We start from the raw sequence: 144,179 nt of genomic DNA, 5'->3' as shown, positions 1-144,179 counted from the left end.
TAATGATGCCAATGCTAACTTGACATTGAAAACAGAGGTGGTGGAACAAAAAGTGGAAAATGCTGAAAAAGAAATTATTATGATACAGTACCGACAAATGGAGTTCGCATTAAGAGTAAGGGGGCTGCGTGAGGAGAAACAGGAGAACCTGAAACAGATCCTATCGGAAGCTTTTGACCGCCTGATGGGAAGACCAGGGACCAACCAAGGCTGGCAAATTGACAAAGCTTACCGCGTTAACTCCTGGCTGGCAAAGCAGAAGCAGCTTCCTCGAGACATCGTTATATATTTTACTACAAGAGAGTTCAGAAATATGGTACTGCAAGCGTCTTATAACACTAAGCTTCAAATTGGCGGTGAAGACCTGGCTGTTTTGAAAGAGATACCACCTCAAATGTTAAGAGCCAGAAGAGACTACGCTTTTTTGGTCGAAGAACTCAGAAATCGTCAGATACAGTATAGATGGGATGCACCATTCGGCATCATATTTACATTTGATAAGCAAAGGTACCGCTTCAACTCTGTATGGAAAGCCCGAGATTTTTATTATAATATATTGAAGGCCGGACACCCTGCACCATCTGGACCTAGAGAAAGACCACAAGAAGGACAGGATAGACAGCAAACTATACAACCACCAGACAAGATGGAGCATCTCTCTTCTCTAGAAGTGCAAGGTGCTATGGAACCAAGACCTAGCCGCATGACTACTAGACGTATGGAGAAACAAGCTAAGAAGCAACAGCATCAACAATCATCGGCCATCGATCAAGGAACTACAACAACAAATCTGGAAGCAGTGGGAGGAGCTAGACCTAAGGTTAAACAGGCCGTGCAGGAAGCTCTAAAAATGCTTCAACCAACCAAAGATGACAACTAAGATTTTAACATGGAATGTCAACGGACTGAACTCTCCACAGAAGAGGAAGAAAATATTTCATTATCTTAAACAGTTTAAGAACGATGTAATTTGTTTGCAAGAAACTCATATCAAGTCAACTGATCAAAATATTTGATCAACTCAAAACTTGGTCAACATTTTGCAGCTTCTGCTATGGAAAAGAAGAATGGTATAGTTGTATACTTAAGAAAAGATATGAAAGCTGAATTAATAGAAGCAGATCCCTTCGGAAGATATATTGCTTTAGACTTAATCTTAGAAGGGAAAAAGACATTACTTTTGGGAATTTATGCTCCCAATCAACAGCAAGATAGATTCTATAGAAATCTTCATGCTAAATTAGTACAGTGGGACTATAGTTCCTGTATACTATTGGGTGACTGGAATGGAGTGATAGACACTAAGAGAGATAAGAAGATTTCCCGCCTAAATACCAAGATGCGAGCAAAGTTACCCAAATCTTTCTTTGACATTATGGATGATTTCGAATTGAGAGATATCTGGCGAGAAAGAAATGCAGAGGAATATGACTTCACTTTCTTCTCGGACAGGCATCAATCCCTTTCAAGGATTGACTTTATTCTAACCACTAATGATTTGCTTTCTAGGGTTAAGAAAACAAAGATTGCAGCTAGAGTCCTTTCGGACCATAACCCAGTTTGGATGGAGTTGGGAAGGGTAGTGCAGGCAAGAAGGTTTTGGAGACTGAATGAAAATTTATTTAGATATGAAAACTATATTAATGATTGTAAAAAATTACTATCTGAATATTTTGTTTTGAATATGAATAAGGGTACATCTATGGAATTTGTATGGGATGCAAGCAAAGCGTATATGAGAGGAGTTTTGATGAATATAAATAAAACACATAGAAATAAGCAAGGGTTAAAACGAACAGAACTGGAAGAGGAAATTAAGAGAAAAGAGCTGGAGTTAACAAGGAAACCAGACGATACAAAGGTTAAGGAAGCTATTAACATATTAAAATCTCAATTCGACATGTTGATCTCTGACCAGGTAGCTACTAATTTATTATATGCAAAACACAATACTTTTTGTAATGCAAACAAACCTGGCAGATGGTTAGCTTATCAGATTAGGAAAAAAAGGAAAACTCGAAATATATCTAAACTGATTTACAGAGGGAAGGAGGTGTTCCAACAGGAAGAGATTCAAAAGGCTTTCTGGGAATTTTTTACAGAACTGTATAAAGGGGATAAAATTAATGGTTTAGACATAGACAAATATTTAGACAAGGAGAAAATACCTTCAGTTAGAGAAGAACACAGGCAAAAATTGAATCAACCAATAACCTCGGGGGAAATCCTGCAGGTAATTAAGCAATTAAAGCCAGGGAAAGCACCAGGTACAGATGGCTTGACAGCGGTTTACTACAAAAACTTACAGTTAGAAATGGTAGAACCTCTTAGAGAATTATTTAATATGATTCAAACGGAAGGTAAAGTCCCTCCATCTTGGAAGACAGCGTTTATATCTTTGATACCCAAAGAAGATCAAGATACTACTCAACCCAAAAATTATAGACCCATTTCATTACTGAATGTAGATTATAAAATTTTTACTAAAATATTAGCAAATAGGTTAATGTTGGTCATTCAACAATTGATACATACGGACCAAACAGGTTTTATACAAGGGAGACAGATGAAAAGTAATGTTAGATTAATTATTAATGCATTAGAATATTTGGGAAAGAACAACCAGATCCCTGCTGCGTTTATATTTTTGGATGCTGAGAAGGCCTTTGATCGAGTTAATTGGCAATTTCTGTTGAAGATACTGCAAAAAATGCAGATAGGAGATAATTTTTTACAGTCAATTAAAGCAATATACCAACAGCAAACAGCACAAATCATAGTCAATGGAAGTCTGACAGACTCTTTTCAAATTGGAAAAGGTACAAGACAGGGCTGTCCTTTGTCCCCATTATTGTTTATTATAACTTTGGAAGTATTGTTGAATAAAATACGGGGTTTGGATGGTTTAAAAGGGATCAAGATTAGGCAGCAAGAATATAGAGTCCGCGCTTTTGCGGATGATTTGGTCATAATATTGGAACAACCGCAGGAATCCAGTATGGTTTTAATGAATATGATTAATCAATATGGTCAAGTGTCGGGCTTTAAAATAAACTTAGGAAAAACGAAAATATTAGCTATAAATATGAATATTAAACAAAAGGAAGAATTAGGAGTGATGTTAGGATGTGAGGTAGTTAAAAAAGTCAAATATCTTGGAGTTAACATTTTAACTTCAAATGGGAAATTATATAAGCATAATTATGAACCACTTTGGTATAGCATACAGACAGAGATGAAAAAATGGGAGAAATTGCACTTATCTTTGCTGGGTAGGATAGCGGCAGTGAAAATGAACATTTTACCAAAATTTTTATTTCTCTTCCAAATGTTACCTATACTTAAAAAAGATGCGAACCTTTTAGAATGGCAGAAGGGTATCAACAAATTTGTGTGGGCAGGAAAGAAGCCGAGGGTAAAGATGAAAATAATGCAAGATGTACGTGAGAGAGGAGGATTGAAACTACCTAATTTAAAACTATATTATGATGCAGTGGCATTATCTGTAATTAGTGATTGGATTCATTTAACTAATGATAGAATATTGAACATTGAGGGACACGATCTGGTATTTGGTTGGCATGCTTACCTGTTATTCAACAAAAAATTGGATAAGACCTTTAAAAGTCATATTTTAAGAAATGCTTTATTGCGGGTCTGGAAGAAATATCAATATAAATTAAATGACAAGATACCCATGTGGGCAATTCCTAGACACGCAATTGAAAATATGAATACAGCACAAAAACAGGACAGAATTACTTACAGACAGCTTCTTACCTCGGAAAGGGGGGTATTACAATTAAAATGTTTAGAGGTATTAAAAGAGGAGAAGGTAGTTCAAACATGGTTCCAGTATGGGCAATTACAGGCTAGGTGGAAAATAGATCAAAAAATTGGTTTTATTCAAGTTGAGGCTAATCTGTTTAAACAAATAAGAGATCAAAGCTTAATGCATATAAAGAGGATATATAATGTATTAATACAGATGGATTCGGAAACAGAATTACTTAAAGATTGTATGATAAAATGGGCTCAAAATATTGAGGAACCAATAATGTTGGATACATGGGAAAGAATCTGGGTAAGAAATGTGAAATTTACACAAGCTCAAAATCTGAGAGAAAATTTTTACAAGATGTTCTATAGATGGCATTTAGATCCTAAAAAGTTGGCTTCTATGTATCCGAATGTACAGCCTAAATGTTGGAGGTGTGGTTCTCTCGATGCTACATATTATCATATATGGTGGACCTGCCAAAAGGTTAAGGCATTTTGGATAAAAATATGGTGGGTCATGCAAAATGTTTTTAAAAGAAGGATAAAGTTTAGTCCTCAGTTATTTTTACTAGGTATATGTACTGATTTTACAGTGGTAGAGACCAATTTGACTCTGCACCTGATAACTGCAGCAAGACTGTTGGTGGCGCAATATTGGAAGAAGGAAGACTTGCCTACAATCCAAGAATGGACATTGAAAGTAACAAACTTAGCTGAAATGGCTAAAATATCGGCATATCTCAAAGATCATTCAAATGAGAGATATAAACGAGACTGGAAAAAATGGATTGACTATATACAAAATAAATACGGGACTAAGAAATTCCAGTTAGCCTATGCTTAAGATCAGAAATGATTTAAACTGTTAAAAGTCAGTTCAGTAAGAAGAAGCTAAGGTCAATCTAGAATGTCATTAATTTCTTTATTTCTTTTTTCTCAATAGATTTTAGACTGTGTTAGTTAAAAATCCATATCGTGTACGGGTTCTGGGAAGTCGGGGGGGGGGGAAGGAGGAGGGGGGGTGGGGGGGTGGAGGGAGGGAGGGATACACACAACAACAAAAAAATTGTACTTCAATGTCTTAATGATTGACAAATGATGACATATTTGTGTTAAAGAAAAATAAAAAAGTTGAAATACAAAAAAAGAGGCAGCATCAGCGAAATTAGTTTTCCTTTTATTTTTCCCTCCAAGAGATGGTGATGAAATCTCCAAGGGATGAATGAAACCAATATTTCTGCTTAAAGCGACAAACTTTTCTTTCCTACAGATTGATCCACCAGACAATACAACTACCGTGTTTCCCCAAAAATAAGACTGGGTCTTACATTAATTCTTGCTCCAAAAGATGCACTGGGGTTTATTTTCTAGTTAGGTACTAAATGCATCTGTCTCATTGACAATCTTAAGGTAAAGGTAAAGGTTCCCCTTGCACATATGTGCTAGTCATTCCTAACTCTAGGGGGCGGTGCTCATCTCTGTTTCAAAGCCAAAGAGCCAGCGCTGTCCGAAGACATCTCCATGGTTATGTGGCTGGCATGACTAAACACCGAAGGCGCACCGAACGCTGTTACCTTCCCACCAAAGGTGGCTCCTATTTTTCTACTTGCATTTTTTACCTGCTTTCGAACTGCTAGGTTGGCAGAAGCTGGGACAAGTAACGGGAGCTCACTCCGTTATGCAGCACTAGGAATTCAAATTGCCGAACCGCCGGCCTTCTGATCAACAAGCTCAGCGTCTTAGCCATTGAGCTACCGCATCCCTTATATGACAATCTTAACTGGGCCTTACTTTTTGGATAGGGCTTATGTCATGAGCATCCTGAAAAATCATGTATGGGCTTATTTTCCAGTAGGGTCTTATTTGGGGGAAAACAGGGTAAGAGGGGCAGGCAGATATGTCTTGATTTAAGGCCTAGGATACCCTAAACTATCATACATAACCAAGTAGAAGTAGTCCTCAACGTATGGCCACAACTGAGTCCAAAATTTTCTGGTGCTAAGCAAGAGAGTTGTTAAGTGAATTGTATAGACAGCTTTGATATGTATGTATGTATGTAGGTATGTATGTAGGTATGTATGTATAGGTAATGCAGGCTTTTAATTAAAATCCATGTACAATAACCTTTTAAGATCTCCTTCTTTTTTTCCACTGGCACAAGAAGGAATCCACTTTACTCTTGAGAACAGAACCGCAGTGATGAAATCATAAAGGGCCCCCAGATAGACAGGTAGTCCTCGACTTACGACCATAATTGAGCTCCAAATGTACGTTGCTAAGTCAGACATTGGTTAAGTGAGTTATGGGCTCATTTCACGACCTTTCTTGCCGCAGTTGCTAAGTGAACCACCCCCGTTGTTAAGTTAGTAACACGGTCATTAAGTGAATCCGGTGTCCCCCGTTGACTCTGCTTGTCAGAAGGTCACAAAAGGGGATGACCCCGGGACACTGGAACCATCGTAAATATGAATCCAGTCCCAAGATATTTTGAATTTTGATCATGTGATGCTGCAATGGTCGTAAATGTGAAACCCCGGTCCTCAGTCACTTTTTTCAGTGACTTTGTAACTTTGAATGGTCACTAAGCGAACTGTTGTAAGTCGAGGCCTGTCTGTAGGTTTCAGACAAAGTTGGATGAAGAAGGACAAAAAACACAAGGGTCTTGGTGCATAACCCACCCACATCAACACCCAGGGCGAATTATGCCACATATTGAGTTCAAATAGAAGCATCTGTTGTCTGGAGTTTGCATCAAGTCAATATATATATATATATATGTGTGTGTGTGTGTGTGTGTGTGTGTGTATGTATAAGCTTGCTGTGAGTTGCGTCGGGATGTAGGAATAATGAGCAGCTGTTGCTCGTTAGGGTCGTCTTCTGCAGATAAAAGACGGATGGTGCCGCGCCTTCATGGCAGAAGTCAACGTCGTTCGTCGTTCGTCGTTCATTCGTCGTTTCGAGATTCAAAGAGGCACTTGAATAAGTGATTTCTTTTCTGTAAACCTGATTCAAAGAGGCACTTGGATAAGTGATTTGCTTTCTGTAAACCTGGTTTGCTGTAAGCGCTTTTTGTTTTTGCTTTTGCTATGTAACTTTTTGCCAGAGACTTTATCTACATTTATTTTTGGGCTCGCAGCCAGCTTGAGCCAGGACTGATAAAGATATTTCCTTTGAAGTTCTGTCTGACTGTCATTTGTGAATGAGCGAAGAGGGGGGTCAGAAAATATATGCAATATATATTTGCAATAAACCAATGAGAAAGTTGAATGAGGAAGGAGGGAGGCTCAGTGGCTAAGACGCTAAGCTTGTCAATGAGAAAGGTTGGCAGTTCGGCTGTTCGAATCCCTAGCGCTGTGTAATGGAGTGAGCTCCCGTGACTTGTCCCAGCTTCTACCAAGCTAGCAGTTCGAAAGCAAGTAGAAAATGCAAGTAGAAAAATAGGAACCACCTTTGGTGGGAAGGTAACAGTGTTCCATGCGCCTTCGGCATTTAATTATGCCGGCCACATGACCATGGAGACATCTTCGGACAGCGCTGGCTCTTCGGCTTTGAAACAGAGACAAGTACCACCCCCTAGAGTCGGGAACGACTAGTATGTATGTGCGAGGAGAACCTTTACCTTAATGAGAAAGTCTTCCTTGCTAAAGGACCTTTGTCATAAAATTATGATGCTCACCATAGAATATCTGAGTTTATTGGGGGAGGGAGGGCGTGAAGGCCACAGATCACTCAATGTCATATATCTTTATTGCTTTTCTACAGAGGGGTGTGGGAAGCGAGAAGACTAAGGTCACGTATTAGACCCTACTGTGAGTTCATTCGATTTTAATAAAGCGAAAATAAGATTTTTGTTTCCCTTAGACGAATCTCTTTCTCTTCTGCTCTTGGAGGAACTTATTAAAACTTAATGCAGCCGCCTGCCCACAATTTTCACATGTCAGAAGGTTTTTGCGTGCCACTGCAGAAGAAGAGATTGTACCGCATGTCGCTGGATTCACCCATTTCTTAGTAACAAGGAAGGGGACACAAAGTCTGTTTCTCCCCCCAACCCCCGCAGTTGTTCGGAAAACCAAAGCATTTATGGAACCCACCCACCCTCTGCTCATCTCCCCTTCTGCTTAAGTCAAAACGGGGTAGTCTAATTGTAAATACATGGCAGCTGGGTATTTCTTTTGAATTTTTGGCCTGCCACATTTTCTATTATTCTACTATGCATTTTCTATTGTGGGAAAATGGGAGGGAGGATTGTACGGAGTTAGATTATATGTAACCATAACAAAAGTCTTTCTAGAAAGCCAAGGCCATCCTTTATCTTTGCATCTTTGCACCTGACTGGAACTGGATGGGTGGCACTGCCAGCATGGCAGTGGAAGATTGGACCATGTGATGGACTTGTGGGTGTGGGAGCAAGATCTTGAACTTTCAACTGGGTGGGGGAAACCAGGAAGCCTTCAGATTCAGGGTTTCCCAGATGTGCCAACGTGGCTCTCTTCATAAATTGGAACTTCGAGCAATACTTTGCCTTAGACTCTGATTTCCTTTTGGATGCTATTTGGAACCCTGACATCAACCCGAATCTCTATTGTGAAAAAATAGGAGAGGGAATTATATACTGGGTGATAGGCAATAGCTCACGCAAGTACTTCAGCTGTTCTGAGAAATGTGTGTAAACCCGACCATGTTTAATTAAATGTTTCCCTAGAGTGGGTTAAATAAGACACTTCATCTTTTGTTTTGTAGTGTTAAGAAGACAAGGTCTGTTAAGCGACTTTTGCCCCACTTTACGACATTTCTTGCCATGGCTGTTAAGTGAATCACTGCAGTTAATAAGTTGGGAGCCCGGTTGTTAAGTCAATCTGGCTTCTCCATCAACTTTGCTTGTCAGAAGGTTGCAAAAGGGGAATCACCTAACCTCGGGACCATCATAAATATGTACCAGTGGCCAAGGATCCAAATTTTGATCACATGATCATGGGGATCCTGCAAATGTCATAACTGCGAAAAATGGTCATGAGAGTCACATTTTTCAGCATTGCTGTAACATTGAATGTGTTCTGACCAAGGCTTCCCAAGAACACGAAGCAAACTCCTGGTCCCGACAAAAAACCCTTTGATTAATTGACTGTGAATTCTGCTCATTCACATCCAGCAAAGTCTTTCAAGGGAGGATTTACAGTCACAGATCTTATCTGGCTTGGAGAGCTGCCAGGCCCATATCTGCAGAATCTGGCAAGGAGCCTCAGAGAGTCACGAACCAATGAAGTGAACTGATGGTCTGTAAACTCCACTCCCCTTTCGCTCCTCTTTTATTTCCTCTGGGAGGGGCCATTCACCGTCCACCTGTGGCCTTACTCCCTGTTCTTCAGCTGTTCCCTTCATCTGACAACTCTGCGTATGCACATACTGGGAACAGGCTCCAGCTGTTTGTCTGGCTCACTGATGTCTGACTCTGAAGGCAGCTGATAACTGGCATATGGCCCTGGCTCCCTCTCTGTCTCTGATGCAGAGCCCTCATCGGAACCTTCCCCGGACTCCCGGACTGGCTCATCTTCCTCCCCAATCTCCTCACTGTCCGAATCTGCTGCCAGCTCCATTGGCCACTGGCGGGCCACAACAGAACGGTCAGTAACTGAACTGCTGTAAGTCGAGGGTTTACTGTTTGTTCTGTTTTGGGAGGGAGAGAGAGAAATCTAAGTCACTCTTATCAATAATCACTGGTTTACTATTCAGTTCACATCTCTAATATGTTTGAGTTTACGGTAGTTTGATGTTGATCTGATTGCATACATTCATAGCTTTGCTCATCAAGATGTAAGCCATACATTCGCTAATATGGTTAAAAGCTACAAGGGCGCATTTCTAACGTGATTCCAAATTAAATCTTCTCCCAGACCCTTGGCATTGCCAGCTGTTCAGAATCAATCCTACCCTGGCAATAGCATATTTCTAGCCTGTCTCTCTGATCCATTAAGAATAACAGCTCCTGCAAAATAAAACAAATTTCCTTCCATTCATTAAGGAGAGTGAATCCATGGCATACGCTATGGCCCCCGATATAACTCTCCCGAGACTTCAGCGCCAAGCCATTACTCAACTAACTAATTAACTGACCAAATAATATAATTCCTGTCTGTTTTGTAATTGTCATTTTGCCAGACCCTAAAGGAGCGGAGTGGGTCCCTTTCCATTATTATTTCATGTGTCATAAAACACTCATGTGTTTGAGTCAGGTTAGAAGTTTAGGCAATTAAACATCATGGCAGAGAGAGAGAGAGAGGAAGAGGAAAAGGAGGAGGAAAGAAAAAGGGATGGAGGAAAAAGGGAAGAGGAGAGAAAAAACAGGAAGGAAGGAAGGAAGGAAGGAAGGAAGGAAGGAAGGAAGGAAGGAAGGAACAAAGGAGGGACAGTGGGAGGAAGAAAAGGAAGAAGGGAAAAGAAGGAAGGAAGGAACAAAAGAAAGAATGAAGCTGGGAGGGAGGAAGAAAGGAAGAGAAGGAAAGAAGGAAAAGAAGGAAGGAAAGGAAAGGAAGGAAAGAAAGGAAGGGAAGGAAGAAAGGGAAGGAAGTGAGTGAGTGAGGAAGGAAGAAAGGAAAGAACAAAGAAGGAAGGAATATAATTAAAAGTATTTATACAATGCTTCATACATGTTCATGCAACTTTCCAGGGAAAGGTAGTTTAACTAGAAATACAGCAATTTTCAAAGATGAATTACGTTCCTGGTCTTTTGCAGGCCTAATGGTTCTAGCTCCCAATAGATACCATCTAATCTCTCCTGCTTTCCTGTTCGGCGTACCTCCTTTCTCATACAGCACAAGATCATTCAAGAATTAAGGGTTGTTGTTGTTTTTAAAAAGAGCACAAACAAAATCATAACGCCAGCTGCTGCTCTAATGAGGACATTTGTGTTTTTTTTTCAGATTGATCGGCTTTGCAAACTGAATCTTCTACCCTCTTCCTTTAACACCCCCCCCCAAAAAAAAAATGATTTATCAATGCAAGACCTGACATAGGCTACACAAGATTGGATAATCTGGGGCTTCTACCAGGTTGGCTGGGAAGTTTTCCTTTTGGGGTGAAACCCACGGCTGACATCTCCCTCTCCAAAATGTCCTCAGGTCTTTCGAGACCTAAAAAAGGCAGGCTGGATATCCCTTGCTACTGTGCATCTCCCCAAAATACCAGTTTAAGATTGAACTCAGGATCACCTGTAACACCTAGAAAAATTGAGTCCTCTCAATCTTCTCTGGGAACACTATATTGCTAACTAGGGCATACAAACCCTTTGCCAGACCAATTCTCGAATACAGCCTGGAATCCACACTGTATATCGGCCATTAATACCATTGAGTGGGTCCAGAGGTATTTTACGAGAAGAGGCCTCCACTCCTCTGCCCACAACAGAATCCTTTACGCTCAAAATTTTCAGCTTGGACAATCTGAAACTGCACCGCTTGCAGCATGATCTAAGCACAGTACACAAAATTCTCTGCTACAACATCTTATCTGTCAACAACTTCTTCAGCTTCAACCTCAATAGTACACAGGAAAACAATCGATACAAGCTCAAAGCAAACCACTCCAAACCACTCCAAACTCAATTGCAGAAAATATGATTTCAGCAACAGAATGGTCGATGCCTGGAATGCTCTACCAGACTCCATTGTTACATCATCAAGCCCCCCACACCATGGACCTCACCCCATTCCTAAGAGATCCATAAAGGGGGTGTACATAAGCGCACCAGCGTGCCTATCGTCCTGTCCTAATGTCCTCATTTATTTGTATTTATTTCCTTCCTTCATGTACATGTTCATGATGGAGGATGGAAGAGTAACACCTCCTTAAAGAACCTTGGTCCAGCTGGCCTGGCTGCCAGCACCTCATAAGGGCCCCTTTCCAGGGTTACAGGTTAATGGTTTGGAAGGCGGAAGAGGGCTCTATACCCCAATGGCAGATCAAGTGGCAGAACCATCTTCTAGGAAAAGGGAAACTCTGATTACAAACTTCCACTGCCATTTTTCAGGCTGTTTTCAGGCCATTTTGGACCATTTTCAAGCTGTTTTTTGGGGCCAAAATGTCCTGAAAAATAGCCTGAAAACAGCCCCAAAACAGGCTAAAAACAGGCCAAAAAGGGCCCCAAAACAACTCCCAAAACAGCCTGGTTTTTGGCAATTTTCCAGCGCCCACAAAGACCATGTCAGGCGTGCCTCATTCAGTATCCAAGAAAGAAAACCTCCAACTCCATTTGAGTAGATATAAAGGTACTTTTACTGGACATGAAATGAAAACAGCTAAAGTGAAGCAAGATCTGAAGCAAAAAAGCGCAAAAGTGTACATATCAAATGTTTGCCCAAGAGCCTCCACCCAGTTAACCCCAACCCAACATCCAATTTGCAACTCCCAAAGGTGTCGTGTGGGGTTCATCTTCAAGTGGCCTCATTCGTCTGGTCTGTGTCGGAGGCAGAGAGGGGGCCAGGGCAATCTGAAAGTTATCAGCTGCCTTCAGAGTCAGACATCAGGGAGGCAGAAGAACAGCTGGAGCCTGTTCCCAGTGAGCGCATGCACAGAGTTGCCAGATGAAGGGAACAGCTAAGGAACAGGGGTCAACTTGGGAGGAAGGCCATAGTGGATGATGAATGGCCCCTCCCAGAGGAAATAAAAGAGGAGCAAAAGGAGAATGAAGTTTGCAGGAGACAATTAGTTCACTTCATTGGTTCGTGACTCTCTGAGGCTCCTCGCCAAGTTCTGCAGATATGGGCCTGGCAGCTCTCCAAGCCAGATAAGATCTGTGACTGTAAATCCTCCCTGGAAAGACTTTGCTGGATGTGAATGAGCAGAATTCACAGTCAATTAATCAAAGGGGTTTTTATCAGGGCCAGGAGTTTCCTTCAGGCTCTTGGGAAGCCTCAGTCAGAACACATTCAATGTTACAGCAATGCTGAAAAATGTGACTCTCGTGACCGTTTTTCGCAGTTATGACCTTTGCAGGATCCCCATGATCATGTGATCGAAATTTGGATCCTTGGCCACTGATACATATTTATGATGGTCCCGAGGTTATGTGATTCCCCCCTTTGCAACCTTCTGACAAGCAAAGTTGATGGAGAAGCTAGATTGACTTAACAACCGGGCTCCCAACTTATCAACTTGCAGTGATTCACTTAACAGCTGTGGCAAGAAAATGCCATGGTCATGCAATGGGGCATCTCACTTAGCGTCTCACTTAGCAACAGAAATGTTGTGCATTATTGTGGCCATAAGTTGAGGACTACCTTTACCACAGTTGGAAGGGACCTTGGAGGTCATCTAGTCCAACCCCCTGCACAAGCAAGAAATCCTATATTTCCAGAGGGAAAAAATTGCAGACTACAGGAACCATTTGCACCACTCAGGTGACCCTGAGGATGCAGATAAACCTCCAAGTGGCCTCAATGACCCTCTAAAAGGATGCAAATGACCAGCTGTCTGCAAGGAGTATCAATCCTTCCATTCCCACCATCCAATGACAGCTGAAGAAGCTTCTTAAATGAGAAGCAAAACGTCTTCAGAAGAAAAAAAACACCAAGAAAGTCCATTTGCCTCCTGAAAGAGCACCTTTGGGACAACCATGACCTGGATGACTGAGAATCTCTACAGACGTTTAGCCATGCAATTTGGGATGAAGACCCTTTGAATGGTGTTGGAGTAGGAAGGGATTTCCAGAGGAAAATTGCGGACTACAGGAACCATTTGCACCACTCAGGTGACCCTGAGGACACAGATAAACCTCCAGGTGGCCTCAATGACCCCCTAAAAGGATGCAAATTACCAGCTGTCTGCAAGGAATATAAATCCTTCCATTCCTCACCATCCAGTCAGAGCTGAAGAAGCTTCTTGGATGAGAAACGAAATGTCTTCAAAATTAAAAATGAAAGTCCAGTTGCCTCCTGAAAAAAACACTTTTGGGACAACCGTGACCTGGAGGACTGAGAATCTCCATAGACTTGAAGAACTGCTATACCCTTTAGACCAATGGTTGTCCGATCTCTTCTTAAAAACCACTGGTGATGGAAGACCCATAACTTCTGGAGGCATTGCATTTTTATTTTTACTTTTTGTTGTTTTGGGGTTGGCTCCTTTTATAAGATGAAGGTTTCTTCTGATTAATGGCCTTTCAGGGTATGCAAAGAACAGGCAAGACAAAATATGATTGTTGTGAACACACACGTACAGAATTGGTGCACACAGGAAAAAGAGTTTGAGTTCCAACTTGGTGGACTTCATAAAACCCTTTGCCTGCTTACCGGAAGCCAACATTCTGACTCTCAAATGGGCAAAGGGAGGAGACTGGCACGGAGTTCAAATGTTTCCATAGCAACTGCGGTCCTAAGGGAGCTGAAAGACAAACTCAAACAGAGAGTAGGGTATAATATAATTATGAAACAAGTGTTTTACGCTTTTATTTATACAGAAACAGTGTCTTTGGTGCTATCATTCATTGTCAGACAAAAGAAACTCGCAGAAAAGAAAATATTGTCAACAAATTCAGTACAAACTCGATAGCAATCTTTATATTTTTCTTTTCTACAAACTTTCGTACACTTTTATTTGCAAGCCCTTGCAAATGGTAAGGTGGCTCAGGGGCTAAGACGCTGAGCTTGTCGATCAGAAAGGTCGGCAGTTAGAATCCCTAGTGCTGCGTAAGGAGTGAGCTCCCGTTACTTGTCCCAGCTTCTGCCAACCTAGTAGTTCGAAAGCACGTAAAAAATGCAAGTAGAAAAATACTGGGAATACCTTTGGTGGGAAAATAGTGGGAATACCTTTGGTGGGAAGATAACAGTGCTCCATGCGTCTTTGGCATTGAGTCGTGCCGGGCACATGACCATGGAGATGTCTTCAGACAGCGCTGGCTCTTCAGCTTTGAAACAAAGATGAGCACTGCCCCCTAGAGTTGGGAACGACTAACACATATGTGCGAGGGGAACCTTTGCCTTTACTTTACAAATGCAGGCAGTATTGTCGTTAACCGGTGGTCTTTTTATTGTTCTTTCAATATGTTTGCTTTCTGATTGTATGTCTTGTTAACCACCTGGAATTATTTGATTAAGATGAACAGCCTCCATAGATTTTCAGATTGAATGAATGAATGAATGAATAAATGAAGAGCAACGTGTTAGGTCAAATTGAGGACAACGCCTAACAGAAAGCACATCAGTATGCGTTAAAAATTGTTTGTGTTGTTGTTTTGTAAGATGCCCAAAGCTGCATTGCGTGAGATGGGCGGCCTTATAAATATGATTAATTAATAAACAACATCTGAAAAGCTTTGTGTTTCTTCCTAATGAGTTTAGCTGACCCCTCTCTATCTTCTTAGTCACTGTGAGGTGGAGAGAGAGAAAATTAAAACTTAGAGAATCAAAGAGAAAACTTGAGAGATTAGATACAGTAGTGACCAAAATTGTGGAAATCTTTTGGGGAAAGTGTATTTCTGCGGTTTGATGGTTAATAACACCCCTTATTTTGGGAGTAGTACCATAAAATTATATATCAATGGAAAGATAATTTAATCAAGAATGTAATGCAACAAAATTTGTTTAATTATCTGTATTCTATGAAAGGTTATAGCAAAATATAGCCAGCAGTTAATAGAAGCTATCATTCAATCTTGGTTTCACATTATAACAGCTACAGAATTAAAAGACTTGCTTCACTCCATGGGAAGATGTTGTAAGGCCATAATTCATGCTAAAGGTTAGCCAACTAAGTATTAACTGACATGGTGATAATTTTTCTATATCTCGTTTTTTCTATGGTGATAATTTTTCTATATCTTGTTTCATTTTTCTTCTTTATAACTGCTTTTTCTAATAACAAATCCTTCATAAACGTTATTGCATTACATTCTTGATTAAATGATCTTTCCATTTATGTATATATATGGTACTACTCCCCAAAAATGGTGTTATGAGCCATCAAACCTCAAAAATACTGTACAATTTTCCCCACAAGGTTTCCACAATTTTGGCCACTACTATAAATGGTGATTCTATTCCCAATGGCCATTAAACTCCAGGAATATGGCAGGGCTCTTGGACAATTAAAGATTTTTCTAGCACCGAATTTAACATGTGCGATCAGAACGTCAAAATTACATATAATATGACCTTTGTCTGAACAAAAGAGTCAACTGAGAACTACATAAGTGGTTATCACATCTGATTGGGGTAAATTGCTGGGGTGACACAGAAATATGACTTGCGTTTTCTTTTAATTGTGCCTTTTATTCTATTTTGTAGCACACTGCCTTTTATTGTTCTATATTTTATAGTATTCAGAAATGGCCCAATAGGTAACAGCTATTTTGGTTAATTGCACAGTCAGCCGAGTGCTGAGACTGTATTTGGCATCTTGATCCACTTTCAAGTCCTTCTCAAGGAAGAATTATTATTATTATTATTATTATTATTATTATTATTATTATTATACAATTGTATCACAGCGGCCAGTTGTTTCGCCGGATTTGGCATTGGTTACTAGTCGGGCCCACCCAGGGGCCTAGGATGTTGTAACGTATTTTCGTAATATGCGTGCAGATCCAAGCAGTGCGGCTTTAATAATAATAATAATAATTATTATTATTATTATTATTATTATTATTATTATTATACAATTGTATCACAGTGGCCAGTTGTTTCACCGGATTTGGCATTGGTTACTAGTTGGGCCCCACCCAGGGGCCTAGGACGTCGTAACGTATTTTCGTAATATGCGTGCAGATCCAAGCAGTGCGGCTTTTTGCATTTGACTGATGGTGATTTTGTCAATTTTTAACTGTTTTAAATGTAATTCCAGTGCTTTTGGAATAGCACCCAGTGTGCCAATTACCACTGGAATTAATACTGCTGGTTTGTGCCATAGTTGTTGAATTTCGATTTTTAAGTCCTGGTATTTTGCGATTTTTTCATGTTCCTTCTCGGCGATCCTGCTATCACCTGGTATTGCAATATCTATGATTGTAACCTTGTTTTTCTCAACCAGTGTGATGTCTGGTGTATTATGCGCCAGTATTTTGTTGGTTTGTATACGGAAATCCCACAAGATATTGACCATCTGATTTTCGGTGACTTTTTCAGGCTGATGTTCCCACCAGTTTGTTGCTGTTTTAATATTATAATTTTTGCACAAATTCCAATGGATCATTTGTGCTACTGAATTGTGCCGCAATTTATAATCAGTCCGCGCGATTTTTTTACAGCAGCTGAGTATGTGATCAACAGTTTCATCAGCTTCTTTGGAAAGTCTGCATTTGGCATCATCAGAGGATTTTTCGATTTTGGCCTTAATGGCATTTGTGCGGATAGCTTGTTCTTGCGCAGCCAGGATTAGTGACTCTGTTTCTTTCTTTAATGTACCTGTTGTTAACCATAACCAAGTTTGTTCACTGTCCACTTTTATCTTTTATTTTTTCCAGAAATTGGCCATGCAGTGCTTTGTTCTGCCAACTCTCCATTCTTGATTTTATCACTTCTTTTCTGTATTCTTGTTTCGTCTGTTGGGTCTTCAGTAGATTTTTGTTCTTTACTTCGATTAATAGATGTTCTTGACTTCCTTTTAAATAATCAGCCAGTGCATGTTTTTCTTCACCAACTGTTTGCTTCACTTGTAATAATCCTCTGCCACCTGATTTTCAGGGCAGATATAGTCTATCAGTATCACCACGTGGATGTAGACTAAGGTGACCAGGCGTCCCGCTTTTGGCGGGACACACCCGCCTTCCAACGCATTTTCCCGCGTCCCGCCCGCCTTTTTAAAAGGCACGCTTTTTTTGGCGCTCGCAGCTCCCGCCCATCAGCTGCTAGCTTGCTGGGCTGGCTCATCGTTCTGTTCTCTATCCTACCACATGAGCCAGCCCAGCAAGCTAGCAGCTGATGGGCGGGAGCTGCGAGCGCCAAAAAAAGCGTGCTTTTAGCCTTTTACCTACTACCTACAAATTTAAGCCAGCCCAGCCTCCCGCTCACTGATTGGATTGGCCTGGACTCCAGCCAATCAGTGAGCTGGCTGGGATGGGAAATTTTCAGCACGCTTGCGCGAGTTTCCATTTCCTTTCTACAAAAGACGAAAGAGGTTGCAGCTGCGCTGACTGGTGAGTAATCTAATTCTAATCGAATTTTCCGCTCGCCGCGGCAGGAGGAGAGGGTGGGGGCAGCTGCAGCCGCCCGCGGCAGAGAAGTTCCATGCGGTGCAGGGGCTCCCGCCGCCCGGCAGAAGCCCCTGAACCGCGTGCGGGCGGCTGCCCCCTCCTCCTCCCTGTCCTCCTGCGGCCGCGAGGAGTAGTCCGTTCGTGCAGAAATTGCCCGCCCTGGCTGAGTGAATTGGGATCGCCTGCGGCCGCGAGGAATACTCCATTCGTGCAGGAGTCCTCGCGGCCGCAGGCGATCCCAATTGAATTCACTCTGTGCGGGCGGCAGGCGCTGCGCCCACGAGGAGCTGCCTCTTCGTGAATGGGATCGCCGCCTCCGAGAGCATGGGCGCAGCGGCTGCCGCCCGCACAGAACGTCGTGCGGGGGTCCCGCCGCCCGGCAGAAGCCCCGGGACCCAGTGCAAATTCGCTGCGCAAGGTGAAACGGCCGGCAGCAGCCTCGCTCTCCTGCTGCGGCTTCTGTTTCAGTAGGGAAGAAAACTTCCTTTCGCTTCCCGGGCTTCTGCCGCCCGGCAGAAGCCCCGGGAAGCGAAAGGAAGTTTTCTTCCCTATTGAAACAGAAGCCGCAGCAGGAGAGCAGGGCTGCTGCCGGCCGTTTCACCTTGCGCAGCGAATTTGACTGGGTCCCGGGCTTCTGCCGGCCCGGGACCCAGTCAAATTCGCTGTGCAAGGTGAAACGGCCGGCAGCAGCCTCGCTCTCCTGCTGCGGCTTCTGTTTCAGTAGGGAAGAAAACTTCCTTTCGCTTCCCGGGCTTCTGCCGCCCGGCAGAAGCCCCGGGACCCAGTCAAATTCGGGAAGCGAAAGGAAGTTTTCTTCCCTACTGAAACAGAAGCCGCAGCAGGAGAGCGAGGCTGCTGCCGGCCGTTTCACTTTGCGCAGCGAATTTGACTGGGTCCCGGGCTTCTGCCACCCGGCAGAAGCCCCGGGACCCAGTCAAATTCGCTGCGCAAGGTGAAACGGCTGGCAGCAGCCTCGCTCTCCTGCGGCCAGCATCCGTTTCAGTCGCTTCCCTTGTCCGTCTTGATTGCTGGAAGCAGTAACAAACGGCGCGTCCGCTCCGCATCGCCCTGACAACCACCCCAGCCGGCGGCTACCGGGCCTCGCTGGAGTCAATTGCAAAACTGCGTTCAGCGCTTTGAGGACCTGAGGCATCTTGGGAAATGTAGTTCCCTATCAGAAAGAATGGAGTAGCTGCGAATTTGTAACAACATAATATAACTTGGTGCTTCGCAGGTTACGAAAATCTCGTTTGATTTGCACACTGTTTTTTAAAAGTTAGATAAAGAAATTATGCTGTGAAAGCGACTAGATAGCCCCCCTCCCCTTCCTGTGTGTGAGAAAGGGAAGGAGAGGAAGGAAGGAGGGAGGGGGGAGGAAAAGAAGAAGGGAGGGGGGGAGAAGATGGAAGGAGAAAAGATGGATGGAAGGAGAAAGAATGGAAGGAGAAGGAGGAAGATGGAAGAAGAAAGGAAGAAAAAGAAGAAGGGAGGGAGAAGGAAGGAGGTAGGAAGAAAAGGGGAAGAGAGGGAAAGAGCAGAAAGACAAAGAGGATGAAGTTGATAGGCAAGAGGAAGGGGGAAGGAAGGGAAAAAAGAGGGAGAGAGGAAAGAAGAAAGGATGGAACTAGAAAGGAAAGAAGGGAAGGAGGGAGGAAAGGGGAAGACAGGGAAAGAGCAGAAAGACAGAGAAGGTGAAGGTAGATAGGCAGAAGGAAGGAAGAAGCAAGAAATAGGAAAGGAGGGAAGGAGAAAGGAACAAAAGCAAAGAGGAAGGGAGAAATGGAAAGCAGAAAGACAGAGAAGGTAGATAGGCAAAAGAAATGAAGCTGAAAGAATGGAAGGAGGAAGGAAGAGAAAAAAGGAAGAAGGGAGTGAGTGAGGAAAGGAGATGATGGAAGGAGAAAGGAAGGAAGAGAGGGAAAGAGCAGAAGATGGATATGTTGGCATGAAAGGGATCCGGGCACAATCTCACCTGTTCCAAGTAAAGTTGCCTTTTGCAATTGGCTACCGGTAATCCTCGACTTACGACCAGGATTGATCCCCCAATTTCTGTTGCTAAGGGAGACGTTTGTTAAATGATTTTTGCCTCATTTTGCGACCTTTTATTGCCACGTTAAGTGAATCATGGTGGTTGTTAAGTCAGGAACATGGCTGTTTAGTGACCAAAATTACAATGGCATTGAAAAAAGTGACTGATGACCATTTTTCACACTTAGCGACCATTTTCACACTTAGCGACCGTTGTGGCATCCTCATGGTTACACGATCAAAATGTTGATGTTTGGCAACAGATTCGTATTTCTGATGATAGTTTGAAATGGTGACAGTATAAATTATTGCTGGTGTAATACTTAACAATGGTTTTTAAGGATTTCTTTTATTTATAGAATACCTTTTTTATTATTTTGGGGGGATTTTTACTTTTAAATTGTTTATAAAATGTATTTACTACAAGAAATGTTCCTTTTTGCAAATGTGATCTTTGCAAATCTTTGTGATGCAATATGTTCAGACCAGGTTTATGTGTCTCAAAGTGGCTGCTATTCTATGGGCAGGCCAGGTTGGTGCAAGGCAGCTTTGCCAGATTTTGTGTGTTTCACCCTCATTGAATTTTATATCGTATAAAGAATGGAAGGAGGAAGGAAGAGAAAAAAGGAGGAAGGGAGTGAGTGAGGAAAGAAGAGGATGGAAGGAGGGAGGAAGGAAGGAAGAGAGGGAAAGAGCAGAAGACAGATAAGGTGAAGGTAGATAAGCAAGAGGAATGAAGGAAGAAGTGAGGAGTCTCGAGGAGGGGGAAAACATTTAGTGACCAAAGTTACAATGGCATTGAAAAAAGTGACTGATGACCATTTTTCACACTTAGCGACCGTTGCGACCATTTTTCACACTTAGCGACCGTTGCAGCATCCTCATGGTCACGTGATCAAAATTTTGTTTGGCAACAGATTCGTATTTATTCTGGTTTCAGTGTCCTGGGGTGACCTTTTGACAAAAAAAGTTTTTTTAATCAAGCCCCCCCCCCCCCCCCCGGTCAAGGGTGTCCCTCTTTTCCAATCTGAAAATCTGGTCACCTTAATGTAGACTGTAGTGCATTGTCATTCGTTTCCTGGTTTTTCGGTCCAAAAGGTCCAAATCAGCATGTGTCCAGTTAACTATACCAGCTGTGTATCTTATAACTGGTATTGCCCAGGTATTTATGGCCTTGATTATATTTCCACCATTCAATTTAGATTTCAAAATTTTCCTAACTCTGTTGGTGTACTCTCGCCTGACAATAGTTTTTACTTCTCCATGCTTGATGTTATCCAACTACAGAATGCCTAAGTATTTGTAGGCTTCATTTTCTTTGCATTTAATTAATTGGCCATTGGGCATTTCAATTCCCTCAGATGCAGAGATTTTGCCCCTTTTTATGGATACAGTGGCGCATTTTTCCATGCCAAACTGCAATGAAATATCGGTGCTGAATACTCAGACTGTGTTTGTCAATGATTGGATTTCTATTTCTGACATCATCATCATCATCATTATTATTATTATTATTATTATTATTATTATTATTATTATTATTATTATACAATTGTATCACAGCGGCCAGTTGTTTCGCCGGATTTGGCATTGGTTACTAGTCGGGCCCCACCCAGGGGCCTAGGACGTCATAACGTATTTTCGTAATATGCGTGCAGATCCAAGCAGTGCGGCTTTTTGCATTTGACTGATGGTGATTTTGTCAATTTTTAACTGTTTTAAATGTAATTCCAGTGCTTTTGGAATAGTACCCAGTGTGCCAATTACCACTGGAATTATCACTGCTGGTTTGTGCCATAGTCGTTGAATTTCGATTTTTAAGTCCTGGTATCTTGCGATTTTTTCATGTTCCTTCTCGGCGACCCTGCTATCACCTGGTATTGCGATGTCTATGATTGTGACCTTATTTTTCTCAACCAGTGTGATGTCTGGTGTATTATGCGCCAGTATTTTGTTGGTTTGTATACGGAAATCCCACAAGATCTTGACCATCTGATTTTCGGTGATTTTTTCAGGCTGATGTTCCCATCAGTTTGTTGCTGTTTTAATATTATAATTTTTGCACAAATTCCAATGGATCATTTGTGCTACTGAATTGTGCCGCAATTTATAATCAGTCCGCGCTATTTTTTTACAGCAGCTGAGTATGTGATCAACAGTTTCATCAGCTTCTTTGGAAAGTCTGCATTTGGCATCATCAGAGGATTTTTCGATTTTGGTCTTAATGGCATTTGTGTGGATAGCTTGTTCTTGCGCAGCCAGGATTAGTGACTCTGTTTCTTTCTTTAATGTACCTGTTGTTAACCATAACCAAGTTTGTTCACTGTCCACTTTATCTTTTATTTTTTCCAGAAATTGGCCATGCAGTGCTTTGTTCTGCCAACTCTCCATTCTTGATTTTATCATTTCTTTTCTATATTCTTGTTTTGTCTGTTGGGCCTTCAGTAGATTTTTGTTCTTTACTTCGATTAATAGATGTTCTTGACTTTCTTTTAAATAATCAGCCAGTGCATGTTTTTCTTCTTCAACTGTTTGCTTCACTTGTAATAATCCTCTGCCACCTGATTTTCAGGGCAGATATAGTCTATCAGTATCACCACGTGGATGTAAACTATAGTGCATTGTCATTAGTTTCCTGGTTTTTCGGTCCAAAATGTCCAAATCAGCTTGTGTTCAGTTAACTATACCAGCTGTGTATCTTATAACTGGTATTGCCCAGGTATTTATGGCCTTGATTGTATTTCCACCATTCAATTTAGATTTCAAAATTTTCCTAACTCTGTTGGTGTACTCTCGCCTGACAATAATTTTTACTTCTCCATGCTTGATATTATCCAACTGCAGAATGCCTAAGTATTTGTAGGCTTCATTTTCATTGCATTTAATTAGTTGGCCATTGGGCATTTCATATTTGGCATGCCCAAATATGGGAGGGAGCACACTCTTTCCCTTTTATATAAGATAAATATATATATATATAAGATTTAACTTGTGGTTTTCATTCTGCTTGCTCAAAAAGAAAATGGTTTAGTACAATATTTAAACCATGGTTTTTTGCACGTTGCTTCTTTCTAAGACCCTAAGGAGAATGCAGAGAATACAATTCAACAACCCCAGGAGGGGGGTAGTTCAGAGGTAGCGCAAACAAATTTCATTTCCTAGCGGTTGTTTGATCAACACATGTGACACTCTGGAGTCGTGCTGGTGAATTTCATTGTCCTCCTGTTTGAAATAGTTCACAGGCCAATGGCTATGGGAGGAAGAGAAGACGTGATTGAAAAGGGAAATGGGAAAAAAAAGAGTTTGGAAAATCTCAAATACACAAAGAGAGAGCACCTCCGTATTCACATTATTCCACAAATCTTCTTCCTTGATCTTGAAACAACATACAATAACAGGGCTGGAAGGGACCTTGGAGGCCTTCTAATCCAATCCCTGTTCAAGCAGGAAACCCTACACCATTTCAGACAAATGGATGTCCAGTCTCTTCTTTTAAAAAAAAGTTGGATGGAGCTGTCCAGTCTCTTCTTAAAAGTCTCCAGTGATGGAGCAGCCACAACTTCTGGAGGCATTGCTGGATTGTTCTCATTGTCAGGAAATTTCTCCTTTGTTCTGGGTTGGATCATGCATTGATAAGGTTCCCTCTATTACTTTCTTGTGCTCTCATGCTTTGGAGAATGCATCAGCTTCTTCTTCTCTGTGATAGCCCTTCAAGTACTAGAAGACTGCTAACATGTCATCCATAGTCCTTCTTTTCATTAAGCTAGACATTACCCAATTCCTGCAACTATTCTTCATATGTTTTAGCCTCCAGAGTCCAGACCCCAAATCTTCTTTTTGTTGCTACTGATTCTGTTCTAAAGAGGAATTATTGAGTCTGCCATCTGCACCTCCATAACAGTCTGGTTGGCTCTGCAACCCAACAAGAGAGACACAGACTTCAGAGGAGAATCAGAACTGCAGAAAAAAACAATTACTAGCAACCTGCCTTCCATTGACTCATGCAGTGTACAGTGCACACTGCACGAATCAAAAAGAGGGCTGTGAAAATATCTACAGACCCCTCACATCCTGGACATAAATTGTTTCAACTCCTATGAGACATTATAGGGCACTGCACACCAGAACAACTAGACACAAGGACAGTTTTTCCCTGAATGCCATCACTCTGCTAAACAAATAATTCCCACAACACTGTCAAATTATCTACTAAGACTGTATACTATTATTCTTCCCAACCTTCCTAGTACCTATCTCTTCCCACTTATAACTATAACCATGTTGCTTGTATCTTTACAACAATTGATATTGTTTTATTTGTTTCCAGGTACAATTTGATTGCTTATTAGTAACCTACAACTATCACTAAGTGATTATGAGTCTTATGATTCTTAATGAACGTATTCTATTTTATTTTTCTTTATGTATACTGAGCATTTGCACCAAAGACAAATTCCTTGTGTGTCCAATCACACTTGGCCAATAAAGAATTCTATTCTATTCTATTCTATCCTACCCAACCCTACCCTACCCTATTCATCGTACACTGAATAGCTAAGGGAAGTAGGTATACCTAGCCCCATGAAGAGAAGGATTGGAGGGGACATGATAATTGCCCCTAGGCCAGCATTGCAGTGTTGTTGTGAGTGTTAGAATAGAATAGAATAGAATAGAATAACAGAATTGGAAGGGACTTTGGAGGTCTTCTAATCCAACCCCCTGCTTAGGCAGGAAACCCTACACCTCTTCAGACAAATGGTTATCTTCTTAGCCTCCAGTAACTCATCCTCTCGGTTGCTCTTCTCTGCACTCTTTCTAGAGTCTCAACATCTTTTTTGTATTGTGGGGATCAGAGGGGGATGCAATATTTCAAGGGTGGCCTCCCCAAGGCAAGATAAAGCTGCAGTGCTTCAACCTATTCTATTTGTTTCAACTTCCTCCTATTACCCAAGCGATGGAGTAGAATTTATCCTGCTCTCCCACTCTTCCCCAAAACAGCCTTTTCCTCTTTCCTTCCCCCTCCCACCTCCAAAGCAGGTGGGAAAACAATTCAGTGGAGGACACAAAAGGCACAAAAGAAGCATACAAGGCTAAATGGAAATTTATTCCTAAGTCAACATTGTGCTTTGAAAATGCAAAGTGGCATAAGATGCAGAGTTTGAGTGCCAATATTTGCAAATTGCCTAAACCTACAATTGTTCAATCAAGAAGCAGCTTTTAAGTGCGAGGCCAGTCCACTGAATGCAAGGAAGGGATTTTATATCCATCTAATATTCGTTAGTTTGTTCCATAAACAAACATACCTACCTACCTACCTACCTACCTATCTACCTACGTACGTACGTACGTACACACACACACACTAGCTGGATCCCCGTGGTTCGTGACAAAACTATGTGATTGGGCTATACAGGAGAAATTAGGTTCACAATCCATTGGCTGAATGGTGGTGGGTGACTGAAAGACAATAAGGGAATATCGCCTTGAGTCCATAGATGGAAGGCATAAACATTTTGGTGAGGTATAGTATTGTAAGGCGCCCCAGACTGCTCCTGAGAGAAGGGGTGGAACATCTACCAGTTTGAACTGAGGTAACAGAATGTAAGGCAACTGGCAGAGTTCTTTTCAGGTGGGGAGGGGGAGTAGAATGTCTAACTCTTTAGCATCAGATCATGTTAATATAAGGCAACTGGCAGTAGGAATAGAGTTCTTTTCAGGTGGGGAGGGGGGAGTAGAACTCCTTAACATCAGAGCATTTTAATTACTGTATAAAAATACTAATGTTCTGATGATCATTTCAAAAAATCTTTCTTAGCTAGCACCTAGAAGACAAGAGAAACATATATGTCAAATTTCAAGCTTGTAGGCTTTACGGTTCTGGAGATTTCGTGGTGAGTGAGTGGTATTTGCCTTTTATATATATAGAAGATTGATAGGATTGATTCCAGAATACCTCAGAATTTACCAGATTCAGGGCATAAGTAACTCATTCAAAGTAAATTAGTTTTGCAATTATTTGTCAACATGTCACAGACTGGGTGACATCAAGTATAACCAGGAATTCTGGGACTTAGAAGTACACATGGCTGGGGAATTCTGGGACTTGTAGTCTACAGGTCTTAAAAGTCCCTGGGATTGAGAATCATTGCTTTAAAGCAAGAACAGCACCTTAATAATGAAGGCGTGAGTGGGAAGGGCATATTGTTACAGTAGTCCTCAGCTTATGACCACATTTGGAAGAAATTCCATTGCTAGGCATGGAGGGTGTTAAGTGAATTGCCACTAGTTTTATGACCTTTTTTGCCAAGCAAATCACGGTAGATGTTAAATGAACAATGAGGTCATTAAGTGAATGTAGGGATTTCCCTTCTCCCCCTTTTCCAAACAGGAAAGGCTTCATTGTCCCAAAGATGCTTTTTTTCAAGAAGCAACTGGACTTTGTTTTTTTTTAAAGACATTTTACTTCTCATCCAAGAAGCTTCTTCAGCTCTGACTGAATGGAAGGATTTATACTCCTTGCAGACAGCTGGTCATTTGCATTCTTTGAGTCATTGAGGCCACTTGGAGGTTTATCTGCGCCCTTGGGGCCACCTGAATGGTGCAAATGGATGTGGAGCCTTCTTGGCTTCAGGATGTTTTCTGCCCTGTGTCCCTTCACTGTTGACCACTGTTGCTCCACACCTATTTGCACTACTCAGGTGACCATAAGAACACAGAAAAACCTCCAGGTAGCCTCAACAACTTTCTAAAAGGATGCAAATGATCAGCTGCCTGCAAATGATATAAATCCTTCCATTTCCCACTATCCAGTCAGAACTGAGAAGCTTCTTAGATGAGAAGCAAAATGTCTTCAAAGAAAAACAAGAAAGTCCAGTTGCCTGTTGAAAAAAAAGCAATTTTCGGACAACCCTGGCCTGGATGATCAAGAATCTCTATAGACAAAATCTTCATTGGTTGAACTTCTTCCTGAAATGCAAAATTTTAACAGCTTCACTTGGGAACTAACACAGCAGTACTGTTGCTTATCACTACAGAAGCCCATAAAGCCATCAATCAGTGCTGCCATAAATAACACTATAAACACAATCTGCAACACTTTTCTGTTTTAAAAACTTTTATTATCAGGATATGAAATACAAATATATATATTTAGAGAAAGGGGGTCCATTTATTTTCCAAAGCACCAGAAGGCAAGACAAGAAACAATGGATGAAATCAAGAAGAGAAGTAACCTGGAATTAAGGAGAAACTTCCTAACAGTGAGGATAATTAACCTGTGGAACAATTTGCCACCAGAAGCTTCATCCCTGGAGGTTTTGAAGAAGAGACTGAAAAGTCATTTTTCTGAAATGGTATATGGTGGTTTATGGTTTTATTATTTATAGGCCACCCTTTTCCGTGAGGGGACTCAGGGCGGCTTACAATATATAGGGAAGGGAGTACAAGACAGTAAGACATAAAACAATACATAAGTAAAAATAGTACACAACATTCATCATTCGGGTGGGGACGGATTGTGATCTTTATCCCCAGGCCTGACGGGATAGCCAGGTCTTGAGGGCTGTGCGGAAGGTCTGGACGGTAGTGAGGGTACGAATCTCCACGGGGAGATCGTTCCAAAGGGTCGGAGCTACTACTGAAAAGGCTCTCCTCCGTGTAGTTGCCAGTCGACACTGACTGGCGGATGGACTCGGAGGAGGCCTAATCTGTGCAATCTAATAGGTCGCAAGGAGGTAATTGGCAGGAGGCGGTCTCTCAAGTACGCAGATCCACTACCATGAAGGGCTTTATGGGTGGTAAGTAGCACCTTGAAGCGCACCCGGAGATCAACAGGTAGCCAGCCCAGCTCGCGGAGGATAGGTGTTATGTGGGCGAACCGAGGTGCACTCACGATCACTCGCGCGGCCGCATTCTGGACTAGCTGAAGTCGCCGGGTGCTCTTCAAGGGCAGCCCCATGTAGAGCACGTTGCAGTATTCCAGCCTAGAGGTCACAAGGGCCCGAGTGACTCTTGTGAGAGCCTCCCGGTTCAGGTAGGGTCCCAACTGGCGCACCAGGCGAACCTGGGCAAATGCCCCCCTGGTCACAGCCGTCAGATGGTGGTCGAAGGTCAGCTGTGGGTCCAGGAGGACTCCCAAGTTGTGAACCCTGTCTGAGGGGTATAAAGTTTGGCCCCCCAGCCTGAGTGATGGAGCATTAGCCAAATTATTGGGAGGGAAACACAACAGCCACTCGGTCTTCTCCGGGTTGAGTACAAGCTTGTTAGCCCTCATCCAGTCCCTAACGGCTTCAAGACCCTGGTTCATCACGTCCACCGCTTCATTGAGTTGGCACGGGGTGGACAGATACAACTGGGTATCGTCCGCGTATTGGTGGTATCTTATCCCGTGCCTCCGAATGATCTCGCCCAGCGGTTTCATGTAGATGTTAAATAGTAGGGGGGATAAGACCGAACCCTGCGGCACCCCATATGTTAGGGGCCTAGGGGTCGATCTCTGCCCCCCCACTAACACCGACTGCGACCTGTCCGAGAGGTAGGAGGAGAACCACTGCAAAACAGTGCCTCCCACCCCCACCTCCCGCAGTCTTCACAGAAGGATACCATGGTCGATGGTATCGAAAGCCGCCGAGAGGTCAAGGAGAACCAGGATGGAGGCATGGCCTCCTTCCCTGGCTCTCCAGAGATCATCGGTCAATGCGACCAAAGCGGTTTCAGTGCTGTAACCAGGTCTGAAGCCGGACTGGAAGGGGTCTAGGTAACTGGCTTCCTCCAAGGACCGTTGAAGCTGGAAGGCCACCACCTTCTCAACAACCTTCCCTACAAAGGGGAGGTTGGAGACTGGACGATAATTGTTGAGAACAGCTGGATCCAAAGATGGTTTCTTCAGGAGGGGTCTCACCACCGCCGCTTTAAGTGTGGAGAGGAAGTGCCCCTCCCGAAGGGAGGCGGTAATAACCGCCTGGATCCAGCCTCGTGTCACCTCACTGCTGTTGGCGACCAACCAGGAGGGACACTGGTCCAGTACACAGGTTGAAGCACTCACAGCTCTCATGGCCTTGTCCACATCCCCAGGGGCAACATCCTGAAACTCAACCCAGGGGTGGTCTACCAATTTATCCTCTTGTGCCTCGGCTGGATCTGCAGAGGTGGAGTCCAAATCCGACCGAAACCGAGCAACCTTGTCCGCTAAGAACTGGACATAATCCTCAGCCCTACCCTGCAAGGGATCCCCCGTATCCCTCCTATGTAGGAGGGAGTGGGTTATCCTAAACAGGGCGGCTGGGCGGGACTCAGCGGACGCAACCAAGGTGGCAATATACGATCTTTTTGCTGTCCTAAGTGCCCTGATGTACTCCTTGGTGCAAGTTGTTAAGAGTGCTCGGTTCGATTCGGATTTATCGGACCTCCATAGGTGCTCTAGGCGTCTCCTCCGGCGCTTCCTCTCCCGGAGCTCCTCGGTGAACCAAGGAGGCCTCCGGGATCCGCCGCCTCGGAGGGGCCGTAGTGGCGCAATCCGGTCAAGGGTCTCCGATGCTGCCGAATACCAGGCAGCAACCAGTCTCCACCGGACTGTGGGTGAGAGTATCAGGAATAACCCCAAGCTCCGTCTGGAACCTCAAAGGGTCCATAAGTCGCCTGGGGCGGAACCACTTGGTCGGTTCCTCCTCCCTACAGTGGGGGTTTGGCCTCCAAAAGTCAAGCCTCAGTAGGCAGTGGTCTGACCACGACAGTATAGGATCTACTGCTTGAGTAGGGGGCGCAGATTAGAACAGGGGTTGCCAACCTTTCAGACGTCATAATTTTAAATCCCGCAGACCACTAATATGAATTTAAAAAAAACAGAAATCGTATTTAGTACAATATAAAAAATACAAATAATTTATCTGTGGATCACCAAAATTTTCTCGTGGACCACCAGTGGTCCACGGACTACCAGTTGGTGACCACTGGACTAGAAGACCTCCAAATGCCCCAACACTGGAAGTCTTTAAAAAGATGTTGGATAACCATTTGTCTGAAGTGGTGTAGGGTTTCCTGCTTAAGCAGAGGGTTGGACTAGAAGACCTCCAAGGTCCCTTCCAACTCTGTTATTGTAGGTTCTAAATTGAAAAGTCCCTTTCAGCTCTATTTTGATTGGGGAAAAAAATGTGCTAAACCACCAGTGTGCTGCAGCTGCCTAGAAAGCCAACGAAGTCCTTAAGCTACATCAATGAAAGGGTTGGATTAGAAGACCTCAAGGGTCCCTTCCAGCTCTGATCCTGAAAATAGTGGGAAAATTGGGGAGGAAAAAATGGAAGGGAACAAAATCTAGAGTAAAGGAAGGGGAGAAAGAGAAGGATTATGTTGTCATCTTCTTATATTGTGCTAAAAAGACTTGGAAGTCGAGTCTTTTTAGCACAATATAAGAAGATAAGAACGTAATCTGCAACTTTGATTACAACCAAGAGAGACTTTTGACACACCTCCTCCCCCCTCTCTTCATTGAAACCGCGCCTCCTTTTCTTTCCCCTGCTCCTCTCCGGACTTTCCATTCTGGGTCGTACTTTCGCCGCCACTTCCAGCAGCCTCCTTTTTTAAACCTTCAACGAATCCCCATCCACGGAACCCCATAATCTTTTCGCTTTGCCTTTCTTCAAAACGCCCGGTTCGAATTTTTTTTCTCCCCCCCCCCCCGCACTGTCAAATCGCCTCAGCGCGTGACGAATCGGCCGAGAAGGTCGTTTCGAATCTGCTAAGGCCGCGGGAAACACTTCCGGTCGTTCCCGTCGTCGGGCCGGAAGTCGCCGTCCGCCATTTTCCCGCGGCTGATGGCGGTGTCAGGAAAGCCGCGGCCGCCGCTGCCCTGCGCGGGGCGGCGGTGAGACGACGCCGAGGCGGCCTCTTCCTTCTCTTTCTCCGGTTTTCGAGCGGCGACTCCTTCTGGCCATGTACGCCGGGCGGCCGAGCGGGACGGAGGCCTCGGCGGTGCCAGCTGGGCGGACCGCGGGAGCGCTCCCGTCAGCGGCGGTGGTAGCGGCGGCTTCGCCCGGCGGCCCGAGCGGCGGCGAAGGCGGCAGTGGAGGCAGCGGCGGGGCGGTGGTCGGTGGCCGCGTGGAGCTGCTGGTCTTCGGCTACGCCTGCAAGCTGTTCCGCGACGACGAGAAGGCGCTGCAGCAGGAGCAAGGCCGCCACCTGATCCCCTGGATGGGCGAGGCCTCCATCATGATCGATAGGTCGGTGCACAGCAACCCCCCCGCCCGACTATCGTTGCTCTCGTTGTTGTGCTTCTCCTTCTCCTCCTCCTGACGGTCCTCGCCCTCCTGGTGGCTCTCTAGGGAGGGTGGAAAGTGGGGGGGGGGGTCTGCCGGGGATCCTCTGCCAAGCAGGACGCGGGAGAGCAGGGCCCAGGCGAGGAAAGGCTTATCCCTGCCTTCTACGAGGAGGGCGGGGCTATAGTTCCCCATCTTTGTCCAGCGTCCCCGTCTGATTTCAGGCAGGCTGGACTACAACTCCCATCCCCATCTGTCTGATTTCAGGCAGGCTGGACTACAGCTCCCATCCCCATCTGTCTTCTCTGATTTTGGACAAGCTGGACTATAATTCGCATCCCCATCTTTGATTTTAGACAGCCTGGACTACAATTCTCATCCCCATCTGTCTCCCCTGTCTGGTTTCAGACAGCCTGGACTACAAATCCCATCCCCATCTGTCTTCCCTGTCTGTTTCAGACAGGCTGGACTGCAACTCCCATCCCCATCCAGCATCCCTGGCTGTTTTCACACAGGCTGGACTACATCTCCCATCCCTGCCGTTCATGGTTTTGGGATATGTTGGACTACAATCCCCATCCAGTATCCCTAGCTGCTTCTGCATACCCTACCCTAAATACTTCCATATTGTTGTACAGAGTTATGAATCTCGTAATCTATAGGTAACATATTAAAATATCTGTGATGTGCTGAATTACGACTCCCATCATCCTTTTCTGCCTTCCTTGTGATCTGTACATGCTGGACTCCCACTGGCCCATCTGTCCAGGTTGGAGACAGCTGCTAAGGCTCCATAATTCCAATAGAATTGGAAATCCAATAAAATAAAATAAAATTTGAATTTTGTTGCTTCCATTTAGCTGTTAGTCTATTGTAGAAGGAATTCCCAAGATTACCAGTTTAAAAAAAAAGTTTTGTGTATTAGGTTGTTGTTACCATATAATATTGGACAGTATTTGTTTTTGTGTAAATCCAATTATATAATTCGAGCTGTCAAAAAAACTGTTCTTCAATTTACTGTAAGTTCTTGGTGAATAAAAAATCTTGCCATCACTGGATTGTAATACCAGGGCATAAATATAATGTAGTGTAACCTTTAAAAAGCTTATTAGTGGAAGTGCTAAGTCACATTTCAACATTTTTTTAAAAAAATCTGCAAATATAGCTTCTGAGTAGCTTTCAGAAATCATGTATTGGATTAATTACCTATGATAGTTTGTTTATGACAGATGCATGGATAGAGATGTCTCCCCAAAAAGGCTGCTGTTTTTTTGGGGTGCACATGTAGAAAGTTTGATTTGGTAAAAGCAGCTTTCAAAAGAACAACAATTATTTTATCAAATAAAGTGTGGTTTTAATACTGAAGCCGCCAATTAAAATAAATCCTTCACGTATTTGACTGAATGGCTTTAGACCATGAAATCTACCTACCTTCAAAGTGATGCTGGCTTGGTTTTTGATGGAAGAGACCAGTATCGCTACTCCTCTGAAGTTGGGTGTGATTATGGCTCCTATAATAAATATAAATATATATATATATATATATATATATATATATATATATATATATATATATATATATATATATATATATGTATATATATATATATGTATATAATTATATATTATATAATTATATATATATAATTATATATATAAAGATTAAGAGCTTCCTTTGAATTCTGCCTGCTGAGTTAGTCAAGGCACAGCACATCTTTAAAGAAAAAATACTACAAACTTTGTAAGTTTAGATTCCAGCAAAGCCAGCTTTGGAAATCTGGAAAGCTCCACGATTTATCTAATCTAGATAAATCTAGAAAGCTTTGCCTCCGGGCTTTACCTGATCTAGATAAATCTAGATGTCCCTTCCTCACCTCCCCAATGTTCTCTTCCTCCTTGGCAGAGGATTGCTGTGTTGTTTACATTCCCTCCACCTTGAAGGAGTGGATCCTATATACACTGGGCTTGCAGTACCCTCTTTTCAAACCAAAGTCTTTAATGACTCCTGTTACAAATGAAAGAAAAACTATTTGCATCTCTGCAAAAATGTACGCTCTAGGGCGGTAAAGTTAACCCCATGATCTGTTATGCAGTATGACTTTTTGGCCCAAGCTATTTTTTTTTTCTCCCTGAGTTTCCAATAAGTGATGTAAAGTTAATGGCCTGTACAGGTTGAATTCTTGCATTCTCATCCTTCCTTTTTACAATTCATTGATGAATCTTTGTTTTGTTGCTGGTTCCCCCCCCCCCCCTCTTCGGAGCAGCATAATAGCAATCTTTGTAATAGTGCTGTAGAGAAGGTTAATCTGAGGTTTTTTGACTTGACTCTTAAAATCCTCCAGGGGATTTCACGTTTGACAAAGTAGAACCTTGGTTTCCGAATTCCAACTATTCTAATTCACTTTAGGGCAGTGATGCCACGTTTAGCGTGATGGAAGTTGTTCCATGTATTGGCTACACTTGTACGGCTTCTGGCAAAAAACCTTGGTTTTCATTGATTTGTAGATAGATGTTCCAGCTGTTTAGTTTAATAGTATTTGTAGCTTCATGGAAACTCGTTTTATTACCACAAAATGGTACAGAATTTAGATAATGGTTCCTGTAATGCTGTTACGCTTGGGGACTCCTGCTATTTAAAGCTAAAACTGACAGGTGGATTCTTTGTCTGGTGGTAATCTCATTGTTTTGGAAGATCAAAGCGTTTCTATTGGCATTTTAGTGAAAAAATGGATAGCCAAAGGGATTGAAATGGCATTGTTGTTAGCACAATTCCCCTAGTGTAAAGCAAAGAGTCTGAAGGCTTTGGTTTGAAAAGAGTGTGTGGCATATTGTAAGAGCTTGCTTCTTCCATTTTTATTTTTGCTTTACACAATCTTTGTAAGGTCCCAATTCCCAAATCAAGCCCTACCGGGAACGATAAAAAACTCATTAACGATGATTTTTGGTGAAACCTTAAAAATGGATTTTCTTTAAACATTCAGAACAAAAACTTACTGTTGGTAACGCCATGGCCTATGTTTTGTATGAGGCTATGTGGTGATGTTTTGTGACTTCCCAGAATCAAATTAAAATGTAAATTAAACATGGGTTTGATAATCCAGCTTCATGGTCATCATCAGTCAAAGCAATAGCAAGTATCAGCCAATGCTCTTTCACAGTTTCTGATAGGGCAAGTTAGCTGAAAACTGTAAAAATGGTAGGAGCAAGCTATGCATATGCTCATGATCTTTTATTATTTTACATTTGTAAATTAAGGAGGTTTGATAGATTTAGTCATTATAGAAAACTGGCTCTAAATTATTGATTGATGATCTTTCAGAGCAGTTGTTTTTTTTTTTTACCTTGCTCTCTGGAATTGTTTGTTTTTGAGGAAGCAATAATGGCATTGAGACTATTACATCTTAGAAGAAAGTTGCCTTTTTATTCACAAGTCTCTTTCTTTTTAAAAAATAAAGTCTCCCACTTACATTAGTTTTCATCTAACAAGCCTTTTAACCAAACTTCATATTCCACGTATCTCTCGTGGAATGGACTCGGTTGCTCCCTTCTGCTCATATTTTCCCAGCCACAAAGAAAATAGTTTAAGTCTCAGCCTAATCCACAGATTATGCAAAAAAAAAAAAAATAAAACATTATCAGCTCAAAGAAATACTTAAGTGGCTTACAAACACAGACAATTTTTTTTAAAAAAGTGACCAAATGAAAGAAACACCCCAACGTAAAATGATGGATATGTAGTTCAGGGGATCAGCGAGTGTTTCCTGCCAAGAACCTCCTTAAATTGCACCAATGTTGCTGTTCCTATGTATGTGTGTCTCTCTATCACATAACCCAGGACTTCTTTCCTCAGCCGCATAGCTAGGGGCCGTGCCTAGCCATGATTTTACCTCCAATGGATCCAGGTTTCTTTGGTGAAGATTTCTTCTGAGAATGCAAGACTAGCAGAAAGACGCGAGGAATTGCCCACCGTTTGGTTCTTACGGATAGGTATTTATGTACTTGGGTTTGTGTAAATGTAAGTAATTTGCCTTTGCAGGAAAATAAATAAATAAATTCCCTCTTGTTACATAGCTGTTACATATGTTGGCCAGGGTCATTAAGTGGTTGAACCACAAACGGTAAGGACGCATAGCAGCTGGTTCCTCTTTTTAGATAGTCCGCTTTTAATTATAATCAGTAACTCCCAAAGGGGCTTGTTTTTTTGCGCTTGTTAACGGAAGTGGGTCAGGAGCGTTGAGTCAGATTAATGGGTTCCCTCATTTAATTCAGTAGATGGTTCTTTTATAGGTGGTAAGTATCGATAGATTTGGCAGGAAGCTGAGCCCGAAGTCCCTTGGCTGACCCTCCTCTTCCTGTTGCAGATACGATGGGCGTGGCCACTTGCACGACCTTTCCGAGTACGACGCCGAATATTCCACCTGGAACAGAGATTACCAATTGTCCGAAGAGGAAGCCCGAATCGAAGCTCTCTGTGACGAAGAGAGGTATTTAGCCTTACGTACGGACTTGCTTGAGGAAGAGGCAAGGCAAGGTATAAAAATCTAGGACAATTTCCTGAGAATAGCACATGTTTTGAAATAGAAAAAATAAATAAATTGCTTTTTTTTCTCCTTTGAAAAAAAAGTCTTGTGTAACTTTTAAAAAGAATATATATATAAATATATATATATATATATATATAGTTGTTTCCAACTCGTTATATACTCACTCTTTCTGATATTATTTTGACAGTAATCCAGTGGATTCGAAAAAACGAGCGTCTTTGCGTATCTGAGGACCTCAGGATAGTTTATATGTAGAGCCACCCCGAATTGCTGCCCCCACGTTTTGAGGGCAGGCTGAGCATTGAGCGCACTCTTTTAACTGTCCTTCTTTAACAGTATTGTATCATCAAAAAAGTTCATGTCTCTTTTTTTCCCCCTCCTTTCTTCTATGTTTTGAGTAGACATACACGCTTGTCTCCACAGGGAATTTAAAAAATATATATAAACCAAGATCATCCCTCCCCCCAAAAAAGAAGACAAAAGAAAGCTTCATATATTTTTTTGTGTATGGGCGGAAATATCAATGTTCATACATGACCCTCTTGGGTCAGTTTGCTGTAACGTTTGCGTGTGAATGTTAGGGTGAATTACGTGTTCTTTTTAAAAGAAAAAAGAAAGTTAGCTGTATTCAAATAATTCCACCCTTTTCTAATTGCCTGTTGCTTTTTTCTTCAAGAGGAAGAATATAAGAGGCTGAGCGAAGCTTTGGCCGAAGATGGGTCCTATAATGCAGTGGGATTTACTTACAGTAGTGATTATTACGATCCCTCAGAACCCACTGAGGAAGAAGAGCAGCCGTTCAAGGCCAAAGGTAAGGAAACTTCTGTGGGGAAAATCGCTTTCTTTATATCTCTTGGGGAAAACATCATATTGGGGTGGGCTGGGATTTTGTAGTTCTGTTGATGAAAGGCATTGAATTCCTCAGTTTGGGGACCCCTGCACATGAAATAAATGTCTCTTCAGCTTTCATGCCTAAGGAGGGACTAGAACTCACTGTCTCCTGGCGATTGGCCCAAAGTCACCCAGTCAGCTTTCATGGCTAAGACAGGTCTAGAACTCACTGTCTCCTGGTGATTGGCCCAAAGTCACCCAGCCACTTTTCATGCCTAAAGTGGAACTACAACGTGATTTCCATGTTTCTGATTTAGTGCCTTAAACTACTATGCCAGTGTTTCTCAACCTTGGCAACTTGAAGATGTCCAGACTTCAACTCCCAGAATTCCCCAGCCAGCATTCGCTTCAAGTTGCCAAGGTTGAGAAGCACTGAACTAGACCAAACTGGCTTTCAAGTATAAAATGTAGTAGCTTTTAGAGGCTGAAAGAGTTTTTGTATATTTAAGTCGCTTGCAACTGGCATGGAAGTGAGTAATACAAACAAGCGTATTAGCTTACTCGATCCTTTTAAAACCAACAAAAAAAGTGAAACCTCCCTCATTGTCATCAGTTCTTTTTCTTGAAATAGTCTTACTCATTGCTTCAAAACTTTCTTGTTTGAGACATTAGAATAGAATAGAATAGAATAGAATAGAATAGAATGGAAGAGAGAGGGAAGAGAGGATAGGAGAGAATAGAATAGAATTCTTTATTGGCCAAGTGTGATTGGACACACAAGGAATTTGTCTTTGGTGCAGATGCTCTCAGTGAACATAAAAGTTATATTCATCAAGAATCATAAGGTATAACACTTAATCATAGTCACATGGCACAAATAAGCAATCAAATCATACTAGGAAACAATTTAAATCGTAAGGATGCAAGCAACAAAGTTACAGTCTGGCAGTCATAAGTGGGAAGAGATGGGTGATAGGAACGATGAGAAGATTAATAGTAATAGTCATGCAGACTTAGTAAATAGTTTGACAGTGTTGAGGGAATTTTTTGTTTAGCAGAGTGATGGCATTAAAACTCTGCTTGTGTCTAGTTGTTCTGGTGTGCAGTGCCATATAGCGTCGTTTTGAGGGTAGGAGTTGAAACAATTTATGTCCAGGTTGCGAAGGGTCTTTAGATATTTTCACAGCCCTCTTTTTAACTCGTGCAATGTACAGGTCCTCAACAGAAGGCAAGTTGGTAGTAATTGTTTTTTCTGCAGTTCTAAGTTGCCTTATAGCAGTGTTGCTCAACCTTTCCAGGTTTGTGGCCTGGCTTGGGGGTGGGGGTGGGGATGATTTTGTGCAAGAGGCAGGTGCAGAGATGGGTGTGCACAACTTGGTTGCTGTGAGCTGTGGGGCTGCGAGTGCCCAGTACCCACCACTCAAGAGGAGGGCTGTGAGAGCCAGCACCCATTTCTTGTGGGAGTCGGGCTGTGGGCATCAGTGCTTGCAACGAATGTGAGTGGGGCTGCCAGCGCCAGTGCCTGCTGCCAGTACCAGTGCCTGCTTGCGTGAATCAGGCTGTGTGCCAGCCTGCCACTCACATGGCCCAGTTGTTAGTGGGCCGCAGCCCACGGTTTGGGGATCCCTGCCTTATAGGATGTAGGTTGCATCATGGCAAAGTCAAATTTTCAATTCATTTTTGCTCACCTAGTAGCTGAAGTTGCTCATTGCTTTTCTGTGCAGTGTAATAGGCACAATACGGTTGGCAAATAAAACACGCCACCAGTTGCTTATGCAGTCATACCACAAGGAATATCCGAGACTGTCATGTTTGATTACAAGTGTTATGTTATCCTTTTTTTCCCCCTAGATTCTCGCTAAATTAAAGTTTAATGATGATCCATTTCCTCCGGCAGTTCGAGTGGCCCAGATCCATCCAGATTGAGTGTAGGGAGAACGGGTAGAAGAGTAGCTATTACATAGTTAATGCTTTTAAGAACTTGTAATGGTGAAGCTTGCCGTTTTTTTTGATGCCGCCAAAAAGAAACAAATGTTCTTGGGTCAGATCATTAAAACAACTCCCCTGTAGTCAGCTTAGCTGTCTATGAGTGTCTCTGAAAACATGTTTGTTTGTTTTTTCTCTCTCTCCCACTGACAGTGGAAGTAGAAAAACAGCATTGCAGGAATTGTTTAAAAATAAAGGGGCGGGGGAATAAGACAGTATCGGTTTGTCTGCTGTATAGTTTGTAGTCCCTGCTAACTATGAGGTAAGGAAAAGGCAGCACTGTATGGAATCCTACTTCCCGTGCAACTGACAAATTATGGTTGCATTTGAGCCCATTTGTTTGCCATAGGCATTAGTAGGAACCATACAGCGCAATTGTGGAGAGCCATTAGGACTTGCTTTGTATGGGAGAAGTGAATTTGACCCACATATCCCATGTGCACAAGCATATACACACGCACACACTGCTTGTGTTGAATCTGAGGCTTCCCTTCTCTTCCCCGTAATTGAATTACAATTCTGAGATTGCTCTCCCAGATTAAATTGTGTGTGTGTGTCTGTGTGCCATTAATAATTAAGCACTGGGGATTTGTAGAGAAGAATTTACAGCTCCATTGATTCTGGGGATAGATCAGAAAGTCGTATCTGCTTTGTCTGGTATTAAGCGAGGGCAGAATATCTCTGTTAGTTGTTAAGCAGATCCATCTTAATCTTCCCCTTAGTCCTTTTGATGCTGTGTCCGCCCGCTCTGGAGAAACTGGAGGAGATAGAAGTTGAGTTCGGATGTGGCTTTGCATATTTTCTTCAGATCCCAGTTCTTGCATGGGGTTGTTTAAAAATCTGAACACAGGAAGATTATTGAATTAAAGGCTAATGGGAGTTCATCTAGTGATGGGCTACTATATCAAGAGGATGCAGGGTACCACTCTGAATTAATGAGTTAATTTATAGAGTTACTACAGGGAGTCCTCGACTTATGACCACAGTTGAGCCCAACATTTCTGTTGCTAAGTGCCATTGTAATTTTGAACGGTCACTAAAGGAACTTTTATAAATTGAGGGCTACTTGTATATCCAGATGTTTGGGTCACCATGACGTAAAAAAGATGTTGAGACTCAAGAAAGAGCACAGAGAAGATCAACCAAGACGATTAGGGGACTGGAGGCTAAAACATAGGAAGAACAGTTGCAGGAATTGGGTAGGTCTAGTCTGATGAACAGAAGGACCATGATAGAAGTCTTCCAATATTTGAGGGGCTGCCACAAAGAAGAAGGAGTCAAGCTATTCTCCAAAGCATCTGAAGGCAGGACAAGAAGCAAAGGGTGGAAACTAAACAAGGAGAGAAGCAACCTAGACCTAAGGAAAAATTTCCGTAGACAGTGAGAATAATCAATCAATGGAACAACTTGCCTCCAGAAGTTATGAATGCCCCAACACTGGAAATTTTTAAGAAGAGACTGGACAGCCATTTGTCTGAAATGGTACAGGGCTTCCTGCTTGAGCAGGGGGTTGAACTAGAAGACCTCTAAGGTCCCTTCCAACTTTCATTGTATTCTAGTCTATAAAACAAGAATTAGGCCTACCCTAAGCTTCCCCCATCTGAATTCTGTACAGAAGGACCAATTTAGGCAGTGTGATTTCAGCCACTTTCCCAGGGTTTGGGATAACTTTTGGATGGGAAAGAGAATGCTGCCAACCTAAAAAAAAACTGAAGAGTTTGGGCCACTTTAAGTGGCTGAGTTTTACTTACTGATTTGTAAAAACAAGCTACACAGGTATCAGAGAAAAGACATTAATGAATGAAATGTTGTTATCCCAGTCAGCTCCCTAGTTACTCCTGTGAATTAATCTAGCAAAGCAGTGCAGATTATCTCGAAAACCAGCTGCTGGTTGTGAAAATACATGCATCAAAGATTTATCTTCTTGACAGTGAGAAAGGAAAAGTCTGCTGTCTGAACGTTATAACTGAGATGGATTTCTCCCTGCTGCCTGTATCCTTCCAATGGCTCTTAACTTCTGAATCTCTGGTGTACACTCTTCAAAGACTCTTCTTTTAATTGGTTCTTGGTTGTTCAAGCAATGTCCCCTGGTATGTCACTCAGGTGGAACATCTATGGCATTGTGGCCTGCCAGTGGCCAGCGGAGCTGGCAGCAGATTCGGACAGTGAGGAGGTTGAGGGGGAAGATGGGCCAGTCCTGGAGTTTGGGGAAGGCTCTGATGAGGGCTCTGCATCGGAGGCAGAGCGGGGTCCAGGGCCATATGCCAGATATCAGCTGCCTTCAGAGTCAGACATCAGTGGGGCAGAAGAACACCTGGAGCCTGTTCCCAGTGTGTGCATGCACAGAGTGGCCAGACAAAGGGAACAGCTAAAAAACAGGGATTGACTTGGGAGAAAGGTCACAGGTGGGCGTTGAATGGCCCCTCCCAGAGGAAATAAAAGAGGAATGAAAGGGGAGTGGAGTGTGCAGGAGACCATCAGTTCGCTTAATTGGTTTGTGACTCTCCGAGGCTCCTTGCCAAGTTTTGCAGATATTGGCCTAGCAGCTCCCCAAGCCAGATAAGGTCTGTGACTGTAAATCCTCCCTTGAAAGACTTTGCTGGATGTGAATGGCTCAGGGGAAGCCTCGGTCAGAACAGGCATCAACTTTGCCGGGGCGCATTAGGGCTCAATCCCATCATACATCTTGGTCTCCTAAGCCAGTGTTTTTCAACCACTGTGCCGCAGCACACTAGTGTGCCGTGACATAGTATAAGGTGTGCCGTGGGAAAAACACCTTATATATAGTCAATATAGGCATAGAGTTAAAAAAATTTAACATTTTCTAATGGTGGTGTGCCTCGTGATTTTTTTCATGAAAAAAGTGTGCCTTTGCACAAAAAAGGTTGAAAAACACTGTCCTAAGCGATAGTTACACCATCAGGTTAGCAAAAACATGTTTGTGTTCCTCAGCAGAGGCAGGCGTAACCTAATAAACAGAGGTAATGAAACAAAATTGGCATTGTAAACGCAGCCTGGAAATATGCAGATGAAAAAAGAAACCGCCAAGAAGGGAAACTTAACGGATGTTTTGTTTGTGTTCCGTTTATACAAGAGAGGTCTTTGCATGACAATGTATCCTCTTCTAATTTATAGTGGCTGTAACCAAGGCAGAAAGCACGGAAGAAAACGAAGAGCCATTTATCGCCCCTTTGGGATTGAATGTACCTTCCGATGTGGAACTGGTGAGTATGTTTTTAATACAGATCAGTGCCGTGGAGTATCTACAGCATCTTCCTTTCTGTAATTTTGAATAATGCAACAAGTAAATCTGCCTCTTCGGAAATTCACCCCGAATTCTGAAAGCACCCCAAATATCTTATCTGGCTATTGTAATGATGGTGAACCTTTTCAGCACCGAGTGCCCAAACCGAAACATGCATGTCCATGCATGTGCTGGAGCACGGGAAACCCGAAGACCAGCTGGCTGGTACATGCATGCCTGTGTTTTGACTGTTTCTCAGGCAATTTTTGGGCTGTTTTCAGGCTGTTTTGGGGCCATTTTCAGGCTGTTATTTTGGGGCTTTTTCAGGCTGTTTTTGGGGGTTGTTTTGGGGCCATTTTCAGGCTGTTATTTTTGGGCTTTTTCAGGCTGTTTTGGGGACTGTTTTCAGGCTGTTTTTGGGCTGTTTGTGGGGGACATTTTCAGGCTGTTTTGGGGCCATTTTCGGGCCAAAAACGACCTGAAAAAAGCCCCAAACTGGGGTGTTCTTTGGCCATTTTGGGGGCTGTTTTCAGGCCATTTTCCAGTGCTCCGGTGCCTGTGAAGAGCAGCTGGCAATGGCACACGTGCCCACAGAGAGGGCTCTGCATGGCACCTCTGGCACGCATGCCATAGGTTCACCATCACGGGGCTGTTGCATTAATTGAGATTGGCAGATTTAGGCTGTATAGATAGTTCTCGACTTACGAGCACAACTGAGGCCAGCATTTTCTTTTGCTAAGCGAGATATTTGTTACGTGAGTTTTGCCCCCCTTTTAAGACACTCCTTGCCACAGTTGTTAAGTGAATCACTTGCCCCCCTTTTAAGACACTCCTTGCCATAGTTGTTAAGTGAATCACTGCCCTTATTAAGTTAATCCCACGGTTTTTGAGTCACTCTGGTTTCCCCTTTGATTTTGCTTGTCAGAAGGTTGCAAAATGGGATCTCACAACCCTGGGATACTGCAGCCATCATAAATACGAGTCAGTTGCCAATCGTCTGAATTTTGAATGCGTAACCATGGGGATGGTGCAATGGTCAGAAGTGTGAAAAATGGTCAGAAATCCCCCTTTTCAGTGCTGTTGTAACTTGAAATGATCACTACAAGAACTGTTGTAAGTCAAGGTAACCCTATTATAGTTACCTGGGAGTAAACCAAGAGTAAATCTCTTCTAGGCAGAGATTCCAGAGTGAGCTTCTCAACATTTAGCACTGTGTTGGATACTATTGATATTGTAAAAGAATAGTTGACCTACTCCAAACAATTGCAATAATAATGCTTTGGTGAAGGAAAATGAAGCCCACCATATTTTAGTTGTCTGAAGTTTCTCGGTAAGATTTACAGCCCTGGAATTATTTTCCCCGTCTGGCTCTTCCTCCTTGAATCATTCTGTTGTAACTCATATTTTATTATCTAAATCACCTATAGTTTCTCCTGATTTTGGAGAGGTAGCACAACATTTGCCTAGTTATTGCATTTTAGCTGTGTTGTTCTAGCAGCTTTCCAATCCACCATCTGCGGAATAATTTAGAAAGAAATAAAAGATGTATTTGCATAGGACGTGATCCCTTTTACGATTATAAAACCATATCAAATACAGATAGCGGTCTTCCTCCTGTGACTTAGCATTTTGCAATTTCAGGCCCTGTGCGAACATGAAAGTCCTTTGATACGGGCAAAGCAACTCGGTAGTTTGAAATTCTGAAAGAAGGTTAAATTCTACGAGGAGGGCACAGAACTCCTTAGATCTCAAAAATTCTTTTAGATGTCCAGGGGAGGGGGGTGGGAACCTTCTGTAGCCCTTCTCTGTGATGTTTTTTCCCCCCTGGTGTGTGGATTTCATTTCCTTACTATTGCAACACACCCATGTTTATAGAGATTCTTTTTTTAAAAAAAAACTTCTTTATTAACAAATCATAGTTATCTACCCAAGATGACCTATATGTAAACTTCTAATAACATCAGAATTGTTTGCTGTGATGGCACAGTGGTTAGAATGCAGTGTTGCAGGCTAACTGCCAACTGCCAGCAGTTCAATCCTGATCAGCTCGAGGTTGACTCATCCTTCCAAGGTGGGTAAAATGAGGACCCGGATTATTGGGGGCAAGAAGCTGACTCTGTCAACCGCTTAGAGAGGGCTTTAAATACCACTGTGAAGCATTATATAAATCTAAAGGCTATTGTCTGTCCTTCCTTCCTTCCCTCCCTCCTGTCAGGGTTCCAAGTAATAAATCCATTGCAAGAAAAAAACTCCAAAGCAAGTAGATTCCTCAAAGAATAGCTTTCATTGGAAATGTCATATTGACACATATCTGGTGAAAACCGACTCTGAAGGGTCCCTTAGTTTTCACCTAATTAAAAGAGAAAGCCCCCCCCCCCCCAATCCCAAACAATCAGTCACATGGCCCAATCAAAGCAGCATCTGCTGGTCTGGTGACATCACTCCTTCCTCCAGCCAGGTGTGAGAACGTCCTTGGTTCCTAAGAGAATGTATTTTATTTTGACTACATAACCCCAGCTATCTCTAATCCCCCCTCCCTATCCCTCAGCTCTAGTGTGGCAGCACTGAAGCTCCAAGATAACTTCGGCCAGACCAGCTTCAGGGTTGACTCCTTCCTTCCTTCCTTCCTTCCTTCCTTCCATCCATCCACCCATCCAACCATCCATCCATCCATCCATCCATCCATCCATCCATCCATGGTGTGCACTGGTTAGAGTGAAGCATTGCAGGCTAATTCTGCCCATTGTCAGCAGTTCAATCCTGACCAGCTCAAGGTTGACTCAGCCTCCCCTCCTTCCAAGGTGGGTAAAATGAGGACCCAGATTGTTGGGGGCAAGATGCTGACTCTGTAAACCACAGAGAGGGCTATAAAGCACTGTGAAGTGGTATATAACTCTAATTGCCATTTCCCGTAGCTATAGCACCGGTGTTTTCCCCTTAGTCTTGTTACAAAAGCAGGGGTCTATCTTAGATATCAGCTTCAGGTATTTGAAAAGGGAGACATAAATTTGAATGGGTGGGTGGCTCCATGTTCTTTTTTTTTTAACGATATTGTTCCCTGGTTGCCTTTGAAATTAACTGCATGATTGGAGCCTCGCATAAGAAATCTATAAAACTGTTGCAGAATTTGTGTCCCACTGTGTAATCACAGGATGAAGTGGGTTCGTTTTGCCACCTAATTTTAGCAACTGCCTTTAAAACGGCTGGCTTGATGCAGCAGACAAGTGTCAGGCTGGTTAGGACAGGTTTAATCTGCTTTCAGTTATGGAAGCACCTTAGATGACTTAGTGTTGTGACCCACCAGCGGTCAACGGAGCTGGCAGCAGATTTGGACAGTGAGGAGGTTGGGGAGGAAGATGGGCCAGTCCTGGAATCTGGGGAAGGCTCTGATGAGGGCTCTGTGTCGGAGGCAGAGAGGGGGCCAGAGCCGTCTGACAGTTATCAGCTGCCTTCAGAGTCAGACATCAGTGAGGCAGACTAACAGCTGGAGCCTGTTCCCAGTGTGCGCATGCGCAGAATTACCAGATGAAGGGAAGAGCTAAAGAACGGGTCAACTTGGGAGTAAGGCCACAGGTGGATGATGAATGGCCCCTCCCAGAGGAAATAAAAGAAGAGCGAAAGGGGAGGAGAGTTTGCAGTAGACAATTAGTTTGCTAATTTGTTTGTGACTCTTTGAGACCCCTTGCCAAGTTTTGCAGACATCCGCCTGTCAGCTCTCCAAGCCAGATAAGGTCTGTGACTGTAAATCCTCCCTTGAAAGACTTTGCTGGATGTGAATGAGTAGAATTCACAGTGAATTAATAAAAGGGTTTTTTGTCGGGACAAGGAGTTTGCTCAGTGAAGCCTAGGTCAGAACACTTTGGACAAGTCAACTTCCCTTGACCAAGCCTATCTAACTTGGAGGTTGACAGAAAACAACTGTAAAAAGGATAGCATGTTGCCCTGCTTTTTAAAAAACAGGATATAAATTTAATAAATGGTACTTTTTAAAGAACCTTTTCATGCACTTAAGGGAAACAAAACTGACAGTGGGGAGTGCAAAATAAACCGCTCCCAGGTTATTCCTCTAAAAGACTTACACATTACAATATTTCTCAGGTGATTTAACTGTAAAAAAAATTGATTAAAAAAACCCTCCAATACGGATAGTCCTCTACTTACAACCGTAATTGAGCCCAACATTTATGTTGCTAAGCAAGGCGGTTGTTAAGCGAGTGTTGCCACAGATGCTAAGTGAATCTCTCCTGTTGTTAAGTTAGTAGCACGGCTGTTAAGTAAATCTGGCTTCCCCATTGACTTTGCTTGTCAGAAGGTCGCCGAAGGGGGAATCACGGGACCCTGGGACACTGCGACCGTCATAAATATGAATCCGTTGCCAAGTGTCTGAATTTTGATCACATGACTGTGGGGATGCTGCAATGCTCCTAAATGTGAAGAACCATCCTAAGTCAGTTTTTTTCACTGCTCTGGTCGCTGAACTGTCACTAAACTATTGTAAGCCCCCTCTAAGTGCTTTACAGAGTCAGCCTCTTGCCCCCAACAATCTGGGTCCTCATTTTACCCATATTGGAAGGATGGAAGGCTGAGTCAACCTTGAGTCAGTCAGAATCAAACAGGAAGGAAGGAAGGAAGGAAGGAAGGAAGGAAGGAAGGAAGGAAGGAAGGAAGGAAGGAAGGAAGGAAGGGTGATAACACTTATTTATAGATCACTTCACAGTGCTTTACCACCCCCTCTAAGTGGTTTTAAAGAGTCAGCCTCTTACCCCCAACAATCTGGGTCCTCATTTTACCCACCTCGGAAGGACGGAAGACTGAGTCAACCTTGAGCCTGGTGGGATTTGAACTGCCAAATTTCAGGCAGTCAGCAGAAATATCCTGCAGTACTGCACTCTGACCACTGCGGACCGAAGGAAGGAAGGAAGGAGAAAAGGAAGAACAATGGCAATAGCACGTAGACATATACTGCTTCACAGACCTCTTTAAGTAGTTTACAGAGTCAGCCTCTTGCCCCCAACAATCTGGGTCCTCATTTTACCCACCTCGGAAGGACGGAAGGCTGAGTCAACCTTGAGCCTGGTGGGATTTGAACTGCCAAATTTCAGGCAGTCAGCAGAAATATCCTGCAATACTGCACTCTGACCACTGCAGACCAAGGAAGGAAGGAAGGAAGGAAGGAAGGAAGGAAGGAAGAACAATGGCAATAGTACTCAGACATATACTTCACAGACCTCTTTAAGCAGTTTACAGAGTCAGCCTCTTGCCCCCAACAATCTGGGTCCTCATTTTACCCACCTCGGAAGGATGGAAGGCTTGGTCAACCTTGAGCCGGTCAGGATCGAACTGCTGGCAGTCGGCAGAGTTAGCCTGCAACACTGCATTCTGACCACTGTGCCATCACAGCAAACAATTCTGATCTTATTAGAAGTTTATCTATAGGTCATCTTGGGTAGATAACCATGATTTGAGGTTGGACTAGAAGACCTCCAATGTCCCTTCCAACTCTGTTATTCTGTTCTGTTAGGGTCAAGGACTCCGTATATTTTCTTTAAATAACGTTTCTTGTTGGTAAATGCTTGCTATAAAAGATTCGTACTCCTCTTTGGTATATTTATTGCCCCAACCTTTCCTTTTGACAACAATGGAAAGTCTGTGGTTTCAAGATCCTTAAAACGGTTGAGGAACCCCAGTTGTTGGTTAATGCCTCAGGTGTTTACAATTGCACCCATCTTGAAAAAGAATGAAACTGTAATGTGGACGATTTGTAGTCAAAAGCTGGGGGGGGGGGGGGGGGGAGAGAAGCAAGAAAATTGGCCTTTTTTTCTCAGCGTTTCACCGTTCTAATAGCCACATTCTCTCCCCCCCCCCCTTTGCTTTGCAATCATGAGATCTAGGAGCCTTTTTCAGAGTTCATCTCTATAGCCTGCTGCTTATTGGATGGCCACAATTCACAAGAAATGTGTTAATGGTTTCCCACTTTTATTGTTGCAATTCCAGGCCAGATGGAAGATGATTTGATGGCTTTCTGCTCTTACACAGCCAAGCCGTGCTTTGTTTTGATATCATAAGTCGTAAAATTACAAACACACACACACACACCGTCTTTGTCTTTACCTATTTGTTGTGTAAAATCTCTGCATTGCCCTGTGTAATTGCAACAAGGGAATATAAAGATTCACTTTTGATTTTCTCTTTTGGAGTGGCAAAGCTCAGGAAAGAGCAGGTGTTTGGCTGCCAGGGTTTAAGATCATTTGCCACATGTGGAAAACAAAAGAGGGAAAGGGAGGCCTGAACAGAAAGAAAAACTGCATCTGTTAAGAATAGAATAGAATAACAGAGTTGGGAGGGACCTTGGAGGTCTTCTAGTCTAACCCCCTACATAGGCAGGAAACCCTACACCACTTCAGATAAATGGTTATCCAACATCTTCTTAAAAACTTCCAATGTTGGAGCATTCACAACTTCTGGAGGCAAGTTCTTCCACTGATTAATTGTTCTAATTGAGTTGAAGTCCACCCATCTTAAAAGTTGCAGAGGTGGAGAAACCCTGCTTTATATCATGTGCCCAGTGAACATTTACAGATCCAATACGAGATATAGAACACTTCTGACCCTAGTTAAATTTCACCAAGCCTTCATTTCAACATGTCTTAAGATTAAGGCCAACATACTTCCAAAAGATACTCCCTCTTTAAGCAACTTCTCCCATGGAAAGCTCCCATGGATGCTTTAGCCTCCCAACTCCAAGCAACCCCAGGCAGCCTCAGTGTTGGAATCCAAGAATGACTTACATTGGGCTAAGATGCCTCCAAAAGATTAGCCGATATTTCTAGTTTTCATGAAAGAGTGTCATGATGATCATGGTTTGTTTCCTATCCCAAAATCATCTAATCTCTGGGCATCTTCCTTTTTCAAGACAACAAAACCATAATTAAACTCACTCTGGGGAGAAAATTTAGCTCCATTGATTAATTGTTCTAACTGTCAGGAAATTTCTCCTTGGTTCCAGGTTGCTTCTCTCCTTGATTAGCTTCCACACATTGCTTCTTGTCCTGCCTTCAGATGCTTTGAAGAATAGGTTGACCCCTTTTCTCTGTGGCAGCCCCTGAGATATTGGAACACCGTTATCATGTCACCCCTAGTCCTTCTTTTCATTAAGATGAACCTAGTTTTGTTTTATCACCCCCCCCCCCCATAGCCTCCCACTGCCAAAATGCACGCAATCATCGAACGGACAGCGAATTTCGTCTGCAAGCAGGGAGTCCAGTTTGAGATTATGCTGAAAGCCAAACAGGCTCGGAACTCCCAATTTGATTTCCTGCGGTTTGATCACTACCTCAATCCTTACTACAAATTTATTCAGAAAGCCATGAAGGAAGGGCGCTACGCTGCTTCTTCAGAGAAGAAAAAAGAGGAGAAAAAAAGTAAGTGATTTTTTTTTGTGGGGGGAGGGCTCTTTCTTTTCTGAAACACGGTGTCAGGCAGGAGGAAGCCTGTAAGCTTGTGCGCTCCTGTCTAAATCACTTCTGCGTCTTGACAGCTGAGGAAGCTCTTCGGTAATATCTGCTGCAGATGTTTTAAGCTGTTCTCCCCCCCCCCCCCCCCAAAAAAAGGCTATAGAGAGGATTAGAAGTTTAAACGCTTCAAATGACGGCCTCCCTAGGCATAACCCAACTTTTGGCAGCGTTTAGCTGAGTTCTTTTTTAAATCCATATAAAAAACCTGAAGTTTTATGCTTGCATTTTTTTAGGTGGTTTTACTCCTTTTGACAGGGCTCTTCTGTAGAAGTAATCAGTAGCTTTGAGAAAACATTTGGCTTAAAATGTTCCAGGCAGGAAATGTTGCTGTTAAAAGGCAGTCCTCGACATAACGACCATCCTGGAGCCTCACTTACCAGGGCTGTAACGTGGGTTCGTCATGTGGCCAGACTGATTTTTTTTCCTTTGTCAGCGGTTGTAAAGCAAACCGTTGAATTGCTATGGGCACAGTTTGCCCCAAAATAGTAAAAGTGCCAGTTTTCTGCAAAGCTATCATAAAATGCAGCCATGTAGCTGCCAACGGCTTAGAATAGAATAGAAATATGGAATAGAATAGAATAGAATGAGGAGAATGGAATGGAACAGAATAGAGTAGAATAGAAATATGGAATAGAATAGAATGAAATGCAATAGAATAGGGAGGAGGAGGAGAGAAGAATAGAAGGACAAGGAAAGTAGAATAGAATAGAAATATGGAATAGAATAGAATGAAATACAATAGAATAGGGAGGAGGAGGAGAGAAGAATAGAATAGAATGATGAGAAAGGAATGGAATGGACAGAATAGAGTAGAATAGAAATATGGAATAGAATAGAATGAGGAGAAAGGAATGGAATGGAACAGAATAGAATAAAATAGAAATGGAATAGAATAGAATGAAATACAATAGAATAGGGAGGAGGAGGAGAGAAGAATAGAATAGAAGGAGAAGAAAAGTAGAATAGAATAGAAATATAGAATAGATTAGAATAGAATAATAACTTTATTGTCGCTTTGACTACACTAATCGGCATACATTAAAATGAAATTTCATTGCATACAGCTCAAAGAGTCACCACCTTCAATACACACGACACGAACATGACAAAACATGACAAAATAAATAAATACCAGTGAACTTAAGGGGGCAATATGCTGACTGTAAACCGCTTAGAGAGGGCTGTAAAAGCACTATGAAGCGGTATATAAGTCTAAGTGCTGTTGCTACTGCTATTAGTAAACATGACAAAATGAATAAATATAAGTGAGTTATTCTCAGTCAGAGATTACCCATATTGCAATGAAAAATGGATGCTGTGCAGGGCTGAGCTCGCCCAAGAAGCATTGGTGCCTTCAAGGCAGCATCATTTGCAGCATACTGAATGTCATGTTGTCAATCACCCCGGCAGGTTTTGAACAACAGCTGGCCAACACGGCGGCCTCTGCGGTGCTCTTGAATGGTGCCCAGATGGTTTTCACTTGGCTTCGGGCTTTCCACTCACTCCTTCCATTCATGATTCTCCCACTGTGGCTGTCAAAACAGTGTAGCTCTCTGGAATACCACTGTTTTTTTTAAAAAAAGTCCCATCCTTTCCATTCTTCACTCGACAGATGCAATGGAAGATGGCGATGAAGATGATGACGATGACGACGACGACAACGAAGGCAATTATCTGCATCCCAGCCTTTTCGCGTCTAAGAAACGGAGCAGGCTAGAAGAGCTGATGAAGGTAATGCTGCCGCTTGCTATTCTTTTAAGGGGAAGACTTCCAGTCTGGTTTTAATTGTGGTGTCAAGTTTGTGAGTTTCTATATACAATCATTCCTCCCCCCCTCCCCCTTTGCTTTGCCAGACCCTACTCCATGTTACTAATGGTAGATAATGCCCTTCTAGGTTAGCATACCGTATGAAGTGAAGTTATTTTCCTCTTGTCTACTAGCAAAAACCTTTGAGGTTTCCCTTCCTTCATCTATATTTAGGTGGCGGCTGTTTTCTACAATAAGGTTTTAGAAGCCACTTCTCTGATCTCAACAGTTTCTTTCAGCGAAGAGAGAATTCAACATTTTCCCCACCGGTTTTTGATGGGCAAAAGCATGATAAAAATTAACTATTCCAAAGAGCATGCTCTTCTATTTTTTCTTTCTATTGAAAGCCTTGTCCCTCTCAAGTAGTACTAGGATAGAGAGCCAGTTTTGTGCTGTGGCTAAGATGCTGGCCTAGAAACCAGGGGACTCTTGAGTCCCACCAGTTAGATGACTTTGAGTCCCACCAGTTAGATGACTTTGGGCCAATCACCAGTGTTGTGGCCCACCGGCGGCCAGCAGATTCGGACAGTGAGGAGGTTGGGGAGGAACATAGGCCAGTCCTGGAGTCTGGGGAAGGTTTCGGATGAGGGCTCTGCATTGGAGGCAGAGATGGGGCCAGGGCCATCTGGTAGTTATGTGCTGCCTTCGGAGTCAGACATCTGTGAGGCAGACAAACAGCTGGAGCCTGTTCCCAGTGTGCGCATGTGCAGAGTTGCCAGATGAAGGGAACAGCTAAACAACAGGGGTCGATTTGGGAGTAAGGCCACAGTTGGACGATGAATGGCCCTTCCCATAGGAAATAAAAAAGAAGCGAAAGAGGAATGGAATTTGCAGGAGACAATTAGTTCATTCCTGCATTCTTGCCAAGTATTGCGGCATCTGAAAGATATCGGCCTGGCCACTCTCCAAGCCTGATAAAGGTTTACAAAAATAAGGCGAGATATAAATCAGATACAACCAATTTCGTTGTATTTAAGTACAATGACAATAAAGATTATACTTAGGTTGTCAAGGTCCCGACTAATGAGGCAAATCAGAACTACGAGGCCACTTGCTTCCTCAAAGAACTTCTTTATTGGGTACATCATATCGACACGCTTCGTGTAAAACCAACTCTCAATCATTCCCACAGGTTCAGTATAGTTAAAACAAGCAATAATCCCTTCCCCCAAGTGTCATTGGTCACATTGGCCAATTATGTTAATTGGCAAACTCGTCAGGCACTCTTCTCCTTCCTCCATGACCTGGGAGATGACCTTGGTTCCTACAAGCAAGATTTATCTTGTGTTTAGTAAGGCATTCCAACTTTCCTCCCCCTTCCTGTAACTGTAGGGCAATGATGAACCAAGAAAATGGCCTCTTCCTGGTTCAGTTCGCAGATAAATAATTAATAAATCCTATCTCCAGCAAGCCGTTTGGAGTGGTGGGTTGGACTAGAGGTGGAGCTCTCACCTCACAGTCAGGAGGCTGTGAGTTCGATCCTAGGTAGAGGAAGATATTTCTCTCTCTGGACACAATGAGGATATATCTGCTGAACAAAACTCCGCATTGGCGACAAGAAGGGCATCTGGCCAGTAAATGCTCAGCTCCATTCAGTTGCCCAGACTCCACCCCCACAAGGGATTATGGAGTCGTTAAATGATGACGGTGATCTCCAGCAAGCTGTTTGAGTCATCCTAGCCAATGGGATTGAAGAATTTGTGAAGCTTTTCTGAGTCACAGAGATGATCGTTTGACGTTGGGCAGTCAGGGTGAGGGAGTTCAGCCCCCGTGATGTCCCTTGTCTTTGCCTCTTGTAGCCACTGAAGGTGGTGGATCCCGATCACCCATTGGCAGCCCTTGTTCGCAAAGCTCAGGCCGAAAACGCCAGTGCAGCTCAGGCGGGCGAAGGGACAGCTGCTCCATCGTCCCAAATGGAATATTCTTCTGATCGTAAGTACATTCCTGTTGATAAGGAAATTAAGCCTGTCAGAAAGCGGCTGTGTAAAATGGGCTGGAAGAGACATCAGTGACGGCTACAGGTAGTCCTTGGCTTACGGCCACAGGAGAGCCCAACGTTTCTGTTGTTAAGTGAGGCATTATGGTGGCGCAGTGGTTGGAGTGGAGTACTGCAGGCTGCTTCTGCTCTTTATAGAGTGGTATTAGCACCTCCCTTGATTGAATCCCTCTGTTAATGCATGGCATCTGACCTCTGGGTTAAATCTGTATGCTGTGAAACAGGGGTCCCCATCCTTTCTGTCTCTGCAGACCAGTGGGGGTAGGTGGGCGAAGAGTGGGTGGTTTCCCACCATACAATGGGTGCACTTGCACAAATGGAGCTTCACGGACCAAGGCGCACGCCCGCTGCTTGCACAAATGGAGTTTCGTTGCCTCTTGCACAGTCCAATTCCCAACGGGCCCATGGCTGAGTACCAGGTCACAGCCCTGGGGGTTGGGGACCCCTGCCCTAAAAAGTGACGTTTTCTTGATTAGGATTCCCCACCCCCACCCGATAGTCAAAGACCATATCTTTGCGGCTTGAGAAGATGCTGTTTAATACAGCCTCTCTGCAACCTGCCCGGTTTTTCTTCCCCCACCAGGCAGCTTGGGTTGAACAACGAAGCTGTGAATTCAGAGTTGATAGTCCTGCGGCAGGAAAAATGACCTGTCATTCTCGAGTAGCAATAGTTGCACCCGATGATGTATTTTTGGTTCTTTTTCCCATCATCCCGCTGCCCGTTTTATTAGACGAGAGGAGATGGATTGTGCAATATTGATATCCTAAACTCCACAAAGAGCAGAGAATCAAATTAATGAAGATGGTTTCATTTCTGAAGGCGCATGCCATGCATTAGTCTACACAAATTGAGCATCAGAGGGTATAGTTAGTAATATTTTTCATACTTCTCCTCTCCGTACGTGAGATGCGACAACTTCCTATTAGTCTGTGTTAGCATCAGAGGAATGGGGACTGTTACAGAATTTAGATTCTTGCTTTCTCAACATAATATCCATGGAACCGCAATCGTTCCAATTTTAAAACCAGAAATCATCTGGGCTGCACTTATCTGGAGCTAGCTTCTTCTTGGTGTGGAACCTAGCATTTAACCTTCTGTTTGAGTTAAAACTTTTATTATTATTTTTCCTGGCGTTGCTTCCCGGCGACAATGCCTCAAAGAGATTGAACGGAAGAGAGAAGCCACAGACCTGTCATCAAAACCCACACATCTCGCAACAGTGGGAAAATGTTAATTTAGCTATATTTCTCCCCTGTAGGGGAAAAGAAAAAAAAGAGGGGGGGGGGAATCAAAGCTGCTTCATTCGTTTCAGAAATACAGTACCGTTCTTCCTTTAAAAAGGAGGTTACTAATCTATAGTTAGAAGACCAAAGATAGGATGATGCAGAATGGCAGACTCTTAGCAGCATGCCACAAATAGTTAAAAAAAATACGGCTGGTTTCAGTGAGAAAATCAGTGTTGCTCATTTCTATTACAAGGAATGCTATAGACCCACAGGTGGCAGGCAATGCCCTCTCTGCGGGCACGCGAGCTGTCGCCCCAGTTCAGCACTGCCGTCCATGCACGCGTGCCTCCTTCCGGCCGGTTAGTCATCGGGTCTCGTGCATGTGGGGGGGGGCACATGCGGGGGGCTGTGTATGTGGGGGGGATGGGGTCATGTGGGGGGGCCACCTGCATTGCATTTTGGGGGTTTGGGTATGTGCGCATTTGCACACACACACACGCTTTGGGCACTCGGTCCGGAAAAAGTTAGCCATCACTGCTATAGAACATTACATACCTGGCCAGTGAGGGCCTAACTTTCCCTGTAGCCTATTTTTCTTATGACCAAGTTAAAAAAATAAATAAAGGACTAGGAATTACGAGCACAGTGCCTTCTATGCTGCAGTTTCAGACTTCCCGAAATGGCTCTTTGTTTCACGTAGGTTAGGGGTTTTTTTATTGGGTTGTTTTTATTACTGATCTCTGATCATAAAGAATTTGATTTATATATGTGATGAGGTGGACAGGCTCAACAAGAGTTTGTAGCTCCATGGCAATTTCTCTTGTATTGCTTCTCAGTTTTCAAACTGGTAACCTACAAAGCTCATGAATGTGTTTTTAAAATAATAGTTCAAAGTGGTACCTCGGTAACTCCGGGGTTCTGGGTGACGTGATGAGTTCCAAAAACTATAAGCATTGAACAGTTTTTCCCCACAAAAAAAATTGAGTCGCAAGGCAGCTGACACCAACAAGTTCTAGCTTGTGCTTTGAGTACCGGGTCAAAATCTTCATGTCAAAATCAGTTGAGTACCAAATTCTATGAGTTTGAAAGCAGTTGAGTATCAAGCTACCACTTCGCAATGTGAAGCAAAAAATCAGTCTTGGCTAAATGCAGATGATGGAGAGAACCAACTTGTTTTTTTTCCTCAAGTTGGCATCCATCCCTTAATTCGTTCTTGTGCTTCTAGCAGTGAAAACTTTTCTTAATTAACGTATTGTAAACATTGTCTCGTCTTGGATAAATAGTTTGTTTGAAGGAGTGCCTTAATTTTCATGCTTTTACAGCCCAATCATTCATTTTTCTGCATGAAATTAGCTGCATTGGAGATGCCTTCCTCCCTCAGAAGGAAAGTTCACGTTTTGCATTCCAGACAAAGTTTTGCTCAAGCAAATTAAACTCTTGAATATCCAAATATAGTTGATCTGATTAAATGATTTGGATAAGGGAAAAAAAATCTTCATTGTATACAGAGGTATCTTATAATTGGATTCCTAGCATCTAGATTATTATCTTTTGACAGCTCAGAAAGAATTTTAAACAATCGGTATATAATGATTCATGTTTTGAGAGTAAAACATTTATTGATGAATTTCTGAAGGCTTATCCTTTTGAAAACATATTTTTTATTTTCTTTTATTTATTAGCACTTCATTTTTCTTTCTGCAAATAAGTAGCACTATGGTAAAAGGCGGGGGTTTGAATAACTTTCTCAAAAGGACATTTATCTCGGTTGTCATTGTTAGTTTTATCTGTTCTGCAACACTGAATGAATTTGTAAAGTAAGTCATTTATTGCACATTAAATATTAAAATGAGTTAAAGGCCAGCTGAGCAAAGGGCGTGATGCTAATCACCAAATAGTCTTCTTAATAAGAAAATGAGGTCTTGCAAAAAAAGGAGAGAGAATTGCTTAAGAGTGCTGCAGAAAAATTACCATAACTTAAAACCCCATAATAAAATAGAAGTGGCATTTACGATCTTTACAAAAGATGTTTTCCCTATCACAATCTTGGGATTGAGAGGGAAGTGCCCATAGACTTGAGATGTCATCTTTGTCTGGGTGATTATTTTCAAACGTTCTGAATTTTGTTTAGTGGGAGAACATCCAAGCAGGGATATCTGGAGTGGCTATACAATTCTTTTCTGTAGGAAGCTGTCTTATGTGATTTCAAATGCTCATTCCTCAAGGGTCAAATTGTCAATGAGAGGGGTAGCACATAAATTTAATAAATGATGAAATAGTCCTCTTTTTTTTTTTTTTAGAAAGTCCATTTCTAAATTGCATTGACAGAAGGATACAATCAAGCTCAAGTGATGTACACACTATAAAAAAGATGTTGAGACTCTAGAAAGAGTGCAGAGAAGAGCAACCAGGATAATGGGATTGGAGACTAAAACATACCATGGACGGTTGCAGAAACTGGGCATGGCTAGTCTAGTGAAGAGAAGGACCAGGGGAGACAGGATAGCAGTCTTCCAATATTTGAGGGACTGCCACAGAGAGGAAGGGCGGTTGAGGAAATAGGTTGATATTTCCAAAGCACCTGAAGGCCAGACAAGGAACAATGGATGGAAACTGACCAAGGAGAGATTCAACCTAGAAATAAGGAGAAATTTCCTGACAGGGATAACAATCAACCAATAGAACAGAAGTTGCCTTCTGAAGTTGTAGGAACTTCATCACTGGAGGCTTGCAAGAAGAGACTGGACTGGCATCTGTCAGAAATGGTGTAGGGTCTCCTGCTTGGGCAGGAGGTTGGACTAGATGACCTACTAGGTTCCTTCCAACTCTGTTAATCTAAACATTTGCCCTTTGAAAACAAAAAAAAGCACTTTGGGGACAACCATGACCTGGTTGAAAATCTCCATAGACAAATGGGATAAATGTGAAGAGTCGAGGTGGCCTAGTGGTTAGGGTGCAGTACTGCAGGCCACTTCAGCTGACTGTTATCTGCAGTTCAGCAGTTCTAATCTCACCGGCTCAAGGTTGACTCAGCCTTCCATCCTTCCGAGGTGGGTGAAATGAGGACCCAGATTGTGGGGGCGATATGCTGACTAAACCGCTTAGAGAGGGCTGAAAGCCCTATGAAGCGGTATATAAGTCTAACTGCTATTGCTATTGCTATGTTGATATCATCTGCCATAGCAGGCAGTGGTCTCTTCTCTAGAAACTGAGCTTGAAGGCAGAGATTCTCCATCTCAGACTTGGTGCTCCTCTGCCAGATGACTTTGTCATGAGCTATGGAACTTGATCCACCAAGCACTGCAGACTTGGTCATTCTCCATTTGTTAGCACTTCAATAGACTTTAATATATGATATAATATAGTCCTTTCAATGTACTTTAAGGGACTTTAAGAAGAATTTGGAATCATAAGGTTGGAAGGGACCTTGGAAGTCTTCTAGTCTAATTCCTTGCCCAGACTCCTTATACCATCCCAGACAAATGGTTGTCCAATCTTTTTGTTGAGCCTGGTTTCTTATTTGGTCTCTTGTCAGAGTTTGGCTGAAAAGTGTGACTGAACCCGACTCATCCAGTGAGCTTGTATGGCTTAGAGTAGACATCAACATAGGTGTTCCTACTCTGGGTCCATCATCTTACTTACTAGGGCACACTAGGTCTTAGGTGAAGAGAATGGGATTGGGTCCAAGTTACCACAGGAGGTCCCACAGCTGAAGATCAATCCATGGTCTACCCAGTTGTCAGTCTAATAACTTCACTAATTACACCCTAGAGGGATGCGGTGGCCCAGTGACTAAGACGCTGAGCTTGTCGATCAGAAAGGTTGGCAGTTCGAATCCCTAGCCCTGCGTAACAGAGTGAGCTCCCTTGACTTGTCCCAGCTTCTGCCAGCCTAGCAGTTCGAAAGCACATAAATGCAAGTAGAAAAATAGGGACCACCTTTGGTGGGAAGGGAACAGCATTCCGTGCGACTTCGGCATTGAGTCATGCTGGCCACATGACCACGGAGAGTCAGGAACGACTAACACATATGTGCAAGGGGAACCTTTACCTTTAATTACACCCTACTGACACTAATGTTCAACTTTCAAGGTGTCTATAAAGATCATGGGCTTGCAGGAATCCTTCTAAGTCTTGTTTCACTATTAAAAAATTCAAAAGTTCTTGTTATTCCCAGAACACCCAATTTCTCCTCTTTTTTTTCCTTTGAGCTCTTTTTTTTCCTTCTCTGCTGGCCTGAATCCGAACTGCTCTCCCTGTCAATCAAATGCTCAGAGAGAACTCAGCACTTGTGGAATGCTGATGACCTGTATATTTTATTTCATTGTGCCCACAGCTCTAGTGTTAACATGCCCAGGCCTGTAAAATGCTATTGTAGACCCCAGTTGACATTGAAGGCAGCACCATAAACAGATTTTGGGATGCTGCATTTTTCAGCAGCAGGTCCGTTTTTCAGACAGCAAAGTTGCCTGAAGTTCTCTTGCCCAGATGCACACCAGATAGCAATAGCAATGAAGACTTATAGACCGCTTCACAGTGCTTTGCAGCCCTCTCTAAGCGGTTTACAATAGGCTTTGCAGCCTATTGCCCTCAACAATCTGGGTCCTCATTTTACTGACTTCAGAAGGATGAAAGGATGAATCAACCTCCAGCCAGTTAGAATTGAACTGCAGGCTGTGGGCAGAATTAGTCTGCAATATTGAATTCGAATGGATGGACAGATGTGGTGCAGTGGCCTAGAGGTGCAGTTCTTGCCTCAATCAGGAAGCTGTGAGTTCGATCCTAAGTAGAGGCAGATATTTCTCTTGCTGGGCACAATGAGAATATATTTGCTGAACAAAACTCTGCATTGAAGACAGGAAGGGCATCCGGCCAGTAATCCCTCTGCTAGCTCCATTCTTGGATGGATGGATGGAAATATACAGATGGATGGATGGATGGAAAGATACAGATGGATGGATGGATGGATGGAAAAATACAGATGGATGGATTGATGGAAAGAGATGGATGGATGGAGGGACGGAAGGACAGATGGATGTAGTGCAGTGGCCTAGAGGTGGGGCTTTTGCCTCACAATCAGGAGGCCGTGAGTTCAATTCTAGGCAGAGGCAGTTATTTCTCTCTCTGGGCACAGCGGGAATATATCTGTTGAACAAAACTACATTGGCAACAGGAAGGGCATCCTGTCAGTAATCCTTCGGCTAACTCCATTCAGTTGCCCAGACTCTACGCCCCCCCCCCACAAGGGATTATGGGGTCATTAAAAGAAGATGATGAGGATGGATGGATGATAGACAGAGTAGACAGAGAGACAGACATGGAAAGAGCAAGAGACAGAGAGAAACAGAGGGGGGGAACAATAGCAATAAAGACTTATATACCGCTTCACAGTGCTTTCCAGCCCTCTCTAAGCGGTTTACAGAGACAGCCTCTTGCCCCCAACAATCTGGGTCCTCATTTTACCCACCTCGGAAGGACGGAAAGCTGAATCAACCTTGATCCTGGTGGGATTTGAACTGCCATATTGCAGGAAGCCAGCAGTCAGCAATTGAGACTCAAAATGCCAGACTGCTTTGAGTTTTTTTTATAAAAATATATATATGTTCATAACCACTTGTGTTGGATTTGTGATTCCGCTTGCAAGTTAGAACCCAAGCATGCTGTTCCTCTCTAAAAATCTATAAGCCCAATTGTGTTTCATCTTGTATTTGTCGTACATTTAAAAAAAAACGAACCCCAAAACGCCATGCTGCCAACCATTTTTGGTGTTGTTTTAAAATTGTTTTCGGAAACATGTCAAAAGCTTTACAGATGTAGGCTTGTCAGTATGAAATTGACTCGTACACTTAAATTCTGAGCAATATGTAGTATTTGAGAGGTAGAATTGTTCAAGCAAGAACAACTTTGCCAGTGCTGTGTTTTGTTTCTTTATTGACGCGTGTGTTTCTGTTAGACGTTTTAAAAAACAACAGCATCTAAATGGGTAAAGAAATGGACCAAAAGGGAAAGATAAAGGCGCATGATGAAGAAATATATACTGTTATATTTACAAATATCATAGAGGTTATCGGTTTTCCAGTATATCATGAATCGACTGTGAAAATATATCATTTTAAAGCCTGAGCCATCCTTATTAAGCTCTATACAAACCGTCAACCAAGAACTACGATCGGCATGATGTAAAACCACAGTCTTGTATTGCTTCAGCTTTTTCGGGTTGTGTCTTTCTTTTTAGTTGTTAAATTTTAAATTCTGTTCTTCAACCACCCAGAGAGCATTTTGGTGTCAGGGCCGCCTTGAAAGAAATGAAAGGAATTGAAAAAAGCGTTTCGCTTGGTGGCTGCTCTTTGCCATTTGCTTTTCTCCATCCTTTCTATTAATAGTGAATAATGAATAATGCACTTGGGCAGAACTTTCTGGAGCTGATCCAGTATCCCTGAAGAGACTCTCAAGAGTTGAAGCTGGTCAGAATAGAAATCTGAAGTAGGGGGAATTGTTCTGGCCATGCCAAGTTAGCTAGTTCTCAGCTTACGACCACAAGAGAGCCCAAAAGTTCTGTTGCTACGCGAGACATTTGTTAAGTGAATTTTGCCCCGTTTTACACTCTTTCTTGCTACAATCCCTCAGTTGTTAAGTTAATAACACGGTTGTTAAGTGTTCTGACCCAGGCTTCCCCAAAAAGCACGAGGCAAAACCCCTTTTGTTAAATGAATGTGAATTCCTCCCATTCACATTCAGCAAAGGCCTGGCAAACAGTCTTTCAAAAGTGAATTTATGACCACAGACCTTATCTAGCTTGGAAAGCTGCCATGGGAATATTTTCCAAATGCAGTGCTGTGCAAGGAAAGGCTTGGCACAGAGTCTCTGAGATTCACAGACAGATCTTCACACTCCTGAAACGAATGAACGAATTGTTTCCTGCAACCCCCCCCCCCTTTGGCTCCTCTTTTATTCCCTATGGGAGAGGCCATTCAATGTCCACTTGTGCTTTTACTCCCAAGTCGATCCCTGTTCCTTAATTGTTCCCTTCTCCTGGCAGCTCTGCACGTACACACATTGGAAACAGGCTCCAGTTGTTCTTTTGCCTCACTGCTGTCTAGCTCCGAAGGCAGCTGATAACTGTCAGACGGCCCTGGCCCCCTCTCTGCCTCCGACACAGAGGCCTTATCAGAGCCTTCCCCAGACTCCAGGAGTGGCCCATGTTTCTCCCCAACCTCCTCACTGTCCGACTCTGCTACCAGCTCTGCTGGCTACTGGTGGACCACAACAGTAAGTGAATCTGGCTTCCCCATTGACTTTGCTTGTCAAAAGGTCGCAAAAGGGGATCACTTGATCCCTGAGACATGCCAACCATCATCAATTACAAGTCGGTTGCCAAGGGTCTAAATTTTGATCGTGTGGCTATGATGCTAGCTATGGTCATCAGGGTGAAAAACCATCCTAAGTCACTTTTTTCAGTGCCATCGTAGCTTCGAGCGCTCGTGAAATGAACTGTTTGGAAGTCAAGGACTGCCTGTCCTGCCACGTTGTTCTTTGCCAAAGTTGCTGAAGCGAAATCTTGGTAATTGGTTGAACGCTGCTCCCTCCTGGGTTTGAAATCCTTAGAAATGTTTAAGGAAAGTGAGAGGATTAGCCATGCAGCTTTGAAGAGTTAAGCATAATGCAGTTTAAAATCTTTTGTTTTTCTAAAAAAAAAAACAGCATTAAAAAAAAAATCTGCCTGCATTATCTTGACATCAGTGTGACGGCAGTTTATCCAGACCATTTTATGTACAGAAAGTTTTGTCTGTGTATAACTACTGTGCTGTTGTTATTTTTTTTCCCCTTCTTCTTCTGCTTCCTTTTAAGTTTAAGCTTCAGCAGTTTTGAATGCCGAGTACATTAGCTGCTAGAATTGTTCTCGTAGGTGTCAAAGTAAATATTGTTAGTGTTGAGAATAAAATTATAAAAGCGCATTTTGAGCCAAGCGAGAATTGCCAAGTAGTTTCATGCACACTCGCTGCAATGCATAGCGTCAGTCCTTTGGAAATGGAGCCAGCCACAGCATACAAAAAGGCACACACAGTTTGGGGTTTGTTTTTTTTAGGTACTGAAAGAAATGTTCATTATTTCTGCAAAGTTATGTGGGCCATGTGAACTGAATTGTAAGAGAGTGTCGAAGAGAAAGAACCTCAAGACAGGGTGTTCTGACCTTCAGTGGACCTTAATCTGCACATCTGATCTCAAAATATAGGTAGCCCTCAACCTACGGCCACAATTGACCCCCAAATTTATGTTGGTTAAGGGATTTTGCCCCATTTTACGACTTTTCTCACCAAATTTGTTAACAGAATCACTGCAGTTGTTCAGTGACTAACCCAGGTGTTAAAGACATTTGTTAAGTGAATTTTGCCCCGTTTTACACTCTTTCTTGCCACCGCCGTTAAGTGAATCCCTCAGTTGTTAAGTTAATAACACATTAAGCTGATCTGGCTTCCCCATCGACTTTGCTTGTCAGAAGGTCGCAAAAGGGGCACTGCAACCATCATAAATATGAGTCAGTTGCCAGCTGTCTGAATTATGATGAGATGACCATGGGGATGCTGCAATGGTAAGTGAGGAAAACGGTCATAAGTCACTTTTCCCATGCTGTTGTAACTCAGAATGTTCACTGAATGAACTGTTGCAAGTCAAGGACTAATCTGTCTGATGGTTGCACAACTCTGTCTGGGAGTTGGAATGCAAATTTATCCCCCCCCCCCAAGAAAAAAACAAGATGTACTGCCATCCCTCAGCTTAGCAATCATTCATTTAGTGCCCATTCGAAGTTGCAACAGCACTAAACAAAGTGCCTTAAGACCAGTCCTCACATTTACGACCTTTGTAGCATCCCCACAGTCAAGCGAACAGAATTCCGGCACTTGTCAATCAGCGTGTATTTAGGACGGTCACAGCCTCTAGGCGAGGGTCACGTGATCACTATTTGTGACCTTCCCAGCTGGCTTCCAACAGGCAAAAGTCAGTGGGGGAAACCCGATTCGCTTAACAGCCTGATTCACTTAATGACCTGCAGTGATTCACAACAAGCGTGGCCCAAAAGGTTGTAAAATGGGGCACAGCTCATTTAACAACTGCCTTGCTTAGCAGTGGAAATTCTGGTCCCAATCATGGTGACATATCAAGGACACCCCCCCCTCCCATGCATTAAAAAAAAAATAGTCCCATCTCTTTCTCAAAACAGTCATTCCCAAGCAGGAACTGGGTATGTCTAGTTTAATGAAAAGAAGGACTAGGGGAGACACGATAGTAGTGTTCCAATATCTCAGGAGTTGCCACAAAGAAGACGGAGTCAAGCTATTCTCCAAAGCACCTGAAAGCAGAACAAGAAGCAATGGGTGGCAACTAATCAAGGAGAGAAGCAACTTAGAACTGAGGAGCAATTTCCTGACAGAACAATTAATCAGTGGAACAACTTCCCTCCAGAAGTTGTGAATGCCCCAACACTGGAAGTCTTTAAGAAGATGTTGGATAACCATTTGTCTGAAACGGTATAAGGTTTCCTGCCAAGCAGGGGGTTGGACTAGAAGACCTCCAAGGTCCCTTCCAACTCTGCTATTTTATTGTATTGTATTGTATTATTGTAGATTTGCAAGTTGCAAAAAAAAATAAAAAAAATCCAGCACTTTGTTTCAAGGTGCAAGAAACTTTCTCATAGTTGCAGGCTATCTTTTATTTTAGTGCAGTTGATATTAAGATACTGGGTGGTGGTTTTTTGTTTTTTTTTACCACTGCCACATCAGAAGAGTGGTAGTGTAATGCTCTATCCTCTTTTCCAGAAAATAAGACCTCCCTGGATAATAAGCCCAATCGTGCTTTTGAGTGCATGTACTAAAGTAAGCCCTACACCCAAAGCAAGCCCCCCCCTAACATATTTAATCGCATGTGCAACCAGTCCATGCCATTTCCCTGCCATCCACTCGGAACAGAGTCACAGAGGCCGCTCCTGCCAACCCCCCCCCCCCCCCAGTTAGATACCAGATCTATTTTTATTTAGAGGTCTGTTGTGCATCTTAAGAGATGCATCTTATCACAGAATTTCTCCCTTTAAAGCTTAGAATACCGGGCTAGAATTATTCTCTTGTTGAGCCGTTGCAAGGAAGCATCATCTCTGTTTTATTAATGAAATATGATAATTAATTACAGTCCCGGGCCTTGTTGTCTGTCACTTTCAGACATGTCTCCATCCTGCTTTTTCTAAATAATGCAGGAAGGCTGACAGAGAACTCTAAAATTAAGAATTAAAGCAGCTGCCTCCTGGGATACATTTCGATTTGGAGTCCTGCGCTGGAGCAGATGGCTTCAATAACCCTTTAGGATTCTGTCTGTAAAATTAAACCCGGCTCCGTTTATTAGTAGCTTGGTCAGCTGGCGTTTCAGAAGTGAAGGATTCATACCTGTGCATTTAATAAAATAACGCATTAAAAAGCGCTCTCCGCCCAAACAGGCTGGTGATTTATCACCCTGCCTTTTGAAAAAGGCATGAATTATGCAGACTCCCGACAACACAACACGGAAGGCACGGTGATTATTCCGTAAACTGCTGAGCTGTTTTAAATCGGCATTCCTGCAATGCACGTTATAGCATTGATAAAATAATGAAACGGTTTGCAAACCGCAGAGATTTTATTCACGGCCAGCCAGTGGTGAGTTGCAGGCGGTACGCCCCGGTACGAGCGTATCGGAGCCTGCCCGGAGCACCGGGTACCATTCCAGTATGGGGCTCCGAAGGGCCCACCCACCCGCTTGAGGTCTTTACCTGTCCTTTAAGCCTTTGGTGCTTCCGTGCACAAGCATGGCGCGTACATCGCCTGTGCGATGCTCCACCGAGCAGCTGGAGCGTCGCGGAGGCTTGGGGAAGCATCGCAAGGAAGTACGACGCCTGAGTGCGCCACACACCTCCATGTGGGTGACGCCAGGATTGGAACGGAATCCGGAACCCACCACTGCGGCCAGCCATTGGGCAGTTTCTATTTACACGACTTTCTGAAACTTCCTTTGGGGGGGGGAGCACACCGTTAGGAATATAATCTAACGGTTGGGTTGGCAATATAGAAATCATGTAACAATGCTATACTTGTTTCTTTAAATCATACTGTAAAATGTGATTGGTTGCTGTTTCCTCAATCGGCCATAAGAGGGAGCCAGAATGACTGTTAGCTCTCTGTTAGATGCTGGGCTGATCTGATCTGAGTGTTTTGGAAGCTGGCTGTTAGAAAGTGCCGTGAGCTATTGTAAGTTTTGCAACTGCTAGCAAACTTTGTGTACCGGACTGATTATATGATACTGGACTATGTTATTTGGATTATCCCTTAACTGAAAGACATTGATGACTGACTGTCTTATCCGTGTATGACTTGGACTGCTTGATGGACTCTGATACCTCTATTTCCACGAAGGTAAAAGCCTATTTAAACTGCAGTGTCTCTGTATGCTGGTTTATGCGTTCTCCAACACAACTCTCACAATGCTTCTCTGAATGTACTCGCTCTCCCAACGGGGAGCTTACATAACACACACACTTTTTTTTGAGGAGTGTGGGAGAGTCCGTGCAGCCTTTTGGACATTTTAAAATGCTGTTTGGAATTAGTTTTTGGCATCTTGCAAGCAACGTTTTCCGTTGTGGGTGTTTATGCCCCTTTTCCATTCGTCCCATCGGGCGTTAGGATTAGGGGGCTGAACAGCACTTCGTTTAGTGATCGTTCAAAGTTACAACATGCCTGAATAAAAGTCACTTAAGGCCATTTTTCACACTTACGACCGTCACAGCATCCCCGTGGTCACCTGATCAAAATTCAGGCAGTTGGCAACTGACTCACATTTATGAGGGTTGTATGCGGTCTCCTTTTGCGACTTTCTGACGAGGAAAGTCAATGGGTAAACCAGGTTCACTTACCAACTACAATGATTCGCTTAACAACTGACCAGAAAGGTCGTAAAATGAAGCAAACCTCGCTTGACAAATGTCTCGCTTAGCAAAATAAATTTGGGGGGGGCATTCTGGTCCTAAGTCGAGGAGTACCTGGAGGTTTTGGGGTTTTTTTGCACAACGTATATATTTTTCTCTCTTTGCAGTTGGTTTATTTTCATTTTAGTTTCTGTCACCTCTTTGCTTTCTGCCCTTATCAATTCCCCCCCCCCCCAGATTCCCTCTTAGCAATAGAGGTAGTCCTCGACTTATGACCACAATTGAGCCCAAATTTTCTCTTGTTAAATGAGACATTTGTTAAGTGACTTTTGCCCCATTTTACGACCATTCTTGCCATAGTTGTTAAGTGAATCTCTGCAGTTGATAAGACCTGGTTGTTAAGTGAGCTTGGCTTGGTCGCAAAGGCAGATCACATGACCATTGGGACACTGCAACGGTCATAAGCATGAACCAGTTGCCCAGCATCTGAATTTTGATCGCATGAGCATGGAGATGCGGCAAAGTTCGTAAAAAACGGCCATAAGTCACTTTTTCCCCCAGTGCTGTTGTAAATTCAAACGGTCGCTAAATGAACTGTCGTACGTCTAGGACTGCCTTATCAGGAAATGACAGGTATAGCATTCAGAGCTTCTGTTCACCTCCCACATCGTTCCCTAATGTCAACCAGTCAGCCTAAACAATAAAAAATCAGCCATACTTTCATGCTTGTAATCCATTCCTTCGCCATGTGTACATTGGAATAGGGGCATGTTTGAAAAACAAGCACACAATTTTCTAAGCGGATAATCATCATACTCTCTCGGGATCCAAATAGCCCAATCACCATTTTTATACTCTTCTCATCTCATTCCTACCCATTCACGAAGGGCCAAAGATGGCATTTTCTTTCCGGATTGCCATATTATATTCATAACATCGCACCATTTCCCCCCAAAAACTCATCATACGATTCTACCTTTATTAGCATTTAATGGAACATAATGTCCACCTGTCACCTAGCTGTAGATTTCTCTTTTGATGTGGACTCTGCATTCTAGACGACCCCAAATTTCTACTTTCCATTTATACATCTTAGCTCTTCCATTCAAATTTCTCCGCTTTTTAAAAAGTTTTATTTTATTTTAATATAAACAGTCCATCTTCCTTTAAACTGTGTGCCGTCTAAGTACAAGTATTTTGTGCAAGCAATTAAAGTTTACAATCTTATTCATTTTTTAATCTATTCATAGCTTAATACCAATACCTTAAATGTCTTATATTATAACAATCCTCTTCATGATTTATTTAACTTTATTAATAATATTAACTACTGGTACATTTTCTGTATTTTACACAACTACTTTTACCGCTGATTCTTATATTTATTCTCTAACCATCACTAAAATGATTCCCAAATAGTGTGATAGTCAATTTGTTCTTTCTCTTTAATTGCCAGTCTTAATCAATTCATTTCTGTACATTCTGATACTTTCCTAATCACACTCTCGTTTGTAGGAATCTCTTCACTTTCCAGTTTTGTGCAAATTTACACCTTGACGTTCCTGTGTGTATAGATAGCCCTCAACTTACGTCAGTTCAAAATTATAGTGGCACCGAAAAATGGTGACCTATGACCATTTTTTTCCACAGTTACAACCTTTGCAGCATCCCCATGATCGTATGGTCAAAATTCAGAAGCTTGGCAACTGGCTCATACTTATGACCATTGCTGTATCCCACAAAGCCCTGTGATCCCCTTTTGCAACCTGCAAAGTCAGTGGGGAAGCTAGATTCACTTAACAACTGTGTTTCTAACTTATCAGCTGCAATGATTCGCTTAACATCTTTTGTCAGGAAGGGTGGTAAAAATGGAGCAAAGCTCACTTAACAAATGTCTCACTTAACAACAGAAATTTTGGGCTTGATTGTGGTCATAAATGGAGGACTGCTTGTATTCCCCCAGATCCATTCTGTAAATTAATAACTATTGTATTACTATTTACTATTGTATTACTATTGCATTCTATTACTATTGTATTACTGATAACTACTGTATCCGTTGAGTTTCATAGCACACAGCAAATTTGCTTTTCTTTCATTCAGAGAAAGGAATAACATATTAGTAACAGCAAAAGAGGGATGTGATGGCTCAGTGGCTAAGATGCTGAGCTTGTGGATCAGAAAGGTCAGCAGTTCGAATCCCTAGCACCACGTAACGGAGTGAGCTCCCGTGACTTGTCCCAGCTTCTGCCAAACTAGCATTTCGAAAGCACGTAAAAATGCAAATAGAAAAATAGGGACCACCTTTGGTGGGAAGGTAACAGTGTTCCATGCGCCTTCGGCATTGAGTCATGCCGGCCACATGACCATGGAGACATCTTTGGACAGTGCTGGCTCTTCAGCTTTGAAACGGAGATGAGCACTGCCTCCTAGAGTCAGGAACAACTAGCACGATTGTACGAGGAGAATCTTTAACAACAAAAGAGAATATTTGTATCTCAGGGTTGAACTGCGGTCTAGACAAAAATCATTCAATAAACAATGCCCCATCCAGAACTACGGGTAGTCCTCAACTTACAACCATAATTGAGCCCAGAATTTCTGTTGTTCAGTGAGACATAGGTTGTGAGTTTTGCCTCATTTTGTGACCTTTTTCGCCAAAGTTCAGTTAAGTGAATCTGGTTGGTTTCCTCAATGTCTTTGCTCGTCACAAGGTCGCAAAGGGGGATCACCTACCCTTGGGATACAGCAACGGTCATAAGTATGAAACAGTTGCCAAGCGTTTGAAATGGGATTCCATGGTCATGGGGGGATGCTGCAAAGGTCTTAACTGTGAAAACTGCTCCTAAAGTCACTTTTTTCACTGCTGTTGTAACTTTGAGCGGTCACTGAATGAACTGTTACAAGTCGAGGACCACCTGTACCACCCCAGACAGTCAAACAGTAAATAACAACCTAATCAAGAAACCACCAAGAACATTCTCACCAATACTTAAACAGACCAAACCCCTCTCCTTTCCAGCACTGATGATGTTCCCTAGTTGGGTCATGAAACATCTGCCAGAAAACCACCAAGCTCAGAGAGCACCAAGAACCCCACAGATCTCCTCCCCCCTGCAAATCCCACTCCCTTCTAGCACTGATGATGTTATCTAGTTGGGTTATGAAACGTCTGCAAGAAAACAACCAAGCTCAGAGAGCACCAAGGATCCCACATTGTAGAAAGCTTCATAGTTGAACCAAAGCATTATGGCAGTCCGGTTGCAGCTGCCCGCAGAGCTGCACCAAGGATCCATGCCACTGTTTGAGTTGGCCTTTTTCTCTCCACGCCAGTCAAAATTCTGATCATCCCTTTTTGTTTTTATTCTGTATAGCAACAATGGCAGCCATGTACTACAGCTACTACATGCTGCCCGATGGAACGTATTGCTTCGCCCCACCGCCGCCGGGGATTGACATGGCTACTTACTACAGCGCCCTGCCAGCTGGGGTGACGGTGTCGAGCACCACCGGCGTAGCCACCATCACAGCACCTCCGCCTCCTGGCACGACGCCACCGCCATCCTCTTCCGAAGCCAGTGAAGACACGAGTGGCGCATTACCTGGCACAAGCACTTCAGCAAGGTATGGCATTTTAGGCTGGGCTGTGCAGAGGAGGAGTTTTGTTGAGTGGCTTGTGCAACTAACAGGCTTCTCGTGTAAGAGAGCATCTTTTTTCTAAGGATGGTAGTGGAAATCCCCAACTGGAAGTAAACCCAAGCTAAGGACAATAACTTGTTGGTTAGACTCAACAATTGAATTGGTGCTGAGATAATACGGACTTGATAGCAGTAGGTTCTGTACTTGGCTCTTTTTCCAACAGAAGGTTTTCTTCACAAGCATCATAAATCAGTTTCCCTCCCTGCTACACCCTCTATCTTTTTCTCCCTCCCTCCTTCCCTTATTTTAATCTCTTTTATGCCTTCTTCCATTCATTCATCCCTTCCTTCCTCCCTCTTTTTCTCATTTGCTTGCTTCCTCCCCCTCTCCTTGTTTCCCCTCCCTCCTTCCCTTCTTTTAATATGTCTTTTATGCCTTCTTCCATTCATTCATTCATCCCTTCCTTCCTCTTTTTCTCATTTGCTTGTTTGCTTGCTTCCTCCCTACCCCTCTCCTTTTTTCCCTCCTTCCCTTCTTTTAATGTCTTTTATGCCTCCTTCCATTCATCCCTTCTTTCATTCTTCCCTCCCACTTTTTCTCATTTGCTTCCTCCCTCCCTCCCATTCTCCTTTTCTCCCTCTCTCCTTCCCTTCTTTTAATATCTCTTTTATGCCTTCTTCCATTCATCCCTTTTTTTCTCCCCCCCCCTCTTTTTCTCATTTGCTTGCTTCCTCCCTCCCTCCCCTTCTCCTTTTTTCCCTCCCTCCTTCCAGACTTTTAATATCTCTTTTATGCCTTCTTCAATTCATCTCTGCCTTCCTCTCTCCTTCTCTCCCTCTTTTTCTCCCTTCACCAAAATGGCCGTGCATAGCTTATAGGAGGCTTTCAGAGAGCTGGGGGCTGGGGAGGGCAGAAATGAGCAAAAAATGGGCCGTTTTTTGCTCAAATTTGCCCCCTCCCCAGGCCCCAGGAGCACTCTATAAGCTTCCTAATGCCCTTTTTAATGATTGTTTTGCTCGTCATCCCACCCTCGGACACTCTACAAGTCTCCTAAAGGCTATTCATGCCTTTTTTTGAAGGAAAAAAAAGGACCCATTTTCACAAAAAATGGGCCGTTTTGGGGAGGTCTGCAGAGTGCAAAAACTTGTTTTAATTTGCCTCTTCAAAACCCTGGTGCGTCTTATACTCCGAAAAATACGGTATATGAACCTGGGTCCTGCATGTTGATGTAATGCCAGCGATTCTGAGTGGCTGGACTGTTTTTTGGGGTTTTTTTTGTCCAGACCAGGCTTTGGCATGGAGGCTTCCCATCTACCAAACAGTGGACAGTTGCATATGTCAAAGTGATTAAATGTTAATAATTAAAAAGGCAGCTCAAATAAAAGGGTGTCTCGTTACATCCTAAAATTGTCAGAGAGCTTTAGACAGAGCGCTGAAAAGCCAGTATGTTTTGCCTTGTCTGGTTTTGTTTCATGGATGATATCCTCAGGGGCTTCTTGTCATTGTTTTTTGACGGCCTTCTTGGTCAGCAATTAATCTTTTCACTAAAAATAATCTTACTCTCCTCCCTTGCCAGCCCCATGCGGGCTTATAATGTGCAAGAAGCCTATTTAATTTCTGTTTAATGAACCACCCACTTCCAGATGGGTCTTCCCAAGTTTGCATTCTGAAGAGGATATTCTGTTGGCCCTCTCAAAGCCTGCTGATGTTAATTTTGCTCTAGCATCCCCTAAGAGAACAGGTTCTCCATCAGGAGATGGTGAGTTCTAGTCCTGCCTTAGGCATGTGAAAGCTGGCTGGGTAACTATGGGCCAATCACCAGGAGAGAGTGAGTTCTAGTCCTGCCTTAAGTATGAAAGCCGGCTGAATAACTTGGTCCAGTTACCAGGAGATGGTGAGTTCTAGTCCTGCCTTACCCATGAAAGTTGTGTGACTTTGGGCCAATCACCAGGAGAGAGTGAGTTCTAGTACTTCCTTAGCAGGATTAGTGTCCCATATGAGGACAGGTTCTCCATCATTTTTTCCCCTAATTTTTGAGAGCCAATTTGGTCTAGTGGTTAGGGACTGGCCTAAAAAACAGGAGAGGGTGAGTTCTAGACTTTCCTTAGGCATGACTGGGTGATGTTGGACCCATCGCCAGGAGATTGGGAATTCTAGTCCTGCATTATCCATGAAAGCCAGTTGTGTAAATTTGGGCCAATCACCAGGAGAGAGTGAGTTCTAATCCTGCCTTAGGCATGTGAAAGCTGGCTGGGTAACTATGGGCCAATCACCAGGAGAGAGTGAGTTCTAGTCCTGCCTTAAGCATGAAAGCCAGCTGGGTAACTTGGTCCAGTGATCAGGAGATGGTGAGTTCTAGTCCTGTCTTAGCCATGAAAGCTGGTCATGTAACTTTGGACCCATCACCAGGAGATTGGGAGTTCTAGTCCTGGCTTAGCCATGAAAGCGACTCTTAAACCAGTCCCACTCTCACTCCCAGCCCAACCTACCTCACAGGGTTGTCATTGTAAGGAAAATTGGAGACTCCTTACCTATCTTTGGTGCCTTGAATTTACTTATCAAGTAATAAAGGTGGGAGATAAAAATCGAATGATACAGTTTATGTGGTTCATCGTATTGCTAACGTCTCTCTTTAATTGCACAACATAAATATTTGAAATGAATATCGCTTTGGAATATCGCGTAATGAAAGTAATAGCGTGTGGGTGGGTTTCTTTCCCATAAAAGAACCCGTTCCGAAAGAATGGCATTCAATTAAAGCAGAGTCTTAGCGTTGGAGATTATGTAGAGAATTTCAATAAGCGTCTATTGTCTGACAGAAGCTGCGCATGCAAAATTACCCTAAAACCACTTTTTTTTTTGTTTCTCTGACTGGGAGCCGTCCTGCCTCAAACAAATGCCGTTTCTCCAGAATTGCATGTTTGCCCGCCAGAATGAGTCGTTCAAATCCACTCATCCTTCGCTAGATGTCTAAAACTTCTTTTTTTAAAAAAAAAAAAAATCCTGCCAACCACTTCTTTTGTTTCGCCATTCTGCTTCAAATCCTTGCAGATTTCCCAGAATTTCATTTCATTTTATTTTTTTGTGAGCCAGGAACAAATCATTCCGCTCTCCTCACCTCACTTGGATGTCTTAAAAACTTTTAAAATCCTGCCTGGGCCTTTAATCCAGGGATTCAGCAGGTTCTGGAGAACTGGTAGTGGAAATTTTGAGTATTGTATTTTGGGAGTATAAGACGCACCTCCCCCCCCCCAAAAGAGAGTGAAAACCCGGGTGCTTCTTATACACTGAATACAGCATTTTTGGCCTCCCGAAACCCCACCCCCTTTGTAAAAGTGGACATGCAGAGGGTTTGGGAGGCTTCCAGAGTGCTCCTGGGGGCTGGGGAGGACATAAACAAACAAAAAATGGGGCATCTTTGCACCCACCCCCAGGAGCACTCTACAAGCCTCCCAAAGCTCTGCATGCCCCCTTTTTTCTTTTCTTTTTTTGCAAAAAATGAGACGTGCAGAGGGTTTGGGAAGCCTGCAGAGTACAAACACTATTTATTTATTTATTTACCTGTTCAAAATCATGGTGCTCCGTATAGTCTGAAAAATATGGTAGTTCGGAAAACCAGCAAATACCACCTCTGGCTAGCCCCAGAGTGGGGAGGCAATGGGGATTTTGCAGTATCCTTCCCCCAGAAGTGGGGAAGAAATGGAGATTTTGCAGTATCCTTCCCCTGGAGTAGAGTGGAAACGTGGATTTTGCAGTATCCTTCCCCCAGAAGTGGGGAGGGAATGGGGATTTTGCAGTACCCTTCCCTTGCCACGCCCACCAAGTCACGCCCACAGAACCAGTAATAAAAAATAATAATTTGAGCACCGCGTTGATCTGCATTTCCCTTGTCCCACCCCCCTTGCTGTTGAAATACCTGGCTTTTCCCTGTTTAGCCCTCCCGTCAGGTGATGCCTTAAAAAAGAGCTGCTTCCCCCATTTTAATAGGTTTGTGTTCTCTGCCTGTGTAAATCTTACAACTCTTGACATTTCCCAGCTCAATTCCTCCAGTGGTTGCCGTCATCCCTCCACCTCCAGATATCCAGCCCGTAATTGACAAGCTAGCCGAGTATGTTGCGAGAAATGGGATTAAATTTGAGACCAGCGTTCGTGCCAAGAATGATCCGAGGTGAGTAGGGGGGAGACTTCGGTCTTAATTCCATTTTACGATAAAACCGAGCGAGTAGCTTCGCCCCACGTTCTCTTACTGACGGTCTTGTCAGGGGGAAACGAAAAACATAGTAACCTATTGTAGTTCCTCACATTAAAATTCAAGGAAACTACTGGAAGTTAATGATAAAGCATTGTTGCCAAAGAATCTGGAAGCTTGGCTTCCAGGCATATGTAAGTTCTGGGCCTTGGGGTGTAATTTATTATTTTCAGAATCTTATATAGCCTTTTTCTTCCTTAGGTGGGGAAATAATGAATTATGGCCACAACTTAGAGTTGAGGGATGGCGGTGCACACATGTATTTTCCCCATATTGACTCCTGTACCACATTTTTAAATTATCCATCTCCCTCCCAGAGAGGGAATGCAGGTAGTGCTCGACTTATGAATTTGAGCCCAACCTTTCTGACATTAAGCAAGACGTTGAGGAGAAACTTCCTAACAGTGAGGACAATTAACCAGTGGGACAGCTTGCCTCCAGAAATGGTGGGCACTCCATCCCCAGATGTTTTTAAGAAGAATCTAGGCCAGTGTTGATGAACCTTTTCAACGCCAAGTGCCAAAATGGGAACACGTGTGTGTGCCAGAAACCAAAAGAGCAGCTGCCCGGTGCATGGTCGTAAGTTGAGAACCGTCTATTGTTTTGTCTCCTCCTTAACAGATTTGAATTTCTGCAGCCTTGGCATCAGTACAATGCCTACTACGAATTTAAGAAACAGTTCTTCCTTCAGAAAGAGGCCAGTGACAGCTCAAAGGTAGGCTTATGAAAGTATAACGTAACAGTGATACATGTTGCCTTGTTGCCTTGTTCTTGCCTCTCCCCCCCCCCCCCAACCAGTGCAGAGTGTCTTATTGGATGACTGGGGCCCTTGAGGGAGGGACCAGTTTCCCATGAGTGGGATGTCAACTCCTAATGATGCCATAGTGAGGAAGGGGGGGGGAGTGCATTCCACACATACTTTCGGCTACCGCAGCAGACTTGGGAGGGGTGCACCTCATTGGGGAATGTGATTTATGACACAGACTGAGGGGAGGGGAGGAACAGGGGTAAAGTTCAGCTATAATTCAAATGAGGCTAAGATCTGACTTGGAAGAGATCTTGCCAAAATAAATACTCCTAATAAATGACTAATTTTCTTTTGAAGTTTTGCCCGAGACTCGTGAATCAATTAGGGCATTTTGGGGAAACCTGACATGGGGTTTATGGAGAGGAGGAGGGCTTTATCACCCTTGGTGCTCTCTGAGCTTGGTTGTTTTCTTGCAGACTTTTCATTCCACAACTAGGTGACATCATCAGTGCTAGAAGAGAATGGGGTTTGCTCTCTATTGATATACAAAAGTGGCTTGCCCTGACACTGTTGAAGGAAGTGTTTTTCTTCTGGGCGGTTCCTTATGTGGGCTGTGTTTACAACTTGGTTGTCGGTCTGGTGTTAAATCTTGGGGATAACTGAGATAACCTTGAAATTATCTCATACATTTCGAATATATCGAACATGTTTCATATATTCTAAATATACGGAACAGGTGGCTCAAAGACATCAAGTATGGCAGACCCAGTTGGCACAAAATAAGCTCAGGGCCATTTGGGTTGGAAACAGGCAGAAGGAACCTTCATCCGGCAGTGAATAGACAATGCCTAGAAGGATGATGTTGAATGATGGATGAAATGTCTGCAAGAAAACAATCAAGCCCAGGGAGCACCAGTGATCTCACACATATTGTCTCTCCCTCCCCTCTCTCTGTCTCCCTCCCCTCTTTCTTTCCTTCTCCCTCTTCTCTCTTTTTCCCTCCCCTCTCTCTCACCTACTGTTTCCCTCCCTCTCCTTCTCTCTCTCTGTCTCTCTCCTGTCTCCCACCCTCTTCTCTCTCTCTCTCTCCTTCTGTCTCCCTCTCCTCTCTCTCTATCTCTCTCACCTTTTGTCTCCCTTCCTCTCCTCCTCTCTGTCTCCCTCCTGTCTCCATCCCTCTTCTCTCTCTCTCCTTCTGTCTCCCTCTCCTCTCTCTCTCTCTCACCTTTTGTCTCGCTTCCTCTCCTTTTCTCTGTCTCCCTCCTCCCTCCTGTCTCCCTCCCTCTTCTCTCTCTCCTTCTGTCTCCCTCCCTCTCCTTCTCTCTGTCTCTCTCTTGTCTCCCTTCCTCTTCTACTCTCTGTCTCCTGTCTCCCTCTCCCATTCTCTCTCTCCTTCTGTTTCCCTCCCTCTCCTTCTCTCTCTCCTGTCTCCCTCTCTCCTTCTCTCTCTGGCTCTCCCTCCCTCCCTCTCTCCTTCTGTCTCTGTCACACACACACTTTGTCTCCTTGACTCACTCTCTCTCTGTACATGTGCTCCTTACCTGAAAATGGCTGGCAACCAGTTTTGCCTGTGTGTATATACTCCTAAAAGACTTTTTTTTAAAAAGAGCTTGTTTTATATACCTGCACGAAAATGGTTGATATAAACAGATGGGATCCGTCAGTTCTATCCGTGATTATTACCAGCATTCGTTATTGAACTTGGTTAATTCTAATGCCCCTCCCCTTGAACTGGGGGTAGGAGTAATTGCCACCTCTAAACTGGCACAGTGTGGTTGGGCACAGTCCATCTTCTCTACTCAATGGGTGACATGGACATCTCTCGCCTCATCTTCCTTGGGCAGGGTGGGAAATGGGTTAAACTCAGACTCATCTTCTTCCCTTTGGGATTTGCCTGGCTTAGGTAGCATTACCAAATACCAGTTAAACGCTGAATATCATTCGCAGCCCGAATTTGTGTTTTGCCTTCAAATTCCAGGAGCTTTGTGGCATAGACCCACCAATACGACTAAGGTCACTGCAGGAAGCGGGACCTGTTGCTTTGCCTTCTAGCTTTTTATGTTTTTTTTTCTCTGATTGTTGTTTGATGGAACAGATTGCAAACACACCGTGCGGTTGCCAGGAAACTGTCTGTTTTGCTCCTTTTTTGCCATAATGGGGACACGGGTGCTTTTGAAATTAATAGCTGGGACACTAATGAAGCAGAGTGCTCTTCCAATTTTAAACAGTTTTTTGTTTTTTTTTTGCCGTTCAGTTTAATGGGGCGTCAAACAGTGCAGCGTGTTTTCCAGGGGAAAAAAAGGCATGTGAACTGTTTGTTTTTATTTTTTCTTCAAAAGAAGGACACAGGAAGCCCTCACACACACACATACACACACACGAACATTACATTTGTATCAAACATCCCATAATGTTTACAGGGAGACCATGAGACCATAATTTTTAACACCTGGGTTCCTCCCAAAGAAAAAAAAACTCAAGTTGGTGTGTAATGCTTAATAGTTAAAATTCCATTCGAGTCCACAGAGCTGATAAATGTTGATAATTAGCTTCTGGTTTTAGGATATGGAAGGGATAGGGAATAGGAATAGAATAGAATAGATGAAGAGAAGAGAATGTAGAACAGAATAGAATAGAAATTAGGATAGAATAGAATAGAATAGAGGAAGAGAAGACTATAGAACAGAACAGAATAGAATAGAAATTAGGGTAGAGTAGAATAAAATAGAATGTGAAGAATAGAATAGAGAATGAGAAGTTGAATATAAGGGAATAGAACAGAACAGAACAGGGAGGAAGAGGAAAGAAGGAAGAATAGAATAAAGAATAGAATAAAATAGACAACAGAACAGAACAATACAATACTTTGTTGGCCAAGTGTGTTTGGACACCCAAGGAATTTGTCTCTGGTACAGAAGCTCTCAGTGTACATGCAAGCAACAGGTGATAAATCATGATCACAATCATAAGAACACATCAGAAACCATAAGTTGCAACCCTTACTGATAGTCAACAGGATACTAAATAAACACTCCACATAAAATGATACTAAGATACTCAATACAATGATATAAATCGTAAGATGCAAGCAACAAAATTATAGTCATTAGAAGATTAAAAACACAGGCAATAGGAAAAATGAGAAGGATAATAGTAATACAGCCCTACTAGGTAGTTGTGGGGATTAGTTGTTTACCAGAGGGATTTGGGGGGGGGGACTATCCTTGTGTCTAGTTGTTTTGGCGTTCAGTGCTCTATAGCATCGTCTTGACGGAAGAGGTTGAAACAGTTTGTGTCCAGGATGCGAGGGGTCTGTACATATTTTCACATCCCTCTTTTCTGGCTGGTGCACATTATCCTAAGCCACAATACATCTTGGTGGCTGTCTGTCAGCAGAGCAGGTGGCATTTCCTGTAGTTGGTAAACTGCACAGGGTAATGCTCGGCTTACGGCCGTTTGTTTAAAACGACGTCGGTCCGTCCTGGAAGTTGCAACCATTGAACCGTCGCATGGTCGCAATTTAGGCAGTCGGCTCGCATTTAACGATGCTTTCGGTGTCTTAAAGTCAACTTGCTCACAACTTGCAAACCTTCCCACCACTTTCGACCCAGTCAGCTGGGGAAGCCGGATTGGCTTCGTGACATGACCCGGTGATTTGCTTAACAACTACCGACTCACTTTCACGACCATGGTAAAAATGTGACGACTTACTTTGTGATTTGCAGCGACTTAGCACCAGAAATTTCGGTCCCACTTGCAGCTTGAGGACTGCCCGTGGTTCAAAATCATGGTGATCTTGTTTAATTTGAGGAGTAAAGATGTCCAGTGATAACTTGTTCAGCAAACGAACCTTAAACCACGCTTGAAGGCAGCGCGTGAAATTAGCTAAAAACTGATACACTCAGCAAATAGATACAGTCCTGTAAGTCCACTTAAGACAGCCTCCAATTCGATCATTAATATTTTTTTTTCTTGCAATTACTTTTCTTCCTCATTAAGCAAAACGCAGCCAGATCTTTCCTGAATAAATTTACCCCCTTCCTCTTTGGCAGACGAGCTCTGCCAGCGTAATGTATTCATTTCTTCTTCTTTTTTTTGAGCATAGGGGGATAGAAATTCCTGCCACGAGCCCTCTTAAGCGCTATCGCTGCTATTAGTGGCAGCAGATAAGCAAAGCTAGACCCACAGATTGTTCCTTGAAGGCTTCATTCTCTTCCCCACCGCTCCACTCCCAAGCATATCTCGAGCCATTTCTTCATTTAAAATGGCTTTGTACAGTCCTAATATGAAGCTCATAGCGCAGGACTCCTTAAATGAATCTCTGAGTCGCTGTAACGATTGGGAAATGGTAGTGTCAACGTACATTTGAACGAGAACTTGAAATGGAAAACGATTGGCCTTCATCCCTTGGCCCAAGGTTTCTCATCCCAGAAGTTTCTCCAGCTCCGACTGGATGGTGGGGAATGGAAGGATTTGTATTCCTTGAGGACAGCTGGCCATCTGCATCCTTTTGGAGCAGCGGTCAACAACTGGTGGTCCGTGAGAACATTTTGGTGGTCAGCAGAAAAATTATTTGCATTTTTTATATTGCACTAAATCAGGGGTCCTCAAACTACGGCCCCTGGGATGGATACGTGCAATGAACGCTTGTGTTGCTGCAGAGAGTCTCCTCTTTCGGGGTCTTTTTGTGTGGGTTGGAGGGGGGCAGAAATTCCGAAATTCAGCTTTGGGCAAAGGCTGGAGGGAAGTATCGCTGGTGGCAAAGAGCTGGAGGGCCTCGTTCCAGTGGGACTGCATCCTGGCCTGGAACTGGCTGACCATCCCAGCCCGCTGAGCCTCCAGTTGCCGGTACCTGGCCTTGCACTCCCGCAGGTCTTCTCTCTGCTTGGAAAGCCCATGCTCGTAGTCCTCAGTGAGGTGCTTCTGCTGAACCTCCTTCTCAGTCAGATCCAGTTTGAACTGAACTGTTTTGCCAACTCTTTCTCCTGGTGGCTGCTTAGCTCCAGCAACTGCTTCCTGTTGGGGCCCTAAGGATTCCAGGCGGGCAGATGAGGAGTGGCTGGAAGGGGAGGGGCCAGTAGAGTCCGGTGAGACGCCCCTCAATGTGAGTGACATCAAGTTGGCCATGCTCACCTAGCCACGCCCACCCATCCAGTCATTAGGCAGATAGTACTAGTGGTCCACGGAATTTAAAATTATAAATTTAGCGGTCCCTGAGGTCCGAAAGGTTGGGGACCTCTGTTTTAGAGGGTTGTTGGAGCACTGAAGAAGCTTCTTGGATGAAAAGTGAAACGTCTTCAAAGAAAAAAACCAGAAAGTCCAGTTGCCTCTTGAAAAAGTACCTTTTGGGACTCATCTTTAAGAGAACCACAAAGGTTGTCTTGGATGTGTTAGTGTTGATGGTTGAATTAGTTGATTTTAGGCAGGTTCAGGAGACACACGTGTGTGTCTCCTGAAAGGTGCCTTCTGATCAAACGGGCTGGTAGTCAAGGAAAGCTACTTTTGATAGTTATTGTTTCTGATAAAATACAGATAGTCCTCAAACTTGCAACCGTTCCTGTTTAGTGACTGTTCAAAGTTACACCCTCACTGAAAAATGTGATGCATGACCGTTTTCTGCAGTCATGACCTTTGCAGCATCTCCACCACCATACAATCAAAATTCAGATGCTTGGCAACTGGTTCACAGGGGCTGGTCCTGGGGGTTGAGGGAAGCTCAGACGAGGGCTCTGCATCAGAGGCAGAGAGGGAGCTAGACAGCAGTGAGGCAGAGGAACAGGTGAAGCCTGTTCCCAGTGTGCCAGAAGAAAAGAACAACTAAGAAAGCAGGGTCGACTTAAGAACCATACCTTGGAGGTGATTGGCCTCTCCCAGAGGAAACAAAAGAGGAGCGAATGGGGAGGGGGCTTTTGCAGGAAACAATTCATTCCTTTTGTCATTTCAAGAGTGGAAAGTTCTGTTTGTGACTATAAGAGACTCTGTGTCAAGTGCTGCCTTACCCTGCATCTGGAAACTAGCTATCTGGCAGCTCTCCAAACAAGATAAGGTGCGTGTGGATAAACATTCCTCTGAAAGGCTGTTTGCCAAGCCTGGCAGACTGTGAATGAAAGGAATCCACAGTCGTGTAAATAAAAGAGGTTTTGTCGGGACCAAGACACTGCTTCATGCTTTCTAGGGGAGCCTGGGTCAGAACATTAACCAACTGCACTGACTCCCTTAACAACGGTGGCAAGAAAGGCAACACAGGGCAAAACTCACTTGACCACTGTCTTGCTTAGCAACAGGAATCCTGGGTCTCCCTTGCAGTAGTAAGCCGAGGACTACCTGTACATACTTCAGATGGTTTTGAGCGAACAGGTGATGCTCCTTCCCCATCAAAAATCCTCCCTTCCATCACAGCATTGATTAAAGGCAAAAATGATATTTCTTTATCTTTTCGAGCCGAGATGTAATGATACCTTTTCACACGCTGCCAATTTGCTGCTATCAGCAATTGGGATTGTAACCCTGAGAATAGTCTGGTCATTATGATGTACAGACAGCTTTGATACATCTATATGTTCAGATAATGAGAGCCACGCGGGCTTTTAATTAAAATCCATGTATAATAACCTTTTAAGATCTCTTCCTTTTTTTCCACTGGCACAAGAAAGAATCCACTTTACTCTTGAGAACAGAATCGCTCTGATGAAATCGTAAAGGGCCCCCAGATAGACAGGTAGTCCTCGACTCACGACCGTAATTGAGCTCCAAATGTAGGTTGCTAAGTCAGACATTGGTTAAGTGAGTTTTTGACTCATTTTACGATCTTTCTTGTGGCAGTTGCTAAGTGAATCTCTGCCATTGTTAAGTAAGTAACCCGGTTGTTAAGTGAATTTGGTTTCTCCCATTGATTTTGCTTATCGCAAAGGAGGAATTCGATGAACATTCCCCCCCCCCCCGGGACACTAAGCCACATCCAATCTTTGCTGCAGTCATTAAGTGAATTTGCCCCCCCCCTATCGATTTGCATTTTTGTGACCCTGAGATATTGCAACCATCATAAATGTGGGTCACCAATTGCTCAAATTTCGATCACATGACCATGGGGGTGCCTGATCCTCGCACCTATGACCAAGGGTCATAAGTGCGAGAATTGATCATAAGTCACTTTGTCAGGACTTGCATTTTTGTGACCCTGAGGTATTGCAACCATCATAAATGTGGGTTACCAATCGCCCCAATTTCGATCACATGACCATGGGGGTGCCTGATCCTTGCACCTATGACCAATGGTCGTAAGTGCGAGGACCGATTATAAGTCGCTTGGGTGGGATTTTCACACCTTTGCTCATTAAACAAGCAGTCATAACTCAATGACTCCTTGTAAATGCTGCTGATGAATGCTCCATTCATGTCTTGTAAAATTATTCAAGTTATCAATATGGTTTCCACTTTTGGAATAACTCCTGGCTCCAAAGTTGGGTAATACCTACTATTTTTAAGCCTTCATCAGTTTAAAACATCCTTAAGAACCCTGCGTGGGGTTGATGCGCTGCCCAATTGAAAGCAGGGGTCCCTCGGTGGCTTTCTTCATATTTATTCCGCTGCAACTTCCACTTTTGAGATTGTGCTACATAGTGGATTCCCCCCCCCTCTCTTTTAAAAGCAGGTTGCCTCTTTGTCGGAGGACGTTTCTACTGACACACCCAGTGCAGCACCTGGAGAGACCCAGTTTCCTGCTGAGCAGAGTCCTGAAGACGCGGATTCAGCGGTTGAAGGAAATAATGCCAAGGATGCAGCTGCCATCAAAATTAGCAATGATGGCAAACTGATAAAAGGTAAGACCTCCTAGTCCACATCAAGTCTTGTCTTTTAAGAGGACAAAGTCACATTTATGCAACCCGAGAAACCTTCAGTCTGGCTCCAGCCACCCCCACCCCACCCCACACCTCTAAAAGGTGCTGTTGAATTATGATGAGACAGGCTGTGAAGTAAAAAAGCAAGTAATCCCATGCATTGTTAATTTAAATGCATTCTGATGAATTGGCTAAAATAAGACCTGGAAGGTAAAGGTAAAGGTTCCCCTTACACATACATGCTAGTCATTCCCGACTCTAGGGGGCGGTGCTCATCTCTGTTTCAAAGCCAAAGAGCCAGTGCTGTCTGAAGACGTCTCCATGGTCATTTGGCCGGCATGACTCAATGCCGAAGGCGCAAGGAACACTGTTCCCTTCCCACCAAAGGGGGTCCCTATTTTTCTACTTGCATTTTTGCATGCTTTCGAACTGCTAGGTTGGCAGAAGCTGGGACAAGTAGTGCCGTTATGCGGTCCTAGGGATTCGAACCACCGAACTGCCAACCTTTCTAATCAACAAGCTCAGCGTCTTAGCCACTGAGCGTCCCACTAAGACCTGGAAACAATACAGACTAACAGATTTGGAAGGGATCTTGGAGGTCCAACGTCCTGCTCAAGCAGGTGACCCTTTTTCATTCTGCACAAATGGTTGTCCAATTTCTTAAAAACCTCAGGAAGGCTTGTCTGTCTGTCTGTCTATCATTTGAGAAGGCTGTAAAGCACTATGAAGTCCTATGTGTCTGCTATTTCTATCTGTCCATCCATATCTAACTATCTACCTTATCTATCTATCTCTTATCATCTCTTTCCATCCATCATCCATCGCTCTATGCACCTCTCTCTATATGATCTACTGCAGTGGTCCCCAACCCCCGGTCCGCGGACCGGTGCCGGGCCGTGGAGTACCTGGCACCGGGCCGCGCAGCGGCCGGGGGCCATGCAACGGCCGACTCTTCACTCATGCAGCGCCGTCGCTGGAGGGGAGGAGCTGCGCGGAAGCACAGGAGCAAGTGAGGCGAGGAGGAAGAATCCCCCGCTACTACACCACCTCCGCCCCCTCCCCGAGTCAGCCATCCCCTCAGTGAACGCCTCCGCCTCTTTCTCCTTTCTCGCCTCAGTCGGCTCGCCTGGAAGCGAGGCGAGGAGGGGGCGGACCATGCGCTGGAAGCGGAGCCCTTGGAGGCCCTGGCGGCTTCCCCGGCGGTCGTTGCTGGCCGCTCTCTTCTTTTTCTCGCTGTCCTCCTCGGCTCAGTCGTCTCCGAGTTGCCCAGGGAGGGGCGGCGCACCCGGGACGGAGACGGCGCTTCCCCGCCCGGCCTTGGCTTGTGAGAAGGAACGGCGGGAGAGGTAGAGGGCGGGGGGTGGAAAAGCGGCGGTCTTGCCCACCCCTTCCCTGCCTCCCGCCCGCTCCAGTTGCCGCAGCCAGGGGTGGGGGCTCGGTGCCTGAAGTCTCTTGCCTCTCTTCCAAAATTTCGCCAACGGGCATCGGTGAAGCGCGCTCTTTCTCTTCCTCACAAAACACATTTCCTTTCCCCCCACGCGTAGTTATTGGCGATATGGACTCTTGGACTCTTACCCAGCCAGATCAGTATCAAACATTTCCCTGACCTCAGCAGAAGCTAGGTTTTTTCTTCTCCTTTCTCTCCTTAATACTGTATTCTTTTTACATTGCTATCCTCTGGCTTATTTAATTTTGCCCTTGCTCTTTTTATCTTTGACCTTGATTAATTCAGCTGTTTATTCCTTAAAATCTACATACAAAATGGAAGGTGGGATATGATTCAGGTGTTGAATTGGGAAGGTGGATTTAAAACAACGCCCCCCCACCCCTGCGCGCGCTCAGCGGGCCACGGTAAAATTATCAAAGGCTGACTGGTCCGCGGCGATAAAAAGGTTGGGGACCACTAATCTACTGTATCTATCTATATATCTATCATCTATCTCTATCTACCTACTGTCAGGTGTGCCTCCATTAATAACCAATAAAGAAAACTCCCAACTCCATTGTGGAATTAAGAATACTTTTACTGGTTATGAAAAGATAGCAGCGAAAGGAAAGCAAGTTCTGAGCCAGAAAGGCATGAACATGTATATATCAAATGATTACCCCGCACCCTCCCCCCAGTTACCCCAACCCAATGTCCAATCTGCAACTTCCTAAGCCGTCATGTGGGGTGCATCTTCAAAAAGCCTCATCAAGTTGGTATGTGAGATGGTTGGCCTTGATCAAGTCCAAACACAAGCAATCAGCATGTTCAGAAGATGGTGAGAACAAAACTCCCTTCTACATAACTCCTCCAGTACCATAAGATTCCCTTTCCAAATACCATAAGCCCCCACCCTCCCTGTTTCTATGGCAGGCAATAGCAAGCAAGTGAAGCAGAGGCTGACACCTACCTACTATCTTATCTATCTATCTTATCTCCCTATTTCATCTATGTACCTAGTTGTCTTATCTGTCTCATAAAATCATAAGGCCTGAATCAAACCTCATAGAATCGAACCTCAAGCCTTGCAGCACCCATAACATCTGGAGGCAAGCCGTTTCTACTCATTCATTGTTCTGTCGGGAAATTTCTCCTTAGTTCTAGTTGGATCTCTCTTTGATTACTTTCCACCCATTACATCTTGTCCTGCCCTCAGATGCTTTGGAGAAGTGGTTGACGATGTTGAAACGAATGTCAGGAAGGGGTCCCAGTTGTATTTTTTTTCCACAGACTGGCAGCCTAACCAGGTCCAAATGATGTCCCTACTACCTAAACAGAGGGTGGTTATTATTCAGGGGTAAAAACCCGGGTTAACGCCCTCCAAGTAGAAAAGCAGCTCTCATGAGTAATTGCAAATCATATAAAGGGCATTTCCAACTTAGTGGGCAGATACATCCACACGGTTTACTCCATCCCTTTAATAGAAAGTCAATTTACTAAAGATTTTTGTGTCCCTTCAAAAGCAACTGCGCTCTTTATCTCCGGGGGGGGGGGGTAGCATGCTTGGAAAGATACTTTCAGTTTTATATATATATTAATCCTCCCCCACTCTCGTTCTTTTAAGAGATATCTTTTGAAAAAATTAGACAGCAGGATGTACGGTCACAATATTTTCTTGTGTATTTTTATCCCGACGTGACAGCTAATTAGAGAGAACCACAAAAAACAAACAGATATCAGAGGGCTGTGCCAAGCTCCAGCACAATATGTCTATGGAGATTCTCAGTCCTCCAGGTCAAGATTGTCCCAAAGATGCCTTTTTTTCCCCCAAGAAGCAGCTGGACTTTTTGGTTTGTCTTTCAAAACGTCTCACTTCTCATCCAAGAAGCTTTTTCAGCTCTGACTGGATGGTGGGGAGTGGAAGGATTGATACTCCTTGCAGACAGCTGGTCATTTGCATCCTTTGAGAGCAGTGGTTCTCAACCTGTGGGTCGGGACCCTTTTGGGGGTCGAACGACCCTTTCACAGGGGTCGCCTAAGACCATAGGAAAACACTTTTTAAAAAAAAAATATGGAAAACATAAAATAATCTTATGGTTGTGGGTCACCAAAACATGAGGAACTGTATTAAAGGGTCGCGACATTAGGAAGGTTGAGACCCACTGTTTTAGAGGGTCTTTGAGGTCGCTTGGAGGTTTAGCTGTGTCCTCAGGGTCACCTGAGTGGTGCAAATGGGTGAGGAACTTTCTTGGCACTGTTGTCGATATACGTGTGGTTTTCTTTTTTTCTCCCCGATGGGATTCATGTCTAATTTCCTTGGCATTTCATCTTTCTTAAAACCTGCAGCCAGGGCAAAATAGTCCTCGACCTACGAACACAACTGAGCCCAACATTTTTGTTGCTAAGCGAGACAGTCGTTAAGTTAAGGACCTTTGCGACTTCAGCACAGTAGCAAAGGAGAGGCGTTTTAAGCCAGTGGTTGCAGCCTGATTCTGCTTTGCAATCAAGGGACCCCATGCTCTGATGCAAAACGGTCCTTCCAGATATCTGCCTGCAAATTTTGCACCTTGTAATCCCCATTTTCCATTTATATTGAGCAGTTCTGCTTTTCTTCTCCATTATGTCCAGGTGTCGTCCCCCGTCACCTCCGGACTACTAGCAAGCACAGGTTCCTCTAAGCTTGCTGGGGCCTCCCTTGTGCGTGCCAAGGAAGCTGTTTTGATTACCCAAAGGTCTTGGATGGATAACTGAGCTTACCCTTAATCCATAGAAAATAACTAGTTGTCTGAAGAATCCCAAAACTCCTGTGGAAAAACTTACTGCTTTAGTCCAAATAATGATGCGGCCAGGCGTGATACACTCAGAAGGGGATTCCATAGCATAATTCTGTTTTTGCAGAGGGAACATCCTTCTTTCATTCAAGGACCATATTTTTTTTGGGGGGGGGGGGTCTTTGGGGGAAACACATGGTTGCAAAGTATTAATAGGCCGAGGCAAAAATGGGTGGAGGGAACCGATTGCTTTCTGATATTTGCTTTCTGGGTTCATTTTTCTCCCTCTGTATCCTACCCTGGTCTGAACAGATTTTTTTTTCAAAAAGAAGAATTGCAATTCAGCCAAGGGCAGCACGAACGAAGCTGGGGGTGGCATCCTCCTCTGTTCTATGAAACCAGGGGTCAACAACCTTTAACACTCAAACTGGAAGGCCCCCCCCCCCCATCTCTAGTTAAATTCTGGAGCCGATTGGAAGTCCGTTTCCCCCACCATAGAGTCTCCTCCTAGCGCAGCATCCTTTTTCCTCTACCTTTCCTAACCAAAAAACCTATCAGTTGTGGAGCTGACCGGCAACAGGGAGCCGCAGCAGAGGGATGAAAGAGCCACATGCGGCTCCAGAGCCAACCCTTGTATTTCTGTTCTTCCTATCTCACCTCCTATCCCAATAAAAAAAACCTTGGCAACTTGCAGTAAAAATATTTATTTATTTATATCCTGCCTTTTATTTTATTGTTTACAAATAACTCAAGCTGGCAAAGATATCTGGCAAAGTTTCCTCCTTCACAACAGCAACCCTGTGAGATGACGTGAGCTGAGAGAAGGAATGGCCCAAAGTCACTCAAACAGCTTTTATGGCTAAGGCAGGACTAAAACTCACCATTTCCTGATTGATCTAAAATTACCCAGCCATCTATCATGGCTCAGATGGGACTAGAATTCACAGTTGCCTGGCAATTGACCTAAAGTCACCCCGCTAACTTTCATTCCTAAGGTGGGACTAGAACTCACCTTCTCCTAGTGATTGACCCAAATTTACCCAGCCAGCGATCACAGCTAAGATGGGACTAGAATACACAGTCGCCTGGCGATTGACCTAAAGTCACCCCGCTAACTTTCATTCCTAAGATTGGGACAAGAACTCACCGTCTCCTGTTTCCTAGCCAGCCACCTCAACCACCAAACAGTTTTCAACTTTGCAGTGACTGCTTTACAGATAATCCTTTCCTCTCCCACAGTGTCATTTGCACCCATCAGCTTTGCAATCCGGGCCAAAGAAAACGACATGCTCCCCTTGGAGAAGAACCGGGTGAAGCTCGATGACGATAGTGATGAGGAGGAGGAAGAAGGCAAAGAGGGCCAGGAGAACGCCAGTAGCACCTCCAACAGCGCCGCCCTCCTGGCCCCCTCCAGCAGTGCCCCGGAAGAAAAAAAGCCGCAGCTGACCCAGGAAGAGCTGGAAGCCAAGCAAGGTAAGAATTGTACGGTCTGGACCGACTGGGATTTATAAGAGCTGTGGTGGCACAGTGGTTAGAGTGAGTACTGCAGGCTACTTCTGTTGATCACCGGCTGCCAGCAGTTTGGCAGTTCAAATCTCTCCAGGCTGACCCATCCTTCTGAGGTGGGCCAAATGAGAATCCAGATTGTTGGGGGCAAGAGGCTGAGTCTGTAAACTGCTTAGGGAGGGTTGTAAACGCACTGTGAAGCGGTACATAAGTCTTAAGTCAGTGTTTCTCAACTTTGGCAAGTTTAAGGCCTGTGGACTTGAACTCCCAGAATTCCCCAGCCAGCGTTGAAGTCCACAGGACTTAAAGTCGCCAAGGTTGAGAAACAGTGATCTAAGTGCTATTACTAGTGTTGTTGTTCTTCCTTCCTTCCTTCCTTTCCTTCCTCCCTGTGCATATTGGTTACAATGAAGTATTGCAGGCTAATTCTGCCCACTGCCAACGATTTGATCCTCACCGCTGAAGGTTAACTCAACCTTCTATCCTTCCAAGGTGGGTAAAATGAGGATCTATATTGTTGGGGACAAGAGGCTAACTCTGTAAACCGCTTAGACAGGGCTGCAAAGCACTGCGAAGCAGTATATAAGTCTAAGTGCTATTGCTATATATCACCCCGTTTGAAAGCTAATTCTGCATAGACGGGGCCAAAGCATTGCTAAAAAGGGGCAACGGAAAGAGAGCAGAAGAAATACGAGTCTCTGTATTAATTGATATACCAATGTCAGTGGAGATTCTGAGTCCTCCAGGTCATGGTTGTCCCAAAGGTGCTTTTTTTTTTCCAAGAGGCAACTGGACTGTCAGGTTTTTCCTTTTGAAGACATTTCTCATCCCAGAAGCTTCTTCAGCTCTGACTGGATGGTGTGGGAACGAAAGGATTTATATTCCTTGCAGAAGGCTGGTCATTTGCATTCTTTTAGAGAGTCATTGAGGTCACTTGGAGGTTTATCTGTGCCCTCGGGGTCCTGAGTGGTGCTCCTGGTTCTTGTAGTCTGCAATTTTTCTGTCTGGAAATCCATTCCTTCTCCCACCCCATTCGAAGGGTCTTAGTAAATTGTATGGCTAAAAGTCTATAGCCATCCCAGAAGCTTCTTCAGCTCTGAGTGGATGGTGGGGAATGGAAGGATTTATACTGCTTGCAGAGAGCTGGTCATTTGCATCCTTTTAGAGGGTCGTTGAGGCCCCTTGGAGGTTTGTCTGTCTCTAGTGTCACCTGAGTATGGTAGTGCAAATGGCTTTAAGGCCTTCTTGGAACTGCTGAAAGGACCGTTTTGTGGAGCTGTGCTTCCTGCAGGATGTTTTTTGCCCTGTGTCCCTTCCCTTTTGAAGACAGGCGCAGGCTATTGGGGATGATTCAGTGTTGCCTGCATCTCAAACTGAAGTGCAAATGGTTCTTATAGTCTGCAATTTTTTCTGGAGATCCATTCATACTCCCACACCATTCAAAGGGAGTTCATCCAAAGTGCATAGCTAAAATTCTGTGGAGATGCCCAGTCCTCCAAGTCATGGTTGTCCCAAAGATGCTTTTTCAAGAGGCAGCTGGACTTTCTTGTTTTTTTTTTCTTTGGAGGACGTTCAGCCAAGCGCTTATTTTGGGGGTCAAAAGAAAATTAGACACTCTTATTTTCGGGGAAACACGGTAACTGCGAAAGCTATAAGTCAGTGAAGCACGCTATTACATGAAGCAGTGAGTTTTGTTTCAGTAAAGGTTTTGAAAGCGAACATCCTACATTGTACCACACATGCCCAGAATCATTAAAATACTAGCTCTTTAATGAAGCATTAAATCTACTGCGTGCCTCCTCTGAGGAGGGAACCATACCTATGTTCTAACCAAGATCAATGCAATCAAGAGTGAAATGCCAATGTGTAGCACACCAGAACGGTCTTCTCCATTGACCATATCTAGGCTCGAGGCAAGTCCTTCATTCCATGCTTCCCCGATCAAAGGTTCGTAGAGTTGAAAGGGACCTTAGAGAAAGCATTACCAAGCAAGTATAAATATATATATATATATATTTTAAGTAAACAGGAACCTCATATGACTAGTCAAAAGAGACCAGCCATACAATGTCAGGCATACATAACCAGGAGCATTCATACGCAGGAAACCTCACTTCAGACAAATGGATATCCAACATCTTCTTAAAAACGTCCAGTGTTGGAGCATTCACAACTTCTGGAGACAAATTGTTCCACTGATTAATTGTTCTCACTGTCAGGAATTTTCTCCTTAGTTCTAAGTTGCTTTTCTCCTTGATTAGTTTCCACCCATTGCTTCTTATCCTGCCCTCGTGTGCTTTGGAGAATAGCTTGACTCCATCTTCTTTGTGGCAGCCCCTCAAATACTGGAAAACTGCTATCATGTCACTCCTAGTCCTTCTCTTCACTAGACTAGCCATGCTCAGTTCCTGCAACTATTTTTGTATGTTTTAGCCTCCAGTCCCCTAATCATGTTTGTTGCTCTTCTCTGCACTCTTTCTAGAGTCTCAACATCTTTTTGACGGCGACCAAAACTGAATGCAGTATTTCAAATGTGGCTTTATCAAGCCTTATAAAGTGGCATTAACCCTTCATGGGATCTTGATTCTATCCCTCTGTTTATGCAGCCTAGAACTGTGTTGGCTTTTTTGGCAGCTGCTGTACATGGCTGGCTCCTATTTAAATGGTTATCTACCAGGACTCCAAGATCCCTCTCACAGTTACACAGTTTATGACGGTTGCAATGTCCCCGGATGTGAACACCTTTTGCGACCTTCTGACACTCAAAGTCAGTGGAGGAGCCAGGTTCACTTAACAACTGTATTAACTAACTGAACAACTGCAGTGATTCACTTAACAATGGTGGCAACAAAGATTGTCAAAAGGAGAAAAGTTTACTTAATAACTGTCTCATTTAGCAACAGAGCTCCATTGTGGTTTTAAAGTTGAGGATTACCTGTATGAAACAGCAATGCTGGCTTATTTTATACAAAGGTAGCCATCGCACACGAAATGTACTTGCAAGTAAAATAACCGAGCCATTCATGGTCCTTGACATTTGATATATCAGACACAAAATAAATGAGGCAGAGGAGGAGAGGAAACGTTACTCTCCTTTCCATTTTTCCTTTCCTGAAAGAATGGCGCCAGGTGATAATTAAATCTGCATTTATGTGTGTCTAATTCAATAAAACGCAGCAGCGTAATTTGATAAGGAAAGTCTCACGAAGCAGCCACAGTGATAGGGTTGACTTTGAGCTGCTGCAAAGACTCCTCCACAAAGTGCAAACATATGATTGCTAATTAAAAAAATGTGTGAAGTCATTTGCAAATAAAATTACCTGTTTTTCAGTGTGTGTATGTGTGTGTCTGTGTTTGTATGTATGTATGTATGTATACATACATACATACATACATACATACATACCTACCTATCTACCTACCTACCTACCTACCTACCTACCTACCTACTAGCTGGATACCTGTGCTTTGCAACAAAACTATGTGATCAGGCAATGCAGGAGAAATCCTGTTCAATCCATTGGCTCAGTGGTGGTTGGTGATTGAAACACATAAGGGAATATCGTTCCCGCCACCTTGAGTCCGAAACCAGTTCCATAAGTGGAAGACGTAGACATTTTGGTGAGGTACCGACATTTAATACTGTAAGGAGCCCTAATGTGAGGCAACTGGCAGTTGGAACAGAGCTGTTCTTAGGTGAGGAGGGGGAGTAGAATTTCTTAACTCCTTAGCATCAGAGCGTGTTACTATAAGGCAACTGGCAGTTGGACCAGAGTTCTTTGCAGGTGAGGAGGGGGAGTAGAACTCCTTAGCATCAGAGCATGTTAATTACTGTATAAGAAATACTAATGATCTGATAGTCATTTCGAAAAATCCTTTCTTGGCAAGCACCTAGAAGCCAAGAGAAACATGCGTGCCAAATTTCAAGTTTGCAAGCTTTACGATTCTGGAGATTTTGTGATGTCATGTGAGTGGCATTTTGCTTTTATATATATAGATATATCCTACAAGAAGTTTTAAAGGGCAGAGAGAGGGTATCAGGTTCCAGAGGCAGAGAATTACTGCTCAGTACTTTATCCCATGTCTGCAGGTTAAAAAAAAGGAAGACATGGCAGTCTGAATTTCAGGGGAAATCATTCTCCTCCTTTCATATTCGGAAAATAGACAATATTTTAAAATACTGTTTACAAATCTTGATAAAGTCCCTTTTTAATATCCTCTCACAGATGTACATCAGCACTAAAGACACCAAAGCCCATTTCGTTTGTAAAATACCAATGAAATGCGAAGCTTGCTGGGAAACCAGACATAACAGAGTTCACTATATTTTTTTTAATGGTTCTGTTTAAACCCAGATCATTAATCCAGGAAGTGTGAATGGATGCCCTAAATCAGGGGTGTCAAACTCGATTTCATTAAGAGCCAGATTGGGTTTGTGTTTGACTCTGTGGGGGTGTGGAGGGTGTGGCCATGGTGGGCGAGGCCAGCTTGACGTCACTCATGTTGGCGGTGCAGGTGGTGAGCCAAGCGCTCTCCAAATGAAAACGGCCCCCCAAGCTCTGCTTTCAGCTCCGACAGCCTCCTGCAACCCTCTGCCAGCCAAAACGGAGCTCAGGAAGGCCGCAAGTAACTCTCCCAAGCTCCGTTTTCATTGGCAGAAGCACCGCAGGCCAGTCCTTCACTGTTTCCCGGGCAGCCCTGCTGGCCAGATCTAAGCACCCCGCGGACCGAATCCATGCCCCAGGCCTTGAGTTTGACACCCCTGACCTAAATTATACAGAATATTCTTATTAATAAATGTTGCACATGCCAAGGCCACTCAGAGTTGTCTCCAACCACAGTATGGGCGGCATATGAATTTAAGAAAAACAATACATGAAATATAAAGTGGCTTCCAGAGGGGTTCAAATACACCATTTGAATAACTCCACATTATGAGAAATCATCTGACTCTGGGGGGCTAAGTCAACCCATAGCAATAGCCCTTAGACTTTTATACCACTTCATAGTGTTTTTACAGCCCTCTCTAAGCGGTTTACAGAGTCCGCATATTGCCCCAACTATCTGGTCCTCGTTTTATTGACCTTGGAAGGATGGAAGTCTGAGTCAACGTTGACATGGTCAGGATCGAACTCCCAGCAGTGGGCAGAATTACCCTGCAATACTGCATTCATACCACTGAATTAGGAAGGGAGGGAGGGCAGGAAGAGCAATACCACTGTTTCACAGTGCTTTACAGCCCACTTTAAGCGGTTTGAAAAGTCGGCATCGTGCCTCCAACGATCTGGGTCCTCATTTTACCAACCTTGGATGAATGGAAGACTGAATCGCCCTTGAGCTGGTGAGAATCAAACTGCTAGCAGTGGGCAGAGTTAGCCTGCAATACTGCATTTCTAACCATTGCGCCACCACGGCTCTAGAACTATTTAATAGAATCAAAATATTATATGCAAGCAAACATAAGGAAATGGTTTTTAAAAGTGCATTGACAAACTGTACAAGAAGCCTTAATTCATTTAAGCCACAGCTCTTTTACATGTGTGGGTGTATTCAGGAGAGTTTATTTTACCAGGGCAGGGCAGCGATTATAAATGGCAGGAAGCCCTTTAATTAATTGTGACTTATAGCTCCAACCAAGTAATGATTCAGAGGCAGGTCGTGTCCAGGGGCAGACATCTGAACGGTCGGTCTCCGCTTTGGAAACACAAAGTCCTGTGTTGGTTTGGTTCTTGGCAGTTATTCCCCTGCATGTTTTCCTCCCATTTTGTTCAAAAAACCGGCAGCGCCAACAATGTCGCAATGGCCTTACCGGGACCGTGCATTCACTCCTCCACAAGGCATTCTTGAGTGATTTAAGCCTCATCCACCGTCCATCCACACTTAAAACGTGGAGGGCACCATTGCCTGATAAAATCAATGGTCTTTTTTCTTCTTCTCTTTTTCCCAGCAACCCATGCTAAGAGAAGCATTCATAACATGACATGGCTTAAACACACATTTTGCCATTGTTACATGCACAAACACACAGAGGCTACTTTAATTAGCACAGCTAGTGACAAGGAAAGCTGTTGAGCGTGCCGCTAACGGGACTTGCATGCTAACCCCCCTTCTGTCTCCATCGCTTGGTTCTAGCACAGCGTCAGAAAAAGTCTGCGTAAGCAGAAAACATTTCCATGGTAATTGTACCCATCGTAGAAGAGGCAGGGAGCTGCAACAACTAAGAAATAATTAGAATAAGAAATAATTAGCAAGGCAAGACGCACATGACGGCAGTCAGGGAGAATGTTTAACTTAGTTTAGAAAGTAGTTCTCAGAAGTATTGTTTTCCACCTCTCCAATTTATGCCCCAATTAATCTTCCCCTGTATTGTATAATGCTTAAATTTCCTTTAACCTTGAGTCTCTGCTTGGCCTTGGAGGTAGCTGGGTTACCTGCCTTCTGCTTTGTTCATCCAGCATTAGGGCAGAGTTGTGTTCTTTGAATTTTTGCAATGCAAAAAAATAAATTAAGCTCAATCTTTAGCTTAATAGGAGATGGTGAGAACAGTTCTGCATGAGAGCCAGAAAAAGAGAGACCATAGATTAGGAATTGCCATGTTGCACACCTCTGGACCCAGCCTAAATCTGTCCTGATTTAGGCTTCCCCAAAAAGCACGAAGCAGATTCCTGGTCCTGGCAAAACCCCTTTTATTAAACGAATGTGAATGCCTCTCATTCACATTTAGCAAAGGCCTGGCAAACAGTCTTTCAAAGGTGAACTTATGACCACAGGCCTTATCTATCTTGGAAAGCTGCCATGTAAATATTTTCCAAATGAGGTGCTGTGCAAGGAAAGACTGGGCACAGAGTCTCTGAGATTCACAGACAGATCTTCACACTTCTGAAACGAACGAATGAATAGATTGTTTCCTACAAAAGCCCCCCTCCCCTTTCGCTCCTCTTTTATTTCCTCTGGAAGGGGCCATTCACCTTCCACCTGTGGCTTTACTCCCAAGTTGACCCTGATTTCTGAGCTGTTCTTCTAGCAGCTCTGCACATGCGCACAATGGGAATAGGCTCCAGCTGTTCTTCTGCCCCACTGATGTCCAACTCCAAAGGCAGCTGATAACTGTCGGACAGCCCTGACCGCCTCTCTGCCTCCGACCCAGAGCCCTCATCAGAGCCCCAGACTCCAGGACTGGCCCATGTTCCTCCCCAACCTCCTCACTGTCTGAATCTGCAGCCAGCTCTGCTGGCCGCTGATGGGCCACAACAAAACCTTAGTTCTGTTGCCTTTTTCTGCCTTAGTTCTTAATAGCCAGGATCTAATGGTTACTCCCACATTCCAGCTTGCTCTGTCCTGAGTGAGGCTCTCTTTTTTCAAAGTCTTGCCCCAGCCTTGTTTGAGTTCTTTCTGTAGTTCTATTCGTAGCTCCATCTCAAGAGATCTGCTGCTCCTTCAGAATGTCTCCCCGGTCATGCCTAACATCTGGATGCCTCCAGTAGAAAAGAATGTTTGTAGTTCGGGGTTCTTAATAGTCTCTGAGCTCGGAAACACCTGTGGGTGTTTCATGACCTAAATGTTCTATCTAGGCTTTTCAAGAGCGTGAAGCAACTACTTGTCCTGACAAAAACCCCTTTTATTAATTGACTGTGAATTCTGCTCATTCGCATGCAGCAAAGACTTTCAAGGGAAGATTTACAGTCACAGACCTTATCTGGCTTGGAGAGCTGCCAGGCTATGTCTGCAAAACTTGGCAAGGAGTCTCGGAGAGTCAGGAACCAATTAAGCGAATTAACAGTCTCCTGCAAAAGCCCCCTCCCCTTTTGCTCCTCTTTTATTTCCTCTGGGAGGGGCCAGTCACCTTCCACCTGTGGCTTTACTCCCAAGTCGGCCCTTGTTCCTTAGCTGTTCCCTTCTCCTGGCAGCTCTGCGCATGCGCAAACTGGGAACAGGCTCCAGCTGTTCTTCTGCCCCACTGATCTCCAACTCTGAAGGCAGCTGATAACTGTCGGACGGCCCTGGCCCCCTCTCTGCCTCTGATGCAGAGCCCTCGTCAGACTACAGGACCGGCCCATGTTCCTCCCCAACCTCCTCACTGTTGGAATCTGCTGCCACAACACTAACTAGGTAACATCATCAGTGCTAGAAGGGGATGGGGTTTTCAGAGTGGAGAAGGAGCGGAGGAGGTCTGTAGGGTCCTTAGTGCTCTCTGAGCTTGGTGGTTTCCTTGCAAACATTTCATTACCCAACTAGATAACTTCCATCGGTGCTAGGAGGGAGTGGGGTTTGTTCTCTGTTTAGTCTCTGTCTCACTCCCTGATAACCTTTTCTCAGAATTTATGGCAGCTTCATCTTTGCTATTTTGTCTTAGTCCTTTGTTCTTTTGTTAGCTAATGAAAAGCCGTCTTTGTAAACCCCTGCTGTTTGATGTTTTTAGAGCAGTCACAGCACTTCGTATTCTTTCTTTCTTTTTTTTAAAGAAACTTTTGTTCTGCCTCTTACACATTTTTAAGGTGTTCTTCCAAACACTATTTAAAAGGCCATGTAAGTTTTGGATGGTGGTGTTTTGTTTTTTTATTAAGTTGCCTGATTTTTCAGACGATCATGCAGCTTGGCGTTAAGAAACGGTTGGATCTCCAAACATCTTAAGTTAAATGACGGTCTCTTCTCTTTTTCCTCCTCCACCACCACCAGCAAAACAGAAATTGGAAGACCGATTGGCGGCTGCAGCCAGAGAAAAACTAGCCCAGGCTTCCAAAGAATCGAAAGAGAAGCAGCTTCAAGCAGAACGGAAGAGAAAAGCTGCCCTCTTTTTGCAGAATCTGAAGAATCCACTGGCAGACATGGAAGTTGAAAAAATGGAGGAAAGTGCCTTTAACCTAGAGGTGAGCAAAAGAGACATGGTTAACACCGCAGTGGGAGTTTGTCATGGCAGGTGGGGAAAACCTTGAGAGAGGGGACAAAGAGATAGCAATAGCAATAGCACTTAGGCTTATATACCGCTTCATAGTGCTTTTACAGCCCTCTCTAAGCGGTTTAATGCTTTGGGTGAGCATAAGCTAGAGCAATTCACCAGAAAAAAAATACAGTCCTTAATTAGCTTTACAATGTGAAGAAAATGAATTACAAACTAACTGTGTAATTCATGACTTGCATCCCGTTAATTTGATGCAATGATGCATGAAGTTCAACTCCCCTTCTGTTTGTTGTTCAACACAACGTTTACCTCAATGCAGCTCAAACCTGGCTGAGATGGGAAGTCATCAAACTACAATTATAACCCAAATGGAACTGAAAGTTGCGTGGAATAATAGCAATAGCACTTAGATTTCTATACCACTTCACAGTGCTTTACAGCCCTCTCTAAGCAGTTTACAGCATTTGCCTGTTGCCCCCAACAATCTGGGTTCTCATTTTACACACCTTGGAAGGACGGAAGTCTGAGTCAGCCTTGAGCCTGGTGAGATTCAAACTGCCAAACTGCAGCTAGCAGTCAGCTGAAGTAGCCTGCAGTACTGCTCTCTAATCATTGCATTACCTCGGCTCACGCTGCCAAGGGAAGTGTTAGATAAGAGACTGCATAGCTCAGAACTGCATACAAGATGGAGAAAGATGCTCAGAAGGGACCCTCCCTAGTTTCTCAAGCTGTAAAGGGGGTGGCTGTAATGGTAGTGTAGGAAAGGCCTCAGGAGATGAAGGGAAGGGATGCTGCCTATGGAATGGTCAGATAACTGCATTGTAGCCCTGAGCTGGACAATCGGTGGAGAAAGAGAAGGCATCCTCCCTAGTTTCTTGGGCTGCAAAGGAGAGGCTGTAATGGCATGTGAGAAAGACCTTGGGAGACAGGGAGAAGAGATGCTGCTTAGGGAAGAGTCAGATAAGAGACAGCATAGTCCAGAGCTGCATAAAGGGCGAAGAAAGAGGCTTAGAAGGAACCCTCCCTAGTTTCTTATCCTTAAAAGGGGATGGCTGCAATGGTGTATGAGAAAGACACTGTGAAACAGGACAGAGATAAGGTGTTTAGGCAATGTCAGATAAAAGAAGGCATGCCCCTCACCCCACAGCTGCATAATAGGTGAAGAAAGAAACTCAGAAGGGACCCTCCCTAGTTTCTCAGCCTGTAAAGGAGACAATGGGAAATTTTTACTTTCAGACTTGTAAAATTCTATTCATGTAAATTCTATTCCACAAAAGTAGAATTACTTCCTCTGGCTGTATTTCCCGTCTGGTCCACCTGGTAAGGCTAACCAAATTGCCAAGAAGCTGTTTTGAGACGGGCAAGGGGAGAGCTACCAGTACTGCTGAAAACATTAGTGTTGACTGAAATTGAATTAGAAGTATTCTTTAAAGAAAGGAAGGGAAAAAATAGTCTAAAATGAACCACACGTTGGTCTTTGGGGAATATAAGGAATTGTGATAAATGGACCCGTCCCACTCTTCCTGATGCCTCCAAAATGAGGCAAGTCATCCATGTTTAAAGGGCAGGTTTTTTGTATTTGGTAAACTATAGGAGGAAAAAATGCTAAGATTTGCATTTCTAATAAAAGCGTACATTATTTGCATTTCCCAAACACATCTGTGAACCAGAGTATAATTATCCCTCCAGATAACAACATATTTTTTTCATGGGGTGGCATTGCGTTGGGGGAAGTGCACACCAAGACATGTCAAAAATTATCACGTATTGAAGTGACCGCTTGCCATAATGGAGCATATTAGGATCAATCCATAGACACATAGACAAATGCATTTATGCCAGATGAAATGAAGAATTTCTCTCCCCTTCCAGGGTTATTAAGATTTACTTAAGACTTGATAAAGGTAAAGGTTCCCCTCACACATATGTGCTAGTCATTTCTGACTCTAGGGGGCGGTGCTCATCTCCATTTCAAAGCCGAAGAGCCAGCGCTGTCCGAAGACGTCTCCGTGGTCATGTGGCCAGCATGACTCAACGCCGAAGGTGCACGGAACACTGTTCACTTCCCACCAAAGGGGGTCCCTATTTTCCTACTTGCATTTTTTATGTGCTTTCGAACTGCTAGTTTGGCAGAAGCTGGGACAAGTAACGGGAGCTCACTCTGTTACGCGGCTCTAGGGATTCGAACCTTTCTGATTGACAAGCTCAGCATCTTAGCCACTTAGTCCCTCATTAAGACTTGGTACATTTGTGCTAATTGCAAATAGTGGCAAACATCCTTCCGAGTTCTCCTCATCTTCTTCAGTCCTGGAGTTTTTTTAAGATTTGAGATCTTAAGATCTTTTTTCCAGTTGAGGTCAGGCATTTCGGGCTAAAATTGCACGCTAAAAGCAAAGCCAACGGTGGGACTGATACTATTTTTGAACAAGTATGAGGGTGTTTCTAGCCCTCAGCATGTACAAAAAACTGCTCGGAAAACCAGAGGCAAGAAACACACTTTGCTAATAACTGCATCGCCCTTAATTCCGTGGAGGCAGTGCATTAGAACCGATAGAAGCTTCTGTTTTATTAATTGCGGCTTTTCTTCATCTTCCTTGTTTAGAAATGGGTGAATCGGGGGTCTGAAGCAAAGGTAAAAAAAAAAAACCCTAAAAAGCTGTGAGGGGACGTAGTGTTGCCAGGGGCAACCTAAGAACTACGATTCTGAAAATAATTGTCCCCAGAAACTTTGGGGACTTGCTAGCGCTAACGTAGCTCCTGAAAACAAGTTTGGGGGCCTCCAAATCAGGGCAGAGAAAAAATCAAATTAAATTCCTAAGGAACAAAAGTGTATTGTGCTTGATCTTTGGCATCCAAGAGCTGGCAGCAGCTGTCCAAGCATTCTCATTAGGACAAAAAAAAAAAATAGCCTGTATTGAGAAAATAAGATTTTTTTCCCCTCCCTCTAAGGGATGATCAGTCATAGCCGAAACCCCCAAGGAGCAGGTGGTACTTTGGCTCTTCCGATCTATTTATTTAATCATCCCTGCCTGCAGTTGGGAGGCTGGCAGAGAAGTTGGCATTTTGCAAAGGGCCCACTCCTCCGTGCCTATAATGGGAAAGCTTCGGAAGTATGTGGGAGAGACTCTGGTAGGCACAGATTCTCCTAGTCAAAGCTGCGAGGTGGTTGGTTTCCAAGCTACTGTAACCAAGTGGAGCAGTAAGTACTTTTAGATCTCTTAGATCACTGTTTCTCAACTTTGTTAACTTTTAAGATGGGTGTACTTCAACTCCCAGAATTCCCTGGCCAACAACTTGGAGTTGAAGCCCACCCATCTTGCTTCAAACCAAGTCCAACCAAATAGAGCAATAAGTACCTCTCTCCTTTCTCTTAGATTGCTGTTTCTCCACCTTGATAACTTTATGATGGGTGGACTTCAACTCCCAGAATTATCCAGCCAGCAAGCTGAAGTTAAAGTCCACCCAGCTTATGTCAAACCAAGTGGAACAATAAGTACTTCTCTCCTTATAGATCAGTGTTTTTCAACCTTGGCAACTTTTAAGATGGGTGGATTTCAATTCCCTAGACACCAGGCTGGTTGAAGTCGAGAATAGAATAGAATAGAATAGAATAACAGAGTTGGAAGGGACCTTGGAGGTCTTCTAGTCCAACCCCTTACTTAGGCAGGAAACCCTACACCACTTCAGACAAATGCTTATCCAACATCTTCTTAAAAACTTCCAATGTTGGAGCATTCACAACTTCTGGAGGCAGGTTCTTCCACTGATTAATTGTTCTAATTGGGTTGAAGTCCACCCATCTTAAAAGTTGCAGAGGTGGCAAAATCCTGCTTTATATCATGTGCCCAGTGAATGTTTACAGATCCAGTACGAGATATAGAATATTTCTGACCCTAGTTAAATTTCACCAAGCCAACATGTCTTAAGATTAAGGCCAACGTACTTCCAAAAGATACTCCTCTTAAAGCAACTTCTCCCATGGAAAGCTCCCATGGATGCTTTAGCCTCCCAACTCCAAGCAACCCCAGGCAGCCTCAGTGGTGGAATCCAAGAATGACTTACATTGGGCTAAGATGCCTCCAAAAGATTAGCCGATATTTCTAGTTTTCATGAAAGAGTGTCGTGATGATCATGGTTTGTTTCCTATCCCAAAACAATCATCTAATCTCTGGGCATCTTCCTTTTTCGTTGCATCTTCCTTTTTCAAGCCGATGAAACCATAATTAAATTCACTCTTGGGGGGAGAAAATTTAGTTTGTCAGAATATTTTTTCTGCGAATGTTCCTAATGGCAAATTCTTAGGACTGCTTTCCTGTGGTTTCTTGAGCCAAAGGCACGAGAAATGCTTTGCACCTGACACGTAAAACAGCGAGATCGTGTGAAAGGCACAACCATTCCCCTTGGGATACCATCTGGAAAGGCGGCTTAGTAATCATTTACCGTAGATTTTGATTACACTCAATTTAACTACAAGCTTTAAACTGCAGGCGTGTTTTGTGTTGATAAGGGGGGGGGGGGGCACTTCTCTTAAGTCTTTAAACTTAATTGCTCTGCAAGCTTTGGCAAAGATTCCCATAAAACTGTTGGATGGGTTATCGGGTCTGAATTGCTGCTGCAAAGCTGGAGCTGAGTATCTAATTCTATGAGATTAGTTTCAGCCTTCTGACAGTTTCTTAGATCATTGACCAAAAACTTGAGGATCACAAACAGAAAATCTTGTAGCAACCAGCTAACCCAGGGGTCCTAAAACTTTTTAAACAGGGAGCTGATTCACAGTCCCTCAGACCGTTGAGGGGGCCAGGACTAGCGGGATGGGCGTGCCTATGTGGTCATGTGATTGGGTGGGCATGGCCAATACTTGCCCCTCACCCACCAGCCCCGGAACATATGGCTGTGAAAAACATCCTGAAAGGTTGTTTTTAAAGCGTTTTTAAAGACTTTTAAAGCACTAACTTTACAAGCCATCAGCAGCCCCACCCCTACTCACCCACCAGCCCTGGATCATATGGCTGTGAAAAACATTCCTGAAAGGCTGTTTTTAAAGCGTTTTTAAAGACTTTTAAAGCACTTACTTTACAAGCTGGCCAATTTAGCAATCCATTTTGCCTTTGTCCTTGCTGTACTTGCCCCTCCCCTACTCACCCACCGGATCTGGCTCATATGGCTGTGAAAAACATTCCTGAAAGGCTGTTTTTAAAGCGTTTTTAAAGACTTTTAAACCACTTACTTTTCAAACCAGCAGCAGCCCCTCCCCTACTCACCCACCAGCCATGGACCATGTGGCTGCACTGGTGAGATTAATCAGCTGGTCCTCCCCAGCACCCTTCGGCCTTACCTTCGGCAGCAGCGGTGTGATGAGAAGTGCAACCCAACTGGTGAAATTACTAACCAGAAGTGCAGCTGGAGTTGATGCTCAATGGAAGATAAGGCGGGGTGAGGGGTGGGGCTGAATCCCACCACTCCGCGTGCCAGATACTTTGCATTGGCAGGCCATATCCGCCCCACGGGTCGCAGTTTGAGGATCAGTGAGCTAACCGAATGGGTGAGCCCAGACAGTGGTTTATTCAGCAATCTTGTGTTTAAGCAGAAGATGGCCTGACCCTGATATCTGAATCCTATCATTATATGTGTACGCTATACAGTAATTTCAGATGCATCATTTTCTGGTTCTCAATTTCAGGGACTCTTTTCCCAGCCCTGAGCTTCCTTATTATCTTGTTCTTTCTCTTTTTCTGATTTTATTAGATTTTTTTTCCCCCTCTACTTGTTCTTTCATGTTTGGGGCCGTTGTTCTGCTCTTGGTGCAGAGGTCTTTTTTGTGGTGTAAAACTTCCAACACATCTTTGGGTAATGACATCTTGAGCAAACTCAGTAGAAGGATCGTAAATTCTCCATCACCAGGGGAGAATAAACATTATCTTAGCAAGAATGTGACGGCTGCTGGGAGGATCTATATTACAAGCGTCTGTTTCCCAGTAATGAAGACAGAGCTATATCTTAAAACCTAGAGGTTTTTTTTTCCCCTTCCTGGGATGGAAAATCCGATTCAATTAAAATTTCCATCACGTACTTTGTAAGCTCGTGAAAGTACATCAGCTTAAGGATTGAAGTATAAATCAGAGGCCAGTGACTTAAACTTAAGACTTTGTGTACGCAGAATAGCAGCGAGAGCATCTGAGTGTATAAGTTTGCTTTTTTTATCTAGACAGACAATGTGCCTTAGGTATTTTTGAGTAAAGTGCTTAAACCCCAAAAAGATTAAAATTCTTAGCTTAATTCTGTGAGTCCGTGGATGGTTTGTGAATTATCAATCCAGAGATAGCTTCCGAGCTACGAATGAAGTTCCTTCAGGTGGTTTTTGGGAGAGATTCCTACACTCTCCATGAATTGGAGGCTTCAAGGGGGAAAAAATACAATGCTTCTGCTAAAAATAACTGGAATTGTATGTAAATGAGGCTTCTTTGTTTTAAATCTCCTCTAATAGCTTTTGTGTTTTTAATAGCCCTCTTTGCTGTTATTAACAAGCACATGGAAATGCAGATTTCAAGAGACAATGAATATCTTTAATTGCTCCCAAGGAACAATTCTTGTAATTTAAGGCGGTTGGTGTGAATGACATATTCAATTGTATATTATTAGCCCACTAACAAATTTCAAGGGTCCCTGTCAATTATCACCCATCCCGCCCTTCCTTCGCTTCATTTGAAAAGTATTTTGAGAGCTTGTTCTTCCAGTGGAGCAATCTTCAAGTTTGATTATTTTGTTACGGTTGGTTGTCCAGATGACGCGTGGTGCGTCTGATGTCGTTGAGAATTAGAGCATGCACCTTGTTGGCAATTTAGATGAATTTATGACAGTGTAGAGTCCTAACTCGCCTTCTTTTTGGAGTTGGATCTGGATCTGAAACTGGAGAAGACACACTTCTTTGGCAAAGATGGCAAAATACCGTATTTTTCAGAGTATAAGATGCTCCAAAGTATAAGACGCACCTAGCTTTTGGGGAAGGAAACAAGGGGAAAAAATCTGCCTCTGCCTCCCAGCAATTTGCCTCCTTGCAGCAAACAGCAAATAGGACAGACAATATACACTGTTTGTGGTGTTACATTTCAGACTGTACTTGTACAGATGCTGTTAAAATTGATGTACTTTCTGGAAGTATAGTTATTCTATGCTATTTAAAAGAAGATACAATAGCACCGGGCCTCTTCAGATCAAGCATTTATTTTAAAAAGCTTCTTCATTTTGTTAAGCTGTCTGGAACAATAATAAAGCAGTCTTTAAAAAATAAGTCTAATAATTTGAACATTCTATAGGCATTTATAGTTATTGACTTACATTCTGGCAGCAAACAGCCTGATTAGCACAAGAAAAAAAAATCTGCCTCCCAGCAGTTTGCCTCATGCAGCAAACAGCAACTTTCGGTTTCAATTTCAGCATGGGCCTCCCGATCATCAGCTGCAGGATTTCTATAGCCTATTGCAGCCTCTGCAAGCCCCATTTTTCCCGTTTGCTGCAAGGAGGTAAATTGCTGGGAGGCAGAGGCCAAAGGGTGGGGGACGGTGGGTGGGTGGGGCTACATTCGGTCTATAACATGCACCCACATTTTCACCCTCTTTTGGGAGGGGGAGGTGCCAATAGGTAGTATTGGTAGCGGTTGCTATTTAGAAGGACATTTCAAGTAGAGCAAGACGTGTGAGCTGCATGGCATCAGATTGGAATCTTTGAAAGTTGGAATCTTTGAAACCTCGTCATGTCCTAAGATAGGTGGACCTGGACTCGCTCGCTCGCTCGTCTTCAAGCTCTTGGGAGATGAGACAATCTTGTGTAGGTGTCTGCTCCACATAACAGCTTCTGATGAGAAGAGGCAGGGAAGAAGGAGAACAAGATAAGGGAGGTTGCCTTAAAGAGGCTGAAGAACCTCGTATTTTGATGATGGATTTCTCTTCCCTGAATATTTTCTAGACACCTTAAAACCTAAAAATAATAGGTTTGGAATACGTTTGTAAAAAAAATGTTCATCAGTCATGTATAGTAGCTTGGGAATAGCTCAAGGGACAACATTCACATAAATGAAATATATTATGGAGTTTTTATTTTGAGAATAGAATAGAAAGTAGAGTAAAAGTAGAAATTAGAATAGAACAGAACAGAAATAACAGAACAGAATAGAATAGAAATAAGAATAGAGTAGAAATAAGAATGGAACAGAACAGAATGGAATGGAAATAATAGAGTAGAGTAGAAATAAGAATAGAACAAAATAGAACAGAATAGATAGAATAGTTAATTGTCACTTTGAATGTACACTAATCAGCATACATTAAATGAAATTACGATGCATATAGCTCTCAAAGGTTCTCTACCTCTACTATAAACATAAACATGACAAAATAAATAAATAAATATGCATGTACCAAGAGAAATAAATCTTGCAAGTTTACTTCTCAGTAGTAGCCCCGACCCTTTGGAACGAGCTCCCCGTAGAGATTCGCACCCTCGCCACCGTCCAGGCCTTCCGCACAGCCTTGAAGAACTGGCTCGCCCGTCAGGCCTGGGGACAAGGATAGTTCCCCTCCCGAATGATGAATGTATGTTGTTTATTATTTTATTATATGTCTTATCTTAATGTCTGTATCTCCCCTTCCCCGATTTTATGTGAGCCGCCCTGAGTCCCCTCAGGGAAAAGGGCGGCCTACAAATATTAATAAAATCTCTAAAAAAAAAACCAGGTGGGCCTAGCGTGTTGTGTGAACCATGCAATGATACAGACATTCATGGAATCATAGGGCTGGAAGGGACCTCAGCAGTCTTCTAGTCCAACCCCAGATGTTGTGCAGACCTAGTTAACGTGCAGAAATCCACATCACAAACTGCCATCGTGCTGGGGCTTTCTTTTTTTTCTTTTTTGAAAATACGCAAAAGATTCTCCGAAACGGTTGGCTTTATATTCTTTTATCATCCCCTTGTTATCCCTCACCTCATGATGATGGTTTCAATTCGTTATGCGGGACTCATTTCAAAACACTTTACCTATTTTGCAAAATGGCCATATGGCGGGAAGGGATCCCTCCTCTCCAATCAAGGTTTTGAAACAGGCTCTTTTGTAGCCGCCCATGGTCAGCAGAGCTGGCAGCAGAAACGGACAGTAATGAGATTGGAGAGGAACATGGGCCAATCCTGGAGACTGGGGAAATCTCAGAGGAGGGCGTCAGAGGCAGAGACGAAGCCAAGGCTGTCTGCCAGTGATCAGGTGCCTACAGAGCTAGGCAGCAGTGAGGCAGAGGAACAGCTGGAGCCTGTTCCTAGTGTGCGCATGCTCAGAGCTGCCGGAAGAAAAGAACAACTCAGAAATCAGGGCTGACTTGGGAGTAAAGCAACAGGTGGAAGGTGATTGTCCCCTCCCATAGGAAATAAAAGAGGAGCAAAAGGGGAGGGGGCTTTTGCAGGAAACAATTCGGTCAGTCGTTTTAGGAGTGTAAAGATCTGTCCGTGAATCTCAGAGACTCTGTGCCCAGCCTTTCCTTGCACAGCACCTCATTTGAAAAACATTTACATGACAGCTTTCCAAGATAGATAAGGTCTGTGGTCATAAATATTTCTTTGAAGGACTGTTTGCCAGCCCTTGGCTGAATGTGAATGAGAGGAATTCACATTCGTTTAATAAAAGGGGACCAGGACTCTGCCTTGTGTTTTTTGAGGAAGCCGAGGTCAGAACAGTCTCTGACATTACAAAGTGTGGCTTTTCTTGAAGTTTATAGCCTTTGAAACTTTCAGATTCCATACCTGTCCACCTTCTTCCTCTGCGCTTTCTAATATGGTAATTGGGCTGTCACCGTAACCCTGATTTGCTACAGGTTTATAAATGTTAGTAAGCACTTATCCAGCTTTGCATCCCAGGGTTTAACTTTGCAGTTTCCATTTGCTGTATATCAACCAAGGTGGTCAATACCTCGACCCCCGGCAAATGGTTTCTGCACCTAATAGAAGTTGGAAGGATGCCTGCATTCCTTCATAAACCAGGGATAATTGACATTCACAGGGAGAGAATTGATTACATAAAACGCTCAAAAGAGCGGCTCAAATTCCTTTTAGCAAGCATTAACTCCGAGGGCTCCAGGTTGCAGAATGGGCCAGCTAATCGCCCCTTGCTTTTATTTCATCCCATTCGTTGTTTATGCTTTTCATTATCCTTCCTGAGATAACTTTCCATTTATCTTTGTGGCTAAATCTTGACTGACAGCTAGAGGCAGATCCTCTTTCCTCAAGGGAGAAAATATACATATATTTTTCTTGACGATATCTTTTGAAGCATCTTCGGCTTGGCCCGCGTTCCCCTTTGTAATGTTTGTGCTTTGTACGTTTGTGTCCATCATCACTTTTAAACATGTGTTTGTGTGTGTGTGTGTGTGTGTGTTTGACACGATTCATTCCCTGAGCGTGCATTGATATTTGTTTACATTTTTGAACCGGCCATTTCCATCAGAGAAGAATCCTTAGCCGTGTCCAGTAAAATGTTAAAATACAAAAACAGCACCTGAGAATTGAATTAAAATCTTTAAAATGTAGGAGTGGAAAAGAGGCCAGGATGCTGGACCCTATTAAAGTTAGTTTAAAGCAGGGGTCTCCAGCCTTGGCAACTTTAAGCCTGGCGGACTTCAACTCCCAGAATTGACTCAGCAAATGAAATTGCGGGTTCAGTCACAGTCGTAAGTCGAGGACTACCTAAAGAGACTCAGACTCCTGTTTTGACCAGCCAGCAGAGCTGACAGTATAGTTGGAGAGTGAGGAGGTTGGGGAGGAAGATGGGCCAGTCCTGGAGTCTGGGGAAGGCTCTGATGAGGGCTCTGCATTGGAGACAGAGAGAGGGCCAGGGCCGTCTGGCAGTGATCAGGTGGCTACAGAGCTAGACAGCAGTGAGGCAGAGGAACAGCTGGAGCCTGTTCCCAGTGTGCGCATGTGCAGAGCTGCCAGACAAAGGAAACAGCTAAAGAACGGGTTGACTTGGGAATAAGGCCACAGGTGGACAATGAATGGCCCCTCCCAGAGGAAATAAAAGAGGAGCCAAAGGGGAGTGGAGTTTGCAGGAGACAATTAGTTCCTTCCTGCATTCTTGCCAAGAATTGCAGTGTCTGAAAGATATCAGCCTGGCCACACTCCAAGCCTGATAAAGGTTGTTAATTGTTTAAATATCTTGAAAGACTGTGGGCCGGGACTTTGCTGGAGAGGAATTCCCTGTCAGTTGAATAAAAGGGGTTTATCAGGACAAGGACTCAGCTTCGTGCTGCTGGAGAAGCCTAGGTCAGAACAACTCCGTTCTCCCTTGTCCAGATGACCATCTTTTCTCCCTGCTCTGCCCCGGCTTTTTTCCCCCCAGACTTGGCACATCAAAGGGTGCTCAAGAAACGCCCATCACCGATCTATTTTGGGGGGGGGGGGGACAAGGAGAGGAAAACATGCCTTATCAGATTTTGAAGCGATTAAAATGCTTCTTGAAGGAAAGCGACATTGTTTGCGCTTGAATGGTGCTGCTGAGTTCCGCCTTGCCTTCAAACAAAGTATTGATTCCCTCGACACGGCTGATAAAAACATTTCTGTGCTTCAGCTTTTTGACATTTTAAGGACTCCTCGCCTGAAACGCCTTTTATTTCCCAAACACGTTCCGACGGCTTTGTTTTTATTTATTTATTTATTTTGCGATGGCTGCAGGGTGGTTTTTTTTTTATTACTCTTATCAACCTTTTTTTTCCCCTGCCCCAAATAAATTTAAGTTACGTTTGTTTATCTTAGTCTAGAAACCTGTCAGTGTTTGGCCGTTTTTTATATACAAGTGGCTTTTCCCTGGGCAGCCCAGTCGAGAAACTGCCAACTGCCAAGCCCAGTCGAGAAACTGCCAAGCAAGCTAACATTAAACAATGTTCTACTCAAGAGTTCTCCCTCCAACACTGAGAGGGCAAACAGTTGTATATAAACAGAGAGTAAACCCCGCTCCCTTTTAGCACTGATGATGTTATCTAATATGGTCTTGAAATGTCTGCAAGAAAACAAGTTCAGGTAGTGCCAACAATCCTACAGTCCTTCTCCTCCCCCCTCCCTCCATCTCTGCAAAACGCACTCCCTTCTAGCACTGATGATGTTATCTAGTAGGGTCATGAAACATCTGCAAAAAAAACCACCAAGCTCTGAGAGCACTGAGGACCCCACAGTTCAACCCTGAGCAACCAGCATTCGCTCCCATTAATTCTTCTAATTGCTCAGAGTAATCCACTCCTCAAATCCTACTCCTTTCAGTTTAGTTTAGTTTACTTTATTGTCATTGCACACCGTACGGCGAAATTAAATGCCATCTTCAGTGCACATTATAACTATAAAAATAAAAACACAAGAACACATCCTTCGCATGCTGTATAATTGAAATTGAAAACTTTGATATTTTCATTAATATTGCACTCTGCAGTAGAATTTAATATAGCTACTGCCCTGGGGTAGAAGTTGTTTTTCAGCCTATTGGGCCTTGTCTTTATTGCCCTGTACCGGCTGCCAGATGGTAATAGTTCAGAAAAAAAGAGTGCCCAGGATGAGATGGATCTTTAAGGATGTTTTGGACTTCCTTAAGGCAGCGGGAGCTATAAAGCTCTTCCAAAGAGGGGAGAGGGCAACCCATGGTCCAAGGATGTTGACCCTCTGGAGCGCTGTCCTATCTGCCCCTGTGCAATTGGCAAACCAGACACAGGTGCAGTAAGTTAAAATACTCTTTATGGTGCAGCGGTAGAAGGTCACCAGCGGTTTTTCATTCAGTTGTTGTTTCCTGAGAAGTCTCAGGTCGTATAATCTCTGCTGGGCCCTTTTGACCAGGGCTGCAATGTGAGATGCCTCAGGTCAGCTCCTCTTTTATGACGACACCCAGAAACTTAAAACTGGCCATTTGCTCCACTCAGTTTCCGTTGATAAGCAAGGGCTGGATATCTGATCTATTCCTTCTGTAGTCCACTATGAGCTCTTTGGTCTTGTTGGTGTTAAGGACCAAGTTATTGTCTCCACACCACGAAATCAAGCGGTCCACCTCATCTCGATAGGCAGACTCATCCCCCCTAGAGATTAGTCCCACCACTGGTGTATATTCTGCAAATTCAGTAATAGTATTCGTATTTCTTTTTTTTTTATTTTTAAAAAGTTTTTTATTAGATAAACATTAAAAACATTGGACACAGTGCAACATTTCTGGCATAAACGTTTCCATATAGTAATCAGATCTTACAACGATTATATTTTATATCCATTACATAGGTGTATGTAGTCAGTCAGATTACGATTGCCAAATTTAGTAATAGTATTAGTGTTTCGATTAGTCCAGGGCATTGCCTGGCAATATTAAAAATGGGACCTTTCTCTGACGATCAAATCAAGAAGCTCTTTGCCAGAACAACAAAAAAATTGTGCGTTCTCAAAATCGGGGGTTGGGAGGGAGTGTGCTTTACAAGCACATTTTTGACACTGGTTTTATAACCAGACAGTTTCGAGCCCCTGTGACTTATTTCTGCAAATGTTGGACATAAACTTTCCTTCCATCTCCCATCATTCTCTCCCTGCCCCGTCCCCCAAAAAATCACATCTTATCCTCTCTTTGCCCTGACTGTGTCTCTTGTGCATTTCTGTCTTCTACACTTCAGCAAACGTTTTGGCGTTTTAATTAGAGCTCTTTTCGGCTCCCTTGACAGATGTCTCAGCACTGGGGACCCGCTTTGATTTTCTTTTCTTTTTTTTAATCCTAAGCAAAGCTTTCTCAAGAGTCTGCTGTGAAACTTCAGAAAATGCTGTTCAAGAAAAAAAGGTCATTTTCCCCCTCCTCGCCCCCCCCTCCCCTCCTTTGGTTCTTTTCATGCATTGAAAGGACTCGCTTCATCCGTGCTTCGAAATTGTGCAGACTTCTATCCTTTCGCATTTTCAATACCTCTTCTGGGCTGACCACTGTCATGCTCATTTCTTCTTCCTTTTCGGGAAGAGGAATTTTTTTCTTGATACGGTAAAGGAACCAAAAACACAAGGATTTGTCCAGGCAGCAGATAATTATAGAACATAGAAAAATGGGGTTGGAAGGGACCTTGGAGGTCTTCTACTCCAAACCTCTGCTCAGGCAGGAATCTAGAATAGCACCAAAGGAAACAAACAAACATCCTCAATATGGTAGAGATTCTCACACAACGTCCTCAATATGGTAGAGAGTCTCAGTCCTCCAGGTCATGGTTGTCCCAAAGGTGCTTTTTTCCCCAAGAGGCAACTGGACTTTTGGGGTTTTCTTTGAAGACGTTTCGCTTCTCACCCAAGAAACTTCTTCAGCTGTGAGTGGATGGTGGGGAATGGAAGGATTTACGCTCCTTGCAGACAGCTGGTCATTTGCACCCGTTTAGAAGGCCTTTGAGGTTGCTTGGAGGTTTATCTGTAGAGTCATCAGTCATCCAGGTCCTCAGGGTTACCTCACTGGAATGGATTTCCAGAGGAAAGATTGCAGACTGCAGGAACCATTTGCACCACTCAGGTGACCCCGAAGACCGAGATAAACCTCCAAGTGGCCTCAACAACCCTCTAAAAGGATGCAAATGCCCATCTGTCTGCAAGGAGTATAAACCCTTCCATTCCCCACTATCCTGTCAGAGCTGGAGAAGCTTCTGGGATGAGAAGCGAAACATCTTCAAAGAAAAACAAGAAAGTCCAGTTGCCACCTGAAAAAAAGCACCTTTGGGACTGGCTCTAGGATGTTCGAAGTGTAAAGCATCAAGCGAACCCAACAGGGTGGCTTTGCATCACAGCCCGAAAACAAATCAGAATCAAACCAAGGTTACCAGGTCATGTGAGCATCCTACCTGAGCGCATTGCCGTGAACATAGGTGCCTTCATCATGTAGGCCCTTCTTTCTTTCTTTTTTCCCCCAAAAGAGGCGCTTTTAAATTTTTCACGAACATGCTGATCTTCTAAAATAAACCCTGCAAAGGCAGCTAAAATTAGAAGCGTTTGATGGATCCAACAATTACCCTCCGCACTTCCAGCATCAAGGAAGACCGTCTCTTATTGATCCATCCGGTCAGAGGTCGTGCAGGGCTGAAGGTGTGGTGATGGTGGGATTTCAGCCTAATGATGAAGTCTTTCCAGCTCACAGTTAAAGAACTAGAAATTGGATGCTGGCTCAGACGTCCTGCTGTCAGTAGTGGTAGGAATTTCCAGACCCAGAGAAGTTACCTTAAGGTAAAGGTTCCCTCGCACACATGTGCTAGTCGTTCCTAACTCTAGGGGGCGGTGGTCATCTCTGTTTCAAAGCCGAAGAGCCAGCTCTGTCCAAAGACATCTCCGTGGTCATGTAGCCGGCATGACTAAACGCCGAAGGCGCACAGAACGCTGTTCCCTTCCCACCTTTCGAACTATTTTTCTACTTGCATTTTTTATGTGCTTTCGAACTGCTAGGTTGGCAGAAGCTGGGACAAATCACGGGCGCTCACTCCATTATGTGGCGCTAGGGATTCGAACTGCCGACCTTTCTGATCGACAAGCTCAGCGTCTTAGCCACTGAGCCACCGCGTTCCTTGTTACCTTAAAGAGGTGCCTTTCCCTGGATTGGAGCTTTAAATGCAGCATTGAAAAGCACAAACCGAAAATGCAGCCAACTCAAATAAGGTCCTTGACGTATGGCCTCAATTGAGCCCGACATTTCTGTTGCTAAGAGAGACATTTGTTAGGTGTGTCTTGCTCTATCTTATGCCGCCTTTCTTGCCACCGTTGTTAAGCGGATCACCACAGCCATTAAAGTTAGTCACACGGCTGTTAAGTGAATCTGGCTTCCCCATTGACTTTTGCTCATCCGAAAGTCGCAAAAGGGGATCACGAGACCCCGGGATGCTGCAACGGTCATAAATATGAGCCAGTTGCCAAGCATCTGGATTTTGGTCAATTTTGAATCCTAACATTTAGATTTCATGACTGGGGATTCTGGGATAATCATAAGTGCAAGGAGTTGTTGTAAGTTACGTAAGTTTCAGTGCCATAACTTTGGTTGTTAAAGAAATAGTCATAAGTCGAGGACTACCAGTCGCCAGTTGCCAAGGGTGATTGGGTGCCAACCAGTTGTGCTCACACAGTCCTCTTATCCAGCTCAGTTGGAAATGGAGTTGCTGCACTCACACAAATGTGAATTTTAGCCTTGGTTGTGGTTTGGTTTTGGATGTTTATGTTTGAGCTTGTTATGCAAACCCATTTATTTCTGTTGAGTTTGAGATTCCGTGTCCTGAATGCATCAAGAAAAAGTGGTAATTTAACTATTCAGATTAAGCATGCTGTACAAACTTAAGCAGTGGTCTTCGGTTCAGTTGTTTAGCTTCAGGAACTTCGTTACAGAACAGAATAACAGAGTTGGGAGGGACCCTGGAGGTCTTCTAGACCAGCCTCCTGCTCAGGCAGGAAACCCTACACCATTTCAGACAGATGGTTTCTCAATCTCTTCTTAAAAACTTCTAGTGTTGGAGCATTCACAACATCTGGATTCAAACTGTTCCACTGATTAATTGTTCTCATTGTCAGGAAATTTTTCCTTAGTTCTAGGTTGCTTCTTTCCTTGAATAGTTTCCATCCATTCCTTCTTGTCCTGCCCTCAGGTGCTTTGGAGAATTGCTTGATCCCCCTCTTCTTTGTGGCAGCCCCTCAAATACTGGAATACTGTATCATGTCACCCCTAGTCCTTCTCTTCACTAGACTAGCCATGCCCAGTTCCTGCAACTGCTTTTCGTATGTTTTAGCCTCCAGTCCCCTAATCATCTTTGTTGTTCTTCTCTTCTTTAGAATAGAATAGAACAGAACAGAATAACAGAGTTGGAAGGGACCTTGGAGGTCTCTCCTGCCTAGGCAGGAAACTCTACAGCACTTCAGACAAATGGTTACCCAACCTCTTAAAAGCTTCCAGTGTTTGAGCATTCACAACATCTGGATTCAAACTGTTCCATTGATTAATTGCCAGGAAATTTCTCCTTAGTTCTAAGTTGTTTCTCTCCTTGATTAGTTTCCATAAGCTGCTTCTTGTCCTGCCTTCAGGTGCTTTGGAAAATAGGTTGACTCCCTCTTCTCTGTGGCAGCCCCTCAGATATTGGAAGACTGCTATCTTGTTACCCCTAGTCTTTCTTTTCATTAATTTAGCCATCTGCCTGACCTTGGCTAAAAATATAGGGAGGTTTGGATCCAAAGCAAGATAGATGCAGTTAGATCTGATGTGAAATAGTATTTCCTAGCTTCACCAAACATCAAAGAATCTTCTGCCTGCAGATGGACCGAAAGGATTATACGTTAATAATAGTTCCATCTTCTCTGCTAGGCATTTCCAGATAACGCCAGGAAAGATTTCTTTAAAATCCTGGAAAGCTTCGGCCAGAAATTTAAATAACGAATATTCAAATTACGGACTCGAGTAATTAAATTTAAATTAAATCCATAAATTTACATTTACGGACTGAAGTCAGTAAGAAATACTGATTACTTGGGTGAGTCGGTGATTCAGCTTTATGTTCCTTTTCAGGGATATATTCTCAGTCTATATTGCTTTCCATAAAAGTTAGGAAAGACTTTTTTAAACAAATGCTGCTTTTCCTCTTCAACCTCCCCCACGCTGTCCTTTCCAACAAAATCGTAATTGCATTTTAACCTGCCCAGGAGTTTTATGCATTTTGCCCATCCAAAGCTGTTCCCCAAAACTGTAATTTTGCAGTCAGCGTGGAAAAAAATTGTCTAGACATCTCTGAATATGAAATTTTTTAGGTGGCCAAGGAATTGCCTACTGAATGTTTATCCCACGCTTGTGAAATTAGAGAGTCAGCCTGTCCCTTCTGGGTGGCAGAAGGTGTCTCATCAAAAACAGGCTGTCTATCAGAGAGAGATTGTTTCTTTGCATCCAGTCAGGATGTGTTCTGTGGAAGACGGCTCATTTCTAAATTTCAAGAAGAGACTGGACTGCCATTTGTCAGAAATGGTGTAGGGTCTCCTGCTTGGGCGAGGTGGGTGGGTGGGGTTGAACTAGATGACCTGCAGGGTCCCTTCCAATTCTGTTCATCAAAAAAATGCCTTATGCCTGAAGCTTACAAATAAAAAGATGTCTTGTGGGGGAGACATCTCTTGTTAGTTAGAAATCTATGGAGATTCTCAGTCCTCAAGGTCATGGTTGTCCCAAAGGTGCTTTTTCAAAAGGCAACTGGACTTCCTTTGTTTTTGCTTGAAGACATTTTGCTTTTCATCCACGTAGCTTCTTCAGTTCATGAACTGAACTTGAGCTTCTTCCTGAATTAAGGTTGTGAGGCTTTAAGAAGAGATTGTCTGGAATGCTCTCCTGCTTGAGCAGGGGGTTGGACTAGAAAACCTCCAAGATCCCTTCCAGCCCTGTGATTCTATATGATAAGAAATAGAAGCAAGGTAGAACAAGAAGAGAATTTTCCAGCACGTAGTACTCAACAACACCAGACTGATAACCTGTAGCTAATTACTTCTAATTCTCAAAATAGGGATGGGAGGATATTTTCTTTTTACAGAGGCCAGACTTAAATTGCTTGCTTGCCAAAAAGCAATTTATCGATCAAGGATGTATGTTCGTCTTCCAGGATTTAGCCATGGTGGCGCAGTGGTTAGAGTGCACTACTGCAGGCTACCTCTGCTAACTGGGAGCTGCCTGCAATTTCGCAGTTCAGTTTTCACCAGGTCAATGTTGACTCAGTCTTCCATCCTTCCGAGGTCGGTAAAATGAAGACCCAGATTGTTGGGGGCAGGAGGCTGATTCTGTAAACTGCTTAGGGAGGGCTGTAAAAGCATTGCGAAGTGGTATATGTCTAAGTTCTATTTCTATTGCTATTTTTCACACTTATGACTGTTGCAGCCTTCCTTCCTTCCCTCCTTCCTCCCTCCCTCCCTCCCTCCCTTTTCTTCCATGGTTAGAATGCAGTAATTCTACCCACTGCCAGCAGTTCAATCCTGACCAGCTCAAGGTTGGCTCAGCCTTCCATCCTTCCGAGGTTAGTAAAATGAGGACCCAGATTGTTGGGGGCAAGAGGCTGACTCTGCAAACCACTTAGAGAGGGCTGTAAAGTGGTATATAAGTCTAAATGCTATTGCTGTTTCCCTTAGGTGACTTGCAACCCCAGATTCCTAGGAACCCCCTAACCCTAACTCTTCACTGCCTTCCTTTCAGACGGTCAGTAATATCCCCTGCGCTCTGTTGACCGGCATCCGGACGTTACCAGTCCTAGAAGCCAAGGTGCCCGAAAGGCCTACCAGCAAATGCAGAGATCTCCCCAGAGAAGAAGAGAAAGAGAAGAAGAAGAAGAAACACAAGAAACGATCCAGATCACGGTCCCAGACCCCTCCTTCCAAATACTACTCCTCCTCCTCTTCCTCCAAAGCCAAATCGCGATCCCATTCGAAAGCAAAGCATTCGCTTCCCACGGCGTACAGAACCGTCCGGCATTCCAGGTGAGCGTTTTCTTCCTAACTCGTGAAATGCTTGAAAACTTTTCGGTGTCCTGCGGGTTTCGTTGCCGCCTGATTATTTTTAACCGCTATCACGTTAAAGGCGCGCAATGCGCTTTCTAAAAGCGACATGTTCAGAACGAGGAACGCTTTCATTTTCTTCGGTGCATCTGCCAGGGCTTCGCCTCCCCCCCCCCCAAAGAAAAACAATAAGTGGCAGATTGGCTGACGCCAATTAAGGGTGTAGACAGCTTCTTGTCAGTTGCCAGGGGCAAAAAGATGGCGTTGCCAAAGCCACCGCGTCGCTTGACAGGGAGCGTCAGATGGTTCCCATGCCTGCTTCACGCCTCTTTAGGATACAAGATTAAGGTATAAAGTTGGGGAGAAGGGTTTTTTTTAAATTTAATATTTTTATTTTTGTTTAAATGCAAATAATATACATATACATCTAAATACAAAAAAGAAAAAAGGGAGATAAAACTAATATTACAGTGCACCCCCATCCCCCAAAGACCCTTTCTCCCCCCCTCCTTATATTTCTTCATCTTTAATAACAAAAGAATATACAATATATTCCATTTGTGCCCTTATCCCCTCCAAAACAACATATATTCTTGAGTAGGTTTATTCCCTTTGCCTTCCACCAAAACTGAATTTATAAAATCCCTCCATATTTCATTATAATTGTTCGCTTTGGCCGTCCCTTTTTTAAATTTAATTTCCAGTGTTAAATGTATCAACGTTGCCATACTCCAAATTTCATTATACCACTCATTTCTTTGAATATCCCAATTTTGTCCCCAATATTTAGCCATCACTAATCTAGCTGCCATTACCAAATATACAATATATTACTTTTTTTTTCTCTTTTGTTTCATTTACATCCCATTTTTCCACCAGCAACAGTAATGCAATTCTCGGTATCATGTCTAAATTTGCCTTCAAGAGTGCTCTAATTTCTCTTAAGTTGGGGAGAAGTTGATTGAAACGATAGGAGGTCTTGTCAGCCTTTAGAAAATCCGTAATGAAGGTTTTTCAAAAGCTACAGTTTTGGAGAATTTTTCTTTTTTTAAAAAAGAACACACAGAGAAGAGGCAGGGCAATGTGCTGGCATGTGTATTTTAGGAAAATGCAAATACACTTAAACACATCATTTTAAGTTGAGGAAATGGGGATAGGAAACTTCTTTTTAACAGTTAGCCCACCCACCCCTTTCATGGATTACTGCCTTATCGTGGCGAAGGGGCTTGTGTAGCTCAGTGAAGCTATGAGCTATGCCGTGCAGGGTCATCCAAGACTGACAAAACATGATCCACTGGAGAAGGAAATGGCAACCCACTCCAGTATCTTTGCCATGAAATCCTCATGGACAGTACCAAAAAGCAATAAGATATGATGCTGGAAGATGAGCCTCTTGATGCAAGTGAAGTAGGAGAGTGCAAAAGTTGGCTTGAAACTCAACATTAAGAAGATTAAGATCATGGCATCCAGCCCTCTCAATTGCTGGCAAATAGATGGGGAAGAAATGGAGGTAGTGACAGATTTTATTTTCCTGGGCTCCAAGATCACTGCAGATGGGGACTGCAGCCAAGAAATTAAGAGACACTTGCTCCTGGGGAGGAAAGCCATGGCAAATCTAGACAGCATCCTAAAAAGCGGAGACATCACCCTGCCAACAAAAGTGTATCTAGTCAAGGCGATGGTTTTCCCAGCTGCAATGAAAGGCTGTGAAAGTTGGACCATAAGGAAGGCTGAGCGCCAAAGAATGGAGGCCTTTGACCTCTGGTGCTGGAGAAGACTCCTGTGAGTCCCTTGGACTGCAAGGTGATCCAACTGGTCAGTCTTAGAGGAGATCAACCCTGACTGCTCTTTAGAAGGCCAGATCCTGAAGAGGAATACTTTGGGCACCTAATGAGAAGGAAAGACTCCCTGGAGAAGAGCCTCATGCTGGGAATGATTGAGGCCAAAAGAAGAAGGGGACGGCAGAGAAGGAGGTGGCTGGATGGAGTCTCCAAAGCAGTCGGTGTGAGCTTCAGTGGACTCCGGGGGATGGTAGAGGACAGGAAGGCCTGGAGGAACATGGTCCATGGGATCGTGATGGGTCGGACAAGACTTCACAACTAACAACAACAAGAAGCTCCCCCCTTAAAAATGTCAAATCTTGCATGTTCTTGTTAAAAATCATATGGCTCTTTCACCCCGTGTCTCTTCAATTACCGTCCCAAGTCCCCCAAAGCAGAGCCTTGGAGACATAAAAGAGGTTTCCGCCTAACTGAATCTGAGGATTAGTTTTGTTTTTTTAATTTAGATTGGAAGAGACAACTGACAACCTTCGTACGTGCCACCCTTAGCCTCCTAACAGAGGGAAACACAGTAGGGAAACCATTGCTTTGTTTTTAACAATCCGTCTTAAGGGAAGGCGCTGTTTCACTGGGAAAACATGCCCTTTCTCTGCAGAAAATCCACGCTTGGATCTTCGGATGAAAGAGTCAATGCAAATGACGGAGAAGAGGGACTTCTCTTCCAAGCCCTTCTCCGTCCCTGGGCTAGAAAGAGAGATGTTAAGACCTCGGCTAAGGGAAATTCCTGCTTAGCGGCACAGAGAGAGACTTTCAATGGCTTTTGACCGGATAACATACCTCTGAAAATGGTTTCAGGTGTGTACTGTGGGGGTTTGACAGCTCTTCAACGTCTCCACTGCAAATTTTTCGAGCTCCAGGCTCCCTCCCCATAAACCAATTTAGATTATTTTGATGACTTCTTCCCCCGGTAAGCAAAGTTCCTTGACCCAAGAGCTGTCAGGTCAAAGCTGTGGGAAGGAAGAGAGGGCAGGCAGGAAAGTCCAATGAGACCGAATTTGTACACTCTTGGTTTCACTAAGTAGAGCCGGGATTGAAGGTAGCCTGCTGGGTAAAACAAGAGGGTGAAGGATCTTCTCCCAGGCGTCTCTTCCGATTTCTGAGGAATTGAGCATTGGTCTGATTTGTAAATCAGCCCCCTGCAGTAATGTCCATTCTATAAGATGCTCTAGGCTAAGAAGCCTCCCAGAGGGAATAAAAGAGGAGCGATAGGGGAGTGGAGTTTGCAGGAGACCATTCGTTCGCTTCATTGGTTCATGACTTTCGAGACTCTTTGCCAAGTTCTGCATATATCGGGCTGGCAGCTCTCCAAGCCAGATAAGATCTGTGACTGTAAATTGAAAGACTTTGCTGGATGTGAATGAGCAGAATTCACAGCAAATTAATAAAAGGGGGTTTTGTTGGAACAAGGAGTTTGCTTCAGGCTCTTGGGAAGCCTCGGTCAGAACAGTGTGTTAAAATAGGGGTCTCCCAATCCCTGGGCCAAGGCCCACTATCGGACTGTGGCCTGTTCAAAACTGGGGCGCAAGAGGGATGGGCAAGCATCCATCTTGCACAAGTAGATCTGTGTGTTCACCTGTGCTCCTCACACACACACACACACACACACACAGACACCGCCCCAGGCCAGGCCACCAAGCTGAAAAGGTTGGGGACTCCTGTGTTAAAATTCACACATTTCTTCGCTAGAACAGTAAGATTCCAATTATTGTTCCTTTTGTAATAGAAGAAGAAGAAGAAGAAACACCGATTAACTCCTAACCCAGTTCTTCGTCCTCATTAGCTTTCTAGTCTCACCTTTCCAATCGCCCAATAGCTCATAGGAGAGCTGTTTGAGCTCATTTGTACATTCAGGTCACCTTTTGCTCGTCCAAGTTCAGATCCCGATCTCATGAAATTTCCCGCGAGGTCTTCGAATCCTGGGTTAAACGGCAACCCCGAGAAAGGATCAGCAGTGCAGTACTTTAGCAGCTGGGCAGAGTCGATCTTGAAGGGCTTCTGAGATGCTTTTAATTGAAAGGTTTTTATAATTTCACGGTGTAATGTGAGTAAAATGTCCTTCAAGGCCGGGTCAGCTCCAAACCATTACATAGAGGCATCTGGGTTTTTAATGTTCTCTGCAGGAGCATGGAGGTGGTCTGCTTATTGCCTTCTGTTTTTTTTTTTTCCAACTTGCCAATCTAATCTTCAACCTCTGGCCCTGCTTCGCTTAAACTCCTCACCCTGCCACCATCATCTACGTATGTCACACCCAAGAAACGTAATAACAGCAACCAGAGTCAATAGGTATTCTTTTCTTTTTTTTTTAACCAGCATTGCAGATTGGAAGGGAGGAGGAATAATACAATTAGAATAGAGTAGAATAGAATAGAATAGAATAGAATAGAATAGAATACACTTATTTATTGTCCAAATGTGATTGGGCACACAAGGAATTTGTCTTTGGTGCATAGGCTCTCAGTATACATAAAGAAAAATAAAATAGAATACAATAATCAAGAATCCTAAGATACAGCACTTAGTGATAGCCATAGGTTACTAATAAGCAATTAAATCATACCAGGAAACAAAACAATATCAATTTTAAAGATACAAGCAACATGGTTATAGTCATAAATGGAAAGAGATAGGTACAAGGAAGGAAGAGAAGAATAATAGTAATGCAGTCTTAGTAGATAATTTGACAGTGTTTGGGGAATTCATTGTTTAGCAGAGTGATGGCGTTCGGGGGGAAGTGTCCTTGTGTCTAGTTGTTTTGGTGTGCAGTGCCATATAGCCTCATTTTGATGGTAGATGTTGAATCAATTTATATCCAGGATGCGAGGGGTCTGTAGGTATTTTCACAGCCCACTTTTTGACTCATGCAGTGTGCAGGTCCTCAATGGAAGGCAGGTTGGTAGCCATTGTTTTTTCTGCAGTTCTAATTATTCTCTGAAGTCTGTGTCCGTCTTGTTGGGTTGCAGAGCCAAATCAGACAGTTATGGAGGTGCAGATGAGAGACTCAACAATTCCTCTGCAGAACAGAATCAGCAGCTCCTAGGGCAGTTTGAACTTTAGGGTTCAAACTGTAAAATTAAAATTAAGATAGCAAGTGATCCAATGGTTTTATAGTAAAGATTTTACCACTGAGATCCTCAACCTGGAAAGTCCCAATTCATTCATTCTCTCTCTCTGTCTCTGTCTCTGTCTCTCTCTCTCTCTCTCTCTCTCTCTCCCTCCCTCCCTCCCTCCCACTCTCTCTCTCTCTCTCTCTCTCTCTCACACACACACACACACACACACTGTCTATCTATCCATCCTCCCCAAAAATGAGTTTTAGGGGATCATGTATCTTTGTGTCCTTTGTTCTGCTTTGGATAGATGAAGTAGATTGGACAAATTGCATGCCTGTGTTTTGTTTAAAGGCTAAATTTCATTTGGCATCAATTACTTTTCCGAGTATGTTTCCTAAGAGGTTACGTGCTAAGCCACCTACTCTGCTTACCCAGCTAATGATCTGTATGTAGTAATTAGCAAGGGAAGGCATCATTAAAGGATTTAGCGTGTAAGAGGACTTGATTGGCATAAGCAAACTTTGCATGTTCATGGTCTCTGTTTTCAAAGAGTCAGTAGTGTTAATTTGTAAAATGTGTGGGTATTTTCCCCCTTGTTGAGAGAAATAAAAATAAAGACTTCGCAACCAGTTATTTTCTCTCATCAGAGTCTTTCGGATGCTGCTCCTTAAGAATGGGAATGTTTTGACCTAGGCTTCCCAAGATTGTGAAGCAGACTCCACCACCCGATAAAACCTCTTTTATTTACATTAAAGGGGAATTCCTTTCCAGCAAAGTCCCGGCAAACAGAGCTGCCAGGCCGATATCTTCCAAACGCCAGGCTGTAGCAGACAATACTTGGCAAGAAGTCAGGAATAGATCTTTACCCTAATGAATTGAACTAATGGTCTCCTGCAAACTCCCCTCCCCTTTTGCTCCTCTTTATTCCCTATGGAAGGGGCCATTCACCATCCACCTGTGGCTTCACTCCCGAGTCGGCCCTTGTTCCTTAGCTGTTCCCTTCGTCTGGCAACTGTGTGCATGCGCACACTGGGAAGAGGCTCCAGATGTTCTTCTGCTCCACTGATCTCCAACTCCGAAGGGAGCTGATAACTGACAGACGGCCCTAACCCCATCTCTGCTTCCGACACAGAACTCTCATCGGAGCCTTCCCCAGACTCCACGTTCCTCCCCAACCTCCTCACTGTCTGAGTCTGCCGCCAGCTCCTCTAGCCACTGGCGGGCCACAAAAGGGTTTTAGCAATTTAATTCAGAAGCGCTGCTAAGGCTCTCTGATATTAAGCGGCTTCAAAAAAACTCACTCGCTTTCCTTCCCCTCTGGCAAGTTCTAAGCACTTTTTGGTTGGAAGGCTGGGCTGAGGCCAACATTTCACAAGCAAATTTGGTTTTTTTGTCAGCTCCCTGGGACAAGTTCCTATCCTAAAGGAGGAGCTTTACATTGTCCTGCTTGCCGCACAAAATAAAATCGACCCTCTTGGCTAAAATCAGTTCCAGTATGATTTGTTTTGCATCTGGAGAGCACTTAATAATCTGCGTCCTGCCTTTTTAAGCACTTAAAGGCTGAATTATTTTGTTTGGGATTTTAAAAACAGTAAGTGGGGGGGGGGGGAAGTGAGTGGATAAGGCATCTTCGGGGAGCACACCCCCATGCTGCGTATCTGGTGGTCTTTCTTTCTTTTCTTCCTTTCTTTTCTTTTTTCTTTTCTTTCTGTCTTCTTTCTTTCTTCTTTATATTCCCTTCCTTCCTCTCTTTCTTTTTTCTTCTCTTTCATTTTTTCTTTCTTTTCTATTTCCTTTCTTTTCTTTCCTCTTTTTTCTTTCTTTCTGTCTTTCTCTTTCTTTTTTCCCCTTCCTTTCTTCCTCTTTCTTTCATTCTTTCTTTCCTTATGTATTCACAGTGTAACAAACCCACATTTTCTCCTTTTATATGGATCTGCCGGAATTTGTACTCCTTTGATAATCCTGGTGGCGTGCCCCTATCAAGAAACTCAAAATCCTTCCAAGCTGAACTTAATTTTCTTACATCGCCCACTCAGGTCTCGCTCAAGATCGCCGAGAAGACGGGCGCACACCCCTGAAAGGCATCGAGAAGAGAGGAGCGTCCCGACTGCCTACCGTGTGAGCAACAGCCCGGGCATCAGCAGAAGGCGCACCCGTTCCAGGTACACTATTGTGCTTGCAGCATACCTGTGTTGCTCCAGAATGCGCACCCTGAGGCTTTCTTGCTTTACGTGGCTTTGTCCAGCTCTTCACGTCACTTTCTCCATTTGCTTATAAAATATAAGTTAGTCCTCATTTAACGGCCACAGTTGAGGCCAGCAGCACGGCTATTAAGTGAACCAGTCGCAAAGTGAAACCACGCCTTACCATCTTCAGCTTTCTTTCAGGTTTACAGACTTTTAAAGCTCATAGGTGGGTGGGTCAGTGACAAAGTTATTTTTTCATCAACGTCACCACTGTAAATGGTCACTAAAAGAGGCATTCACTAAACAAGGACATGTTTGTTTGTTTTTTTTTGTTTTTTTAAAGGAGGCCAGACATTCTTCGGGATGCTTTCTCCATCAATTTTACTAAAGGGACTAGGAAAAAAACCCTATTATCTTCCTTGCATAGGTTTTGTAGGAGATTCGCTGACCCCTTTTTCATTACAGATGAGCAGTGAAATTAGGTTGCGGCATTGAGACCCCGATTCCAAAGGGCATAAAAACTGAAATATTTATTTGGATGGTAATGATTATTGTTGTTGTTGTTTTGACATCCTTTCAGTAGACGCTTCTGAGCACGGATCCCAATTTTGTTAATCATTGCAAATATAAACCAGCCAGAAAGCAAAAGAGACAATGCTGGCAGACGGAGACACGAATCCAGGAGAGTGATATATAGAAAGAAGCAGGAGTGAGACTGGGCGCCTTTCAGCATCTTTATGGCTCGAATTATTCTCTGATTTAGGAGGCTTCGGTTAGGAGGAATGCAAACGGCCCTGATAGGGAAGATGCTTCCCAAGGAGGGTAATGTTTATTAAGGAGCAAGGAAGTTCCGTCCATCTCCATTGCCCAAGGTTTTAAAATATGCTCTGTGGGCTACCCTGTGGATGCATGCTTCCCTTACGTCCTACCTTCTCTACGGAGGAATGCATACCCGTTTACATCCATCATTGTAAAAGAGTAGTGAGATACATGCTGGAGATCTTAACTCCTGTCCTTCAGCCCCAACTTAAAAGTTGCAGGTTAGAACAGTTCATTTAGTGACCATTCAAAGTTGCAACAGCACTGGAAAAAAAGTGACTTAGTTTTTCCACACTTAACGGCCATTGCAGCATCCCCATGATCAAAATTCAGACACTTGGTCACTGGTTCGTACTTATGACAGTTGCAGTGCCCTGGGGTCACGTGTTCCCCTTTTTAGAGCCAAGGTGGCGCAGTGGTTAAATGCAGCACTGCAGGCTACTGCTAGATCAGCAGTTCAGCGGTTCAAATCTCACCGGCTCAGGGTTGACTCAGCCTTCCATCCTTCCGAGGTGGGTAAAATGAGGACCCAGATTGTTGTGGGCAATATGCTGACTCTCTGTAAACCGCTTAGAGAGGGCTGAAAGCCCTATGAAGCGGTATATAAGTCTACTGCTATTTACAACCTCCTAGCGAGCAAAGTGGAGTCCACTTTACTGCCATGTTCCTAACTTAACACCTTGCAAGGATTCGCTTTTGCAACGGTGGCAAGAAAGCTCATAACATGGGGCAAAATTCACTTAACAATTGTCTCGCTTAGCAACGGTAGTGTTGCGCTCGGTTGAGGTTGTAATTCGAGGACTGCTTGTGCTGGTTTTATTTGCGTGTGTCTCGTTCTCAGTTTGCCTTTTTTCAATGTGCATTTGAAGCACCACTCAGGGAAATGCACCCCTTAAGACTACCTGTACAGTGGCCCAAGAATTGAAGGTTCTTAATTAATTAAGAGGGCCAGATTTCTCCCCTCGTTGATTTGGCCCCTAGGGGAATCCACGCCTGCCCCCAGGAAGAGCCTTCAGTCTCAGGTAGATAATCAACTCAACATAGGTGTCTCTAGAATAGCCATTCTTGTCTTGTGGCCCTCCAGCAGCCGAATCAGAGGAGGAGGAGACGTGGGAGTCAGGGTCAGCATCAGGGAAGCCTGAGAGCTCCGAGGGGGAAGAGGGAATGGAGCTGACACTGGCAGGCAGAGGTAGAGTCTGGGCTATCCTTAACTCCCTCGGATGGAGAGTCAACAGCCCCCAGGCCTGGAGGTGGCTGATGAGGAAGAGGAGGAAGAGCTGGGTCCAGTGCCTGACATGCAGAAGGCAGAGGAGAGGAGAACAGTGGAAATCTATGGGCCAGTCCTTGGGACAGAAGAGCCACTGCTGCTAGTGAAGCCCCACCCTAGCTCTGGGGGTAAAAGGCAGGGCAGAGATGAATAGGTGTGGCAGACAACTATTCATCTCCCTGCCGGACAGCCTTGTTAGCCTGCGGTGAGAGAGAAACCTTTTGCCGGGACTGCTGGCACTCCTCATAAAGAAGTCCTTGATTTAACTGCAGAGGGTTTGTCCTGTTTGGGGAGCTGGGTCAGAACACCTTGCAAGCTCAAAATATTCTTTGCCAGCCTGTAAATTCCGAGCATGCGACTCTGAAACAGGATGACGTTAACAGCACGTCGGTTCTTCGGGTATCCGATGTGAGAAGAGTCAGATTTGAGCAATCATGATATATCGGCTGATCTCTATTTATCAAGACTCGGTCCAAGGCTCTTCCGGTGCAGCCGAGTCAGAGCCGCCTTTGTCTGCAGAGGGCAAGGAGGTCCTGCTGTAAATTAAGCCGGGCTGAATTCCCCTCCTTCCTCCCTCCCTATAATGAAAACTAATGAATTTTTCACAATAACCCCAACAGATGCTGCAGTCACATCCTCCTGTGCATGCATCGATCTGAAGCGCTTCATGTCCCTCCTGGTGTGGGGTTAGAAGCAGAGCCATTCTTTCTTCTCATTCAATCTTTGCCCTCCTTAGAATTGGCTTCTTTACTTATTCGTTTGCCCGATGTGTATCCCATCTTCATTTTTTTTTAAAGTGGTGTAATTGTAGCAGTAGGGTTAGGGTAACCGAAGCAGTCAGCACAAGCTTAAATGGACTCCAGAGGATGGTAGAGGACACGAAGGCCTGGAGGAACATTGTCCATGGGTCGGACATCACTTCGCAACTAACAACAACAAAGGAGCTGTCCAAGCAATCAAGGTGCTGAAATCTCAAGGGAACTGTTTGACCAAAGAGGAACAGAAGGATAGCAATAGCATTTAGCACTTAAGACTTATATACTGCTTCACAGTGCTTTACAGCCCTCTCTGAGTGGTTTACAGAGCCAGCCTATTTCCCCCAACACTCTGGGTCCTCCTTTTACCCACCTCAGGAGGATGAAAGGCTGAGTCAACCTTGAGCCGGTCAGGATCAAACTGCTGGCAGTGGGCAGAATTAGCCTGCAATATTGCATTCTAACCACTGTGCAAGGAAAGACAGAGAATAGCAAGAGCACTTAGATTTACATACCACGTCACAGTGCATTACACCCGTCTCTGAGTGATTTACACAGTCAGCCCATTGCCCTCAACAATCTGGGTCCTCCTTTTACCCACCTCAGAAAGAGGGAAGGCTGAGTCAACCTTGAGCTGGTCAAGATCGAATTGCAGTTTGTGGGCAGAATTAGTCTGCAGTACTGAATTCGGATAGATGGATGAATGGGTGGGTGGGTGGATGATAGACAGAGAGACAGACATGGAGAGAGGGGGGGAGGGGGGAGAGAGAGAGAGAGAGAAATGACTCTTAGACTTATATACCGCTTCACAGTGCTTTACAGCCCTCTCTAAGCAGTTTATAGTCAGCATCTTACCCCCAACAATCTGGGTCCTCATTTTACCAAGCTTGGAAGGATAGAAGGCTGAGGCTACAATGTGAGCCCATGGCTCTGCCAACATAACTTACAGTATGAAGTTGAAGGACACCAACCAGTCCATGGTGGACCTGTGAAGCCCTTTCCAGTGCAAACTACTAAGAGGCCTATTCTTTGCTAGAGGAAAAAAAAGAATGGATTGAGTCAGATAAGAAGCATTACCTACTCTTTCCACTGAAATTATCCTTTTTTTTCCTCTTCCTTCTTCAGCCAGCATGTACTTTCTCCCCTCCTTGTATCTCAAGGCAGAGACTTGGAGATTAAAGACCAAGGTTTGCAGTTGATAACAGAATTGGACACTGTTGTGATTGGGAGAAAATGTTTCCAGCCACAAAGCTGGGTGTTATCTCAACAGCTCAGCCGAATGCCAAGTGTTTAGCTTATCCCCTTGTTTCATTTCTGTAAGGAGATAGCTTTTTCTGTAAAACATCTCCATTTTAACAGCAGCAATTTTGAGTGGCGTTGGCTGGTGGTGCTACCTGGTCAAAGCAACCTCACGCAAGCTGGGAAGAAAGGAAGAAAGCTGTTTACGTTGCAGATCCCCTGTAGCGTACATTAAGTCTCGGCTACATATTGCTGAGCTTTAAAAAGATTGTCTCTGCAAGAAAGAGTGTGTTGCTTGCTGTACAGTATCCGTCTTGACTGCAGGCTCTCAGGATAGATTAGAAGTACAGTGGGGTCCTTTTGTGCTCTCTGAGTCTGGTGGTTTCCTTGCAGACGTTTCATCACCCAAACTAGGTAACGTCATCAGTGCTAGAAGGAAGGAGGAGGAATATTGTGGGGTCCTCGGTGCTCTCTGAGCTTGGTGGTTTTCTTGCAGACATTTCATGACCCAACTAGGTAACATCATCAGTGCTAGAAGAGAATGGGGGAGGAAGAGGAGAAGGACTGTGGGGTCTGTTGTGATTGCATGTTTTAGACCAGGGGTGTCAAACTCAAGGCCCAGGGGCCGGTTCCCGCCCGCGGGATACTTAGATCCGGCCCATGTGGCTAGCCTGGAAACAGCAAAGGACCACCCCACGGTGCCTCTGCCAGAAAAAATGGAACTCACCCTGCACCCCATTTTTGGCCATCTGCGCCTCTTCCCCACCCTCCACCCTGAGCTCCGTTTTCACTGGAAGAGGGCTATCAAAACAAACTAAAAACAAAACAAAAGGAGAAACGTTTTCCCTTTTGCATTTGAGCATGCAAGAAGGGACAGGAAAGGAGGAAGAGAAAGAGGGAAGAGAAAGAGAAAGAAGGAAAGATGAGAAGAGAGCAAGGAGGGAAAAGATGGAAAGAATAGAAGGAAGAAAAAAGAATGAAGAGGGAAGGAAGGAAGGGAAAGGAGAAAGGAAAAGAGGAAAGACAGAAAAAGAAGGGAAGATGAGAAGAGAGCAAGGAGGGAAAAGATGGAAAGAAGGGAAGGAAGAAGAAAGGAGAAAGAAGAAAAGGAGAAAGGGGAAGAGGGAAGAGAAAGAGAAAGAAGGGAAAATGGGAAGAGAGGAAGGAGTGAAAAGATGGAAAGAAGGGAAGGAAGAAGAAAGGGGAAGGAAGGAAAAGGAGGAAGGAAAAGAGGGAAGAGGAAGATGGGAAGAGAGCAAGGAGGGAAAAATAAGGAAAGAGGGGAAGGAAGAAGAAAGAATGAAGAGGGAAGGAAAAAGAGGGAAAGGAGAAAGACAAAGAAAAAGAAGGGAAGATGAGAAGAGAGCAAGGAGGGAAAAGATGGAAAGAAGAAGAAAGAATGAAGAGGGAAAGGAGAAAGACAAAGAAAAAGAAGGGAAGATGAGAAGAGAGCAAGGAGGGAAAAGATGGAAAGAAGGGAAGGAAAAAGAAAGAAAGAAGAGGGAAGGAGAAAGAAGAAAAGGAGAAAGGGGAAGAGGGAAGAGAAAGAAAAGGGAAGATGGGAAGAGAGCAAGGAAGGAAAAATAAGGAAAGAGGGGAAGGAAGAAGAAAGGAGAAGGAAGGAGATTATAATGGGAGTGAGGGAGGGTCTCAGGGAAGTCCTACCTTAGGACTTGGCTACCACAAGTGTCTCCGACACAGATCCCGTGTTACGTCCACCATGGCCACCCCCTGAGGTCAAACACAACCCTCAAGGAAATCAAGTTCAACAGCCCTGGTTGAGTCTAACGGGGCCATTCTGTGTGTTCCTGTTTCCTTTTTCAGAAGCCCGCACGAAAAGAAGAAGCGGCGGTCCCACTCCCACATCAAGTCCAAAGCAAGGTCCCACTCGCCGTCCGTCTCACCGGGAAAACAACCTGCCCATAAGAATTCCAGTCACTCGGCCAGCATCTCTCCCGTGGAGAGTCGAGGATCCAGCCAAGAGCGTTCTGGGTAATGAGCCCCCAAGAGGCCCCCCCCCCCCAATTCCGGCTGAGCGTATAAATAATCCAAACTGGGAAAGTAAATAATGGTAAAAGCAGGGGATGCCCCGGGGGAGGCAGGGAGGATGCTTACTGATTCTCTGCCCAATAAAATAAAATACAAGCTCTGGTTGCCTTTCTTCTTGAAACCTTGGGGGACAGGGGAGAGGGGAGACGCAGCGAGCAGGCGCTGAGCGTGTTGGAATTGTAAATGCTCCAGCATCACAAAAGGGGTGCGCTGCGGTAGTTTAGCTGGTTACCTGTTTGAACTTGCCCTTCTACATCATCTTGTGAAGAATCGAAGAGGAGTTGAAGAGGGTTATGTAGATCGCTCAGCTCTGTGGAGGGGCTAGGCCTGTGGAGTTGAAGTGCAAGGAAAATACTCTTCTGTTCAGAAAAGGGAAAGGAAACCCTGCTGACCTCCAGTGAAATACCAACACTGTATGTGTGATGCTTCTCCTAGCAGAGGTGGGGAAAAAGGGAGGGGGATAAAGGAAGGGAGGTGGATGGATGGACGGACGGACGGACATGTATGGATGGATGGAAAGGTTAGATGGATGGACAGATAGATGGATGGAGATGGGATGTAAATAGCTACACATGGATGGATAAACAGGTAAGGCGGGTGGATGGATGGATGGATGGATGGATGGATGGATTGATATTGAAGATATACATGTATGAATAGAATGGATGGATGGAGTTATATAAGACAGACTAAACCAGATTAGAGAGACAGATAGGGAAATGTAGATAGAGAGATGGATGGATAGATAGTTGTTTTGTTACCTCTGACCAGCCTGTATTGTCTCCAATCCAATTTTTTGGATTGTAGATATAATTTGAGATTCGACTGTGGCAAGATACATTTTCAGGAGCAAAAAGGTCCCATCTCCACCAATTTGATTTATCCCAATTCCACCAATTTGGTTCAATCATAGGTCTCAGTAGGGAACATTTTTTTCATTTGGGGCGGCAGAATGAATTAAAACAGTAAGGATGGTAGATCCTTTGGAGGAAATTAACCTTGCAGAGTTAAGAATTGATAAACTATTAAAATATTCCCTTTAAAAAAAAAACCCAGAAAGTTACCAAGGTATCAGGAAAAGATTTGAGTTATGTGGTTAAAGACCATGCCAGAAAGCGCAAATGAGATTGAAGAAGAGCTTCAGAGTAAATCTGAATTTCTCTCTCAGTCTTAGCGACCCTGCCTAAGCACGTTCTATCAGCAGAGTGAGATGCAAACCCCCAGCACAGCTGAAATCTCTCCTAGGCAGTTTCTCCCACCCACCCACCCATCTTTGTCCCTAGTTGGGAAAAAAAGTCCCAGCCATGTCTGAGATGACAAAACCGCACTGAGATTGTCCAATCTCTGGATTGCGTTACAATCTCTCTGAAGTTATTTGAAGGCCTCTGACATCTCGAATCAATTTGAAGGTTCAGTGTGACTAGAATGATTCGACTGGCTCTCCGTGGAATCCCGATTTTCCCCTTTGAAGCTTTGCCTGGCTCGTCTCCCAGAGCTGCATTTTTTTATTTTATTCTCTTGCATTTCTGTGAGAACCAATGGTGGGATTCAAAAAATTTACTACCTGTTCTGTGAGCGTGACTTGGTGGGCATGGCAGGGGAAGGATACTGTAAAATCTCCATTCCCTCCCTTCTCCAGGGGAAGGTTACTGCAAAATCCCCATTTCCACCCAGCTCCAGAGGAAGGATACTGCAAAATCTCCATTTTCTCCTGATCAGCTGGGACTCGGGAGGCAGAGAATAGATGAGGGCGTGGACAGTCAGAGGTGGTATTTACCGGTTCTCTGAACTACTCAAAATTTCCACTACCAATTCTCCAGAACTGGTCAAAACCTGCTGAATCCCACCTCTGGTGAGAACCCCAGAACATTGGGGGTTTTTTTTTAAAAAAAAGTTATTACTATTACCCTGTTTTCCCAAAAATAAGACCTCCCCGGATAATAAGCCCAATCAGACTTGAGTGCATGCGCTAAAATAAGCCCTCCCTGAAAATATTGCAACACAGCAGCAGCCATGAGGTGACCACGCTCGCCGTCTTCTGCACCTCCAAAATAATAAGACCACCCTGAAAATAAGGCCAAGTGCTTATTTTGGGGATCAAAAGAAGGGAAACGTCTTGTTGCTGCTGCTGTTATTATTATTATCATCTCCTTTTTCTTCTTCTCTTCCTCCTCCTCCTTGTCCTCCTCCTCTTCTTCTTCTTCCCCCTTCTTTATTTTGGGAGATGTTCTAGTGAATTGTTTCTCTGCCCAAAACACCCCCAGCATGGCTTTGTGTGAGAAAACTGGTCATCAGCGAATGTTGCAGGAGCAGCTTAATTTTAATTATTAATTATATGGGAATATTTGTGGAGAAGCTGTAAGCTAAGGATGCACCACTGATGAGAATTTGCAGTGGGGGGAGGGTCCATGCCTCGTGTCAGAGTCCAACCTAGACATTCCTCTGATTATATTTTGTTTTCCCCACTGATCTTATAAGTTGTTTAAAAGGCAGACTGATCACATTCATTTCCTGAAAAAAGGCAGGCAGTAAAAGAAACTTTCCAGTCCTTGCCTTCCATCGTTTTTCATGTTTAATTGCAATCGCTCGACTTATCGTATTTTTCAGAGCGTAAGACGGGCCAAAGTATAAGAAGCACCTAGCTTTTGGGGAGGAAAACAAGAAAAAATAATCTGCCTCTGCCTCCCAGCAGCCTGTTTCAGTTTCAGTACAGCCTGATTAGCACAAGTAGCTGATTGACGGTTGGATCGGCCTCCTGACTATCAGCTGCTTCAGGCTACAGGGATTGCCATAGCCTATTGCCATCTCTGTGATCTCCATTTTCAGTCTCCGCATCCTGTTTTACGCCTTTGCACATCCCGTTTTCAGCCTCTGCGTGCCCCAGGATCAGAATGGACGGAAAATGAGGCGCACGGAAGCCAAAAATGGAATGCAGAGGCTGAAAATGGGGTGCACGGAGGCAGCAATAGGCAATGGCAATCTCTGCAGCCTGAAACAGCTGGGCATCGGGAGGCCAACAATCAGCTGTTTATGCTAAAGCTGAAACTGAAACAGGCTGTTTGCTGTTTGCTGCAAGGAGGCAAATTGCTGGGAAGCAGAGGTCAAAGGGTGGGGGCCGGTAGGTGAGCAGGGCTACATTCGGTGTATAAGACATACCCAAATTTTCACCCTTTTTTTAAGGGAGGGGGAGTGCGTCATACTCGGTACGGTAATTCAGGTATGTGGTCAATCACCTGTCAATTGATTTGTTTCTTTTCTTCTCAAATTTTTAGGGGAGTGCCTTTGGAAAAAGAGGGCCAGATCTCTTCTGCGATTGTGTCGTCTGTTCAGAGTAAAATCACTCAGGTATAACTAAGTGTGTTCTGGATTTTACAAGGCTTCACAGTTACTGCAGTCCTTGCATCTTGTGAGGTGTCGGGGTTTTGAACATTCAAAGGAGATGCCTAAAATAGGACCTCTGCTTTGTGAGAGGAGGGAGTGTCTTTGTTATCCTTTGGTGCCAGTGTTTGTGATTTAATAGGCAGCTCTCCACTCACAACCACAACAGAAATTCCGTCACTAAGCTGTTGTTCAATGAAGCACAGCTAGGTTTACACCAAAATTTTACTGAAAAATAGAGTTATTTTCTGAACTGAAAAACAATCATTGTAAAAATAATAAAGGCAGGATAGGAATACATAAAAATTTAAAAGATGGTTAGGAATGAGTGGGTTTAGCCCCAGCCCCCAAACCAGTTCCATATCCACATTTTTCTTCTGTTTTTTTACAGAAATAAACTTTTTTCTTTTCCCAACAATGGGAAACTTTAAATCTCTTTTCTTTGGGTCCTTGCAATATATATTTTTAAAAAGTCTTAGCTCAATCATCTATGGAGAGTCTCTATCACCCAGTCATGGTTGTCTCAAAGTTGTTTTTTCCAAAAGTCAAAGAGACTTTCTTGGTTTTTTCCCCCTTGAAAATGTTTCTCATCCAAGAAGCTTTTTGAGTTCTAGAAAAAAAAAACAAGAAAGTCCATTTGCCATTTTCCTTTGGCATTTTGGTACTTTTAATTTAATCCATTCCAAAGCCCACAACACCCTGTCTTTTTTGTAACATGTTTTTTCCTCATTAAAGTTATCAAGTGCTTTAAAGATTAATTATCTTAACACTGTTAGGTAAGAGCAGTGGAAAAACAAGGACACTGAAAAACTGTGATAAGGTTCATTTACAGATTTGGATATAATAACAATGCTGCGGGGGGGGGTGTTCTTGGTTGGTCAAAGGATTAGAATGGAATAGAATTGAATAAGGAATAGAATAGAATAAGAAATGGAACAGAATATAGAATAACAGAGTTGGAAGGGACCTTGGAGGTCTTCTAATCCAACCCCCTGCTTAGGCAGGAAACCTTACACCATTTCAGACAAATGGCTATCCAATCTCTTCTTTAAAACTTCCAGTGTTAGAGCATTCACAACTTCTGGAGGCAGGTTCTTCCACTGGTTAATTGTTCTCACTGTCAGGAAGTTTTTCCTTAATTCCAGGTTGCTTCTCCCCTTGATTAGTTTTCATCCATTGCTTCTTGTTTTGTCCTCTGGTGCTTTGGAGAATAGTTTAATCCCTCTTCTTTGGGGCAGCCCCTGAGGTATTGGAACACTGCTACCATGTCTCCCCTAGTCCTTTTTTTCATTAAACTAGACATATCCAGCTCCCACAACTGTTCTTCATATGTTTTAACCTCCAGCTCCCTAATCATCTTTGTTGAAAATAGCTTAAATTGGCCTATTATTCCTTCAGCACACTAAGCACGGTGCATATAAAACGCCTTCTCCTGTGTTCAGTTTTCCTTCACGCAACCTGGTCAAGAAAACAATAATTTTAACAATCCCCCTGTTCGGTTTCCCTTTCCTTAAAAAAAAAAAAAAAAACCCATCGTCTTGGGTTTATTGCAAATTTAATTTGACTTGATAGGATTGCCTCTAAATGAGCTTTGGCATTTCTCTAAATACGTTAATTTCCAGGCATTGCAACGGATGAATTTTAATAATTTGCATCATTTTTCCTAAGCGTGATCACAGAATGCATGTTTATCTCTGAAAGAAAGAGGATTTTTTAAAAATATATATTTTTTTATTGTTTGCATATAAATATATTGAATATAGTGCAATTGTCCTGACATTTGACTTGCCATAAAAACCAACGTGAAAACAAATAACATATATACTATTTAAAACAGTGCTACTGTTGTACAGTTATTTTTGACCATCCTATTCATTCTAATACAATGATCCATATATAGTAACTCTTTCCAAGTCCCCCTAACCTAATTTTTTCATAGTCCAACCTCCACCTCATGCTTTTAACCATTGATAGAATCTGTTCCATGTGTCATAATATTCTGTCTCTCCTTTGTATTTTATTTTTAACGTTAGTCTATCTGTTTCTGCACAGACCAGTATCTTCCTTATTATCTCCTCCTCTGAAAAGGGGTGTTTTCACTCTTCCACTGCTGCGCATACATCATAAACTTCGCCAGAATTATTTCTATTAGGCATTATATCACATGGCTATGATAAAGGGTAAAGGTAAAGGTTCCTCTCAAAAATATTGTGCCAGTCGTTCCCGACTGTAGGGGGCAGTTCTCATCCTCGTCTCAAAGCCAAAGAGTCAGCGCTGTCCAATGGTCATGTGGCCGGCATGACTCAACGCTGAAGGCACATGGAACGCTGTTACCTTCCCACCAAAGGTGGCTCTTATTTTTCTACTTGCATTTTTACATGCTTTAGAACTGCTAGGTTGGCAGAAGCTGGGACAAGTAACGGCAGCTCACTCAGTTACCTGGCGCTAGGGATTCGAACCGCCAAACTGCCAACCTTTCTGATCGACAAGCTCAGCGTCTTAGCTACTGAGCCATCACATCCCTTGATGATAAAGGGACAATATATCTGACACATCCTGACCGCAGCAAGAATGGTGAAAGAAAGAGGATTTTTGATACTCAGATGAATGAATCGATTGGAAATGTGGGATTTTTGTCCAAAGTGGCTGCTTACTTTTGACAAGGAGAGATATAAAGCAGCAGTCGAGCTTCGTAAAGGAAGTCTTAACTTTAGACCTTAGAAAATGATCACCAGTGAAAAGATTCCTTTCTCCCTATTGAGGAAAAAAAATGCAGAAAATAGACTTTTGTTTGCTTCCTTGTTTAGAAAACTGGCACAAGAAACGGCGTGTTCTGATAGACTTTTCTGTGTTAGAAAAACGTTGTATACATTTTAGGGGCAGCCGTAGTTAAAATCTTGGATATCCTCCTGTTAGCTACATTTTCCAACGTGGCTGAACTAAAGCCAGCCATTTTGCAGTGCAGACGTAGCCAAGGAAATGTTTCCCTGCATACTGAAACTGGCCATTTGAATTTGGGGAGCCAAAATTTCTTGTTTCCTCTAGTTGCAAAAAGACGGTCCGCTCAGAAGCAAAAAAAAAATCATGTAATTTGCTTAAAGCACATTTCTCTGCAAAATGTAGAGATGTGATCACACTGTATTTTGATACACAATGCTAGTTAACCGCTTCGCATGGTTATTTACAGAATAATAGAGCCATTTTGGGCGGGGGGTCATCTAGTCCAAACCCCCTGCTTGAGCTGAAGTCCCTAGACTATTTCAGACAAATGGTTGTCCTGTTTCTTTTTAAAAACTTCCAATGTTGGAGCACCCAATAATTTCTGGAGGAAGATGTTGCACTGATTAATTTTTCTCACTAGCCGAGACATTTCTCCTTAGTTCCAAGTTGCTTCTCTCCTTGATTGGTTTCCATCCATTGCTTCTTATCCTGCCTTCAGGTGCTTTGGAGAATAGCTTGACCCCTTCTTTGTTGCAGCCCCTGAGATACTGGAAGACTGCTATCATGTCACTCCTGGTCCTTCTTTTCACTAAACTAGATATAACTCAATTCCTGCCATTGCTCTTTTTATGTTTTTATAAATAATGTTTACAGTGTTTATTATAACCAGCCTTCTGCTATCATAATATAAAATAGAATAAAATAGAATAGAATAGAATTCTTTATTGGCCAAGTGTGATTGGACACAAGGAATTTGTCTTTGATGCATACTCTCTCAGTGTACATAAAAGAAGAGATACATTCGTCACGAATCATAAGGTACAACACTTAATGATAGTGATAGGGTACAAATAAGCAATCAAATCATACTAAGAAACAATATAAATCGTAAGGATACAAGCAACAAGGTTACACTCATACAGTCATAAGTGGGAGGAGATGGGTGATAGGAACGATGAAAAGATTAATAATAATAGTAATGTAGACTTAGTAAATAGTTTGACAGTGGTGTGGGAATTATTTGTTTAGCAGAGTGATGGCGTTCGGGCGGAAAAACTGTCCTTGTGTCTAATTGTCTTGGTGTGCAGTGCCCTATAGCGTCATTGTGAAGGGTAGCTGTTGAAACAATTTGTGTCCAGGATGTGAGGGGTCTGTAGATATGTTCACAGCCCTATTTTTTGACTCGTGCAGTGTACGTCCTCAATGGAAGGCAGGTTGGTAGCCATTGTTTTTTCTGCCGTTCTAATCATCCATTGAAGTCCGTGTCTGTCTTGTTGGGTTGCAGAGCCAAACCAGACAGTTATGGGGGGTGAAAATGACAGACTGAATAATTCCTCTGTAGAACTGTATAGAATTATTTCTTTCTGGAGAAAAAAAAAGCGCACACTTCTGATTCCCAATTTTTTAAGATGCCACAGTGAGAGATTTAAGGATGTAGACTCCCTGCAATGCAGAACTTAAGGACAGACAGCTTTGGAAAGTGCATTGGCAGATTTGATGGAATTGTTCTGATCTGACAAAGTTGTTCCCCTTTGGGGCAGTGTCTCTGAAGCCACAGCTCGCCCCTGGTCTGATCTTTTTCAGGAGTAGCCCTAAAAAAAGACTGCTTTTGAGAAATGTCAAACCATCCCAAGCAATTAAATGAGACGGCTAACCAAACTTAGCTTACCTAAAATATTCTCATTCTCATTCTCTCTCTCTCTCTCTCTCTCTCTCTCTCTCTTTCTCTCTCTCTCTCTCTCTCTCTCTCTCTTTCTCTCTCTCTCTCTCTCTCTCTCTTCCTCCCTCCCTTCCTCCCTCTCTCTCATTCACACGCTCCCTTCCTCTCTTTTTCTTTTTTTCTTTCTTTTGCCTGCTGGTTATCCTTGGCAGAATTTGTAAGCAGACTGGGAGCTACATACTTATATATCCATTTTACATTTTGTTCATGGAGATGGATTTGTGGAGTCCTTGGTGCTTTGGTATCTTTACTTACAGATGTTTCATTACTGAACTAGGGAACATCATCAGTGCTAGAAGAGAGTGGGGTTGTTTGCTCCCTATCAGTGTTGATGGGAGTGTTTAGTGATTCCTTGATTAAGCTGTTGTTGTTTTTTTTTACTGAGTTCCTTGATTGGAGAAATTGTATTGAGGTACAAACAGAGAGCAAACCCCACTCCGTTCTAGCACTGATGATGTTACCTAGTTGCGTAACGAAATGTTTGCAAGAATATAACCCAGCTCAGAGAGCATCAAGGCCCCCACAGTCCTCCTCCTCCACTCTGCAGACCCCTCTCCCTTCTAGCACTGATGATGTTGCCTAGTTAGGTAATGAAACGCCTGCAAGAAAACCACCAAGCTCAAATAGCACCAAGGATCCCCCAATCCTCTTCCTCCTTCTCCGCTCTGCAAACCCCACTCTCTTCTAGCACTGATGATGTTATCTAGTTGGGTAATGAAACGTCTGCAAGAAAACAATCCAGCTGAGATAGCACCAAGGACCCCACAGTCCTCCTCCACCACTCTGCAAACCCCACTCCAATGGTGTGATTCAAAAATTTTTTGCTATCGGTTCTGTGGGAGTGGCAGGGGAAGGTTACTGCAAAATCCCCATTTCCTCCCGATCAGCTGGGACTCGGGAGGCAGAGAATAGATAGGAGCAGGGGCCAGCCTGAGGTGGTATTTACCGGTTCTCCAAATTTCCGCTACCGGTTCTTCAGAACTGGTCAGAACCTGCTGAATCCCACCTCTGCCCCACTCCCTTCTAGCACTGATGATGTTACCTAATTGGGTAATGAAACATCTGCAAGAAAACCACTGAGCTCAGAAAGCACCGAAGGGCCCACAATTCAACCCTGAGCTACAGATATTCCCTTCCTTTGGTGAGGTGGAATTTTTGGGTGGTAAGAAAAATACATGCCGTGGAAGAGGACCTTGGGCAGACAATTTGTTTGGTTATTGTTGCTGTCTGACATAGTTTCTATGCTTCCTTTGTGTGCAGGATCTTATGGCCAAGGTGAGGGCGATGCTTGCAGCTTCTAAAAATATTTCAACCAGTGCCTCTTGAGACGGAAGGATGGAAGCTCCAGGAGGAACAGAAAGTCCTTGTTAGTGGCGGGGAGACGAGTCTTCCTGCGATGCCGTTGAGTTGCAAAACTTCCTCCCAGGGGGAAGGGAGCCTTGTAAATTATGTTCTGATTGGTTTGTTTCTCAGTAAGAATTTTACGACGAGAGGTGCCTGTATATTTGTAAATAGGACATTCCGGCGAGTGTTACACAAATAAAAATGCAGAGAAATCCTTTTTATTAGCTAAAGACTTTCTGGAGGCTGGTTGGTTATTGTTTTCTTTTTCTTTTCTTTTTTTCTCCCTTTCTTTGTTTCAAATGACCTTATACTCGCTTTTCAATCAGGGTCCTCTAAGGTAGTGTGTATAAATTGAATTGAGCAGAACAAAGCGAAGAAATGCTAACAAAAAGCAACCGGCAAAAGGAGGAGGGGGGGGGTAATTAGGCCGAAGGAGTGACACATATTGAGCTATATAGATTTTGCTTGGAGAGAATAATGCAAAAGGGGTCGAAGGGAGCAGATTTCTAATATTCTCCAGGCTGTAATTGGGAGCTGACTTGCAGGGTTTTATGGCCTCCAGTCAGAAAAAAAGCTAGTTATTTACTTGGTGACAACCATTCTAAGATTTGGAATAAGACTTCTTAATACCTTGTTGGAAGAAGAACTCGGGATCCTTCAGATATCCAGAGTTCTGCCCGTAAAGGTAAACCTCAATTTATTTGACTTTATCATAAAATGCGCTTGATAAATCGACACTTACTGCTTGAAAATTAATGAGTAGTTATGATCAGCCTCTCCTCTCCCCTTCTCTCCCTCAGGCTTGTATCATCTCTCCCCTTCTCTCTTTCAGGCTTGCCCCACAGAAGCCTCTCCTCTCCCCTTCTCTCCCTCAATCTTGTATCATCTCCTCTCCCCTTCTCTCCTTCAGGCTTGCCCCACAGAAGCCTCTCTCTCCCCTTCTCTCCCTCAATCTTGTTTCATCTCCTCTCCCCTTCTCTCCTTCAGGCTTGCCCCACAGAAGCCTCTCTCTCCCCTTCTCTCCCTCAGGCTTGCTCCACAGAATCCTCTCTTCTCTCCCTCAGGCTGGCCCCATTGATCCTCTCCTATCTTATCCCCTTCTCTCCCTCAGTCTAATTCCTTAGCATCAGCGTTTTTCAGGTGGGGAGGGGGAGTAGAATTTCTAAACTCCCAGCCCGTAGGCAGGATGAGTCACACACTGCCCATGCTCATGTTCATGCTCATGCTCAAGTGGCAGTTGGAACAGAATTCTTTTCAGGTGGGGAGAGGGAGTAGAATGTCTAACTCCTCAGCATCAGAGCATGTTAATAATATAAGAAATACTAATGATCTGATGGTCATTTCAAAAAATCCTTTCTTAGCGAGTACCTAGAAGCCAAGAGGAACGTATGTGCCAAATTTCAAGTTTGTAGGCTTTACATTTCTGGAGATTTTGTGATGATACGTGAGTGGTATTTTGCTTTTTGGTGGGTGGGTGGGTGGATGTTGTAGCCATGGAGTTGGCAAACTGTCTCTCACACACACACAAACAATTTATTTGGATTTTTAATTAAACATATATTGGGAGCTTAGTGGATATTATAATCCACTTCTTGAAGCAATTCTTGTTGAAAATGCAAGGGTGGAAGACTTCCATTTTTCTGCCAAATTTTCATGGGGCAATTCTTGAACTATCCGGGACGCTCCATCCCAAATCCACCGCTTCAGAATTGGGGCTGGGCTGATGGTGTGAGGATCTAGAAACACCACAGCTGGAATCCTTGTGAAATTAGTCTTGGGAAGAAGGGGTTGATGCGTAATCCATTTTGAAATTAGTCATAAAGGAATAAAATTAGTATAATAAAATCTCAGCCAGCTTTAGGCATTGGGAGGGGACGGGTGATTTAATGCTAGCTGTTTCCAAGTTTGTTTTAGTGCATGGAGCCTCTTTAATTTAATAGTAAATGAATTCACTGACCTATTTTTCCTTGACACATTATTATTTTTACAATCACTTTACCAAACACAAAACCACTGCTGTGAATCGTGCTTAACTTTGTCCAGGTCCCAAACACAGTGTTAAAAATGAGGGAACACTAGAAAAAGCCACAGTCTGCTGGGTCATCATTTCAGAGATACTTCCTTACCTAAACCGATAAACCGAATGACCCAAGGAAGGGGTTTTGATTTCCTGCTGGCTTCCCCATTGACTTTGCTGGTGGGAAATCACATCGGAGATCCCAATCACATGATTGTTAGATGGGTGTGGAATAATGCAGGGTGGCAAGGTGGTTCTACAGGGGGTACAATTTTGCCAAAGCAGCTGGCCTGAAGATCTTTCCAATTTCAATCCCACAGGAGTCTTGGATCCCAGATTTTGGACACTTTTTTTTAAACCTATTTGAGGCACCTTGATTCAAAAACTGCTATTCTGCATTGCACCGTTTCATCCAACAGAAAATCAGGAGAGTTTCAATAGTTTAGAGATGTTGCCTTGCCTTTATAAATGGCGACTGGCAAAGCGCAATTATGCACTGAATCTTGCCAATTTCCTATAATTATAGCTTGTACAAATGGAGCACAATACCTTTTTTAAAAACCCAAAGGAATCAAGAGGGTTTTTAAGTGGCGGCTCTGAACAAGAGCCAGATTAAAATTTCAAATACAAAAATTTGTTTCTGCTTTTAAGGGGTGGAACAATTGAGTTTTATAAGATAGCGCATGACAAAGCCTTTTGACTTCCCAGATTTATTTATTTATTTTTAAATCTGGAGGCCTTGGGGTTAAAAAGTATTTAGGAACGCCAAGGAAATCCTCCCGTTAAAAGGCTCAAACATTTTGCTTTAAAACTTGGCCATTGTTCAGGCAAGCATGAATCCTTGTGATTTCAGCGTTACATCCATTGTCATTTTCTTAGCAAATTGGCCATTGTAAGATGTAGGCTGCAATCCAGGTATTTTTCAAGCAGTCTTAGGGTCTCCATGAAGGAGATCCAACCCTGTTTTTTTCTTTGGAGATCATTTTTCAGTCTTTTAGGGACATGGTGGCTCAGTGTCTAAGATGCTGAGCTTGTCGATCGAAAGCTCGGCAGTTCGGCGGTTTGAATCCCTAGCCCGTAACAGAGTGAGCTTCCATTACTTGTCCCAGTTTCTTCCAACCTAGCAGTTCGAAAGCAAGTAAAAATGCAAGTAGAAAAATAGGGACCACTTTTGGTGGGAAGGCAACACTGTTCCGTGCGCCTTCGGCGTTGAGTCACAGCACTGGCTCTTTGGCTTTGAAACGGAGATGAGCACCGCCCCCTAGAGTCGGGAATGACTAACACATATGTGCAAGGGGAATCTTTATCAATCTTTTAATTGACTGCTCAAGAAGTCGGACAATTGCGCTGCAGCAGGAGGCAGAAATTAAGTTATCCTCCACGCTACTTTGGTTTTAATGTAATTTACTATTAAAATCATTGCCAAAATGAAATAGATATATTTAAGGATCATCAAGAAAATTTGGTGACCCTGAACATTAATATCCTAAATTCGGGAATAGTGATGGAGCTTTTCAAGTAGGGTTTTGCCTTCAAAAAAATCAACAAATGTTGTTGAGAAAGGGACAAAGGCACTGATGATGTTACCTGGTTTGGTAATGAGAAGTCTGCAAGAAAACCATCTCGAGAGATCTTTTAAGGGGTGTTTTTTCAAACTCTTTTCCCAAGGGGCAAATTCCTTTGTCTCCTCTCTCCCTACGCAGTGCATCGCTGTTCCAAAGCACTCGGAGATGCTGTTAATGGCCTGTCTTTCCCACCACCACCCTTCTCTGAAATGCGTTCCCTATTTAAAGGGAGGGAGAACCGAGCTACACTTTCTGTTTGTTCCCTGGTTTTCTTTGCTTCCCCCCCCCCCCCCCCCAATATTGCACTTGAGCGACTTTGTAATTGCCTCAGGTTGCATTATGAAAAAAGTAAGACACTTTAGTCTTGTTTGGGAAGAGATTTTCCCAGCTTCGGATAATAAGATCGCCTTGTTTATCGGAGATCGAAATGCAGAGAGTTGTTTTTGTTTTTAAGGTGGGGGGAGCCCAAATACATTCCGCTCAGTCTTATGGAGTGATAACTGCACAGAAGGGGGCATCACAGCAGACAAACTGCCAATATTTAGTTCCTTGTTTGATTTATCCATTACATTCAAGTATTTCCACCAAGTTCTTATGTTTGGGATGCTGCAACAGTGGTCAGTTCCAGGCATGATGGTGTGGTGGTGATGGCCATTCAGTCATGTCCAGTTCTTGGCAATTCTATGGACTAGTTATCTCCACATCTTCTGCTCTTACACTACTACTTTAAGTTATTCTATGCTCTGGCCGGTGTCACTTTTGATGGTTGGTATCCGGCCACCATATTCTTGTTCTGACCTAGGTTTCACCAGAGCATGAAGCAAACTCATTGTCCCAACAAAAAACCCTTTTATTAATTGACTGTGACTTCTGCTCATTCGCATCCAGCAAAGACTTTCAATGGAGGATTTACAGTCACAGATCTTATCTGGCTTGGAGAGCTGCCAGGCTGATATCTGCAGAACTTGGCAAGGAGTCTCGGAGAGTCATGAACCAATTAAGCGAACTAATTGTCTCCTGCAAACTCCACTCCTCTTTCACTCCTCTTTTATTTTCTCTGAGAAGGGCCATTCATCGTCCACCTGTGGCCTTACTCCCAAGTC

The 144,179-nt window shown here is 43.6% G+C and overlaps 1 protein-coding gene across 5 annotated transcripts; it reads left to right on the top strand.

The window, feature by feature from the left end:
* Nucleotides 1-30,756: 30,756 nt before the first annotated feature.
* Nucleotides 30,757-139,727, top strand: SFSWAP (splicing factor SWAP). Of its 5 annotated transcripts, none has more exons than XM_032228793.1 (18): nucleotides 30,757-31,200; nucleotides 35,598-35,767; nucleotides 36,457-36,591; nucleotides 41,733-41,821; nucleotides 49,037-49,262; nucleotides 50,968-51,086; nucleotides 52,961-53,093; nucleotides 69,702-69,951; nucleotides 74,003-74,134; nucleotides 74,837-74,930; nucleotides 82,615-82,783; nucleotides 88,238-88,471; nucleotides 97,181-97,371; nucleotides 116,608-116,888; nucleotides 123,834-123,959; nucleotides 129,888-130,055; nucleotides 133,385-133,457; nucleotides 139,411-139,727. In XM_032228793.1, exons 1-18 carry the CDS (start codon nucleotides 30,914-30,916, stop codon nucleotides 139,474-139,476), a joined length of 2,943 nt encoding a protein of 980 aa, XP_032084684.1. In that variant the 5' UTR covers nucleotides 30,757-30,913; the 3' UTR covers nucleotides 139,477-139,727. The 5 variants fall into 5 exon arrangements, with proteins under 5 accessions (XP_032084684.1, XP_032084683.1, XP_032084688.1 ...); XM_032228792.1 differs by having other exon boundaries at nucleotides 82,612-82,783; XM_032228797.1 differs by having other exon boundaries at nucleotides 31,112-31,200; nucleotides 35,598-35,720; nucleotides 82,612-82,783.
* Nucleotides 139,728-144,179: the final 4,452 nt, after the last annotated feature.

The sequence above is a fragment of the Thamnophis elegans genome, chromosome 13, assembly GCF_009769535.1.
Source record: "Thamnophis elegans isolate rThaEle1 chromosome 13, rThaEle1.pri, whole genome shotgun sequence".
In the NCBI taxonomy this organism is placed as follows: domain Eukaryota; kingdom Metazoa; phylum Chordata; class Lepidosauria; order Squamata; family Colubridae; genus Thamnophis; species Thamnophis elegans.
The sequence above is the reverse complement of the archived record's forward strand: the minus strand, read 5'-3'. Positions and strand labels throughout refer to the sequence as shown.

Bases quoted from the DNA above. Each gene is read 5' to 3' on its own strand.
- SFSWAP (XM_032228792.1), top strand. From the start codon at position 30,914: ATGTACGCCGGGCGGCCGAGCGGGACGGAGGCCTCGGCGGTGCCAGCT. The intron at 74,135-74,836 runs GTGAGTAGGGGG...CCTCCTTAACAG, and splicing joins CGTGCCAAGAATGATCCGAG to ATTTGAATTTCTGCAGCCTT. The intron at 74,931-82,611 runs GTAGGCTTATGA...CTCTTTTAAAAG, and splicing joins AGGCCAGTGACAGCTCAAAG to CAGGTTGCCTCTTTGTCGGA.